General features: G+C 45.8%; 1 protein-coding gene across 1 annotated transcript; it reads left to right on the top strand.

The window, feature by feature from the left end:
- The first annotated feature begins 53,272 nt into the window (after positions 1–53,272).
- On the top strand, positions 53,273–142,383 carry LOC142785102 (unconventional myosin-Id-like). The gene is made up of 22 exons (XM_075883519.1): positions 53,273–53,599; positions 102,905–103,113; positions 108,175–108,268; positions 109,430–109,595; positions 110,250–110,399; positions 111,598–111,717; positions 116,773–116,970; positions 117,694–117,836; positions 119,170–119,395; positions 119,928–119,987; positions 120,684–120,829; positions 121,743–121,797; positions 126,095–126,172; positions 127,922–128,088; positions 128,868–129,075; positions 129,593–129,714; positions 131,441–131,542; positions 132,897–133,041; positions 134,848–134,949; positions 136,853–136,966; positions 137,781–137,935; positions 138,843–142,383. Exons 1-22 carry the CDS (start codon positions 53,511–53,513, stop codon positions 139,015–139,017), a joined length of 3,024 nt encoding a protein of 1,007 aa, XP_075739634.1. The 5' UTR covers positions 53,273–53,510; the 3' UTR covers positions 139,018–142,383.
- Positions 142,384–144,179: the final 1,796 nt, after the last annotated feature.

The following is a 144,179-nucleotide window of genomic DNA, read 5'->3' as shown; positions in this document are numbered from 1 at the left end:
GAGGAGATACTGATATTCGAAGGAACACGTGTCGCTATGTCATCATAAGCTTTAGAACGTCTCTTCATGACGGGTGTTTTATAGGAAAGACAATAGATATGCACAGGCGCAGTGAAACAGCAGCCATATTACACCAGCTGAACGAGAAAAAAAACGGAAACAAAATGTTTACACTAATTTGGTTTCATTGGCCGAGTGCAGATTTAGCGTTTCCTTTTCTTGCTTGCCCCCGTGACAAAATACTTTTGTTTGCGCCAGACTCTGAATTGCAACAGAGTATGTGAGAAACTGTATATGTAGTGCGCAGCAAGGGTAATGATTGCGCTTAGTAATTTAGCGCAGCCTCAGGGAGGCACCCAGCCTCATACAGAGCCCTCGCAGCGAATCAGAGGAGTGTTGCGGCATGGGACACCAGAGAAGAAGGAAGTAATTACACAATGTACTTGTACGATAGTCCGTGGCTGCCAGAACATTTTTGATAGTAAGGCCATGTTGTTTCTTCGGTACTTGTTTTGACAGTGTGTGGCGAGCAAAGAATAAGCAAAAAAACACATGCCAGTGCGTTACGCAGACTGAACTAAAATCGAGCCCATGGCGGATAATAATGCGTGGTGCTAGGAGCATTATTGCTCTTTTGTGGAAGCTGCCGGGAGAGACGAGTCTGAGGTTTTCTGTAATGACGTGCTTATATTGATGCAGGGAAGTAAAGTAAGTAAAGAACGAGTGAAAAAAACGAAAAAATACAGATACTGCTTGTATGGTAGGATGAAGAAGTCACTGTTGTATCGTGGAAAATCTTCATGACTGGAAAATTGTAATTGTTGAATGGTGAGCAACAGGTACACAAAGCCGGCTGGAGTTCAATTTTTACTTTGACCTACCATATTAATTTGTATGATGTAATAAGAAAGCTGGTCAAAGAAAGTAGTTGCTCCATACAATATATCTGGACGCACAAAAAATAACTGGCCGGCCTGAACTTCCCGACATTAGATGCGAATTGAAGTCGAGAAAGCGCCTTCTATAGCACTCGACCATCCCGCTGCAGTTTAATACGCTTTGCAATGCTTTCGTAATCGATGTACACCCGTCTGCTTTGATTCTTAGCATTCATTCCGCTATTACAACATCAATCTCATTGTACTTGGATTGGCCCTTTACTTTACTAGTGTATGTTAATCGCGGAAACACACCGTCCTTTCTTGTCGTCTTGCCGTGCTTTTACTTTGCGCCTTGTGTCTTGCTTTCGCTTCTCTGCCTTCTGTTAGTTCACCTCAGAGCCGTCAACTCAAATTACGGGGACACTGAAGTCGGTGTGCGTGTGGTACTATCACGCACTTTTTTGATGATTGATATGTAGGGTTTAACGTCCCAAAACCACCATACGATTATGAGAAACGCTGTAGTGGAGGGCTCTGGAAATTTCGACCACCTGGAATCCTTCAACGTGCCCCCAAATCTGAGCACGCGGGCCTACGCTGTTTTCACCCCCATCGCAAATGCAGCCGCCGCAGCCGGGATTCGAACCCGCGACATGCGGGTCAGCAGCCGAGTACCTTAGCCACTAGACCATCGCAGCGGGGCTATCACGCACTCTTTGGTAACGTTACTGTATTCTAGCAACATATAGAACTGATCCTTAATTATTGTACTCTAAAGGTACGCCTATCTGCCCCACCGCGGTGGTCTAGTGGCTCAGGTACTCGGCTGCTGACCCGCAGGTCGCGGTATCGAATTTTGGCTGCGGCAGCTGCATTTCCGATGGAGGCGGAAATGCTGTAGGCCCGTGTGCTCAGCTTTGGGTGCACGTTAAAGAACTCCAGGTGGTCGAAATTTCCGGAGCCCTCCACTACGGCGTCTCTCATAGTCATATGGTGGTTTTGGGACGTTAAACCCCACATATCAATCATCAGGTACGCCTATCTTTTGTAAACCCGAAAAATGAAATGTACCTACAGCCAAACGTGAAGCGCTATCATGAGAACGTCGGTGAGCCAAGAACAATAAAAACAAGACATGCGCTCGATGGGCAATTATCACCATATTTTTCCTGCATCACGTGGTGGGGGGAAAGACGCTGCGAGCGCCAACGAGTGCAAACGCGCTTCACGTCGGCCCCTGCCTTCATGAACAACTTCGCAGTGAAAATCACAACGTGCATTTCTCACAGTGATATCAGAAGATTCGCCTCGTCATCCAGATTCTCAGAATACCAAAGACAAGGTGGGCCAATTGTTTTTCGTCTTTTTACGGCCTTTTCTCGGTGCACACCACACGAGACGCTGTTAAGCCTCGCGAAACAGGCCGGTTTCCTCAGGGAGCCGGGAGAGACGCGCTTGGACGCCGAAGCGAGCGGACGCGCGTCGCATGCGCTCCGCCGAACGTGTGCTCTCGTTGACCGGATTACTTGGATATCGTCGCCGGCACTGTGTCGGATCATCAAGTTTTAACTGTCCTGGGAACCGCACACCCTTCCCGACGCTGTAGAGCATCTCCATTTTGCTCTATCGCCTTCAGAAGAACCCATGTGAGCGCTGGGCCGCTGGGCCTAAGCGTCGACCCAGCTCGCCTGTGCGAGTACGGGTGACTAGGCCTAACGGCGGGACCCCTTCCACAACAATATGGACGCTAGCACTACGCCAACTGCTGACGTGACTACTACCGGATGCGTTCAACCTGCATTCAGCGCCAACGACACCCATGTTAACACGGAATCTCTCGACCTCGACGAGCTCACCTCGGCATGCGAAGATGAAGTTGCCGTGCACCATCCTACATCGTCTGCATCGCTGGGACCGGCGAGCGACACTGACGCCAACTGGAAACTGGCGATTTCCCGTCGCCAGCGTCAACGCCAGAAAAAATTCGACAAAGCTCGAGCGGAATTGATGCAGCCGGCCGGTCCTGCAAGCACTCCGCCCAGCCACGTCAACGCCGGGGCAGCTGCGGGTGCGAGCGCTCCTGCTGCGCAGGCAGACGCGGCCGGCGTCGCACCGGCGCGAACACCACCACCCGCAACGAAGCCGCGCCAGCTACGACGGAAGCTGCCGCCGCTTCCACGCACGCACATAAAGATCATCATGCGCCCGAAAAAGGGCCTGGCCATTCGGAACTTCACTACGCATCAAATATCCCGAGCCGTAGCACTGGCGGGCAATTCACGACAACATTGTACTGGTGATCATTTCATTATACGTACTCGCCCCGGGTCGAACATCATCATTGCCAGCACGCCACATGTTGAGACGGCTGAAATTCTTCGTCGGATCACCACCCTCACGCTTGAGAGGAAGACCTACGAATTCAATACCTATGTGGCGGCCCCTGAGGGCACCTTGCGGGGAGTTATTCATGGGATAGACCCTGGCACAACTCCGGAAGAACTCACCGCCAACCTCCGCGTGCGCTCGCCGGGAGTGACAGTGCACAGTGCACGAATGCTTGGTGCTACCAAATCTGTCGTGATCACTTTTGAAGGCCCCCTTCTGCCCCGATATGTACTGTATTACGGTGGGGAGGTGGCCTGCCATCCGTACAAGCCGACGCGACAAGCCTGCCAAGTCTGCTTACAACCGGGGCACCGCTCAGACGTATGCCCCACGCCAAACACTCCCGTGTGTCGGCAGTGTGGTATCCTCAACCCCGTTGACGGTCACCCCTGTGCTCCCAAATGTCACTTGTGTGGAGATGCCCACTTAACGGGCGCGAAAGAGTGCTCTCAGAGACTGAAGGCCCCACGCCCACGGCCACCTCCTCAACCAGCAGCACCAGCCAGGGGTCGCAACCCCCATCGTAACCCACCCACTCCCAAACGTAGGTGGTTCAGCAAGGAAAACGAGACCTCATGCAGCCACTCCCGCTCACGCTCGAGGTCACAGTCCTTCCCGCCCCTCCCTTCTGTGGAACCTGGCCAACAGCAGCAACCACAGCAGCGACAACATCCGAAGAACCAGATGACCAAGGGGCAGCAGCAGCAGCAGCACCCCACCTGTCAACAGTCCCAGCACGCCTCCAGCAAGCATAATGAGAAGCCCAATCCCACTCCATCAGCCGGTGCCGACAATAAGGTGAGCTGGTCAGCAAATGTAGATCCTCCCATCGCTCCACTCAATACCCTGTCCACCGCATACGAACACCTCCTCGCGGAAAACATAAAACTCAAACAGGAGCTGGCGGCCGTCAGAACACGTCAAGCAAAGTACAGTTCTCAACTTCATGCCCTAATGGCACGTCTTGGATCGCCACCCGACTCCCCCGAAAAAAACCCCCCAACCTCCCCCAAGAGACAGAAGACCCCTAAAACGGCGCTATCAATTCCTGCTGCGTCGGGCACCACAGTCACACGCGAAGAGTTACGCGAAATGCTCTCAACGCTCGCGCAGCAGCTATCGCAACAATTCAGTGCCGTATTCACGCAGTTCGGAGAACGCCTCGACTCTCTCGAGACACGCTTCGAGGCGCAAATTGCTGAAACAGGCGAAAACATACGCAGGAAGAGGGCCACTCGTAGCTCGCACACCACGACAGATCAAGGTTACCATAGACTAGGATTGGAATCGCATGCATCCTAAATCCTCGCTACCCCCGCACTGACACCCAGCGCCCTCACCCTCACTCCTACATCGGCGTCGCAAGCCGAGATTCCGATACCCACGCCTTTCCACTCAACGAATTAACCATGGGCAGCACAGCCCCACTCATTGGCGAACATTTAGAAGTCTGGCAATGGAACTGCCGCGGCTTCCGCAGAAAGCGGAGCCTCCTCCAACAGTACATTAACACACACCTTGCTCGGCCAGATGTCATAGCGAACCAGATGTCATAGGCCAGATGTCATAGCGCTTCAGGAGCCCGGAACGCCACCCATATTTTCAGGTTATGAGTCCTATAACAGTCAAACAAAGGGCAAAGCGGTCATCCTGATTGACAAAGCGCTAACCGCAGTTGGCTTAGACAATATCCCAGACACCAACATAGAACATGTGATTGTGGAGCTAGTTCTCAGGCAAAAAAAGAAAGGAGAAAAGCGAAGTATCATCATTGTCAACGTATATAGCGCCCCAAAGCAAAAAAACACTGATTTATATGCCCTCGTCCAAGGTGCCTGCCGATTGGCCCAGGGAAAAGAACTCTTACTGCTCGGCGACTTCAACGCTCTCGACGAACGCTGGGGTTACAACCGTTCGGATGTAAAAGGCAAACAGCTTGCGGCTGCCACTGAAAAATTTCAGCTTGAACTGCTTACGGATCCAGCGTTCCCTACCCGGATCGGCAACAGTGTGTGCAGGGACACTTGCCCCGATCTCACCTTCGCCCGTGGCCGTGCAAACTATAACTGGGACAACCTGCAGGAATCCTTGGGCAGCGACCACTTCATTCTCCACACAAAAGTTACAGAGAGCGCAGCGCGTCGGTCTATTGGAGAAGCACGCATCACAAACTGGGACGCCTTTCGTCGTGAGAGCGAATATTCACTCGACAGCCTCACAAGCCTCACCGACTGGTGCACCCAACTTAAAGAAATTCGAGAGCGTTGGACCACCACCATTAACAAAACACCTGCACTGCCGGAAGTGGACGGCCATCTGCTACATCTGTAGGAAGCCCGAAGGAGCCTCATCCGCAGATGGAGGACGCAAAAACATAACCGACGCCTCAAGCTAAGGATCGCCACACTCACCACTCAGGCCGAGCAGTAGGCTACAGAACTGGCGCGACTCAATTGGGCCCAGTTTAGCGACTCTCTTCGAGGCTCATTGGGCACGGCCCGCACGTGGCACATTTTGCGCGCTTTGATGGACCCCACTCGCACAAAAAATGAGACGAATAAGTCAGTCATGCGCCTCATACACGCCTTTGAGGGTACTGACGATGAGCTGCTGGATCAAGTCCGGCGAAAATGCTTTGGCGATTTCTACCCACCCGCATCTCAAGCTGCGTATCGTGGACGTGCCAATGACACTCTCGACCGACCAATAACGGTGGACGAAGTTTACGCAGCCATTCGCAGCAGCAATCGCAACACAGCTGCTGGGGCAGACGGAATCACGTACTCCCTTATCAGGAACCTCAACGACAGCGCCGTACAAGAAATCACGGCGTTTTTCAATGATCATTGGCAACGTGGCACGCTTCCTCCTGAATGGAAGCACGCGGAGGTCATAATGATACCGCAGCCGGGCAAAAAACTTCAGATCGAAAACCTCCGACCAATATCCTTCACTTCCTGCCTTGGTAAACTCTTCGAGCGCGTCATCACTAATCGCGTGCAAGATTACCTCGAAGACAATGACCTTTTCCCGCACTCAATGTACGGGTTCCGGGCACATCTTTCAACGCAAGATGTACTGCTACAATTAAAAGAAGTCATTGATAACGCCCCCCAGCAAGGAGAAAACATTATCTTGACTTTAGACATTAAGGGCGCATTTGATAACGTTAGCCACCAGGCCATACTTGAGGGCCTCGAGGCCCTTCATTGTGGGCAGCGCGTCTACAGTTATGTTCACGCCTTCTTGTCGGACCGCACTGCCACAGTCGGTCTCGGCTCCATCCGATCAGATGTTATCAAGGTTCCGAACAAGGGCACCCCGCAGGGCTCAGTGATTTCCCCGCTACTCTTTAATGTAGCTATGGTTGGCCTGACACATGAACTCCACCGCATCGATGGCATCCATCACGCAATGTATGCGGACGATATCACCGTCTGGGCCACGCGGGAGTCCCTTGGAGAAAAAGAATATAACCTGCAGCAGGCAGCCACATGCGTCGAACAATACGCGTAGGCACGAGGCCTGGCCTGTGCAACAGAAAAATCTGAGCTTCTACGAATTTATCGACGCAAGCTCCCACCATCGACGCAGAACAACCAAGGCTCCCGCCTCCAGGTTGTCCTTGCTGGCAAACAAATCCCAGAGAAATCCACCATTCGAATATTAGGCATGTGGGTACAGTGGAACCGCCATGTGAATCACACACTTTCCCTTCTCCGCACCACTACACTGCAAGTGGCCCGAATGATATCTCGGGTAGCCACTCGTCGCCACGGCATGCGCGAGGAGGACACCCTGAAACTCATACGTAGCCTCGTGGTCAGTAGGGTGACATACAGTTTGCCCTACCAACGCCTCACTAAGAGCGAACAGGGCCAAGTAGACGCAATGCTCCGCAAGGCCTACAAAGCGGCACTCAAGCTACCACCGGGTACTCCTTCTAGCAAGCTCCTCGCATTGGGCCTACACAACACCTTTGAAGAACTTTGTGAAGCGCAACTCGCCACACAACTGCAACGGCTCAAGCAAACACCTACAGGCCGTGACCTGCTCCTACGCCTCGGCTACATCAGCCAGTTTCACGACGCAGCTCGTCGCAAGCCCATTCCGGACCAACTTTGTGCCACTTATAAGGTCGCTCCCATCCCCCGCAATATGGATCCCCGACTACATCAGGGCCGGAGGGAAGCCAGAGTGGAAGCCCTCGAGCGAACTTATGCACACAAAACACTACGTACTATGTTGACGCAGCCAACTACGACCATGCACACAATAAGGCTGTAGCCACAGTCGTGGACCACACACTCACAGAACGTACCAGCGCTTCCGTGCGGGGCCGCAACATCACCGATGCTGAAGAAACTGCCATCGCGCTCGCTCTCGCCCTCGGCTACAGACAACGAAGGTCGCTGACAGTTCTCACGGACTCTCAAGCAGCTTGCCGCAACTACCTACAGGGGCGCATCAGCCAACCCGCTGTCAGCGTCATCATGAGCGTTACAGACACTGGCGAGCATTCCATTACACATCCACTCAGAATTTGGCATCGGATTATATGGACTCCGGGCCACATGGGACTGGAGGGGAATCAGGCAGCGGATAGGGTAGCTCGAGGGTATGCGAGCCGAGCACCTTCCAACTCCGCCCCTGAGGAACTCGTTCCGGTCCCTTGCGACTATTCGGCCATCCTAAACCATTACAGAGGACTTAGGAAAGCCTATTTGCTACCACACCGAACACTAAATAAAGAGGAATCGGTCAGCTGGAGGCAAATTCAAACCGGCACGTTTCCAAATTTGCACATCCTGAGTAAAATGCACCCTTCGGCATACTCTCCTCTCTGCCCATGGTGTTCAGCTAAAGCCACTCTGTACCACGTCACGTGGGAGTGTCAGGCCATTACAGCCTTACAACCAGTACAAAATCCAACAGCGGAGCGATGGGAGGAGCTGCTGGCCAGCGAGAACCTGGAAGATCAATTGAGTCTGATCAACCGGGCCCGCAGAGCGGCTGCTGCAAGCGGAGCCCTGGACTAAGGGCCCCCCCCACAGCAAGCCAAGCATGTCCGACTACTCGGAGCTTCTCCGCAGAAAATTTCATGTAATTAAATAAATAAATATGTTTCCACCACCATGTTCCAGGGAGCCGGCGCTGTAAATCCAATGGAATCCACCGCGTCGGCAGGCGACGCGCAAGACAATGCTGCTGCTTCGAGGACGATGGACGTACAACACGATGATGATGAATCGCCAGACACTACAGAGAGTGAAGAAGGCTGGCACACCGTCTACTACGGGCGTCGTCGAAAGCCCGGACATGAATCGGTCAGGGACGCTGATGGCGTCCATGGTGCTAACAACAAGGTAGAACCCGGCTTTCGTAACACGCAAGCCAAAACGCAGGAAAGACGGATGAGCCGCATCGGAAAAGCGAGCAGAATGCCCAAGCTGCCAGCGGGAGACTACAAAATTGTCATCCGACCGAGAGGAGGCCTACGCGTAGCCGCACTCGGCCCAACCGATATAACCAGAGGCATAGATGAAGCCGCGGCTACACCACCAGAAGTCCGGTACTTCGACGTGATATGCCCCAACAAGACACAGAACATCATGATAGTGAGCACACCAGACCCCGACCGAGCTGACCAGTACAGAAATATCAAGAAAATACTTATACGAGGCAAAGAATATGAAGTGGCAGCGTACCAAACAGTGCCAGAAGATACAGCCAAGGGTATCATTAAAGGAATCCCACTGGACGAAACGCCCGGTAGCATTAGGGTGGCCTTTGTCAGTGAAAAAAACCCCAACATCATCACAGTGAAACGACTAAGGAATACTACAACGGTCATTGTGCTCTTCAGTGGAAACAAGGTACCCTCCGGTGTGCGCTATGATGGAGTAATAATACCATGCACGCTATACCGCAAGCAAATTGACTACTGCAAGCAGTGCAACAGACTGGGACATAGAAGTGACGTGTGCCCCAACCCCCAAGATAACCTTTGTGCTGGTTGCGGCATTCACAACCCCAAAGAAGACCACAGATGCGACCCTAGTTGTCAAATCTGTAGAAAAGACCACGTTACAGCCGATAAAAGCTGCACGGCCAGGTTCAAGAAACCTTACATTGTAAAACAGAGACAATGGGCCAGACTACGAGAACATCCAAAGCAAAGCTCATCTCCACCAAGAGGACGTCCACGAGAGCGCTCTACATCGAGACCCGGAAAACGACAGCAAACAAGATCCCGCTCCGGTTCAAGAAACCGTAGCCCTGCAAGCTCCCAGCCCAGTTCTAGGTAGGGATCGGCGTCTAAGGGACCAACAAACAAGGTGAGCTGGGCAGATAGAGTACGCGGCTTGCGACCAGAGGGACCTCTGGAGGTTAAAAATAATAACGGTAGCAATAACAACAACAGTCAAGAGTTAGAGCAGCGTAAAGATGAAAACAGACAAATTAAAGATATGATAGAACAGATGCAAGCTCAAATAGAAGTCCTCACTATGGAACGCAAATGCGGCAAAATCAAATGCTCTAATATAACTAATACTGTAATACAGGAGGAAACACCCATAGCCGACAATCGCATGGAGATAACTACTTCTCCGTTAAAACGAAAGGCCAAAACGCAGAAAACTACAGATCCCCCAAGCACTAAACAAGAAAGCACCTCGCAACAAACAAGGTTGAATAACACCGAGAAAAAAGTAGACCAGCTATTAACCACGTTCCAATCTATCCTAGAAACCACCACTAAGACGTCTGTTGATCTGACGGCACTAGCAGCCAGGGTAGAAATTCTGGAACGAGAACGCAACCCAAAAACAACCGCAGACCTTCAGGGTGTAGTCGCGAACGTTCACCAACAACCGCAGGCACCATATCCCCTGCAGGCAACTCCCACAAAACCACCAACCCCTCTCATCCACCCACCTATTTTCACGCCTCTCACACAAATAACGAAGAGCGATGGTGAGGCGTGGTAAATGACAACTCCGCATATGGCAATGGAACTGTAGAGGATTCAGGGCTAAAATATCTCATCCAGCAGTACATCCGACAAGGTAACAAGCCAGATGTTATTTTACTTCAAGAAACGCATGGCCTCGCCACACTACCAGGATACCAGTCAGTAAGTCCCGAGCATGAAGAAGGAAATAAAGCTCTCACTACACTAGTAAGGAGAGAGATTACGGTCAGAACCCATAATATAGAATTTGGATACAACCATATAATGACAGAACTTCTATCTAGGAAAACAAAAGGGAGCAGCACATTTATTCTTAACGTATATAGCAGTCCGTCAAATCACAGACAGCAGTTTGACTCTCTATTTAGGCAGGCCGCGATATTAGCTGGCAATGCCCCGCTCATCATAGCAGGGGACTTCAACGCCACACACGAGGCATGGGGGTATGGTTACACCACCCCCAAAGGGAAACGGTTACGGCAGAGCATACAAGATGAACAGCTTACTCTGATAACAGACCCGCATGCACACACACGCATATGTACAAGCACCCAGCGAGACACAACACCGGATCTTACTATAACCAAGAATGCCCCGGGGGCTACATGGCACAACACATTCGATGATTTAGGAAGTGACCATCGCATACTCGAAACACACGTACAATTCACCGATAGCGACAGGATTATGACCATATGTAACACGAGACGTCTAGTTGACTGGGATAAATTTCGGGATATCAGAAAAACGATTACCGAACATCCTGACGATATCCAGCAATGGTGCGAGAGCATAATAGACACCGTCAGGAAAGCCACACATGAAGTAGAAACAGATATCCCAGTTTAGCGCATCGATAACAGATTAATCCACCTGTGGCGAACTAAAGAAGCGTTACAAAACAAATGGCGGAGGCAAAGACACAACTGAACAATCCGGAAAAAGATAGCACAGCTCAATAAAAACATTGAAAGTCACTGCAAGCAGCTGTGTGAGCAACAATGGGCGGAGATATGTAAGGACATGGGCACCCGAATTGGAACATCACAAACGTGGAAATTGCTAAGGTTTCTTTTAGATCCCACCAACACCAAAACTGAACAGAGACACACTATCCGTCTTCTCACACGCGAATACGAAGGAAACGAGGAACAGCTAATGACAGATCTACAAAACATCTACATGCCAAATTGCCGCCACTACAACATAAAAACTATACAGGCGAAGCCAACCACAACATTGACAAAAACTTTGAGGTAGCAGAGATTAGAGCGGTGCTCCACAAATCAAATGTAAAATCAGCACCGGGATCCGATGGAGTAGTCACCGACCGAGCATTACGTAACCTGGACAGTGAATCTATAGAATTTTAACTGGATATATAAACAAATGTTGGACAGAAGGGGAAATACCTGACGCGTGGAAAGAGCCTAGAACAATCCTTATACTAAAACCTGGAAAGCCAATCAACAAAGTAAATCTCCGACCCATCTCATAACCGTCATGCGTAGCAAAAGTAATGGAACATGCATTTTTAAATAGAGCCAACAACTATCTTGAGGATGGTGAGTACTACCCACACACGATGATAGGCTTCCGTCGTCACCTAGCCACCCAAGACGCCATGCTACAGATTAAACACCAAATCGTAGACTACCCCACAAGATCCACACGAGCCATACTCGGTCTGGATCTCAAGAAAGCATTTGACAATGCAGCTCATGAAACAATTCTCAGCCGCATATCGAGCTTAAACATGGGTGAGCGAGCCTATAATTACGTCAGAAACGTCTTGACCAACAGGAAAGCAAGGCTCAGCTTAGGAGGCCTTACATCTGATCTCCAAGAATTGGGCTGCAGAGGCACTCCACAGGGCTCCGTAATATCGCCAATGCTCTTTAATCTAATCATGATTGGACTACCGAAAGAGTTAAATAAAATCCCGGCATTATATCACTCTATCTACGCGGATGACATCACAATATGGGTCAGTGATGGCAGCGGCGGCTACATAGAACAGAGACTTCAAGAAGCAATAGGAACAGTTGAGCGATACTTGGAAGGCACCGGACTCACATGCTCCCCGGAGAAATCAGAACTTCTTCTCTACAGGCCAGCGATCAGAGGCAGACAACGAAAGTCAGAGGAAAGCAAGCGGCAATATCAGGAAATTAGGATTCATACACAGGAGGGCACAGCTATACCGACAGTTCCAAAAATACGGGTACTTGGGCTAATGGTGCCAACGGCGAGACTACACGCAGACTAAACACCAAAGTCACGAATGCGATGACACTGATTCGCAGGGTCACGAATAAACACCGAGGTATCAAAGAAGCCCACGTAATTCGTCTAATTCAGGCCTTCGTCATAAGTCACATAACGTATGTAGCAGCATACCACAACTGGCAAAAAGCTGAAACTAACAAAATAAATGCACTCATCCAGAAGGTCTACAAACAAGCGATAGGAATACCTTAGTATGCTAGCACAGACATTTTCTTCAGCTAAGACTACACAATACGCTTGAAGAGATTATAGAAGCTCAGCGGATATCCCAGCTTCAGAGGCTCAGTAAAACTAAAACGGGAAGAAATATAATGAGTAGATTAGGGATCATGTACCATGCGCAACATGGTGTCAAAAATGACATCCCTAATACAATCAGAGCTAAGATCATTTCTAACCCGATACCGAAAAACATGAACCCCATTATCAACACGGACCGCAGAAAACACCGACCAAAAGCACTGCTCAAAGCACACAGCCCGAACAGTAAATCTCTTTTTGTAGATGCTAGCCCATACCCTGAACGAAAAGCTCACACTGCTGTCGTGATTGACACGTCCGGCATTTGTATTAATGCGTGCTCAGTCATAACAAACAATATAGAGGAGGCTGAGGAGGTAGCCATAGCCATGGCTATCACCTCCAACAAACACTCATTCATACTGAGCGATTCGCAAGTAGCAATCAGAAGTTTTACGCAAGGACGGATTTCACAGCAAGCCCTCAGAATCCTCGTTAATAACCAAGAACTACACAAAGTAGATGAACTGAAATGCCTCGTATGGTTCCCGGCGCACACAAAGACTGATACACCCAATCCTAACGAGCTGGCTCATGAGTTGTCGCGAGAATTAAACCGCCGTGCAACCCGACCACACCGCTCGATGATCATCCCTGGCACCGCCGACGTACCACACAAAGACTGATTTACAAGCTACACAGAGTACATGCAACACTACAAAGAAGCAAGGCGCGTCTTTCTTGCCCCTCATCCGAGTCTAAACAGGCAAGAAGCATCGGAATACCGACCGCTACAGACGAACTGCTACCCGAACCCTGTGCACCTCCACAGGAGCTACCCAAACTTATACCCAGACAATAAATGTAAGCTATGTGTAACAGAAAAGGCGTCTTACAAACATATATTATGGGAATGCCCCAGCTTATCAACAAGTTCTCCTGAGGTCCTCCGGGAGCAGTGGCGTCTTGTGCTGCTCAGCTCGGAGGTTCAAGACCAAAAATGGGCTATCCAGCAGGCCAGAGAGGATGTACAGAGACAAGGTCTCCCGGTACCTCCTTGTGCGGTCTAGCCTGGACCACAAACATGCCTAATACGAAAATAAAGTTTATTCATCACATATCAGTTTTTCATCGATTTATTCACACATGAAATCATTACAAACTTTTCTTACCTAGCGCTATAGCCTTCAGCGATACTGCTGGTGCCTGCATGCCCTTCTTCAGTGCTCCCATGGTGAAGCGAGTGATGTGACTCCAAGCTGACAAAGTGGATGATGTGACTAGCATTGAAAAACGTGAATGTAACCTAGGGGTTATTCATGGTACATACACCATATTTAAAAGGGCTATATACGTTATTTATGTAGACTGGCGACTTTTTTGTGAAAGTTTTAAAAAAGTGGCGGCTTTTGGCTTTACTTCATCGTTTGGCAAATTTTCCTTGAAAATCAGGGGCAACCCTAGGCTCCATAGTGGCTGGAGTCCTTATTCCATGGTCCCATTGGTGAAATTTGCTAGCCTATCCCTCTGAACGAGGGCCCTTTGGGCCTGAAGGTCCAGGCAACCGAGCAGGTTCGCCTCCCACTCCTCTGGTTAGGGTTTGGAGGAAGAGCTTAGTTGAGCTGATTGCTCCTTCACTGTTTGCAGTGAAGGAGCAATCCAAATATTGCAGGATTGCCGGGCACAATAAAGTGTTAGTGAGAAACCTCATCAAGATGCGTTCATTGGCCTTCCACAGCTCCTTTGCAGGAGGTGGGTATTGATGATGCTTATATCCCTGTAATAGGTCGTAATATCTTTGACCGTGAGCAGATATTCGCCTTCTGGTTGCGGGTACTCAAAATCAAAGCATGCAGGACGCCCGGAGAACGAGTGCTCGGGCCGCCGTGTTCGCGGCTTTATTCCCCATTAATCCCTGGTGACCTGGAGTCCAGACACGGCAACGAGGGTAGGTTCGATCCCTCGGTTGCTATAGTTCTGCAATATTCTTTCCGCTAGAGGTGTGATCCAACCAGCTTCATAATTTTGACATGCCCCACGCTAATTTTATGATACGTTGAGATTAGGCATCAGAGGCTGTTAGGGCAATAGATACTTCTTCCGCTTGTGTTGTGCCAGGAGCTTTGAAAGTAAGTTCGTTTACTAGCTCTTCCTCACGAATTACCGCATGCCGGTCAGGGCCAGCCACATCTACGTAGAAGACTGCGTGTTATTGCCATAGTGGCGTTGCAAGGCATCTTCCATTGCCTGGCAACGACCACTACGGTCTTCCCTATCCATCTTTGTGGGGAGGGGTGAAACTCTGAAGGCGGGCCTCTACATTTCGGGGACGCGCACCCGCTCCTGAGTGTGAATGTCTTGTTTCAAGTGGAGCTGGTCAAGCAGATGCCGTCCCGACTTTGCCTTTGTTATCCATGTGCATTGGTTCGTGAGGTGTGCTTCCTTGAGCTCCTGAAAGGTGTTCACTACTACGAGTGCGAGAAGTCTCAAGTTAGAAGTTGCGACAGGGATGTCAAGGGCCCTCTTAATTACTTTGCAGACGATTGTCTCGACAATCTCTGCATCATGCTTCAGAAAGTAGATATATGAGACCAGGTATAAAATCCGGCTGTTTATAAAGACATGAGCTGGCCGCACAGCATCCTCGCTTCGTAATCCCCATTTCTTGTTGGAGACGCGTCGGGCCATTTTACCTACTTGCTCCCCAACCTTGCGAAGCTTTTGTAGTATTGTGTCGACTCTGCTTTGATTGCGGATGAAGAGACCGAGAATTCGAATCCCCTTAGCCTTAGTAGTGGCATCCCTAGACTGACGTAATGTACGCATTACGTTCGGTTGTACATTTGTATAGTACGTGCCTAATAGTACACTGAGCTGAAACTTCACACCACAGACATTCCAGCATTTTCGTATTGGATCTGCTTTTTAGGGTCGAAGCTCCTTAGGGTGTCTGGGTCATTTCCTCCTCTGTAATGGTAATATTATTAGTAATCTTAAACACGGAAAGTATACTTAAGTAAACACGGAAGTGTGTACTTAAGGTATACACTTTTTTCCCTTATTGATTAACGAGCGTCTCGTACTGGCAGACTCGGTGACGTTAGGTTATATACGAGGGACTATTGGTCAGCTGCCTGCTCGAAATAAGTTCTCGTGCTACGTGATGCCAAACAGGCTCAAAACGAGTGCGCCACATTCGCCACCATGGCAATAGGTGGCGCTGATTCCCACGTTTAAATTCACATATAAACCCAATTAAGTGGTTGGGAGGACAGCCGCCGTGGTAGCTCAGTGGTATAGCATCGAACGCGTTATTCGAAGGTCGCAGGTTCGGTTCCTGCTCACGGCAAGTTATCTCTTCACCCACTTTTCTTTCTTCACATTTCCATCACAATTGGGTCTAATAACTTCCCCTATGCATTCCTTAGCATTATTGTCTGTTACATCTCATTAATGTTGTGTCAAAACACGGAAAAATTGGCCCTTCAGTATACACTTCTTTCCCATATATATATATATATATATATATATATATATATATATATATATATATATATATATATATATATATATATATATATATATATATATATATATATATATATATATATATATATTCCGGGGGGACGAGTTAAGTAAGCTTGCCCCCCATTCGCGAAAGTGTTGGTACGCCACTGTGTGTATGCGTTCATTTTTTCCCCTTTTTCAAGCATCGAGTCGATGAGTCGATGCTGTCAAAGGGTTTGCTTGTGGGAGTACCACGAGTGATAGGAGACAGAGAAGTTCATTCGGAATACAAGGTAATTTTATTTCTAGAACAACGAGCCCCCGGTTTATCATCGATATTTTGCAGTGGGTTGCGACATTTTAGTGAGGAACAACGAACCAACCAACCATGGAGGAATTTTGCTTTCAACTATATCCTGTTTAGAAAAATACACCATAGCAAGCAGATTCACTCATAGTTCAGTTTTTCTTTGCAGTGTCGTGACAATCATAGCAGCGACACCTAGTCGTGTACCAACGACTCAGCCCACTCACCTTCCTCAGAAGCGCGGGGTTTGTATTTGTGTCACCCTCACAGGTGGCAGCACAAGCTTGTAGCGCCAGCTGTAGGTCATTCAGGCGCCAAACGTGGTGAAATTTTAAGCTTTTCACAAACCAAGTGGCATAAAGGGAAGCGTGAAATGCGTCGTAAACACGACTAGGGAATTTGCGTTAGCTTCGGGATAATATTACACAAGAGGAGGAAGCAAAAGTACATTAAATATAGCGAGAGCTTGACTGGAGTCCGCTCACAGAAAACATTTACGGGTTGTTGGAGCGATTCGCAGGCTCGAGAACAATTGTTTTCGTTTACACGCCGATGTCTCCGCCTGATGATTTGTTGCGTCTGTATCCCTCCGACATGAGGCTTCGGTTGCGTTTTATTTCAGTCACTGGTTCCTCTAGGACGTGAATCATTATGTGAGTCCTTGACTCGCTATATTTGTCACAAGCAATCAGTGGCATAGTAAGGGGGGGGGGGGGTGAGAGGTTCAATTCCCCCCGCCCCCCGAAATTTGTTGTCCAACACCCCTTCCCCCCACACTACCACCACCACTTACCCAACTTATTCTTTTTTCATCGCGTTGCGCTGACATGATTTAGAAACTAAGCGCTGCTACTATCACATTAGACAGTTACAGTTTAGCGTTAGCGTCATAGCGTAGGTTAAGGGAATGACATTACCGTGCAGCAAACGTTCGTTGTGGGTAGCGTCTTATAGTTTAGCGGGATGGCGTTTACGTGGTTTACGTGCCCCAGCTGGGATGGTGGCGCCACCTATTAGATAGTTAACAAGTTAAAGAACAGTAAATATGAAAAGAAAACAAGAATGTTTGCCTATGCCACCCCGCAAAGCATTGTTAGAAGTTAATTTTTGTAATAATAAAAGAAAATAAATATGAACCACGCACCGAACGCGAGAAGATTCATGTTGCCGATTTGTTTACGTCGATCTTGTAGTTAGGCCTAGACGCGTTCGAAATGGGAAGCTATCTCAGAAATTACGCCAACTTATCCGTAATACTCGGTCGGCGAAGCTTACTGAAGGCAAGCGAAGCCCTTTGAACAGTCGTTTGCTCTGAACAAGGTGAATCTTCCAACAACTACGCCAAAATCACTTCGAAGCGAGCGTCCGAGAGTGCCGCCATGTTTACGTACACTTCGTACACCTACGCTAGAGTGTACCTACGCTGCCACGATAACGTGAAATCTGAAGTACCGCGCGTACGGGAAGCGGTACGGTTGACGTACGTGTCTGCGCATGCGCACTTCGATTCCGGTATCACGGTACACCCGGTATCCCGGTAAGCCCGGTTTACTATAACTCTCTATTATCATTCCTGGGCGCTTTTACAAAGAATAATGTCTGCATACGAAAAAACGTGTCGCGGTGTTTCTCAAGGCTTTGGCACCGTCAAATTTTTGGCTGGTATTTTGGCCGCGAGTGTTTTAAGTTGGCTCAGCGACGGCCGGGATTAATGCTTCAGCGGTGGTCATACTTGTACCCGCCGGAACAGATCTCGCCGGAATTGATCACTACGATACTTTCAAATAGGTAGAGGTTCATTTTAAAGGAAAAAGCCAGACACAATTCCAAGGTCTCATAGGCCACGTTAAAGCATATAACAGCGTGACTCTTCGCACGTATGCTAAAATATACTCAGGTCACAGAGTAACATTTCTATTGAACTTTTGTGGGTTCTGCTAATATCTAAACACGCACACACACGCGTGCGACAGAATTATTTATTTGGTTCATACACCTAACCGTCGCGTCTATGCGAGTGTACATTATATTTATACATATGTTTAATATGCCCTAACAGTTAAAGGCACTACGTAGTGTTGTCTAGCGTCGAAGGTGCAACACAGGCAAACGTGCAGGCCAATTGCAGTCTTAGAAAGGCCTATACTAAAATACTCATCATGTAACTTCGGCTGATAAATAAAGTTGGCCCCAAACCTAAAGCAGCGTAATGAGAAATTCAGTGTGGGCTGCTGTAGTGAGCACAAGCTTTATTGTTCAGCTGTGTGGCAATCAGAGCAAGAATAAGGAACATAAAGCTGAAAAAGTATACGACAAATTCTATATATATATATATATATATCATCATCATCATCAGCCTGGCTACGTCCACTGCAGGACAAAGGCCTCTCCCATGTTCCGCCAGTTAACCCGGTCCTGTGCTTGCTGCTGCCAATTTATACCCGCAAAATTCTTAATTTCATCTGCCCACCTAACCTTCTGTCTCCCCCTAACCCGCTTTCCTTCTCTGGGAATCCAGTTAATTACTCTTAATTACCAGCGGTTATCCTGTCTACGCGCTGCATGCCCGGCCCATGTCCATTTCCTCTTCTTTATTTCAACTATGATATCCTTAACCCCCGTTTGTCCCCTAATCCACTCCGCTCTCTTCTTGTCTCTCAAGGTTACACCTACCATTTTTCTTTCCATTGCTCGCTGCGTCGTCCTCAATTTAAGCTGAACCCTCTTTGTGAGTCTCCAGGTTTCTGCTCCGTAGTTAAGTACCGGCAAGATACAGCTGTTATATACCTTCCTCTTGAGGGATAGTGGCAATCTACCTGTCATAACTTGAGAGTGCTTGCCGAATGTGCTCCACCCCATTCTTATTCTTCTAGTTACTTCAATCTCGTGGTTCGGCTCTGCGGTTATTACCTGCCCTAAGTAGACATAGTCTTTTACAACTTCAAGTGCACTATTACCTATCTCGAAGCGCTGCTCCTTGCAGAGGTTGTTGTACATGACTTTCGTTTTCTGCAGATTAATTTTAAGACCCACCTTTCTGCTCTCCTTGTCTAACTCCGTAATCATGAGTTGCAATTCGTCCCCCGAGTTACTCAGCAATGCAATGTCATCGGCGAAGCGCAGGTTACTAAGGTATTCTCCATTAACTCTTATCCCTAACTGTTCCCATTCTAGGCTTCTGAAAACTTCTTGTAAGCACGCGGTAAATAGCATTGGGGAGATTGTGTCCCCCTGCCTTACACCCTTCTTGATTGGTATTCTGTTGCTTTCTTTATGAAGCACTATGGTAGCAGTTGATCCCCTGTAGATTTCTTCCAGAATGTTTATATATACTTCATCTACACCCTGATTCCGCAGTGTCTGCATGACGGCTGATATTTCTACTGAATCAAACGCCTTCTCGTAATCTATGAAGGCTATGTATAGTGGTTGGTTACACTCTGAGCATTTCTCTATTACCTGATTGATAGTATGAATGTGGTCAATTGTTGAGTAGCTTGTTCGAAATCCTGCTTGTTCCTTTGGTTGATTGAATTCTAATGTTTTCTTTACTCTGTTAGCAATTACCTTTGTAAATAGCTTGTACACTACAGAGAGCAAGCTGATCGGCCTGTAATTCTTCAAGTCCTTGTCATCTCCTTTCTTATGTGTTAAGATGATGTTAGCGTTCTTCCAAGACTCTGGTACCATTCCCGTCAGGAGACACCTCGTAAACAGGGTGGCTAGTTTTTCTAACACAATCTGTCCTCCACCTTTCAGCAGATCTGATGTTACTTGATCCTCACCAGCAGCTTTGCCTCTTTGCATGCTCTCCAAAGCTTTTCTGACTTCTTCTATCATTACTGGTGGGGTGTCGTCTGGGTTACTGCTAGTTCTTATAGTATTAAGGTCATGGTTGTCTCGGCTACTGTACAGATCTCTGTAAAACTCCTCCGCTATTTCAACTATCCTATCCATAATGGTAGTTATTTTGCCTTCTTTGTCCCTTAGTGCATACATCCTACTTTTGCCTATCCCAAGTTTCCTCTTCACTGCTTTGAAGCTTCCTCCGTTTTTCAGAGCGTGTTCAATTCTCTCCATGTTATACCTTCTTACATCGCATACTTTATGTCTATTAATCAACTTCGAAAGCTCTGCCAGTTCTATTTCGTCTGTTGTACTTGACACTTTCATGGTTTGACGCTTCTTAATTAGGTTCTTCGTTTCCTGGGAAAGCTTGCCAGTGTCCTGTCTAACTACCCTACCTCCAACTTCCACTGCACACTCCGTAATGATACTCGTCAGATTATCATTCATTGTATCTACGCTAAGGTTGGTTTCCTCACTGAGAGCCGAGTACCTGTTCTGCAGCGACACTCTGAATTCCTGTACTTTCCCTCTCAGTGCTAGCTCATTGATTGGCTTCTTGCGTATCAGTTTCTGTGGTTCCTTCTTCGAGTCTAGGTGAATTCGAGACCGTACCATTCTATGGTCACTGCATCGTACCTTGCCAACCACTTCCACATCCTGCACGATTCCTGGGTGTGCGGTCATTATAAAGTCTATTTCGTTCTTATTTTCGCCATTAGGGCTCCTCCATGTCCACTTGCGGTTTTCTCGTTTTCGGTAGAAGGTATTCAAAATCCGCAAATTATTCCCTACCTTTGCATTCCCTTCTTCCCTACCTTTGCATTAAAGTCGCCCATCACTACAGTATACTGTGTTTTTACCTTACTCATTGCCGATTCCACGTCTTCATAGAAGCTTTCAACTGAAGCGTCATCATGGCTGGATGTAGGCGCGTAAGCCTGTACTACCTTCATCTTGTATCTTTTATTCAGTTTAATTACAATACCTACCACGCTTTCATTAATGCTATAATATTCCTCTATGTTGCCAGGTATGTTTCTGTGAATTAGAAACCCCACTCCCAGTTCTCTTCTGTCTGCCAAGCCCCGATAGCAAAGGACGTGCCCATTCTGTAGCACCGTATAGGCCTCATCTGTCCTCCTAACCTCACTGAGCCCTATTATATCCCATTTAACACCCTCTAGCTCTTCAAATAGTACAGCTAGACTTCCCTCACTATATAAGGTTCTAGCGTTAAACGTTGCCAAGTTCAGGTTCCAATGGCGGCCTGTAGTCCAGAGATTCTTAGCACCCTCTGCTGCGTTGCAGATCTGACCGCCGCCGTAGTCAGTTGCTTCGCAGCTGCTGAGGACTGAGGGCCGTGAATTATTTGGCGTATTCATGTGGGAGGTAGTGGCCAGATACTGCACCAGGGTGGCCAATCCTTCTCTGGTGAGGGAGTGCGTTCCCGGCGGTGGTTACCGGTGAGGCCGCACCTCAGGCCTCTTACATATATATATATATATATATATATATATATATATATATATATTGATTCGATTCATCTGTTCGCTATTTTACATTGACATGACTAGAAGGGCCCACCGAGTAATCTCTGCAACTAGCGACATGACGCACGATAAGAAATGCAGATAATGGATGAACATGGTTGGGCGTGTCATCATGCAAAATTACCAACAATATACCTAGTAACCATAATTGTTTACAAGAAATGAAAGAAACTATGTGCAAGCAATGTCTCACGCAGAAAACATAAACATCGCATAGCGGAATACTGTTGATTACCTTTTTCAATTGAAGATTATTCTGCGCATTACATCTCATTTATGTCACCTGAAATTAACGAGCGTTACCACATGCACATTTGGGTTGTTGCCTTGCCGTTCACACCTTTCGTATCAGCGAACCACGTCTTCAAGAGAAATGTGCCACCGAAAAGCAAAGAATAGGCAACATGAAAGAACGAAATCACTCTGCCATGCAGTCAAAGTGATTTTCAGCAATATGTCTCATCCAGTTGAACTTGCTTCCTTAGAGCTGAAAGAAAAGTAGGGCATACTGAATTTACCAAAACAGTGTTTTTTTTACTACCCGCCAGGGTGGACAAGTGGTTATGGTGATCTTTTGCTGAGCCGCAGGTAGCGGGATCGAATCTCTGTCGTGTTTTCGATGCAAGCAAAAAATGATTGAGGCCCGTGCACTTTGATTTAGGTGCATGTTAAAAAAAAACAAAGTGTTCCAATTTCCGGAGCAGCCCACTGTGGTGTCTCTCGTAAGCATATCATGGTTTTGGGATGTTAAAGCCCACCAATCGGTCATTAACAACTATACTTACCACTGTTCAGAAAATCTCAATTCGAGAACAACTTCAGTTAAACTTATTTCTCGATTTTTAGCAGACCCCCATGCTTGATACTACTCACATATTCACCAGAAGCCGTCTACATTCCCGGTAAAGAACAAAGAGAATGTCTTCCGGGCGGACTTCTATTTCACGGTGGAGGTTTAGAGAGCGATGCCAAACAATCTTTCATTTGTTGTTTTAGCTCTCAGGTACAACTTTATGCGTCTCAGTGAAGAAAAACAGCGTTCCAATTCAACTGTGCAAGCTCACTGGCAGAGTTGCCAGAATCTTTAGAGGACGGTGCCCGTTTGGGAAGGACGCCTCTGGGCAATCAGCAACCACTTGCATCGCAGACATGCACAGCGTTTCTCGCTTCTCTCGCTTCCACTTCGCAGCCCATACTGCTAACTTCTCTAGCAATGCCGAAGTTGAGATAATGTTCGAGTGCACGTCAGCAAACTTCTCGGCTGTGGGAAGAGTGGTAGATTCAGGAATATTCTGTAAGAGTAGGGAAGAAAGCGTCTTCAAGGTGTGCTGATGCTCTTTAAAGCACTCATTGAACTGGTCCAGAAAAGGCCAGAAGTATACTGAAAGCGTAAAGTGCTCTTTAAAGCTATCCACTGGCATGTTACTTGGATTGAGCTTCCTACCTCTGACAAGCGGCATCCTCGCTTTCGCCAGTTATCAAGCGTGCACTGGGAGCAGCGTCACCCTTCAGGGAATAATCATCAATTGTTGTACCTTACGGCGTTTCGGCGCGACCATCGAGTCTCATAGAAGGGCGCTGATTGACCCAGGACACGAACAACCCATCAATACGTGTAGGCAGCGTATTTCAATGGGGTGACTTCGCATTGCTAGCAAGCAACGCGCTCAGCAAAGTTTGGGAAGTCACCCTGAATGCGAGAAACGAGTACTTTAGCGACAAGACGTGTCGGCTGGTAAACTTCCACCTTAAACACTAGCGCTCGTTTCTCACTAGGCGGAAATATTCGCAGGTGTACATTTCCTCCGCTTCCCTTGATGTGCCGGTAAGGTCACGATCGCCTAGTAGCTTATTCTGAGCGCGATACGTCTCGTGTTTGTAATTTCCCTCATACGGAAGGCTGGTAGTTTCTGTTGTGTTGTGATGTAATACCACAAACGTGAATGAACGCGAAGGAGAATTCCAGCGGTTCGCACCAGAATGCCCGAGACAGACAACGGACTCGTGTTGTAAACTCGTGTTGCATGCGCTGGCAGTACTCGTTGGAGTTCACGCGTTCTGAGAAATGTATTATGGTGCGCTATGCTCTGAACAACTCTGAAGTTCATTCCTTCATCACTGGTGAACCGATCACATAATATTTTGTGTGTTTCAAAGCTGCTCATGTTCGTGCCGGTGTAAGTGCTGGAAACACGAATACACGTACTATGCTGCGTGGTGAAATATTCTCTACAGTTCTGAATCTGTTGACGTAAAGGGAAACGTCTGCTGCACGCTTGCAAACAACGGAAGACACCTTGCCGCAACGCTATCGTTTCAGGAAGCCGAGTGACGAAAGCTACGAGAAAAAAAAATCTAGAACATTCCACGTTTTTTTGCGCATATTTGAGTTTTTTAGAGCATATTTTGAGTTTTTAGAGCATATTTGAGTTTTTTAGAGCGAACAACCTAGTTTTATGTGAGTATACGTTATAGTCCGGTCACAGGTGCACTTTCTATTGAGACCAAGTGAATATTTCTCATCAATGATTGCCCTGACTTCACAGATTGCACAATAAAACCTCTACTATCGGAGTATTTCATAGCTGTCAAAAGTCGCAGAGCAACTAAAGTTCTGCCCGAAAAATAACGTGTGCAGAATCGTGTTGCTGACGTGCAGCATATCTTACAAAAAAAAGATTACTTATTGTGTATCGCAAGCATGCTTGCACGCGCAGTAAAGTAAGAAATGTTGACTAAAAGCTACCACTGTGTCAGGACTGCTTGACATATAGAGCTTAACATCAAAATCATTCTCATAACGACGCAGTAACTGACATCGGCAGTAAGAAATTCGCTCAGCGAATTAAGCAAATCCAGAATGCAATCAAGAACGTACAAAACATGCTGCGTATACCACTAATTCCGCGTTGTAAGTGGAACTATCCTTCACTTGTGAAACGCACTTCGCCCGGGTGAGGACTATGCCATCCACGCTTAACAGAGATTAACGATTAAAGATGTCTTCTCCGATGGGGTGGGTCATCGCAGTAATGCGTTTTCAAAGACTAGTTCAATCAATGGTGCTACGAGAGGCCGTTGCTCCAAACGGTCACTGTACCTGTCGCTTACTGTATTTTACAGTACTTCTTACAGTACTGCCCCGCCACCGTGGTCTAGCGGCTATGGCACTCCGCTGCTGACCTACAGGTCGTGGGATCGAATGCCGGCTGCGGAGGTTGCATTTTCGGTGGAGGCGAAAATGCTGCAGGCCCGCGTGCTTAGGTTTGGGTACACGTTAAAGAACCCCAGGTGGTCGAAATTTCCGGAGCCTTCCACTACGGTGTCTCTCATAATTATATGGAGGTGTTGTAACGTTAAACCACACATACCAATCAATCATTCTTACAGTACTGTTACTTACTCTCTTCATAACCATACGCATGGGAGAGAGCGAATATAATGCTTGGTATACATGTACATCAACTGTTTAAGCTTCCACCAATAGTGACGTCACAAAGGAAAGGTGATGTATGTGCCCCCTCCCCCGGCGGATCAGTGAGAACCCCCCTCGCCCAAAAAAAATTTCTGGCTACGCCCCTGCAAGTAATCGTTATCTTAGATTTAAAAAAAACGCCTGCCTTTCTTTTTTTTTGGTATAGTTAGTTTTACAACAGTGCCAAATTTTATAAGAACACATGTGACTTTTTTTTTTTTCAAAATACCTAAGTCCACAACAGGAAACTGAGACAGAGGTACTTTTCGCTCCTTACAATATGGTCGGTATGCTAAAATAAGCAAAATATCTCAAGTAAATATTACTGCTAAACTCTATATAGTCTGCAATTGTCGGTACTCAGGAGTCCAATTTCGATTTGGCTTATATAAATCGACAGGCTAAGATTATGTATGCATTCTTCCAATATTCTCGTACGCTCACAAGAGTGTACTAGAAGTGTTGAGTGACGTGACCACACCTCGCCGCCTGATCTCTTCCGTGTTGTCCGCAGCGGCGGCGCTGCAGTCGAATAGTACTGAAAGAGCCACGCACCGCGTGCAGGAACTGCTATGCGCTTCGGCTCCTCCGTCACGCTTTCTTGGTGCAGATTTCTTCGTACCTGCCCATCATTCATATCTAACACATGATGCTATATCCCTTAAAGTATGACACGCCAATCTACTGATTTTGAGCTCCGTAAAATACCTTGTTGAAGATTGAAAATAATTCAGAAATGGCGTGTCTTATAGTGATTCCTTCTGTTTTAACTCTTTCTTCGTTGGTTAGGCGTCTACAATATTCAGAATAATTGAGCAGATTTATTGGAAGTTAGCTGTGCTCAGAAATCTGTTTGATTAAAAAACAAATACCGTGTCAAATGCACGCAGAACCTCGAAGACATATGTGAAGAGGGTAGAGGAAGGGTGTCACGCACTTCGGGTGAGGCCCCGCCGATCCAACATCGACGTGCGGCAGACTCGCAAACTTCCACTTTACGCTTCAGCCTGCGACGCCTGAAAGGCCTCGAAGTGGCACATCTCAAATTTATTAGCAGGTTGGTCGACCCGTGCGGGGTTGCACGTGTGGTGATGTGTGGGCCTGACCGACGCACTCATAGAGCAGACACGGAGATTCGATAACACACAAACAAGCATTTTAATGAAAACAAGGGCAAAGGCAGCAGTTAAAAAATTAGCAGAGGAAGAAAACTGTTTCGTGATGGAAAAGAACATCTACATAACAAACTATGCTATAAAAGAACACTACAAGAGGTACAGACAAAAGACACATTCACGGAATATTAATAAGATAACAACAAGATGAAACTACTGGAGAGACAAGGAAAATTTACGAAAAAAAAGAATAAAAAGCTCAGGCTCGCGCTTCTGAGCTTCGACGTGTGACGCAGCGCACACAACTACAAATGTTAATGAAAAGGCTGGTTAAAATAAATTAGCAGTTTTAAAAAATGTCGCAATAAAAAGTTCCGTACGGACCAGGCCAGCTCTTGGTACACGTAGGGGAGTTGACGGGTGCCGCTGAAGATCTCGCCGGTTTGGTAGACGACGAGGGTGCACGGAATTGCAGCCATCTCAATACGTTGCGCGGGTCACTCAATGCTCGCCGCCTACGCGAGACTCGCGACACCGACGACCGCACTTCTTGCTGGCTGTACGTCAACCGCATATTCCGATGCAGTCCAAACTTTTTCAGGGGCGTACGCGTGCTCCCGTCCCATCTGGGGGTAATTTCCGTTTTTTAGACAACCCATGCCTCTTTCGGTACAGGTGCAGGGCAGACGAGCCGGCGCCACGCTGGGTCGTTAGTCGCCGGATGTCGTCCTCCCAACACAAAAGCGCCCTTCCTTGGAAGATGGGGCCCGCGGGTGATCCGAAAATTGGAGTCGTTTGTGACGAAGGGAATCTGAATCCCCTACACCACGAAATGTTTTCGTAATTTAACTTTTCAGGGTATACTAAAATATTAACACGCATTCACAGCGACCACCAATTGCCAAAGTTCTGCTGCCGCCCCCCACCCCTCAAAAACAAAAATTCTGGGTAGCCTTGCGCCAAACGCTCACAGTTGGCGAAGCTTAATATAGCGTATCTCTGCACAAATGCACGCTATAAATTTCACCTTTTTGACAGTATGACGTCTTAAAACTAGTTCAAGTATAACATAGACTAGAAATGCACCACCTAAATATAGTAGCTGTGCTAAGGGGCATTGCATGGATAATGCAAATGGGGTGGTGACGTGTGATTTAAATGCGTGTACTTGTGGACACACACTCATATATATATATATATATATATATATATATATATATATATATATATATATATATATATATATACGGGAAAAAAGTGTATACCTAAAGGCTAATTTTTTCGTGTTTTGACACAATAATAATGAGATCTAACAGACAATAATGCCAAGGAATGTATAGGGAAGTTATTAGAACAAATGTAAAATAGATAAGAAGAAAGAAAAGTGCGTGAAAAAATAACCAGCTTTGAGAAGGAATTGAACCTACGACCTTCCTTTAACGCGTTCAATGCTCTAACCACTGAGCTATCACAGCGGCCTTCACCCCATCCACTTTTTCGGGTTTATATGTCAATTTAAACGTGGGAGTGTCAGTCAGCGCCATCTTTAGCCAAGCGGTGAGTGTGGAACACACTTTTATGAGCCTGTGTGGCGTCACGTAGCACGTGAACTTATTAAGAGTGGACAGCTGACCAATACTCCCTCGTATACAACCTAATGACACCAAGTCTGCCAGTACAAGACCCTCGTTAATGAATTAGGAGAGAAGTGTATACCTAACGGCTCGTTTTTCCGTGCTTTTACACAATATTAATGAGATCTAACAGACGATAATGCCAAGGAAAGTATAAGGGAAATTATTAGACCAAATTGTAATGTAAATATGTAAAAAGTGGGTGAAAAGATAACTTGCCGTGGGTAGGTTCCGTACCTGCGACCTTCGAATGACGCGTTCAATGCTCTACCACTGAGCTACCACGACAGCTATCCCCCCAGCCACTTTATAGGGTTTATATGTTAATTAAACGTGGGAGTGTCAGTCAGCGCCAACAGTAGCCATGGCGGCGAGTGTGGCACACTCCTTTTGAGTCTGTTTGGCGTCACGTAGCACGTGAACTTATTACGAGCGGGCAGCTGACCAATAGTCCCAATATCCCAGCTGACCAATAGGTTGTATACGAGGGACTATTGGTCAGCTGCCCGCTCGAAATAAGTTCACGTGCTACGTGACGCCACACAGGCTCATAAAAGGGTGTTCCACACTCGCCGCTTGGCTACAGATGGCGCTGACTGACATTCCCACCTTTAAATTCACGTATAAACCCAAAAAAGTGGATGGGGGGAAGGCCGCTGTGATAGCTCTGTGGTTAGATCATCGAACGCGTTATTCGAAGGTCGTCGGTTCGATTCCTGCTCACGGCTAGTTATTTTTTCACCCACTTTTCTTTCTTCTTATTCACATTTGATATTAAATTAGATAAACCAACGCGTATATATATATATATATATATATATATATATATATATATATATATATATATATATGTATGTATGTATGTATGTATGTATGTATGTATGTATGTATATATATATATATATATATATATATATATATATATATATATATATATCACAGGTTCTATGGGAGGGGGACAGAGCTTTAAAACCCTAAATCCTCCTACGTTTGGCAACGCCCATGCAGGTGATGCTAACCAGCTCTGTACAAGCTGTTAGCGCAATGTATTTGAAGACGCATATCAAGGGAACGTGCTAAACATATCCGGTATCGATACCCGAATGGTAGTTTCAAAGACCACTTGGCACACCTAGAAAACATAAAAACAAATATCGTTAAACTTGTTGAGTCGTATCAGCGTGATACGAACCAGGACACAGCTAAGAAAAGACGTACGTTGATGACGTCACAAAAGTATCAGCAGAAAGTATTAGCAGGGTGAACTAACAAAGTACTACAAATTGCACATCAGGTTGTGCATTAAACTATGCACCTTAGTGTTAATAAAGTGAGCTTTGATGCAGTGCTAGTGTTTGTTATTTTCATTGCCTCTGTCCTCGTTGGTTTTGTGATGAAGCCACCCAAAACGTTTCATCACATTCGATTCCATTTCTTCTGCAACAAATACCGTGTAGGACATGCTTCGAAAACAGGACTGGTGTGCGCAGTGCACCATCATATCATCATCGATCTTTTTCATACAGATAAGTCTACTGAGGATCTCTTTTCTTACGTTTACCTGAATTTTTACCTGTTTGTTAAGCGTAGGAATGACAGCAATCTCTATAGTCAGTGGTCATTTAAACAGGTTGTCTTCTGTCTGATCTTTAACCAACCTAATATGTCGAAGAATACACTTGAAGCGTTTTATTTTCTGATCCCTACACATTTGTGTTTCATTCGTTTGTTGTGAAATTTTATAACTATGCAGTTCCAGCATTCGGGACGCTGAAGGCAGTGGTCATGAAGCCGTCTAATGGAATTTACCGCCACTGCTCGTGCCTCTCGAGCACAACGTGGTTTTACGAATTCTGTCGTGGTTGGAAATTGCGACTAGCCACTGCACTTCCGTGAAGGTAATTTAATTGTTCCCTTTCATATTGCTCTCTTACTGTACATCCACCATGTTCACCGAATCGGTGGCTGCTATCGGCGCTTACTACAAGTAGCCTGCATAAGGATTAAATTCTGGCTGTCCATCGTAGGCACGAATAGGCCATACATTGATTTTTCTCGATCGCATCATTTCATAGTAGACCATTACCCGATGAGGTTGCGTTATCAGCCGGACGTAAACAGCTCTAATGTGTATACGGGAACCATCGTAGCCTTTCTACAAGCCACTGGTGCTGGATACGCGTCTTTAGATTTGTTCTAGCCTGGTTGTATTATATTCTCACCTCCCTAACTTAGCATAGTCATTCATTACTCATTTGCTTTCCCGACCCCCTTCCCCAAAGTGAAGTTACATAACAAAGCCCCACCGTTGCAGTCTCGCGGCTAAGGCACTCGGCTGCTGACCCGCAAGTCGCTGGATCAAATCCCGGCTGCAGCGGCTGCACTTGCGATGGGGGTAAAAACGGCGTGGGCCCGCGTGCTCAGATTTGGGGGCACGTTGAAGGATTCCAGGTGGTCGAAATTTCCAGAGCCCTCCACTACAGCGTTTCTCATGATCATATGGTGGTTCTGGGACGTCGCCCACCCCCCTTCATATCAATCAAGTTACAGAATGAAGCAAGGAAATGTACAGCTCAGGCCTCTCTGCCTTTCTGTAAATAAATTCTCCCTCTCTCGCTTGTCCCGGAAGCTAGTTCAGATGACAGGTGGGCCGGTCGCACGCATCGATAACCCCGATTCCGAAGGGCCGCTTGCCGGGCGGTTGCGGAGGCAAACAAATGTACCTTCGTGTGTGCACGGGGACCACACTAACTTGGATCCACAGAGAGCATCTTCGTCCGCTCGAGTGAGCCTTAGTGCGAGGAAGACGTCGAGCGTAAGAGGGGCCCTTAAGCTTTGGGAAAAGGCTGCTGTCTATCGATGCTGTAATGTTGTATCCCTGTCCCACATAACACACGTGTCACGCCGTATTGTTATTTGGAAGAAACAGCGGTAACGTAAAATCAACTTACTTCCATTATTTTAAGTAAAGCATTGTGAGCTTGATATACTAAAAAAAAAATATGCTAGGAGTCATCTGAACACACTAAATACGCTATAAGCGCACTTTTTTTGCCCTCAATATCGGCACTAATTGGTTCGATAGAAGCTGTTGTATATACGCAGCATGGCACTGTTTCAAGGTGACGCCAATGAGCACCTCCGCTGTGGAACAAAAAAAAAGTACATTGAGAGAAAATGGGAAGGCGTTCGTGTTGTCAGGTGCTAGACACATAGCTTGCAAGTAGGCGCCTTCTTCTTCTAGCCGCTACCACCACCACCACCAGCGTGAAAGTTTTCACGGTACCCAGAAATGGAGTTGCTCTAGTCGCAAAATATCAATAAAGTTAAAAGCAAGACTTAGACCTATACAACGTAACACTATCCACCCATCCATCCACTCATCTATCTATTTATCTATCTATCTATCTATCTATCTATCTATCTATCTATCTATCTATCTATCTATCTAGGTAATAACATTGTCATGTCGATTCTTTAATTCGTATGGTGCACAAACTTGCAATGACAAGCACCGTCCTGCAATTATTTTCCTTCTCCCCGCCTCCTTCCCCAAGACCGAAGCAACTCGTCTTTTCTTTTTCTGCCAGTAACTATAATCATTCGCCCAGCTCTGCAAATATATTATATTATAATCAGTTTTTCACGTAAATGGAAAACTTCAGTGAAATATGTGTTTCTACTCAAATTTTTCTTGGTAAATAACATGCCTTTTTTCAAAATCATTTTTGAAAGAATCCGAACTAACCTTTGGCTAGGGATTCAGATGCATTTTTGGCATTGTTTTAATCTGTAATATATTTTATGTAAATAAAAATTCAATTAATTTCACTCATCATGAGTGCAGCGTTACCCCCCCCCCTCGGTATAGAAAGAAAAGTATAGGGCAGCTCTTCACTATAATGCCGCGAAGACGGGTAGCAGCGGAGCTGTTAGAGTTTCCCTCCTCTTTACATTCACCTCCTTATTTATTTATTTCTATATCTGCCTATTTTTTATTTATTTCTACTTCTTCCCGTCTTTCGTTTTCCGTCTTCCAGTTCTGCATTTCTCGCTCCCCCACTTTATTTCTTTTCCTCGCTCTTCATATCTTTCTATATTTCGTGCTCTCGCTTATTGCTCCATACTTTTTTCTGCCTTTCGTTTTCTGTATTTCTGCCTTTATTTCTATAGTATTGTATACTCTATCCTCTTATCATTTTTTCTCCACCCTCACCCTCACGTGCATCCTCCTCTCTGCGCTTCTCGCCCGCTTTTTTTTTTCTTTTTTTGTGCTTGGCAAGTCACTCGCCTTCGGATAATGTGTACGTGAGTCCCAATCTCGCCTTGCGAAGACATTTTTTCGCCTATAATTTCTGTCTCCATCTATCTATAATTCTATTCCTTTCTCTCTCTTCGTACTCGTGGTCTCGCACATCGCAGTCATGCATCGCGGGCAAGAGAAATCGGCGCTTTTAGATGTAAGCATGTTACTGTAACATTGTGCTTCTTGTTTTTGTTTCGCACAACGTGCAGGTTCGATATGAGAGGCCCGATGAGCCACTTCAGGACACTTCCCGAAGGACGAGTCCGCTTGACGCGAACGTTTAATGGCAACAGCTTCAGACCACTTAAGCCAAAATATAATGAGTCCCACCTTTCGCATACAGTCACCAAGAAATACAGAAGCTGCACGCTATAGTCCCCAAACAAATGGTTCCAAGCGCGCAATTTCTATACACAGAGTGCATCACAGAACGTTAAAGGAGCGGCATCTCCCCCACGTCGTTGCGCAGGAGCCTGGGCACGAAGCACGGGGATAATGTCGTCGCCCCCGTTGGCGTCGGCGTCGAACAGCCACACGAACCGCAGGAGAAGCAGCCTTCCTAGGCAGCCGGTGGACGCTGCATAAGCTGACGCCGCCTTTCACGCACTGGCCTCGAGGTGGAGTCCTGGCCGGACAGCCTCGCCTGCGTTTGAACCCGAAGATCGACAGCTGAGACCTGTCCACGGGCACGGGAACGGCAGCGCAGCCAGGTAGTCCTGGAGCCCCTCTGGTCACCAGACGATGGACTTAGCAGCCTTGGCTCGGGTCTGAAACCCTGCAGACCACCCTGATGCGTGGCTCGTCTTCCTCTGCCAGTTGTTTGTTTGTTTGTTTGTTTGTTTGTTTGTTTGTTTGTTTGTTTGTTTGTTTGTTTGTTTGTTTGTTTGTTTGTTTGTTTCCCTGGACTGATGGCTCATACCCACTCAGGGGGATTGGCCACCGCTGCGACTCTTCTTTTTTTTTCCTGCCTCGCGCGTGCTTTGAACCATGTGGCGTCTGCGTTGAATTGGCGCTTCAGTCATTTCTTGTTATTTACTAACAGTCGGGCCAGCTTCTTCTTCCTTGCCGACTTTGAACTTTGGTTCATGGCGCGCACTTCAAATTCCGCTCGCTCAATCCGTTTCAAGTTCCGCGCACTCCAAACACTTTCAATTTCGCGCACTTCATCACAGTTACACTACACTTCTGGCTGGCTCACACAGCCACCCTGCAGGAAAACTGGTCGAGAGTCGGATAGCTTATATATATATATATATATATATATATATATATATATATATATATATATATATATATATATATATATATATATATATATATATATATATATATATATATATATATATAAGAATAATGTCTCGTTTTGTGCAAAAAATACTTTTGTTTATGAAATTGCTCTGGGGGAAGGAAAGGACGAAAAAAGCTCTTGTCTGTTCATGATTATCTTTTTGGTGGCACCGCACAAACCACGGCGAGCTACAACAGCTTCGCTGGTAATATCCCTGCGTCGTGTCGGCCCTGACGCTGAACGCGACTGTCGCGCGCTATCGGCATATCGCAGCGAAGCAACGCCATGTCCTCCACGCCCGAGCGTCAAATGCGGGCTTGCTCTCAGCGGCGTTTCGCAATCGATCACGCCAAGAAAGCAGCCCCCGAAACAGCCGCGAAGACTGATTTCGCTGCACTGCCGTGACAGTGTCAAAAGTGCATGTATACATAATGGAACGGCTTGTCAGCACGCTGGCGCTGAAGTGTCGGCTCACATTTTCCCGAAATATTGAAGACCTTTAAGGCGCGAGTATGACGAATGCTCGGGCGTTTGCAGCATAAGACTGGAAAGTTGGGCGACCTGGAATGCTTGCATGACTGACGCAGCGCTACGGATGAAGGAAGGAAGGAAGCAACAAAAAGGGAGCAGGCAGGGAGGTTAACCAGAAAGACATCCGGTTGGCTACCCTACACTGGGGGATTAGGGAAGGGGACAAGAAAGACGAGAAAGAGAGAAGAGAGGGAAAAGAAAAAGAAAGGGTGGACGAGAGACTGCTACGGATGAAGGTGAATAGAACACAGAACGCGCAAAACGGGTGCTGTCTCGCAATTGAAAAATTTATTTCGAAAGATAAAACCGCAGAAAAAAACGCCACGCATAGCAGACATGTGCAAAAGTGAAACATGCGCACGAGTTCATTCCAAATGAATTGCTTTACTGTCCGACTTATGCGCGTCTCTGCTATGCCCGGCGCTGTTTTCTGCGGTTTGGTTTTTTCGAAATGAATCTTTCAGTTGCGAGACAGCCCTCGTTTTGTGTACACAGTGTTCCATTCGCCTTAGTCCGTAGCGCTGCGTCAACCATGCATTCCCGTCATCTCGCATTTCAAGCAGCTTCCAATCGTACAGAGGTCACAACATGGGAACTCAGATGGGCGCACCCTCGAGCGACTTGTTCTTCAAGCCATCAATGCTCATTACATATCTAAACATGCATAAGTGAAACCTTGCTAAACAAAGTTATCAACACCAATGTGCAATATATATGCATTGACCATCCGGAAAGCCCACTCGGCACACTGCCATATGTTAAAGTTTGGTATACAACTTCAGAAGTGAAGCGCACAGCCAACAACTCCACCATTTTACAAATATTCCGCGCAGTATGAGCCTGCAATGTGAACCTTGTGATATTAAATAGCGTACATGCATATTCACGGAACGTGACCATATAATTCAAGACTATACACATATACAACACAGCTCTGCAAACATCTATATCGTGTGCAATGTTTTATGTCCAACAAAGTATTCTGAAACCCTATATTCCCCGCTAAGGTATAGCTTAGCGCCTAGAGCTGTTCCACTGCTAAGCTTTGGAATTCAGGCTCGGCTCTTGGCCGCGGCGACCGCGTTTCAATAAACTAGCGGTAAAATGCAAACAAACCCTTTATGCACGCGTTAAGCAACCCTAGCAGGATCAAATTCACTATCTCCCACTATGACGTACCTCATAATCAAATCACAGTTATTCAACTTCATGGCGCAGGATTTATTTCCATTTCACGTCTTCTTCGGTGTCGCTTTAAGCGGTGGTACGTACACTGTGCGAGACGGCGCTCAAGGGATGCGTTCCGGTTCGTGCGGTCCGCATCTGGTCCATCCGGCGCGTTCGCACCGGCGAAACCTCGCGATGGCCAACGCCCATCTGCTGTGGGCACGCAGGGCGTATTACACGCAGCTCACTGGTCCATGCCGCTATGTCTGACCACGTTAAGGGCCCCAAAAAAAGGTGACCGGTTTTTCGGCTCTTTTCCGTACGCGTACAATGAGCCGTCATACAACGGTGCAGACGGCGAGCATTGAAGTAGGCGAGGACAATATGGTGAAAGATCCGGAACAGTGTCGACTCACGCGGATGCGACGGTTTGCGACCTGAGGGCGTTTTCAGCCGCGTCTTTGCACTACCCGTGAAGAGGCGAAGTCAAGAAGTGCTTTGCACGCAAAGACCACCTCAGAAGCGATGTGATACAGGTGCAGCAAAGACACGATGGATGGTCAGCGTGGCTGCGAATGCGATTTTTTTAGGTGCACGTAGGACGAACTCCATAATAATGCCTTGAAATATATCAAGTAGCGCTTATTGTACTGCTTGGGGAGGTGAGGCACAAAGATTTTAGGTTAAGTTTCCGAAGAAATTAACATATTGTGGCTTTCATGTTGGCCTTCTTATTATCGAAGCAATTTACGTAGTAAACATAAGTTCCTAATTTCTTTTCCCGTCCGCGTCGGTACAGTTTACCTCATAAACGAAGATCACGCGTATGCCGTCAATATTAGCCCGAAGATTAAAGTGTCAGACAAGATACTAATGACTTTTTCGTATATATGGAAAAAGTCTTCTTCAATTTCTCCGGACACTTTTCTAAATTTCAGGTTATGGATGTTGTAGGTAGCCGGCGGATCTAGCGTCGCATAATTTGCAGGCACATGCCCCGCCCGGTTTCCTCTTTCCTAATTGTAGCTAATGCCCTTTGTTTGTTTTTAGTTAAGCAGGAGCAGGCTTTTGAAATAAAAATCGTGCACAGCGTGACGTAAGCCTGCATAAGACGGCGGCCTTTGTGCTATTCCACGTGCAGTATTGTGCCGGTATTCTATCTCGCTGCACTACTCCCTGTCATTGGATTAAGTCAGATCATTATCTCCGCAGCTGGCCTCGGGTCAGGTGTCAGGAGCAAACCACTAAGAATGGTTACGATGCCACGAATACGCTGTGTTGTTGTCTTCTTCTTCTTAGTTGTCGTCGTCGTCGTCGTCGTTGTTGTTGTTGTTGTTGTCGTCGTCGTCGTCGTCGTCGTCGTCGTCGTCGTCGTCGTCGTCGTCGTCGTCGTCGTTGTTGTTGTGGTTGTTGTTGTTGTTGTTGTTGTTGTTGTTGTTGTTGTTGTTGTTGTTGTTGTTGTTGTTGTTGTTGTTGTTGTTGTCGTCGTCGTCGTCGTCGTCGTCGTCGTCGTCGTCGTTGTTGTTGTGGTTGTTGTTGTTGTTGTTGTTGTTGTTGTTGTTGTTGTTGTTGTTGTTGTTGTTGTTGTTGTTGTTGTTGTTGTTGTTGTTGTTGTTGTTGTTGTTGTTGTTGTTGTTGTTGTTGTTGTTGTTGTTGTTGTTGTTGTTGTTGTTGTTGTTGTTGTTGTTGTTCAAAAACGGCACAGTGTGTTATGAAAGAGACGACATTCTGCAAGGCACTGCTGGGCTTATTTGTCAAATGTACCCTTTCTAACGATAACAGTATCTGGTTCTGCGTGTAAAAACCACGGTAATACTATATAGGATGCACGCCGCAGTGGGGAGCGCCAGAAATGTTCACCACTTGGTTCTCTTTAACGTGCACTGACTTCACACAGTATAGATGAACCTGTATACGAAATGAGACCACTGCGGCCGCAATTAAACACGTGACCTTCAGTTTGATAGCCGAGCAGCGCTCCAACACCTCGGCGGGCAGTGCACCCATTCTTATCTCGTCTGACTGCGGTCTCCACCGGCCTTCCTCTCATCACAAAGAACGATAGAACTGTATACTATCGGTATTATTGCATTATTAGCACAACGACGTTCACACCATCCACCAGCTCCCCCCATGCTTGGTGGTTACGCTGTTCTCTTGAATTAATATTGGCACCAGCACATTCCTACACCAACCTCGAGCGTTCGCGGCTTGGTCGTCACATGAGAGGGCTGACAAGGGCGCACTTCTTATTTTTGCGTACTCGCGACCGAAAGTCTCGCTGTAGCGAGAGTGGACCTCCCGCGTGGTCTCTGCGGTGCGGCCAAGAGCGCAGCGCCTTCGGCCCACGCACAGCTCGAGCCACCGTGAACGCTGCACTGAGGAGAGGCTTTATACTTGGCTCGCGCGCGCGTCAGTGCTAATGGAATTGCGCCCACGTACTCTGGAAAGATGCCGGCAGTGCAGCTATTTGTGAACTTCACGTTAATCGGCTTTTCGATGTTGTCTACCCTGAGAGGGTGTAAACACACCTCAAGAATCGAGAAAACATTCGGCTTTCGTTTGGCCAGAGCAGGAACGCGTGCGTTATTCGGCGTGATTGGCCTCGAAAGGGTTTTCAGAGTGCAAAACTCGCGCATACTGACAAGGCACGCCGATCTCAGGACTTTATCGGTATTTATAAATTCGTGAACGGCAAATATATATGCATTAAACAGCCTGCAAGCACTCGTACATACCGCCTGAACTTTTATGAGGACACGGAGTGAGTAATGTTGATAATAGCGAGAAAAATAAAGGCACTGTTACATGGCATTCATTGAATTTCCAAGGAAATTCGCTAGGAGGAACTCTGGCGCACGGATCTCAAACAAGTGGTTCATGGCCTGTGCCACTTCGTCCAATATATTTTTTTTCATTTCGTTTATGTACATGTTCATTAGCTACACAGACACGACTGGTAAGCATTTTGTTTTTCGAAAAGCAATTCATGTGTTCACCGAGTGTCGAAACATAACTATGAAACAAAACAAATTCGGCAGGTCCAACGTACCTTGGGAATCGACGTTTTGCGAAGCATACGGGGGGAAGGTGACCATGTTGTAATTTTTTTATGAAGCGACACGTCATGAAATAACGCTAAATATATGCACAAGTGTTCAACGCATCGACATATGCTTGCAGATGTTTATATAACCTATTGTTCGCACTTGCGCAATGATGCCAACAAGAACATGAGTGTTAGCGGTAACCAAAAGCGGTAAGCTGATATGAAGCGCTGGTGGTTGCGAGAATGGTATATCTCTGGACACTGCTACACAAATCAACTTCAGTGCATTGCACCTAACTGCAATTGACGGTAACACGACATAGCAGCTGTATCATAGGAGTAATTATCTAATTTTCATAATATTGGATCACCAGCACTGTAACCACAATTGGCATTTCACGAACATTTGTGTCACTTAAGAAGTAGTTCCAAGACCTATGATAGAATGCTTCATTGCCCCGCAAAATGCTGGGGCTCAATTCCTGCTGGGACCCTGATCTACGCATTCGTAGGGTCAGCACTGCCGATGTCAGCTTTTTCTTAACATTCACGCGTTAAAATTACCCATGTGTGTTCTTGCCATTTTTGGGTATAGATAATAAGGGCCAATCACTTGTGACACACACACGCCCGCGGGTATGTGCCACTGTCTGGCGCGAAGTGCTTGACGACGCGCGCAATGGGATTGTAACATTATTCATGTCTTGACCAGAGCGTCATATTTGTCAAATCATCTTACCTTCACATACTAGTTTCGGTTCAATCCGAGTAAACGGCCCAGATGTAAACGGCTAGACCGACCGACCGACCGACCGACAGACCGACCGACGGACCGACCGACGGACCGACGGACCGACGGACCGACAGACCGACAGACAGACCGACCGACAGACAGACCGACCGACAGACAGACGGACCGACGGACCGACAGACCGACAGACAGACCGACCGACAGACAGACCGACCGACAGACAGACAGACAGACCGACCGACCGACAGACAGACCGACCGACCGACAGACAGACAGACAGACAGACAGACAGACAGACAGACAGACAGACAGACAGACAGACAGACAGACAGACAGACAGACAGACAGACAGACAGACAGACAGACAGATAGATAGATAGATAGATAGATAGATAGATAGATAGATAGATAGATAGATAGATAGATAGATAGATAGATAGATAGATAGATAGATAGATAGATAGATAGATAGATAGATAGATAGATAGATAGATAGATAGATAGATAGATAGATAGATAGATAGATAGATAGATAGATAGATAGATAGATAGATAGATAGATAGATAGATAGATAGATAGATAGATAGATAGATAGATAGATAGATAGATAGATAGATAGATAGATAGATAGATAGATAGATAGACATCTTTACGTACGTTCATGCATGCTTTGTATGTGTCTGTACACATGCAAAAGTGAAAATTTTCGGGAGGATGGGAGGCTTAATCCTCCCCTATCATGACTACGAATTGTTTCGCACATATCATACAGCAAGCACCGCGAACGGCTGGAAATATCCGGTGTTCCCGTTGTCAACATTGTCTGGCGTCGGCTCCTTACATCAGAGCCGGACTTCGGTTTGGAACAATCACTGCATGCCTTTTCACCACCAGGCGCACCATCTGTATCACAAAGAATGTCCGTCCCAGTGTTTCTGGCAAAGCTATACCGCAAACGGGTTTCGCTTTGTGTTATTTCTACTGCTATATAACAATCAGGTTTTGCTGAGTGAAGCTGCTGATCCTTTGACGTAATAACCTTCAGTCGACCACCGCCTCCCGACTGAATTTATCTTAGCCGCCAACTCATAATGTGACGCATCTGCAGTCGTCGAAGCACGCTACATCTATAGATTGTGTATCGGCGTGAAACAACGCATGTTGCTTGCAATGCTTTTCCGCTTTGTCGGTGCTTTATCTGCCCAGTCATCTCAATTGCGGTATTGCTATATTGCGATACATTACAATGGCACTTTGTTTTTTGTCTTTTTTCCTTCTCTTTTGACCACAATGCATACATGAGCTGTTGAGAATAACGTTAGTCAGAGTGTGCAGAACAGGGAATGGTGAAGCTGTGAAGCCATCCTGCAATGAACTAAAGCTGGTATAATTGACAGAAGTGGAAGTCGACAGGCCGGAAGTGTTTTATCTTGTATATGAGTTCACACGGATAGACGTGCTTCACAATAGAATTACCGATTGAATGGAACATGCACGGATGAAGTCATGGCTCATTCAGGAATTCATCAAGGGGCGGCGCCTGCGGGGGGAGGGGGAGCAGCTGTTCGCCAACATTGCCGCCTGCCCCCTCCCCCCTTATCCTCCGCCCCCGAGAGCAAGCACATCCAAAACCAAACCCAGCGCATAAGTTTTCAGCCTCCCTCCTCCCCCCTTTCCTAGTTTAAAAAAAAAGAACCTGGCGCAAGCACTGAGTCCATGCCTCAGGTACGCAACCTCGAAAGAATCGGTGATTACATGTACCCTCCTAAGGTACATGTAACAGCTAGAGGCGCACAAGGGCGCACCAACAGCATTTCGCATTCAATGAATCAGAATATCACCTTCGCTGGTTCGTCTTCCATTGCTAGCGTTTGTCAAGCTCATAAAACGTGGATAAATGGAGTGCACTGCTCACAAACAACACACGTACGCATAGAAAGTGTAGTGGTCAGTGGGAATATCTTTTTGCCATCATTCCCACATAATACACGCATCGCCGCTACCCATACTGAAAGAAAGCGCATCGACAGCTAAGTGTTCACTGTAAGTCTACTATAAAGCAAGCTTCGTATGGGAGGAGTCATATACACACAATAAGCAGACAATCTATACACTGCATGTATCAGGAGAGCCGTACAGCCCAGTCATTGTAACGTAAGAGCATGGCTATTACAATCTAGTTCGTTACTTTCGATGAGCGTTGTGACGGTAGACATAAAAGTCGGCTTCGACAAATCGGAGGTCTGCCATGTGCGAAAATTTTGGGTACAAAAATGCCTGCGCTCCGCAAAAGGAAGTTTTCGAGGGTGTCCATGCACGAAAGGACCCTTTATACTGCAACAGTATCAGTCATACGGAGCTTCTCCAAGTAGCTCTTCTGCTTTCGGAACAAGTCGGCAGAACATTATAAGTGCCGCAACAATATAAGAACCAAATTTTCGTAGTTATACTAACATTTTTTAACTGTGATTTTGTTTTAGATATGTATTTTGCCTTTCGTGCTACCTTTCGAGTTTTGAACCTTGATCGAAGCAAATATTTTTTTGCTGCAACGGATATCACGGCGGCTGTCACGTTTTCAGTTTCGTTACAAAAACTGACTGTCTATGAATTTAAGAGTGATCAATCGAAGTTGATGCCCAGTTCACTATAACCATTAATTCACTATAATAGTGTTCGTAAAAGCGAGTTGACAGACTGCACTATACGACATCTACACTCTACGTCCATGCAGTTCAATCTACAGATGACGTCGATCTGTTTAGCGTACGAGAAACGAAACCGCAGGCTCGCACGCGCGCATGCAGGCAGAAGCAATCTTTTAACGCTTGTACACGATGTACATTTCGACATCCACACCTTCACTTTCAAGTGAAGCGGGTCCGCAATCGCCCACCGACAGCTACAGCGTGCCTTTTCCTGCACATTGAAAAAGAAGTCAAGAGAAAAAAAACATCTCAAGTGAACAATACTGTATACACTCGCTCTCCTCGTGTCTCGGGAACTTCCTAGTTTCCTTTCTTCGTCTTCTTCTTCTTCACTTCGAACGACTCGCGTCCGTCGCGTGATCATTTTCTTGCTCTTGGCGCGCAGTTCCTAATCGTACGTAACACTGTCCTAGCGTGACCGACGCGCTCCCGCGAGAGAAGAAAGTGCCATCAGCCGAGTTTATTTACTTCTTTTTCTCTCTCTCTGCTTCTTCTTTCCGGGACAAAAAGTAGGCCGCGCCACCGTGGCTTACCATAATGCCACCGCGGCCCTCGAGGTCCTGCCGGAACTACACGTGTTAAGCGGCTGCGTCAACTCGGTGCATTGCTCACGGGGCCTTTCGAATGGCCACTGAAAGTGCGCGTGACCGCGTTAAAAGCCTCGCGTACATAAATAGCGACGCGGTTTACCACGGTCTAGGAGCGCGCGCTGATTCCGGGCACCTCGGGTAACGATCGACGGTTGCACGGTACTTTCACCTCATACGTGACACGGATTCGTTTTCACGCCGCATCGCCCGACTTTCTGCTTCTCTTTCTCGAACTGTTGGTTAGGCAATCGGGTTAGGGTAAGTGGTATCTCGTCTCTGCACATCCGTCTTCTCTCTTCACACTCTCGATAGAGAGTTTTATTGCAGTGTAAAAAAGTGGAAGGTAATGCCATAGGCGTGCACAGATTTTTTCTCCCGGCCTTTCCTCTCTGTTTCTCTCTCTCTCTCTCTTTAGTAAGAAAGGGGGTGTGGTGGAAGGCAATGCTTTAGTGAAGCAGCGACCGTCTACTCCCAAACCCTTATTGGAAGGGTCTGATGGAAAACAATATTCTCAGTGGATGCAAAAATAAACAGTGGCAAGTGTCTTCTGTAGAGCAAAATGAAGTTCATTCACTCATCATCATCATGCGGCTCAATATTGCCAAACTTTGGTCTGAGGCGTTTTGGTGGCAAAAGTGGGAAGTGCAAACCACTCAATGCAACATAAGTGGTGCTCGGCTGCCATTATTCTCGAAACTCTGCACTTTGGACAATCGCTGAACGTGTTCGATGGAATAAAGATACTAGGTTGGCCGGGCGGCCTGCATGCTCAGAGGATGAGGCCGCCCCCTGCACCTTTTACCCCTGTGCGCACGCCAGTGGCTTTAGCAGGCGATGCAACACTAATGTGGACGCACATCACAGACAGAGCACGGAGTCAAAACTCCTTTTGGAAAAATACACGTCGCTGAACAAGCTCGGTTTGTTGTCTATATCTGTTGGATCATCATTTAATTTTGAGATCGAATAGGGACGTGGGAAGAGCAAGTGCCCTCCTCGCACCACGCTTCTGACGCCCATGCTAGTGTTCAGTCGGTCTGTCGGTCAATCCAATTGCCACCTGTTATTAACTGACCCTCCGCCTCAATATTTAAGTTTGACTTGTTTGCGCAGATTGTTCCTTTGATTCGAGCGAATCAAATGAATGGGCTCATAATCGAAGAGTGGTGTGTTCTGTGCACGGAAAAGATGAGATGACCGGGCATGAGAATTACAGCAAAGCACCCTGTGTCGTAAAGTTCCTAAATATATCTACGACTTCCTCGCTGGTAGACTATCATGAAAGAGCCCGTGCTGTTAATTCCGTAACTGCGGTTGACCTTGTAAGCTATTGTTAAGCGTAACCGAAGTTAACACTTCAACAGTATATTAAGGTGAACTAGTTTGTAGCTCACATTTATTTAGCGAACTGGGAGCGCGAGAACACACAAGAGGCAGAGAAAGAACCACGAAGTACGAGCGCTTGTACTGGGCGGCTCTTCGTATGTCTTCTGTGTGTTCCCGCGCTCCCAGTTCGCTGAACGAATATGATGTGAACACTGTCCCAGTGACAAAAGAGCCAGGCTTATTGCTTCTTACAACCTTTGAAATTCTACCCCTGACGTATCTATACAGCATTATAATCATACCACCACAATTGTATCTGTTGGACACGCAGTGACGCTCCACGCGCAGTCTCAATGAAATTAGAGCGTAAGCAGCAATTAGCCTGTTTGGCGACGTAAACAGAATGCATGCTCCACGCTGGGCCGTCGCTCATGCGGTAACTCGTGGAGTTCACGAGGCATGACTGCCACCTTGGGCGCAAGTTTCAAGCTCTGCTTTGCACGAGGGGAAGCGCCGTATATATCCCCACGCACTGTTTATGATTTGTGGATGTGTTCACCAACGTATTTTAAGGAGAAAGAAAGAAAGAAAGAAAGAAAGAAAGAAAGAAAGAAAGAAAGAAAGAAAGAAAGAAAGAAAGAAAGAAAGAAAGAAAGAAAGAAAGAAAGAAAGAATCAGGCATATTGCGTAACTGACCTTCTCCCATCTTCTGAAACCGACTTGCTTCGGTGCGCCTCTATGTGCGCGCGCCAGGGCGAGAAAAGTGAGTTAGCGCCACCAGCACCACCTGCGGCCATCCCCGCTAATGCGAGCGGCCGTACGTTGCCCGAAACACCGAAACGCAAGCGTAACCAGCTTGGCCTCGTGAGGACACTCCGACTTTGCCTGGCCGGGCTCACAACTATTGGAGTGAACTTGGAAGTCTTCTAGCTCACTTTATTGACAACCTCAACGGTTGTTCGAAACACTACAGCTCAATGTAAAAAGCAATGCGTGTGCTTTGATTAACATTGAAAGCACAGGGTAGCCAGCCAGTCTGAAAACTGGCTAACCTCCCTGTCCTTCCTCCTTCAATACTCCTCCTTCTGTTATGAGATCGCAACTCGGGTCACGCGCAGTTGTCCGCCGCCGCCGCCGCCGGTGTCCGCAACCACATCGCGCGAGGCTAGAGAAGAAACCTAGCACCAATGACACAGAGGGGCTTGAACCCGGGTCCGCTGGGTGCCAGCCCAGTATTCTACCACTGAGCTACGTCGGTGTCCGTGACTTGTTGGCAAACTTGCCTTAGGCAGGCTTGATGTCGGGAAAGCAGTCGCATTAATACGACTTATAAAGCGTTTCAAAACAGCGAAAGAACAACCAGTCGACGCACAGTGCGAACAGCGTTACGAGTGGGCCGTCCAATGCTCCAACCCATTAAAAAAGCTTGTTCTTGTTCCCCTATTAACTGTGGCGCATACCCACTTCAGCCATAATTCCCCATCGTCGTCAGCCACTGCATGAAGGATTGGCACGAAATCTCTTGCGAGTGTTTAGCGGATACCACGCTTCTCAGAAGAATGGTGAAAAATAGCATAGCGAATCCCAGCCTACTACCCAAATGTTTATTATTAATGCCCTAGTGGGTATCAAGCAAGTGTGCTTGCAGTAGTTACCCAATGAGTGTTTTGAAAAGGCTCTTAAAGGCCACTTTTCTATAGCTTTCCCTGGGACGGTGCTGCGCCTTCCACGCAGGCCTGGCGTGTTTTTTTTTTGTTTTTTTTGCTCCGGCTTTCTTGTGAACAAATCATTCATCCGCGTTCGGAAAAGGTAAACTCAAAAGTTAAAGTGTGAACAATAAAAACCCTCGCGTGCGTACAGACAAAGGGCACCCGAGGCTGCGAAAGTAGAACACCCAGTTCGAACGACCCAATTGTTCATTAGCGTCACTGTGCTTTCGCCGGTGTGCAGCACGAGTGACATGCGTGAGGTGCCAGGGTCCCAGTTTACGTTTTCTTTTTCATTTTACACTGCAGGACTCTTCGGCTCTTCCTTCGCCGAGTATACAACAAATTTGGCTACCGCATTCTTGATCTAGACACAATATAAAAACACGTGCACCATTCGAAAGGCGGAAGTTGAGAGGAAGACGGAAGTTTGAAGAGATGAAATAAATTCGTGAAGACGGGGTGTTACCGGAGCCGATTGTCCGACAAGCGGACTTGGCTCCTTCAAGGCTGCAACTGCGCAGTTGCAGCCTCGTTCACCAGTTGAAACGTCAGCTCCAGTGACAACGCCCCTTGCTCACGAATTTCGTAACTTTGCACCATGGGTCGGTCTCTTATTGTCCCCCTACAACAATTGTCCTCTCATTTGCTCTCATATCTTTTTTTTTTGAAAACTCTGAGCTCCGTCATTTGCCTGAATGAACAATGCAATATACCGCGACATTGATAACACGCACGTCGTTTGTGACCTGAGAGTACCATGCGCACAGCAGTGAAGCAAGGAAAGGCACGCAAAATGAATGGTGAATAGGACGAAGGCTTCATACGCCTCAGGAGTCAAGAGATTTTGCGAGATTTGCGATACTTAGCGATACTTTGCGAGACTATAGACCCTGTAAGTGGCGGCATCGAAGCTAATGATGAAAACTAATGAAAAAAAGGCTGTAACCTAATAGTTTAGCTTTAGAGTCACAAAACCACGATGTGAATATGAGGGGCGCCATAGTGGAGGACTCCAGAAACTTCGATCGCCAGAGATTCTTCAACTCGCACACGGACCTCAAACAGTTTTGTATCCATCGCAAGTTGCAGTTTCCCCGGCCGAGATTCGATCCCGTAACGTCCGAGTCAGCAGTCGAGTGTCCTAACCACCGCCATGGCGGGTTAGCCAAGGGGTTGTGGAGGATACATTAGGCTGAGGAGAAATAGAAGGCTGCCTTCACCTTTCAGTCGACTTATAATTAGACTAAGGATCGTACAAGAATGTGTGCCTATTATTGGGCGTCAAGATTAGGCTCCGAAGGGTTCCAGCACTTGTACAGTGGACACATTCAAAAAACCAATTGTGCAACAGGTGACAGCCTGGACCGTATAATACGTGCAAGAGTATACAGACGGCTCGAGGCAAGTCTCATGTGCAACGGAGCGAGTGTTTAGCTGGCACCACTTCACCTCGGCACCACCAGTCTCCAGGTGGAAGTCATTCAAGGGTTGCGGAATAACCCCGGTCAACTCCCACTATGGGTGAAGACAAATACATCGCGTTCTTGAGGCATGCACGAGTACAGTTTTCTATCGAACGACTTTGCACTCCACAAAAACATCATTGTGTTGGTAGGAATTTGCTGTGTCGCGAGGGTAGCGCGGTGGCGAAGAGCGGCGAGCCGTCGAGCGGACTTCCCTGAAGCCTTTGCCCGAAGGCGAAGCAGGGAGGCAATCCGTTTTGAAAACAGCAACAAGAAGGAGCGTTTACTGTAGCAGGTTGTCGTTTGTACAGAGCCAGCCAGTACGACAACGTCGGCTGGGGCAAATCCTCCAAACATGGGGCCGGCACGGCCTTAAATAACGTTTGGGTATTTTCTGCGAGACCAGTTCCCTGGAACGGCCCAGTGGCTCGGCTGAGGAGACTCAGCCATACCCGGAACTGCAAGGGGGTTCGGCGGAGGAAGCGACGTTATCCCCGGAACTGCATGGTTCTCCTGCACGGAAGGCGGCGCTGGGAGGGGGGAGACAGTTCGTCGGAACAGCGCTCGATCTCGTGAGACGTGCTCCCGAACGAGGAAAATGTCTGTGGCATAACAGTGTGCAGTTCTATGTCGACCATGCCCCACGTACACCTTAATTCTAGCACTGTCCCATGGCACGTCCAGTGCAAGTTCACAGCACTCGCTTCATCCTAACATTCGTAGGTGGGAGTACTAGGTTGCCAATCAGGGCGAAGCAACCTCCTCGTGGAGGTTTACGTACCCACATTTGCCCAGGTTGTGCACATGCGCACCACCATGGAGACCTCTCAAACCATCATCGCAAAGCCTATACCCAAACATGCGTTTTGAAAATGAGTATTGCTTCTCGCTCTAGAGTTCATGAGAGTCAAAACCGCACCAGCCATCTTGTACAACGGTAGATGCCAGGCATGTGGCGTATAATACGCCGTGGACGGGGTAGTCGGTCCAATGTCGATCACTTGATTCCAGGTTCACAACACACATGTAGGCCAACCCAACTAAATGCAGGAGTGACGTCGTGCTGGTTCGTTGTCCGTACAAGAATCGCAACGACGCATTCGTCGCCATCTGTTGTTGGAGCTCTTGTCAGGTCGGTATTGCAAAATGATTTGTCGTGACAATGGCCTGTCGTCAGGGCAGCCGGCGAGTGATTGTCTCTACGCTCTGTCGAGGTCAGTCACAAAGAAGGTGTGTTCAAGCGTCTCGCGATGCAAAAAATTTTAGGTGGCGCTATAAACACAGGACGAAGAGTATGGCCAAACACACGAACAACACCATGGACAACCACGGCATCGGCCATGACGAAAATAATACGTACGCTACCTTCTAACTAAGAACTGCATATGCTTGGACGCTGACACGAAGGCAGCGTATTCGATCCGGGCTGCGACGGTCACATTTCCACCACCATCATCATCATCATCATCATCATCATCATCATTATTATCATAATCAGCCTGACTACGTCCGCTGCAGCACAAATGCCTCTCCCATGTTCCGCCAGTTAACCCGGTCCTGTGCTTACTGCTGTCAATTTATACCCGCAAACTTCTTAATCTCATCTGCCCGTGCACCTAACCCTCTGTTTCCCCCTAACTCGCTTGCCTTCTCTGGGAATCTAGTTAGTTACCCTTAATGACCAGCGGTTATCCTGTTTACGCGCTACATTCCCGGCCCATGTCCATTTCTTATTCTTGATTTTAACTACAATATCCTTAATCCCCGTTTGTTCCCTAATCCACTCTGCTCTCTTCTTGTCTCTTAAGGTTACACCTACCATATTTCTTTCCATTGCTCACTGCGTCGTCCTCAATTTAAGCTGAATTCTTTTTGTAAGTCTCCAGGTTTCTGCTCCGTAACTAAGTACCGGCAAGATACAGCTGTTATATACCTTCCTTTTGAGGGATAGTGGCAATCTAGCTGTCATAATTTGAGAGTGCTTGCCAAATGTGCTCCACCCCATTCTTATTCTTCTAGTTACTTCAATCTCGTGGTTCGGCTCCGCGGTTATCACCTGCCCTAAGTAGACATATATTCTTTTAAAATTTGAAGTGCACTATTACCTATCTCGAAGCGCTGCTCTCTTCCGAGGTTGTTGTACATTACTTTCGTTTTCTGCAGATTAATTTTAAGGACCACCTTTCTGTTTTGCTTGTCTAACTCCGTAATCATGAGTTGCAATTCGTCCCCTGAGTTACTCAGCAATGCAATGTCATCGGCGAAGCGCAGGTTACTAAGGTACTCTCCGTTAACTCTTATTTCTAACTGTTCCCATCCTAGGCTTTTGAAAACCTCCTGTAAGCACGCGGTAAACAGCATTGGGGAGACTGTGTCCCCCTGCCTTACACCCTTCTTTATTGGTATTCTGTTGCTTTCTTTATGAAGCACTATCGCAGCAGTTGATCCCCTGTAGATTTCTTCCAGGATATTTATATATACTTCATCGACGCTCTGATTACGCATTGTCTGCATGACGGCTGATATTTCTACTGAATCAAACGCCTTCTCGTAATCTATGAAGGCTATGTATAGTGGTTAGTTATATTCTGAGCATTTCTCTATTACCTGATTGATAGTATGGTCAGATTTCCGATGAAGGCGAAATGCGAGAGACCAGTCCACTTGAATTTAGGTGTACCGAAGATGGCCGATATTTGAAACTTCCATTGCCTTCCACAACGGTGATCCACATCGCGTGGTTCTGGCGCGTAAGAAACCCCATATTATAATGGACCCTTCATACAGCCTATTTAGAGAACCCATTTTTCGCCATATGGATACCCCCACAATTTACGGGAGGCATTATGAACTGTTTGACGGTGCACTGAGACTGACTTCCAGTCTATAAGTTCGGTACCAGTAAATTTTCATGGCTGGTGGTTAGACCCTTCCAACCCAATTGCTGATAACAGATTTGTAAAGTAATGTCTTTGCAGTTCTTTTTTCATTGATTAACTGTGCTGTGCCAAGAAAATTGAATTTCTTTTCTAGTTACATTTGACATGGAAACGACGTCCGAGGAAGAATAGTGGATATAATACCTATATGGCAGCATGCGTATATGCGCGATACACTTTTCTTATTCGCTACCCTCAAGACCATAGGTTCACCAGGAGGGAGAGGTTTGGTAGTGAAAACATGTTACTAAAGCAAGCGGGAGAGAGGAAGCACACAGTCGTAGGGACCGTTAGGTTGTGTGAAGCCTGAATCAACAATGGGCTCTGCTCACCGTCTTAACAACTGCACCGAACTTGAGCCGCAAAGCTTAGGCATATTCAAGGTAGAATTGAAGAAGTACTTGAGAAACTGCGCCGAGAAGGTAGTTTGGTTGCAGTTGCGTCTTGCACGTAATCTTAGCAGAACACTCTACAATGATCGCGAACCTTCTAGAACAATGAGGCGTAGTTTGCGCTGAGCATTCCTGGCAGACTTTGTGGGCGAAAACCGAAAGAAACAAAAGTAACGTAGCGGTAGTCGGTAGCTGTACGACGAAACATTTGTTTTCGGAAGCCGACGTTGGGAATGGCCCAAGTAAGTATAGATACCAATTTGCTGGAGTGGTCGGCCAGGTAGTTCGATTGGCTGCAGCAGTCCTGCAGGCCTTGTCGGTGGCGTCTTGCGTCGCTGACAGTCCTGGCACTTCCTCAAGTAATGAGTGACGTCGGCGGTAAGGCGTGGCCATGAAGAAACAAAAATGAAAATACGGGTGGCATTGTAGGTATACGCATCGTAGTTCTTCGGGGTCCAAGCTGTTCAAGGCGGCGACTTGGTCGTACGTCTCGATCCAGCTTTCCGGGTCCTCGATTGACAATCCACGGAAAGTTGACGGCCCCTTGGTCTGCCGAAGAACGATTGTGGCAGGCTGCACGGGGTGTAGTGGTCATCGTTGCTGCTGTCGATGTCGGGATCCGGGGCTGCCTGGTTGTTGCAGGAAGGGGCCCGTACTCTGGCTGCAGTACCCTCTGCCTGCGGCTTAGTCACTGTTCGGGATTGGCGTCGGTGTCTCCTTTGCCCCTTGAGCTAGGTTCACGGCTTGACGGGGGTGCCCGGAACATGAAAGAAGCAGCACCTCCATCAGATGTCACGGGGTCGCGACGTGGATGAATGGAGCAGACTCGATGTTCAAATAAAACTGTTCATTCGGCCAAGCTTGTGGCCGGTGAATAGGAAGTCAGATTACAGCAACACATTGGTACTGATAGCGGTGAACAGAGCGTCGGCCGTCGATCAACTGACAAGCGGCGAAGTATGTCGGTAATAATACATGTGCCGTCGAATATTCTAGCCTTATCACTGGTTGTTGCGTGAGCTCTGGAATAATATCGAGTGTTCGCGTCTGGCACGCAATCTTAGCTGAACGATCTACAATGATCGCGAACCTTCTCGAACAATGAGGCGCAGTTTGCACTGATCATTCCTGGCAGACTTTGTGGGCGAAAATCGAAAGAACGAAAAGTGAAAATAAAAAACACATTCTCTAGAAGCTCTTCATTCGACACTTGCGATTTTTTACCTTTATAGCAGCGTTCATGCATCGATGAAACACTCGTAAGCATCGTCAACAGCAATTCGCTCAAAAAGTAATAACAATAACAAGAGGTATACGCAGTCTTGAGAAAATGAGAACATTAAAAAAAACGTCATTTTTACTGAGGTTGTATGTATGGCGCTGAATTCGTTATTTCAGTTGGTAATTGACTGTGTGACTCAGAAAGTGTCCCCTTAATTCTGAAACGTTGAACAGATTACGGGAACCCACGAATGTTGTGGGATCTTGTTGCGAAAGTTATCGCAGCCGACTGAACATGTTTTGCACTCCAACGCCTCATTATTGTAAGCCTGTCAACGAAACGCTGTGGTTTAAACTGGAAAGCGCTAGGAAACCCAGACATAAAAAAAATGGCATGCCAATTATCATTGTACAGTGTAAAACAGGGGCACAGCCCAAAATTTTTCAGGAATGCAAAGGTGAGAAGAGGTGGGGTCAGGCATTCTTATGTATATGATGACCGTGCGGGTGTTTGTATGTGTACTTGCCTACATACGCATCCAAAACTGAAAGATTTCTCTGCGGAGGGAACGGATAATAAAATCGAGCCTCTCCCTCCTGGCTGCCTGAATAGTTTTAAAGTTTCCAAATCCGTTGCAGCACACGCTTGCCGGCGATACATCTTCTCAGTTTATTTCGCTGACATGACACAGATACCAGTGACACCGATACAGCAGCACTTTATTGTAATAGAAAAATCAGCAAAAAAAAAAAAAAGAAAGTGTTCCTACTTCGCGTCTCAGGCACAATCGAGGTCTGTCGCGGCAGCAACAAAGTTCTAAACGAGGAAGACATCGTCTCTGACAGCAACATGCAGTGCTGCACACGCATCCCCAGTTCGTTCCAATTTCGCCGACTAAGTGCTGTCGACAATCGTTGAAGTGGTCGAGACAGGGTCGTGTAATAAAAAACAACAAAACGCGCGAAGCATATCCGTCACGCGATGACACACTGAAACGTCAGCGAGTAGTTGTGCGGCGCCAGTTGCTGACTCCGTCGGTCGTTTCGAGGGGCTGCCGAGAGGAATAAAACGGGCGCAACTAAACAAGTAAAAGAAAATGCCGACTGGATACACGTCAGAAGCCGCGGATGGGCTACGAACCGCGTTGAGCCGTCGGGGCAGCAAGTGCTCCGGCCGCCGCATCGCGGTCTTTCAGTGAAAGTCGTAAAGGCCGCTTTGTTGATTAAATGAACTGTGCGGTTCCGATCTGCACTTATTAGACGGAGAAGTTGCGAGAACCCCTCGTGGGCGGGGCACTGCCGCTCTACAAAGTAGCGACTATCACAGCTCGTTTTGCGACCGTTCAGTCGAGAGGCAGCGAAAGGAGATGGGAAAGAGGGCTGAGAACCACCACGGCCGCTCGAAGCACGGTGAAGGCGAGCGAAGAGAGTGCCTGCCCCTTCTAAGAAGCGAGCGAAAAAAAAGCACAAGGACGATCTAGGGGGAACAGAAAGAACGAAAGAAAACGCGAAGACGCCAAGCGATGCCCCCCCCCCCCCCCCCCCCCCAGCCAGCCCGTACGCGCTTTCACGTTCGGTTTCATTCTTCCCCGTTCGTTTGCCGTGTTCGTCGACGGGTGGTGCTGGCTGATCTAGGGGCTTTAGGCTGCTATCGTTCGCGGCGCCGCCTGACGTCGCTTGTCCTGCCTGGCCCGCTCTACGGCGCTGGCTGAGCGGATTCACTAGGTTGAGTTGTGCGCAGCGTAATCCGTAGCCTGTCGTGCGAGGTCTTGCGGTCTCTCTGGGGCGGCGACGTTGAATTCAAAAACAGCGCGTGTGTGTGTGAGTGTTGTTGGCGGCGGCCAACGTGAAATGCGCGATGGCCGGTTTCGACGACGTCGGGATCGGGGATTCTGTGCTACTCGAGAACATCACCACGGATGCGTTTTTGGATAACCTCAAAGTAAGGTGAGTAGCTGAAGAGCAACGATTAAAGTCGCGCGCATTCCCGTCGCCGGACGGACGAGGCGGCTGCACGCACCGTTTTCAAATCGGCCGGTAGCTTGCTGCCGGTACGCGAACGGGGAACTTCGGAGTGTGTTTACTAGTGCCAAAGCCGTAGTGTGCCGCATTGGTTGTATAAAGCCGGGAGTTATGTGTGTAATAGGTTTTGCACCTTTCAGATGAAACTTTGGAGCTGACGTCTAACGTTTGCGCTGACAAGTATTTGTTTCCGCCGTGTTCTCAAGCTCCTGTCAACTTTTTGCCTTGGCTGTTTCGTTGTCGTCGATCGCGCTGTTTGTAACGATCCGACGCGGGCCGGTACCACAGTGAGTGAGTCACTTGCGTGGGTGGAAAAACTCTCGCTTTGTCATCAATATGCGGTGAGCTCGTCGGTAGATGAGCCGCTTTGTGTAATAACCCTGCCCGTTGCCCTCTGACTCATACTGGCCGTGTTCGAATAAGCAGCGGAAAGTTTACTATGTGCTGGCGCGCGCTATATTTACGCGGTGACGACTTGCCTCCCTGCCGGCAGCTGTCTGCGGTCGCTCTTCTGTTTAATTTTTTCGCACCGCTTACTCGACCCGTAAAAGCGTTCGGGGAGATGTTGCTTGAGTTGGGGAGCTTAAAGAAGCATACCCGTAAATGGGATTCCAGTTATCCCGATCCCCCTCCCAAGTGCGCCCTCACGTCAGTGGAAAGTTGAATGCACCGTTCGCCTTGACTCAAAAATAGCGCGCCGCTGAACGACAGTTGTAGTGGCTGAGCTTCCGTTGCACTCTTGTTACTCGTATTTTGTTCTCCGTGTGTATGTCACTATTCTGCGTTCCGGTCATGTTCACGATGTTCAGAAGCTGCGCGGACTTGTCACGGGAAATAAACTCATTAACATGCGCACTGCGTTCCTGTCGGCGTCATCAGTTTCGGCACATTTGTGCGCAGTTTTTCAGCCTGATCTCGCATCAGGACTTTCACGGGACGTCCGATGTTCTTTGGCGGTAACTTTAATAACGTATCGCGCTGTGCGTCGCGGCGCACTGCTCCTTTTTTCTAGGAAGCTCTGCAATAACAACGGAATGAGCGTGCCCATCTGCTGTCGTAGCTTTCTGCCCTCCATAAAACTGGCAGCCGAGTTAAATATGTTTGCAGCTGTTTCTATTATTTGTTTTTTCACAACGGCATTTGTGTGTCGCTCGGGTTTTTTTTTTTTTTTTTACCTGACAATCGTTATGCACCAGGGCCGACCGCTGCTGACTTAGTTTCCCGTCGTTGCCGAGTTGCTCAATAATATCGTGGCGCTTTAATCACTCGCTGTATATTAGACTGGGAGGAGCTGTGCTGCACCCAGTCAAATGATATGTGTGATCGCTCACGGTGAGATAAAAAGCGCGAATAAAGTCGCAATACTGAAATCGTACCTATCGATCCTCTGTCTACCACTAACAGGTGATCGTTGAATTTAACTGACGGCGTTTAACGTTGCAAAAGAGCGCTCCGAAATAAAATTGACATCGTAGGTTCCTCTAAGGTAATATTAATCCAAACGCACTAACGCTTTCGTGCTTTTCATTCCCGTTGAAATACGACTGCCGTGGTGTGGAAATCGAACCCGCGACTTAGCTACATAAAACTGTCTGCCACTACGCCAATACAGGTTTTCTCTATAGTTACTGATAGCGGAGCCAGTTTTTCGGGCTAATCTTTCCGCTCATCTGCCCGTGGCACTCACTTTCTTCGTTGACACTTTTCGTGCTTTCTTGGTGATTTGGGCGGACGTTAAGGTCAGCGATCTGTTTGTTTTTCATCGGCCCACTCTTAACGCTTCGATTCGCTCAATTAATAGTCCGTTGGGGTGTGAAACCGGCTTCTTATAAACGTGGATTCGTGTTATTTGTTTTAAGTAAACGCCCTGTTTACAGTAGAATGTTATCGTTGCTCTGGCGATATGCTGCCGTGAGCAGTTTCGACTGTGACGTCACTGCTCCGTTAGGTAGGTGTGTAAGCCATGGTGTAAGCTGCATAGGCGCAGCCAGCTGTGGGACGAAAGTTTTAATACATACAAGCTGGGCGATTCCACGTAAGATCGAACAGAGCATGGCCTGACCGGTCTACCTCTTGTATTTCTTTCAAAATTGTATATATTGTTATGAATACCGATGTGCACTACCCAGAGAATCGAAAAATAACTGAAGGTGAGCACAAATACGCATATATTTAGCTAAACAAATTAGAAATACATGGCTTCAATATATTGTGTGTATTTCATCGCCAAAGTGGGAAAAAAAAAAAACAGATGGAGTAAGTGCGGCACCCCACCTCTTCGTCATCATTGATTTACTGTGCTTCGAAAAAAAAAATTCCGACAAAAACGATTGCGACTGTCTTCTTTCCACTCATCAGGTAACAAGATATAAAATTTTGAAACGAATTTAAGAGGTCGACCGGCCATGCTTTGTTCAATCTTACGTGGAATCGCCCAGCTAATTAGGCTAGTTTGCGCTAACATTTTGAAATATAATTTCGCGTATTGTAAAAAAAAAACGGCTGTTAAAAATTCAACAGTGTAGATATTTTCGTACAGGTCAAATATTTCAACATTTCTTAAGTGTTACAACTGTATCGGAAGATATTTCGAATGAATTAACTTTTTGAAAGTCGTATATAGTTTAACAGCCTTTGTCAATTAATTTACAATGGCTGATTGAAAGAAAGATTATGTCTTACTACATATTTATAACGAAAATACAATGCCAATTCTACCCGCGGAGCACATGTCGACTTTTGTTTATTTAATACTTCACCCAACGTAGCTGAAACAGCCTGTAAAAGTGCCAGCAATGATATTCTGGCGCAGAAAAACATGGCCACAATTATAATCAGGAGCCATCATCGACCAATACAGCGACCCTCGCCGCCTAGCTTAAAGAGCTAGTGACACAGAATTTCGTGGGCGTGATTGCCTGCGGGAGCGATTCCAGTGAATATGCATATATCATCTGCAAAATATCAACAGCAAATATAGCTTGTAAGGTGCTTTAAATTAAATACGAAGTTTACACCCTCAAAGGGGACTCTTGGAGATCCCGTACGTCCCTCACGTGACCACGCTGCAGCAAGTTGTGACGACGTCATAGCCGCCATTTATCTGTCGTGGCGTTCGCTCCGTAGAAATACTTCTCGGCAGCTGCTCGCGAGTCCGTGGTCGCGGTGCACGAGTTGAAAGTTTTGTGTTCGATGACGATGCTGTCCTGTTTCAAAAAAGCTTCTTGAGGCGAACTGCACGAAAGTGCGTCACAGCTCTGTGTTCTGACATGGTCGATCTCTGCACCCGCTAGGCGGTGACAGTTGCACCCAGTGGCTCGTCGTTTTTGCAATAGAGACTGACACTGGTCAGTAATAACGAGTTTGTAACTAATTATCGGTCGCGTGCTGCGGAGAATGCTGTGTCGTGTTATGGACTAACAGGCCCCAGGAACAAATTGCAGAAAAAGTAAACTCGAGGCAAAAGTTTTTGTGTCAGTGCCCCTTTAATGTCGGAATCAACTCGGTACTGTCCGCTTGTGCGTCTGCCGTGCATGTTTAAGCCTCAGAGCCGCAGCTTTCTTGCGATCGTTTGAGTTATTGTACACTGTCGCCATGGCAAAATAGCTCTGCGCATCGCATCATCATCAGGCTGACTACGCCCAACGCAAGGCAGGGGGCTTTCTCGTGTAAAAGGGATAGTTGGTCTTGTCGATTGGAGTTCATATTGGAACGCAAGTCATGTGTTTCGGTGTACTTCGTCTTTTGCGCCCCGCCGCAGTGGTCTAGTGGCTAAGGTACTCGGCTGCTGACCCGCAGGTCGCGGGCTCAAATCCCGGCTGCGGCGGCTGCATTTCCGATGGAGGCGGAAATGTTGTAGGCCCGTGTGCTCAGATTTGGGTGCAAGTTAAAGAACCCCAGGTGGTCGAAATTTCCGGAGCCCTCCACTACGGCGTCTCTCACAATCATATGGTGGTTTTGGGACGTTAAACCCCACATATCAATCAACTTCGCCTTTTGTGCTGTTCCAATACGAAGGCTCTCTCACGTTTCAGTTAACCCTCTCATGATGTGTCAGCATACGAGTATAGCGAACAGATCCGTGCGTGCGAGTTTACCGATCGACATGTCGGCACTGTTATGCGTTGGTCGCAAATGAACGCTGCGAAAGATAACGTTTTATCAGTGACCGATATGGGCGCGCGTCAAGTAGTTCAATTCCGAAGCCTGCTGGCTATCGCCACCGCAGGAAAGCTTAGAAGTTAATATTGGCTATCCACACAGACTTGGTCACACGCTGTTGTGGCCTTGTCCTAATTTACTACGAACTCCCGGCTAACGGGGACGCATCGGAAAGAATGTCCACGTACCGAGTTTACTTATTTCAGCGTACCGTTGGTCGCCAGGCTTTTACAGGGGTGGGCCAAAGAAAAACAAATTATCAGTACACTTCACGTAATAAATGCGTAAAACAAACTTTCTCTTTAGTGCAGTACGGAAATTCAAACGGTACATGAGTGTGATCAATACGTAACTTTTACAAATTTCAACTGCAGTTCAAGCAGTAGTATACCAAGTATTAGATGACGCCATGACTTCTCGAAATGGCGGCTTACCAAACCTATATGAACGGCCTGAAACGACGTGTGGCCCCGCTTCCTGCATCTTCTCGAGAAAAAAAAAAGTTCTGTGAACTGCGTCACTATCCCCTCAGTCATTCCTGCGCCGTTCTCGCACGTAGCCCAGCGAAGATTATTAAAGTATACCTTGCTAATTAGTTAATATATCCCGCGGCAAAACTTCCTGAATACCGAGTGAGTTCACGTCGCAAGCGGACCACGGAGTCTAATCAATGGTTTACGTCTTAAGATTTCGTCACATCTTTTATTTCAAACCTCCCGTCACCCTGCCGCCCCCTTTACTCACCGTGTATATAAATGCGTCCACTTAACGACATTAAAAACGTTTTGTGTTGTCTTTCTTTTGTCGTTGTATTTCTGTTTCGTCATTGTAACACCACTCGAAATATCCGGTCATGAACGCCCACAAACCTGCTCCGTTCATTGCTTTATGATGAGAAAGAGGGAGAGAGCTTCCTGACAAGTTGCTTTAAATGTTTCGTTGGGCGGTCCCTTGACTGAAAAGACCATAGCCGAATGGAGTGGCACAAAAACACTACGCCACTGATTGCGTCATGCTGTTACGTTATACCATAGGACATCATCATGGTGTCGCAGATCTTCGAAATTCCCGACGTCATCAAGAAATGACATCAGTGGACATCGCCGCTTTATCAGAGGTGGGTCTTGATTCTGGAGGCTGGGCAATACCAAATGTTAGGGTTTCAGGGGTGAAGCTTAAGACCGAGTCTCGTTGTCTTCCGCATCCACCACGTTCCACGATACCGAAACTGAATACCTGTGCAACGAGAAACGAAAGCATCTGTAAAGCACGACTTTATGTGTACATCAGTCAAGTATGTGGTGGAAGACGTCCGTCCATCCCTCCCTCGATCCATTCGTCTGTGCGTACCTTTGCTATTCGGCGACTTAAACGTAGGCATTATGAACCGTAGGACCAAGCTTCGTCCACTCGTCGTCATTAACTTCGCGGAGATGCGTGGATTTTTTACTCGTTCGAAAACCACGATGTGATACGAGGGACGCCGTAGTCGAAGGCTGCGTAATTTTTTTTTTCTTTGTTCCGGTGTTGTGGGGAGCCTAAATCTAACCACATAGGCCTCAAGCATGTAGAAATGCCCGTAGAAATGCGGTTGTCATTCGATCCCGCGACCTGCGGGTCAACAGACGCACACCCCAGCCACTAGACCGCCGTGGCGGGTGACGCAATTATCTGAGGACGTCACGGTAAATTAATGCGTTTCATGCGCGTGTAGCTTATTATGTCCTGCAAGAACTGTAGGCTTCGATTACGTAAATAACGCATTATGAAATCAGTGGCAGGCGGTCTTAGAGAGTGTGTAACATGCTGCTGAAGCTTTGTCCACTGCGGATACGCTGAACGGTGCAGTCAAACAGGAAAAAAGTATACGCTCTGTTGCGATGGAGCTCTAGATAGGGAAGCTTGATTTAGAATATCTCAAATGCTCTCGAGGTTAAAATGGCCACGGCTTCAGACAACAAGACGCCGTGAAGAACTAAAGTAATGATTAATTGCAAATTAAGGCCGGCTTGCGCCTGCGTGAGAACTAGAACCAGTGTAAGAACTGATAACGCGCTGTTAGTGTTGCCGTCCACATCATTTAGGCAAAAGAAGCGAGAGAGAGAGAGACATCGACTGAATCAATAGCAGCTTAACTGTGACGATCGTCGAAAAAACAATTAAGCATTCCCAAACCATACGCAATTACGCAACATCTACGAGATACCCCCGCCACTCTGCGACGCATTCACTCGAGTTCCCACTCGTGAGAAGATGGGGGCGCCATTTTTTTTTTCGTTCTGTTTTTTCTTGATAGAGGCGTCCGAAGACACGCGATGTTGCATCACGGCGACGGGTTTCCCGACTTTATCACCGGAAAGCCGGGGATCATGGAGGCGCGCTATAGGGCGTCGTCGTTTCATATATATTTCTGCATGCATTTGACAGGACAGGACAAACAACTTTATTTGGTCCTGAGAGGCAAGGCAGCGGGCCAACTATGTAGGTCCCCACCCAGCCGTTGGCTAGTCCCATGTCGGAACAGAGAGGCCATGCCTCTCCGCTCGTTCACGGGCCCTCTGGACAGCCTGAAGCTCGACGTCTTGTCTGGGGTCTGTGATTGCCGTCGTCCAGTCTTCTTCTGTTTTAAAATCCTGTAACGCAGGGCACTGCCAGAGCATGTGACTCAAAGAGCAAAATTCACCACAATCTGGGCAAAGTGGATCAATATCCGGATGAAGCATGCTCAGAAAGCCCCTAGAGGGGTAAGACCCCGTCTGGAGCATGCGGAGCGTGCTTGCTTGTGATCTGTTGCATGCATTTGAGAAGCATTTTTTATTTCGGACGCAACCTACTAAAAACGTGATTGGGAGGGTGTTGCTGTGAAACCATGCGCACATATATGGGCAAAGGTGTAGCTTAAGTGGTATCAACGGTTCTTAGTGGGCATATTAAGGTTTTTTTTTTTTTTTTTTTTGGTAGCGCGAGGCGAAGTAGGAAGACAGGAAGGGATAGAGTAACAGGACAGAGCGCTACTAGCAACATGTTTATTTTCGAACACCAAGCCACTTTTAAGGCATAATCGTCAGGCAGACAGGTTAGCACGTAGATTCAGTGAGATAACTGCGCGGCAATGTCATCTAGATAAAACCAAAACGAACGAAGCCATCACAGATAAAACCATGTATCACCGCGTACGAAGGGACCCCAGCTCCTTAGGTGACAATCCAATCGAAGGCATGCACTGATACACACATCGCCAAGAGCGTGTTTGTATCAGCGCTATGCCCTGTCACTCTATCCCTTCCTGTTTCTGTATTTCGCCTCGTGCTACAAAAAATCATTTCATATCCATCACCAACAAGCCCACATTGCAATTCTTTTGGTGGGCAGTTTGTATAAAGTAGCACGGATAATTTAGGCTAGTTGGTATTGGGCCATGTTTAGACTGGATGAGGCAAGCACACTGACACGGACGCTCGAAGGACACACGATGGCGCCCGTAATGTTGGCTTTTTTTTTTTCCTTCTTGTGTCCGTGTTACGCGCGCCTTATTCAGTCTAGACGTCAGTTTGTGCGGAACTTCCAAAGCTTGTGTCACCTTGCTTCGAAGATAACTGACAACCTCCCTTACCTATTCGCCTGAGACAAGTCGAAAGCGAAAGCTATCTTTTTGTTTTCTTTTCTATCGATGTATTGATCTTCTCCCGCCCCCCCCCCCTCCCCTCCAAAAGCTTTGCGCACCTAACGCAGTTTTGCACTGCCTCCGGCATCGGAGACATTGGAAGTTTTCTGCAGCCCACAGTCATGCGTTGCCTCCGTGATCGGTCCACCGCTGACCAAGCGACGCTGTCATGTGACGTCGCGTTATGTGATGTCGTAGGGACGTCATGAAACGTAGCACATTTTGGTTATCTCTCTGACTTCGTGATGACGTCATCATGCAATGATGATCTTTCGCAGCACTCGTGTTGACGCCACCGACGGTTTATTTTCGCATACTATGAAGCATCCAAGGCTTTCGCCCTGAAATGCGCGGGGCCATGAGACGGATCGCGGTGTCGGACGGCGAATCAACTCTCTCCCCATGGCCGTCGCCCTTCTTCGCGTTAGTCGTGGTGTTTACGCGTGGACGCCGGTGCGGCTTCGGGTGTGTCTTACCTGCTTCGTTGCGGCTCTGCGCGCGAGGAATGCTCGGCACGCGGTATGTGATGACGGGGCTTCCGTCTAAAGAACCGGACTCTGCGGCAGGCGGCGCCGATTGCGGCACCCTATCGGTCGCCGCCGCGGCGCGTGGGAGGTCGTGTTTTGGCTGAACGAGGGGCGCGCGTCTCAGGCGACCCCGCTTCCGGCCGGTGCCGGATGTGTGTGTGTGTCTGCAGCTGTGCTGCACGGTCACCCCTCTCTCTCTCTCTCTCCTACCTTTAACTCCCCTCCCCCCTCCTTTTGTTATCGTAAGTTGTCCGGATTGAGAACCTCAATGTAACATACAGGCACGGATGAATGGTTAAAATATTCTCGTCAATGCTCCAATCATGTGAACTACCATCCCCATTCTCCCCTGCGGTTCGTTTAATTAATTAACGTGTGTGAGAGTGCACTAATTCACCACCGCTGGCAAAGATAGTACCGCCCCCACCTCGCGAATGTTTTGAATTTTGTATGTGCATATACGCTTACATATACATAAAAAGGGAGTCGGACCCCACCGTCCCTTCCCCGCTTTTTCGCAAAAAAATAATCTGTGGCTGCGCCCCCGTTAATCACATCCAGCACCGAAACGGAAAGAAACGGATTTATAGAAAGTAGATAGTGGCGGGAGAAGACAAAACCGCGCATGCGTGCACAGCCAACAAGCATCGCACAGCGTCATGAACAAGGCACTAAGTTATGCAAAAAATGCATTTCTGTTGCGTACAACACAATAGATGTATCACTGATACAATCGGGCTCTTCCTGCTTTACGTTATGTTTTTTGCGCCTCAGTCTCCTGCACCAAGTATGCACCAACTAGCCCAAAAACAAGTCCTTTTGGACTGGCGGGAGAAATTTGGACGATGGCCTAACTTGTTACATAATTGGTGTGTGTGCGTGTAATTGCATGCGTGCGTGCGTAAGGGGGTAGTGTCTCTTCATGGTTGTTCATCACTGTACGTACCACAGTTGTCGCCCAGCAGCAGAAATAGCGCAAGCTAGGTGATCAACAAAGCTATAGCATGTGCAACCCGTCCCATTTACGTGCTCTCTTTAGTTCATGGATTTTGTTAGCGCTTCTAAAGATGCACGAGCTCAACCTTGCCCGTTCATTCATTTTTTCCCTCTCCTTGTTGATCACTAAATATATTCTGTTTGATTACGTCGTCGCGGGAAACTGCGAAAAAATAGCGGATCGATAAAACGGAACTCATTGGCGCTGCCCCTCTCCGCCTATCTCTTTTTTTTTTTTTTTGCACTGTTATTTTTTCATGCTGATTCCCGCCGAGAACAATCGTCGCCGGCAGCGCGAAACTGCACAAAGGCACAACAAGAAAGAAAGACACTATATAGACAAGCGCTTGTGTAGTGTCTTCATTTCTCGTTATCCCTTTGCGTAGTATTGCGCCTCCTACAAAGACGGGCCTTTACCAAGTAACGCAATATACTTGTTTTTTATCATGCCGCCTAGAAGCCACAGCAACAATAGTTCAAGTTCAGGCACAGTAAGCTTGCGTAGCGGGTCGTCTGAACCACAGCAGTTAACGGATGGGAAGAGTTGCTTATGCTCGATTGTACATTTGAATGCACGTTAAAGAACCCCAGGTGGTCTAAATTTCCAGAGCCCGCCACTACGGCGTCTCTCATAATCAAATAGTGGTTTTGGGACGTTAAACCCCACAAATCAATCATTATTCTCGATTGTGCGTTGAGCACAGTTCGGTGCATGCCGTAACGCCGCTGCAGAGGAGGAGTCGTGAGCGTTGTGCATGATTGTCGAAACCGACACCTGGCGGTCATACTATCGCCCTCTCTGAGAGCGTTTTAAAGGTAACTCAGAGGGGCTGCGAAAAGCGCCGCGATTTCTGCACTTGTTATAGCTTTCAACGAAATCGAGCTCTAATATACGGCGTATAACTGCAGTCTTTGCATAAACGGCTTGCTCTCTTCTCTGGCAAAAATTGTAAATTACGTGAATTTCTATTGTGGTGCTATGAGTGTTCTCACTGTACGGGCATCCATTGGTAAAGCCCCCGTGGGCGAAGCTAAAAAAGAAGGGCATTTGGGGGGGGGGGGGGGGTATTTTTTATTTTTTAGACAAAACTAATTGCATTCGAATACAACTGACAACTATACGTCGCAAAAGGCATAGGCGCTATTAAATTTTTTGTAATTTAAGTGTAACAAATGACGTGAACTGAAATGAATCAAAGGGGACGAAAAAGGGGGCGAAGCTAGACACTCAAGTACGCATCCAAGTTATGCGTAGCGTTAATGTGGTATCATGAATAAGAACAAATACACTTGATTTCAATACAGGATGGTGTTAATACGAGGTTGTGAAGTTCTCTGTATTTAAAAAAAACACAGCATATCCACGATATGAATAATGACAGGTGAGGCGAAGTGCACGGACAAATGGACGGACGGTTGGACTGATGGACGCTTCGCCCCACTCATCATTAATCACTCCGTGGATAGGCTGTGACGCCGTTTTCATTGACATGCAGTGCAACCCAACTGGCTGCTACGACTACGACGACACTGGACGTACGACCCATGGCATGAGGGGTTTCGCCCCTAAAAAATGTTGGTCTTGTTTCGCGAGCTCAGGGAATTTCGGCGTCGTATTTTTCTCGGATACCTTTTTTCTTGCTATGCTTATTGGGGTCATGAAATTAATATAAGCGAACGTTTGCGAAAGCTGTTATTTAATTACACAAATTCGAAGCACATTTCGTTCTTCCTCCTTTATTTATTGTATTTTACTTTTAAATAATAATTTTTTGCGCAAATTTGTCGATCCTATACACGCGACGAAACCAAATAGTCCTCGAACTGGGCTCGTGCACATAAAATATTTATCGAAAACACATTGACTGACTTTATTGACGACAGAAAACAACATCCGATGAGATCAATTCCGAATGTTCTACCGATGTAATTGTAATGAAATTAAATGTTCATCTTGCGTGGTCGTATCACGCAAGCTTTCAGCGAAAGTGAGAGCAAAAGTGCGAGGAGGCTACCCATTTACAAGTTGGTGAAATAGTATTCTGAAAGTTACTAGCAAACACCTCTGACTGGGCTTGACGTGTATACTGGGAGAACATAAAATAACATGAAATATATCTCACTGCCGTTCATTTATTCAAGGCATTTCATAACAACGGTACTTCGTGAATGAAATAAAAATAAAAGGAGTACGGACTTGACATTTGCTTGTGTAACCTGAAGCCGCCTTCTACGTTTACGGTAAGCAGCAAGACAAGTAAGACTGCTGGCCCTAAGGTCGCAGGATTGAATCCCGGCCGCATTTCCGGTGAAGGCGAAAATGCTTGAGGCTCGTGTACTTAGATTAGGTCCCCAGGTAGTTGAAATTTCGGGTACCCTCCTCAACGGCGTCTTTAGTAAACATGCAATGGTTTCGGGACCACAAAATCTCAACGATTATTAAATATTGAAACAATTAGGCATAGCTAATTAGGCTTTCATTGCATATACGGTGCAGATGGGAAAAGATCCGCTGTCATTCCAGAATATCCGTCTGTCCCCCTCCCCCGCCCCCGCCCTCCGAGAAAAAAAAAAGAAAAACAAACGCTGTCGCATGTGGAACTTGCGTTACTTCGAGAAATAAAAAAATAAACATATAAATATCTTCGCCCTACATTGTTCCGGCTGACTGCCTGTCGTAAACGCCCGCCAAATGTTGGCGCATGCCAGTTTCCGGCAGACCTGTATTTATAAGTGGGCCTGTGCCACGGTGGCCCGTGCACATCCGGTTTCGATATCGCCTCGTTCGCTTATTCGAGTTTCGTTCCCGTTCAAGCGCTCCGCCAGTAGTACGCATATCCCGCGTTGCTGAGGCATTCCTGTTACGTGTGCGTCTTGCAATCACCTGTCGATATATACACTCCAATGCCAGACACACGCGCGGTCTCAACAAGCTCCCTTGTTTTTATATTTATAGTATGAGTAAAACAAACTCCTCAATTGGTTAGAGCTCGTACGAAGTCTATACTGGGTGTCCCACGTAACTTTAGCCAGAGTTTAAAAATATATGCCGATACACGTAATTACGACGCGACCAAATGCATGTTTCTCACCGTTGCCTGGAGTTAGTCGGACTATTTTTTGTGTTCTCAAGTATTGTTTAATTAGATCTGTTCAATGAACTAACTTTTGAAGGAATGAAGATGGATAAAAAATTTCAATGATAAAGTTGTAGATTGGTTTGCAAAACGTGCAAATAGATAGTGTTCCGGCATATTTTTAAGCGCCGGCTAAAGTTACGTGGGACACCCTGTATACTGTGAGCACGGTAATCTGCAGTACTTGTGCCACGTGTAGACTTATGCTCACGGTTTGAACCGTGAAAATTAAAGGATAAGTGATGCGCACACTGTCGCTTCCAGTGATAGAGTTCGTGTCGTAACGGTGGGATTCGACGGCCAGGAACACTCGCATCTGAGCCAACATTGCTCTTATCGACTACACTCGTGGCAACATGACGTTGTTATCACGATCAATCGCTTATTGCAGTCGTTACACTTGGAAAACAACTACAACACAACGATGTCGTGTTCCAATCTTTTTTTTTTTAGTTTGCAGCTGAAGCCCCTCGCTACACAATTGTTTCGTAATATACGCAGTTATTCGAATAGAAATTTTGAAGATTCTTCTTGAACTCAGAACGTTTGGGTTGGGGGGAGAAAGAATTAAGGTTATGCGTGGTGGTCTAACGTATGACATAGCCTTCTTTGAAACTTCGCGCACATCTGTATTTCAACGACCACATCTCTCTCTCTGGTCCCGTTGCAGTGGCTTTGCTGTCGAAGGGCGCGGCCCATCTGGGTCGATCAGCCTTTCCGATATCCGTGCATAGCGCGCGGTCAAAGACAAGTAAGTGGCTGGCGGGCGCAAGCGGAGAAGCGGCGCTCCGTTGCTCAAGCCGTCTAGTACACTGTACGCACGGCCCATTGAAGTCAGCTGGCACACTTCACTTTCGCTCGCCTGCGGCAACAGTTCTTATTCTCCTTTTTCTCTCCGCTAATACTTGCGCGGCGAGCCAGCAAGACTTGTCCGGCTGTCGTTATCCAGGCCACGGCTTCGCCCTCTATTGCGGGCTCAACCCTTCGACATATACCCCTCTCTCCCTTCCTTCCTGCTCTCATTCCTTTCGTAGCCTCATTAAAAGCAAATCGCTCTTCCTTTCTTTCACCACCCTCCCACAATCCAGGCGTCTCTCTCTGCCCTACCCCTCCCGGCGGCGTGATTAGTCGCGTGTCTTGTTCTTCGTCTTGCCGACGCAGTTACACGCAAGCGCGCCCGTACTCGGTTGTCCTCGCGTGGTGTTCCGTGGCCGAGTGCGATGCGCCGCTGTCACGCTCTGACGCCTGCGCCGTTATTCCTCTGTCGTGTCTCGCTTTGCTTCTCTTCAGATACGAATACACGGGGAGATAGGGGGACCCACGAGAATGGGCGGCCGTTCCGTACATGAGAGTTCGTCAGTCTTGTTGTCTGTGTAAGAAAACGAAGGGGGGGGGGGGGTAATAAAGTGCAACCGCGGAATGTACTTGTCGGTTCCGGGGCTATGACCCGCCGCTATGGTCTGGTGGTTATGGTGGGTCTCCCGCGGTGGTCGCGTTTAGATGAATTCGAAATGGTCGATGCCCGTGTATTGTGCGATGCCAGTGCACGTTAAAGAACACCAGGTGGTCGAAAAAATCCGTAGCCTTCCACTACGGCGTCTCTAATAATCATATCGTGGTGTTGATTCATTGATTTCTGGGGTTTAACGTCTCAAAACCACGATATGATTACGAAAGACGCCGTAGTCGAGGGCTCCGGAAATTTCGACCACCTGGGGTTCTTTAACGTGCACCCAAATCTGAGCACACGGGCCTACAACATTTCCGCCTGCATCGGAAATGCAGCCGCCGCAGCCGGGATTCGATCCCGCCACCTGCGGGTCAGCAGCCGAGTACCTTAGCCACTAGACCACCGCGGCGGGGCGATATCGCGGTGTTGAGATGTCATTATTATTATTATTATTATTATTATTATTATTATTATTATTATTATTATTATTATTATTATTATTAAGTTGTTATGGTGATGGACTCCCGAGCCCTCCACCACGGCGTCCCTCGTAATCATATTGTGCTTTTTGAACGTATAAGCCCAACAATTATTGTTATTCCTCTCGTAACGTGTAACCATTGTCGAACTATCTATACAATGAAATTACTCATAAAACGAATTTTATATGTCGTGGTTGTGAATTCTGTACCGCTCACATATACGAAAAGTGAATAACGGCAAAGCGATGGCAGACCGCCACAATGAACAATTTCCTACAACGAAGTCCCCTGCACTTTAAAGAAAGAAAAAAGTGTATGTGTAACTCCTTTCGGTTGGTCCTGGCTGACCACGTATATGACTTTTTTTAAAAAGACACGTCGGCTCTGTTTTGGGGGTCCATTATACTCTCTTTTGAGAGCCCATGAGAGAGTTAACGTGCCTCTTTGAGAAGAGTACTATATATACGTGGCAAGCCAGGAATAACCTGTAAGGAGTCACACATACACTTTTATTGAGTGTACAAAGAATCTGCGTGTGCACAGAAGGAATAGAGGCGCTCCCCGTACGTCTTTACAAATAATGTACTATGCATGCAGACGTAGTGTATAAAACTGCATCGGATGGCCGGAAAAATGGGCGTCACGTGCAGCCTCCCTCGCTTTGATCAATGCAGGTGTTTAGATGTGTGATCGGTTATTTGGTACCCTTGCCCGCTTCCGTGTAGTACTTATAGCCGTGCTTTCTTACGGGATGCAGAAAATATAGCGCCGCTTTTCAACTGTCGAAAGATTGGGTGAGCCCAAGGGACTTTTGTTTCTCACGAACGGCTTACGTACATGTCAATTCGGCTTACAGCGCTCATCCCGACTGAAAATAGCGTGCGCATTCATTCTCTTTGGGAGCTATGAAGTGACTGACATGAAGTGAATGCCATGCATTGAATGCCGTGAAAGTGAATGCCGTGATGCTAATGCCGTGAAGCAAATGTCGTGCAGTGAATGCTAATGATTCCACACTGGCGTGAGCAATATGCGAAGCTGCTCCGTCATTCCACTCTGTGAAAGTTAACGACCAGCCAAGCTGTTTTGGCACATGAAAGAGGGGGCTTGGAACTAGTAGCCTGTCGCACCATCATGAGTGCCGTCAAGGATTCTGTCCTAGAGGGTGGGGATGGAAGGAGGAGGTTTTTGGATGCGCTATATAGGCTTCAGTTTGTTGTAATGCCGATTACATTCGTACGTGGGCGCGATATGAACCCGAAAGCTACTAGAATTTTTTGGGTGTTACGGGTATCTACTTGCGCTCCCTTCACAAGTATAGACCGCGCGCCTTCTTTTTTCGATTGTCACTATCGCTATTTCCTGTTTTGTTTCGAATACGACCCTCTCGCAGCCACTGTCGTTTAGTCGACTGTATACCAGCAACAGCGCGGTCGCCCGCTTCAAGGTCATCAACCGGGACTAGCTGCGAGCTCGTAGACACATGGCCCGATATCCCTCGCTTGTGTGGAAACTAAATTAGCGAGCTGTCAGCATTGAGGCTGACGAAGGACGCTCGCAAATCCCGAATTTCGAGATATATATATATATATATATATATATATATATATATATATATATATATATATATATATATATATATATATATATATATATATATATGTGTGTGTGTGTGTGTGTGTGTGTGTGTGTGTGTGTGTGTGTGTGTGTAGTGGCACGTTATTTTTCTGTGAAGAAGAATCGCGAAAGAAAGGGAGAGGTCGAGTTACTTATTCGTTTCTTGTAATATTCACTCCGACGGGGTTTCTCTTTAAATTGTTTGTTTAATATAAACGGACGCAGCATGTGCTGCTTCGTTTAGTGGTGGCTTCATTGAAGCACAAACAGCTGGAAAGGTGTATCCACTACCACGTCCAAAACTAAGCAACGAGAAATCCACTGCTCTCCGCGTGTTATACAAACGTACGCTTATGTACTCGGAATCATTATGCACCGTATGAACCCCACGAAATGCCACTTTTGGAGAGCACCGGTGCTCTGCAACACGCTTTGCTGGAATGCCCAGGCCGCGAAAAAAAAAATAATTATCGGGACGAATCTTCCGGACCCCGACACGCTACCGTAGGAAAGTTTGAGACAATGTTGGCGGAACAACAACAAGAACAATAACAGTACTACTACTACTACTACTAATAATAATAATAATAATAATAATAATAATTGTTGGAGTCTTAAGTACCAAAACCAGCATAGTAGTTCAGGGATGCCGCAGCGGATGGCTCAGAAAATTTTGACCACTTAGTGTTCTTCAACGTGCACTTCACTAAATTGAAGTACATGGGCCTCACGCATTTTCGCCTCCATTGAAAATGCGACCGCCGCGGCAGAGATTCGACCCCGCGACCTTGTCAAGTCAGCACCACAACCATAAATCATTGTGTCGACGACACAGACGTGTCGTCGACACTGTATACCGCGCTTGTCGCCATCCCTACACACCGTAGTCGTTTTTCAATGTTTTAAACTAGATACGCACATGAACGACAAACACTGATTTCTTCTACTGAATCGCAGTAGGTAATTAACTGATGAGACCGTGTTGGGCCCTTGGCCAGACACCAACAGTGCGATGGTGGTCATAAGAGTGGTTATAACCTTTTTGGAAGTAACTGGACCATATGCGCTGCTATAAAATTTGTCTCAGCTAGAAAAAAATACCACATACTCACCTCTCTCTCTCACCATCGTCATCCATTATTCTTTCCCCTTTCCCCTCCCCCATTGTAGAGTAGCAGGCTAGAGCAAGATATGGCTCAGGCCGACCTCTCCGCCTTTCTGTAGTTGAACCTATCTCTCTCTCTAGATCGCACACCAACAAAATATCTGGCCTGGACCTTGCTGCAACGCGTCCAGGTGCATATATTGACACTGCTCTGGAGAAGCGTCTCGCACTTGGACGGTATACTGCGTGATACAGGCGGGCCGGTTCTCCAAGCTATCGATTTGTCTCGGGCGGTACCATGTGTGCCACTACGGACAGGCCCCGTTGCCGGCACCAGCGATATATATGGTGACTCTTGAAAGCATGTTCATTCGATTTATGTGGTCACTGCTCCTTCACAATGGACGGTTATCTTCGTCGTGAGAAATATTTGTTCTCACCGTTGGTTCCCCGTTCGGTATTTTATGCCCTTCCCAAGACGCCTAATGTAACCTTGAATTAGTAGATATATTATTTCGCTACGTTTCTCGCCAACTAAGACACGCCAGATGCTGTCCAAGTCGCCCGACATTGCCCGCACGAGGTCAGAGGTCATAGACATGTCCTTATCTTATCGACACGACACTTGCAAGCAACGCCCGCTCGGTGTATGTAGAGTATATTGCAGACATCCTGTCGCAAATCTTTATCGGGGAATGGGCAAAATAACAGGAACATATGGACAACTCTATGTGCGCTTGAAATGGCGATGTCTCTGTATACACATCACCCCTAACGTATTTGCGTCCATTTCGTGCCGACCGGCTGTGCCCCCGCGATCTCCGATGACAGCGCATCTCTGGCCGACTGGGCTCGCCCTATACGCCATGTTCTTGAAGACGATCTCCGACGACAGCGCAGCTCTGGCCGACTGCGCTCCTCCTACGCCATCCCCTGACGGCGACAAGAGCTGTTGCCGAGTGGTGCCCCGTCCTCGGACTCCTGCGACCGTGTCCATCTTTCCTATCTCATCTTTTACTTCCGTCGTTTTCTGTCGTTCGCTGTCCCTGCCTCTCACTCTCTCCTTCCTCTCTCTATATCTATACATTTAATACTATCCTTTTAATCCCTCCTTACCCCATCACTTGTAAAGTACTGTTCAGGTGTCGCACTCTGAGGCAGACAGTTACGGGGCTCACTGTTCTCTTCTTTTCTCTTTAAGAATCACATAAGAAGAAAAGAAACCAAGGTCAAACGTTAACGCTTTTTAATATGCTTCATACAAGGCACTGCAAGATCAGCGAACGCAAATGCTTGCTGTTTAAGGCGAAGATTTGCGTGATCACACATTTATGACGCACAAATGACAGTCAAGTGGCTTCGCTTGCAGTGCATCCGACAGAGCGTATACGTAACTATGCTCTATCAGAGTTCTTCAATGCTGTATCGAAACTTTAAGTAGTTATGCAATCATTGTGTTCAGAAGGCGGGCCAGTTAGTATAGCTTCATTGGAAAAAAAAAAACTTGGAAATGCGAACAAATAAGACACTCAATTCTGGTTCTTGTGGTATTTTCGGAGGCCTTCATGGCAGTGTTCTCATTATTATATCGTGCTTTTGAGACGGAAAGCCTCACATATGTTTTTTTTATTTTTTAATATATATATATATATATATATATATATATATATATATATATATAATTATATTTTATATATATATATATAATTATTCTAGGAATGAATTGGAAGTTTTAGTCTGGGCTTGTTTGTGTTTCGCTCTTTCCGTGTCTCGTTTGTGTGGGCTTACAAGTTTTTTTAGATTGAGTGGAATAAATGTCACTATCTATCTATTGAGTAAATTGTTAACTCTAATTTGATTCTGTTTTCCACAATGTTGCCACGGCGGCAGTCGTTAAGCTGCTGACCCGAAAGACGGTAATTCTATCTGGGCCATTGCAGTCGCATTTTCATGGAGGCGCAATGAACGCTCGTGTTTAGAACCCGAGTAGGTTGAAATTTCCGGAGTCCTCCGCTACGGTGTCCCCTAATCAAATCGTGGTTTTGGCGCGCAAAGACTCACAAAATCCCCTATGTATTCTTTTAAGATGACACTTAAAGAAAGAAAAAAGAAAGCTTGATTGATTGATTGATTGATTGATTGATTGATTGATTGATTGATTGATTGATTCGAATGCGAAAGCCATCTTTGCTTTCTCACAGATGCACTGATCCTGCTCCGCCTCCGTTTGAAAGCTTTGTGCCTCTAATGTGGTTTTGGTTTCGCCTCAAAGATCGGAAGCACCTCACCAGGTTTCACTTTGCCTCCGTCATTGGAACACTGTAGAGCAAGCTACGATGTCGTTTAATGACGTCATGATGACGTTGCAAATTGTGTGGTATTTGTGACGTCAACGCGACATCATTATGACGACGTCATCACGTGAACATTCTCTATAACGTCACTTGTTCCTGACGCCGCGGGACGCCGAAGGTGAGCGTGCAATTACATGTTTTTCATGGCGAGTGGTCAACATTCCGCGAATTCCTTATTTTTCTGCGCTATCGGCGAACATTCACGCGCTGAATCATGCGAGAAAATGTGTCCACTCATCCGACCTTCCGTTCTATGCCTCACTGCAGAGGTCACGGTTGCCTGCACTCGCAGCACATGAGGGAGCTCCGTCAGCGCTCGCCGCTTCTGATCAGCGACATTCGCGAAGGTCGGCGAAGAACACTCCGGATAACGCGGACGGCGACGCCTGACGAACGCGTGCGTATGCAAATGCGCGCAAAGTGCGTGGCGGTTCGCCTCCGTTGTCTGCTGCGAACGGCGCAGGTAATGGCGCGAGTCGCCCGTGAGGGCGGACGCATACTCGTGTAACAACACCCCGCGCTGTGCTCACCGTATACGCGTATAAACCATGGGTAAGAGAGAGCGAGAGTAAGAGAGAGAGTAGGAAAGAGAGCTAGTGCATATGTACTAGCTCTTAGTACATAGGTATAATGTATGGGCGCATTGGTGGCATTGGAGGTGCGCGTATAGCGGCGACGACTAGTATGTCAAGGTTAATGTGTCGCCGGCTGCTTGCCCTCTCTTCGCGCGAAGGTTGCATCACGTGACTTTCAAAAAGCCGAGGTGAAAGAGAAGCCTTGCAACGCATCAAGCGCCTCGTTGCATTGTTCGGAGGGCAATTTCGATCGTATTCGCTGACGCGACGACCCTGGCGACCAGATGAAGGCGCTTTCGAAAACGTTTTCGCTCCGTTGAGCCCCGTAGCGAAGGTTGCGTGCGTTAAACCGCTCTACGCCCGACCTCTTCGATCGTTCCTTGTCATCTTCAGTTGCGAGATTAGCCAGGAGGAGCCACGGTCGGTCTCCTCCTCGGGTCGATCTGCTGCGACACTCTCAAGGTGTCTGCAGCGGGTAATCAGGCCTGTAACCAGGATATTTTTTAAGGGGGGGGGGGGGGAGGGCATTGTTGAAGGCATGGAAAAATTTTCAATTTTTATTATTGCCACGTTCCATTTCCCAAGTTTTGTTATCGTCCCAAAACACACACTTCTCAGCGCAAACCACGCCTGCAGTTTTCGAGAAGCTTCCGGACTGTAGTAGATCATTTAGATAAGATCACGCCTACTCTGCGAACTGTACAGATTATTCTGGAACCTACGCCACCGCCAGCGATAACGTTAGAACATTCGACGGCAAGAGTATAAATGCCGACGCGCTTCGCCGCTTGTCAGTAGTTGATCGACGGCCGACGCTCCGTTCGCCGCTATCAGTCCAAGACTGCTACTGTAATCGTATTTTCCGTTTACCGGGCACAGGTTCGCCCAAATAAACAGTTAAATCCCAACATAAAGTCTTCTGTCTTCGGCCACGTCACGACCCCGTGACATTATTCTCGGCAAAACAATCCGCTTCATATGAATTTCGGGGGGAGGGGAGTCTACGCTATAGGCGTGTGTAGAGTTTCCCGTCAGGGGAGGCAAAGGTTCGTCTCAGTGCCCCCCGCCCCTATTATATCAATGTGTCGGACTGACAGCGCCCTTCCCCTCCATTGACTTTGCGCCCACCCCCATCTTATGGCTAGAATGCGCCCTCCCCTCTTCCCCCCCCCCTCCTTGGCTACGGGCCTGCGAGGGGGGATTAAATCAGCGCAGAAGATGGTGCCAATGTTCTTTTTCGTAACAATAGCCACTTTCCGGTGAATGTCCTCGTGTTTCCTTCATTACAGTGCACATAACCACTGCGTGGCTGTAGAGATAACGGTGTGACAAAAGTTGCAACTTCGCAGGCCCGGATCGGAATCACCTGTCTCAAAGTGCAAAATTTAGTTATCGGATATGTTTCTGAAACCCGCTGAACATGCATCTACGGTGAACATGCATCTATGTCGCTTGTGATGACGATGATGTCTGTTGGAAAGAGACAGAGAATTAAGCGAAACTTGAGTTTACATAAGCTTGAGAGTTGGTCTAGTTGGGTATACCGTATGATGAAGTAGAGTACTTCAAACGAACAATTTTGTAGCTACTGTGGTGTCCTCCTTGTCCTCTTTGTCCCCGTCGAAAGTGAGCTACTTCACCATATGGTATGATGACTTTATACCCCTTCTGGGGCAAGAGAGGGGGCACAGGAAGACTACAGCACCACCTGAGGCTTCAGGCGATGGCCACACCACTCTGGACGTCTACGTCCAGCCGCACTAACGCAGTCTGCTGTGGTGCGGTGTTGTTCAGGCGTCCCTCTCCCGAAAATCGGGAATTTGAGTTCGAATGTGCGTAGGCAGATGTGTTTTTTACGACGAAAGTTGTTATGAAATCAGAACACGGGTCACGCCTGGCGCCGTAGTTGTCCGCCGCCGCTGCCGGTGTCCGTTACCAGTGATTGAAAGAAAAAAAGGTAAAATTAATAAAATAATGACACAATAGGATCCGAACCCGGGTTCGCTGCGTGCGAGCCCAGAACTCTACCACTGAGACACGCCTGTACTTGGAACTCGTTTCTAAATTGGCCTTAGGCAGCCTAGATGTCGGGAAGAGAATCGCAGTAAAATGAGTTATGAAGCGTTATAGAACATGAAAGGAACAGCCTGGCGTCACACAGTGCGAATTGCGCAACGGGTGGGTCGTCCGATGTTCCAACCCATTAGAAAACTTGTTCTTGATCACCTATTAACTGTGGCGCACCCACTTCAAGCATTTATGGCGTAATTAGTTCCCAGCCGTGTGCTTGTAGCAATTAGCGAAAGAGTTTAGTAAAGGCTCTTAAAGGCCGCTCTTCTAGCTTTCGCTGTGACTGTAGTGCTGCGCGGTTCGCGCAGGCCTGGCGTTTTTTTTTTCTTGTTTTTTTAGGGGTGAAAGGGGGGGGGGGCACCTTGATCTGAAGTAGAGGCGCAGATGTTGTGCAGTGTCACCTTGGGCTCTGCTGTGTGTCATGGCAAATATAATGAGCGAGAAAAGAGACAGCACCCGTTCTCTGGGCCAGCTGTTCTTATTCTGCCTCTTTTTTTTTTTTTTCTCCTTCTCGCTAGCAACCCGCGCGCCAAAGCTTCGATACCGCTTTTCGTCATACACACGAAAAAGTGCTACCGTTCTGCTGAGAATTTGTTTATGGAGCACGTAAAGGAGCACTGATTATCCCAGTCTTGGTGTAGACCGTGCAATGGTATTGTCCCTGCGCAGTGTAAAACCTGAGAAACCTCAATATAGCCCTGCCGCGGTGGTCTATAGTGGCTAAGGCACTCGGCTGCTGACCCGCAGGTCGCGGGATCGAATCCCGGCTGCGGCCGCTGCATTTTCGATGGTGGCGAAAATGTAGGCCCGTGTGCTCAGATTTGGGTGCACGTTGAAAAAACCTATGGGTGGTGGAAATTTCCGGAGCCCTTCACTACGGCGTCTCTTATAATCATATGGTGGTTTTGGGACGGTAAACATTATTAATTATTATTAAGCCTCAATATATACTGATACGTGTTTGGAGTTCTCGAGACCTGGAACGTGTGGTATTATCTGGCAAAGATGGATACGTCACATTCGATCCGAGAGTGAGTGCGGTGTTATAAGACATCAACCTAATTGGAAGTAAGCATTGTTCGTGATTGCGCGTGTGCGGTACAAGCGCACAGATATTTGACTGAGTCGATTGGCGACGACGACGCAACAACGCCTGGAGATAGCAGGGAGGAGTTTCACGCCGACCAGATAGGCTGCCTCCATCGCGTCGTATTTTGGGCGACGCTTGGCGCCGTGTTTGTCGTGAGCACGCTCCGCAGGAGCGCTCGCGTGTAGCCATCCTGACCTTTTCGTTATCGCTACGGGGCCACCGAAAGCGTGCTGGTGTCTGACAACGCGTGTAACTGCCGATAAGGACAACTGATGAGGAAGTGATGGATTGCGCGCGCTTTCAAAGCGCAATGAAAGACAGCCCTTTCGATGCTTTCTATTTAGAACTCTCATACGCTTTAGGACTCGCTATAGCGTGACCGTGGTTTCGGGAATTCATTGAAACCCAGAGGTCACACTCGACAAGAGGAACAACTGAATCGTATTTTATATACCGATAGTGCACATTGTTTACTGCCACGAAACAATGTCATTTGTTGGTGCGAAAGTGTGTAAAGATATCGGTACCTTAATTAAATGTGTGCCAAATATGGCGCAATCGCTCAGGAAACTTCTATCGGGGAGTTGTTAATCACAGTGGATATATGAATACCGAGATAATAACTACATATGTCACATTTATTTTGTTCTTTCACATGAGCGTGCTTGAAAATGTTATTTGTGATTTAGTTTTCTAGATAGACGCTGTACTCGCAAAGTAAACCACAATTTGGAATGTGTGACTACAGCCACATAGACTGCGATCCGCTCCTTTCGGTGGAATCTTTTGTAAATCATTTTCACTTGAAATAAAGCCTTCTTTTTCGCATCGCCAACAGCTCTGTTGAAACGTGAACTCATGATTCGACACTGGATTTCGGACAAGTGTCTATTCTTTTCTTTGTGATCCTATTAGGTCACTTTGGTGCATGGACATGAAGTAATGAGAACCTTCATAGTATCTTTAGGTTCCTATGTTGACATTTGTGCCTACATGCCTGTGTTCGAAGTCGGTGCCTATTTAAAGCCTATTTAGCTTCAGGTATCACTTTTGGAGTGCAGTTTGAAACCGCTATTCATGTTACCGGGCAACCCTGACTGCTTGGAAACATTGAGACGTGTGGTCCTCGAGTACAACATGGCTTCGTTTTTAATTACTTTTTTTTCTCGATCACGCTGGTTTTTGTCACCAAACGGCGATCCGTTGTAAAGGAGAAGACCGCCATCATCATCATCAATATCATAATCATCATTATCTCAGGGTTCAGCCTGGTGTTTAAGTTCAGCCAACGCCTGGAAAACATCTGCTAGCTAGCAGCAGGGATGTGGGACGCGCCGAACAGCATATGTGAAGCCGCGGAAATCAGTCCGGCGAAAGAAGAGTGAAGAGAAAAACAAGGAAATAAGTGTGCAATGTGCATATGGCTTGTGTTTTGTTTGTAATTTACTTTTTAAGGTGTTCACCACCAGCGAAGAAATTTGTCTTGCTCACTTGGGTATTGATACACATGTCGTCTGTTTATGGTCACGTCACGTTTTAACTCCATCAGTCTAATGTGTTTCGGAGCCCGCATTTCCGCTTCGAAAAAAAAAAAACACCGTTCCCGCTTTCGTTTCAGCGGATTCTGCAACAGGTTGGCAATTTAGCCGTGTTTCGTCCATGGTTCTCAACTGGATTTTGTTTTTTTCCATCGCATCAAGCGCAAAAGCTTCACCAACAGCCCCGCCGTGGTGGTCTAGTGGCTAAGGTATTCGGCTGCTGACCCGCAGGTTGCGGGATCGAATCCCGGCTGCGGCGGCTGCATTTCTTATGGAGGCGGAAATGTTGTAGGCTTGTGTGCTCACATTTGGGTGCACGTTAAAAAAGCCTATGGGTGGTGGAAATTTCCGGAGCCCTCCACTACGGCGTCTCTCATAATCATATGGTGGTTTCGGGACGTTAAACCCCACATATCAATCAAAGCTTCACTAACACTATTAAATGTCGTTGTTGAATATGGCACTTATCTAGTAATAAAGAACGCACTTGTCCTCCGTAATCAAAACACACGCACACAGAGAGAGACGCGGGCGGCCGTAAGGATACTTTACGCGTCCGGTGATTTTCACATCCGGTCGGTATTTATGGGAGACTTCGAATTCAGCATTACGCCCGCCCATGAGCCTTCGCGAAAAAAAAAAAGACGTGTGCACCGTGGCTTCCGCGTGCCGGTACACGTGGTGCGAGTGCGTGGCACCGTCTCGTTGACCCCGTAATCTGAACGGGCCTCACTGAGATAACTTATGCATTTGGAGCGGGGACGTCGGTCATGGAATCGATACAGGCGACGCGCGTTGATTTATTTTACCTCGCGCATGTGTGTAATAGCCTGCAGCGGTCTATACCGACGCCCGACTGCGAAGCAGCGCACGAGTTGTTAAAATGCGAGCGCGCTGTTAGTGCATGGCGCGTTGATTATCCGACAGTTAAAACACGATCGAGTTCCTGCGCCTGTAATAATCCATTAGGGGCTGGCTGTCATACCAAAATGGGTTCAACGACTTTCCCGTCACGCCAGGGCAGTCGTAAACATGTTGACAACGACAACGTGCGTTCGATCCCCGATATATATACATGCGCGCACACGCCGCTTCACGTTACTGCATGCCTGATTTCGAATGAAAAAAAAAAGAAAAAGACTGACGAAGCTTGTACTAAATCATGCAAGAATTGAAGCATAAAAACTGTACAATATTGAAAAAAAAAACGAATCTGGTTGTTGCGAGGCCTTATTCAGATGATTCTGATAGGTTGCTTCTATATAAATCGCTGCTATAGCCTTTGGCTATAGGTGGCTCTAGATTGTTTGTACGTTGATTTTCTGCACGGACAGGTTACGGTTAAACCACAGACAGTCACAGACATAACACAGCACGTCTTTGTTTGTATAGGCCTTTCATCGCTCCGAGGTCTTCTCACAGCTGCCGTTGCCTTTCCTGCTTTATATATAGTATATTATATCGTTGTACGTTCTCGGGGTTTCGGTGCGCTGCCATCGCTTCGCAGCCATTTTTTTAGACTTCTTTAATTCCTTTAGTGCGGCCTCCTTCATTTTTAGTGAACTAGTGATGATTGGATTGGATAAACTTTTATTTGGTCCTCCAAAACACAGATCACTGTGTTGCGGGCAGCTCCCACGTGGGGACTGAGATGCCAAGCTCCTCAGCCGCCTCGCGGGCTTGGTGGACAGCCCAGAGCTGATCTGCCAAGGATGAGCTGCGGATTGCCGCCTCCCATCTGGCAGAGGTGATGTGCGATAAATGAGCGAATTTGGTGCACTGCCAGAGCATGTGTTCTAATGAAGCTATTTTCCCACAATGTAGACAAAGATTACTTGGGTATAGGTCAGGGTACATGATGTGTAACATTTTCAAAGTAGGGTACATCCGCGTTTGCAAAAGCCTTAATGTAAGTGCTTGGGGCCGGGTTAGATTTTTGTGAGGTGGAGGGAAAATCCTTCTAGACAGGTAGAAATGTTTAGTGAGCTCGTTATATGTTGTAAGAATTTCCCGGTTATCCCCTTCACCGGTAGAACGCATCCCCGGGGAGACGCGGTTGGAAAGTTCTCGCGCCGCCTCGTGTGCTGCTTCGTTGAGATTGGGAGGGGAATCGTTGATTTCTCCAAGGTGAGCTGGGAACCAACTCAGAAGATGATGTGTTATGTTCTTGCCTTGCAGTATTTTCAGCGTTTGTTCACAGACCGTCCCCTTGGCGAACGCCCGTAGTGCTGCCATGGAATCACTGTAGACCACTTCAATGTTATCCATCTTGAGTGCTAAGGCGATGGCCACTTGTTCCGCAATGATTGGGTCTTTCGTCCTGACCGTCGCTGAGTTGACGACATGGCCAGCCCCATCGACTACCACTGCCACAAATGCTTTCCCATAGGCGTAGGAAGCCGCGTCAACAAATACAACCCCTCGTTCCTCGTTTGAGACTTGACGAAGTATAGTCCTGGCCCTCGCTACTCTTCTTCCGACGTTGTGTTCTGGATGCATGTTTCTCGGTATAGGAGATACCGTGATAGTCTCCCTGATGTTGTCAGGGATATCATTGTAATTGCGTCTGATTGCTATTGGGTTTTGGCCCAGCTCCTGCAGGATCATTCTCCCCGACCTTGTAGTAGATAACCTTGCAAACTGTGCTCTCTCTTGGGCTTCTGCTATTTCTTCGAGCGTGTTGTGTATGCCAAGCTCAAGCAGACGCTCGGTGCCGGTATGTATAGGTAGGCCCAGGACCTTCTTGATAACTTTCCTGAGGAGCACATTCAGTGTCTCGGACTCTGCTCTTGACCAGTTGTGCATTGCTGCCTCGTATGTGAAGTGACTTAGAACAAACGCATGCATCAACCTGATGAGGTTGTCTTCCTTGATCCCATTTCTTTTGTTGGCCACTCTGCGTATGAGGTGCACCGCACTGTCTGTTTTCCGAGTTAACTTGGCTATAGATTTGCTGTTGGCGCCGGTAGACTCTATCAGCATTCCCAGGACTTTGATGGAGTCGACCCTCTGGATGGCATCCCCTTGATTTGTACGGAGATGGATGTCTATCTGGTTTAACGGCTTCCATCCCCTGGGCTTTGGTCCCCGGCGTGCAGTCCGATAAAGCAAAAGTTCTGACTTACTCGAGGAGCACTTAAGCCCGGAAGGGCGAAGGTAGTCTTCTACGGTGTCAATCGCCTCTTGCAGAGCGCTCTCAATCTGCCCCTCGCTTCCACCTGTGCACCAGATGGTAATGTCATCTGCGTAGATGCTGTGCTTCAATCCTTCAATGCTCGATAATTTCTTTGACAGTCCAATCATGGCAATGTTGAACAGCATTGGTGAAATCACTGCCCCTTGTGGCGTGCCCCTTGCTTCTAGTTCGATTTCTGCGGTCTCGATATCTGCAATCTTCATCACGGCTTTCCGATCTGTAAGAAAGGACCATACGTAGTCATAGAAGGCTTTCCCTAGACCAAGCTTGGAAATTGCTTCGAGTATGAATGAGTGGTGGATGTTGTCAAACGCTTTTTCTAGATCTGGGCACAGAATGGCTCTCACGTCTCTGGTTTCATTGTCAATGACCTGGTGTTTGATAAGCTTCAATGCATCTTGTGTGGATAGCCCTGCCCTGAATCCAACCATGATGTCAAGGATATTGGCCTCATGTTGTCCAAGTTAGGGGGCTTTCCTGGCTTAGGAATAAGGATCGTGCTGGCCAGCTTCCACTGCTCTGGCACCCTGCCTTCTTTCCATGGTGAATTGATCATATCCCTCAGGGTTTCAATTGAATCGTCATCAAGGTTACGCAGGGCCTTGTTTGATATACCGTCCGGGCCAGGGGCCGACCTGCCGTTGAGATCATGCAAGGCTCTTCTGATCTCCTCGATGTTAAAGTCGCCCTCAAGACCTGGATTTGGCGTGCCCTGGTACTGTCTACTTGGTGGTGCCAATCCTCTTTTGATTGGGAGGTACTTATGCACGAGCTGCTGGACAACCCGCTGTTCTGTAGTGCGCCCTATCTCTTTATGCAAAATTCGAGCGATAACATGCTTTTGATTTGTTTTGGTGGTGTTTTCGTTGAGTAGATGCTTTAACATATTCCATGTCTTGCCATTGCGCATCTGACCATCGACGGAGTTGCAGATTTCGTCCCATTGCTGCCTCGATAGTGCGCGACAATGTTCCTCGACTGATTTGTTTACCTCAGCTATCTTCTTCCTCAGTCTTCGGTTCAGGCGCTGACCCTTCCAACGGTTCAGTAGTGCTTGCTTTGCCTCAAGAAGATGAGCAAGCCGGCTATCCATTCTTTCAACCGGAAGATCTGTGGTAATGGTGGAGGAGACGGATTTGATGTCATCTTTAATCTGTTTGACCCACTGCTCCAAGCCTTGTCTGTGGCCATCTTGTTCCCTTTCCATCCTTATCTTCCTGAACTTATCCCAGTCTGTGAAGTGGAATTCTCTCTGCTTTTTACGCTCCACGGAGAAGGTAGTGGCAAGAATGCAGTGGTCACTCCCTAGGTCTACAGCAAGGTTCATCCACTGGGCCTTCTTGATGTTCCTTACAAATGTAAGGTCCGGGGTGGAATCCCTGCAGCAAGATGTACCAAGCCTTGTTGGTAGGCTGGGGTCTGTGATTAGGGTGAGATCAAGTTCACTGGCACTTTGCCAAAGTCGATTTCCTTTCCCAGTGTTGTACTTGTAACCCCATGTATAATGAGGGGCGTTGAAATCACCTGCTATGACGAGTGGACATTCCCCGGCGATATTAACAGCTTTCTTTAGAACCGTCTTGAACCCTTGCTTTTGTTCCTTTGGACTGCTGTACATATTAAGAATGAAAATGCTCTGACGGTTGCTGGTACCCGGTACGATCTCTACCAAGACGTGTTCCAATCGGCCTGCTTCTATCTTGAGGTCATGGGTTACGTGCGTCAGTTTGTTGCATACGAAGGTGCAGACTCCCCTCCCTTCAGTATCCCCTATTACAGGCCGGAATCCAGGCAACGTTGCTTGCGGTGAAAGGGTCTCTTGTAATAATATAATATGAGGCTTTTCTCGGCTGCTCCTGATATACTGCTGCAGGGTTGCCTTCTTTTTAAGGTAACCTCTACCTTAAAAAGCCATTTAACCATTGCCAGATACGAAATGCTTCACGTAGCGCTGCCATCATGGTTATTACATGGGTGGCCAGAGCCTGATGCTGCACCTGTCGACAGGTTTGGTACCACTAGTATTGGTGGCCGAAGGGGTGAGCTTGGTGCATGAGGAGCCCTTGCTGTGTTGTGCAGATATGCTTCGACCTTTGTAATGCGCAAAGTCATATGCTCTTCCAGTGCCGCCACGCTTGATTGTAGCCTACCCATCTGCTCGCTAAGATTGGCTACTACTTTGCTGAGCGTGTCAAACACCTCTTTCATATCTGACATGGTCGTTTGGTTGGCTTCCACGTGTTCTGCCGTGACTGCCCTCTTTTTCGCGGTTCTCGAGTCCCCCACATTTTCAGCCACAGGGACATCAACTGGCTGAGGCATTGGCTGTGAAGATTGCGCGCTGGTTAGCTTAGTGAGAAGAATTTTTATTTCCTTTAACTCAGCTGATAGCCTCTCATTTGATTTTGTAAGTCTCGCGTTTTCTTGCTCTAGATGTGCAATTCTATCATGCTCTGGCAGCTTACCTGTCATCACCTCTGCCCCGCCGTTGCGCACTCGCTCAGCCCAGCTGCCTTTCGAAGTAACTGCAGGCGTCCTCCCCGGGTGTGAAGCCGTGATCTCGAACTGAACGCCAGGTAGCTGGCCATTCGAGTGCCGCCCAGGCTGATCCCGACCCTGATGGTGACCTTGAGAACTCGAGCGCCCCCGTGATTGGGAGCGGGCCTTGGGTCTAGAACCTCTTCTGGAACGCGACCTCCCCCTGGAGTGGGGCCGCCTTTCCTGTTCTTGTGTAGTCTGGATGCTCTGGGTCCCGTAGGCTGGAATAAGCTGCTTGTCATTGATGTCTGGACTCGATGTGGTTGATGCGTCCCAGGGGCTTCTGCGGCTGCTCGCGATCTTTCCCAACGTCTGCGTCTGACGACGTATGGCACTAAGAACCTGTTCTTGCACTCCTTGTCTGCCGTGGGATGGTGACCGTCGCACAGCCTGCATCTTGGATTGCACAGGTGCAGGCTATCTGGGTTCTTGATTTCGCAGCCTCTGTAGATTGTTTCAGCTGGGTTCGGACAGACGTCAGCCCGATGTCCCAGCTTTCCGCAGACGTAACAAATATCGATGTTCTTGCGGTAAAGGGAGCACTGCAAAAGTGAAGGTCCATATCTCACGAATCTGGGCACCTTGTGTCCTTCGAACGCTATGATGATTGTCCCGGTGTTCTTGATTCTCTTGGCCTGCAGCGCGAGCGGGTTGTTCGCGTTCACAATCTTTCGGGTCAAAATGTCCTGAGTATCGCTTACGGGAATCCCGCGAATCACTCCTTTACAAGTGTCGTGGGGTGCCGCGGCGTACGCGCTAACCTCGAAAACTTTGCCTCCAATGTCAATTTGCTTGACCTTGAGGTATTTTGAAGCTCTGTCTTGGTCCGGAGTGCTTGCCACCATAATGTTCTGCTGCAAGTTGGAACAGATGATGTCCAGCATGGCCTCCTCCTCTTTGACGCCGGCCGCCAGTACTATCGCGTCTTCCACGGCTCCAGTGCCAATTCTCGAGATATTTACACCTCCACGTTGTCGTAAGCACAATTTTGCTGACGTCCTTGGGTAGTGGCGGCATGCGTCTAGCTTGCACGATTGTATGCTTGGTGTCATACCTACTACGACTGGCTCGAGCGTCTCCCGCAACGCCGGCCTCGGTCGAAGCCTTGGCAGCAGGAACGCTAACCGCGGCTTGCTTATTCCTTGAGCGTCTCGTTTCGGCTTTCTTCCAACCCATTTCTTCCGTGCAATCCTCTGGAGAGATGTCCTCTCCATCTACTTGGTATTCCATTCTCAGTTGCAGATACTGGAACGCGCAGAGCGTTGAGTCGCGTTGGCGCCGGGCCGGCGCATCGGCGACAATCGCCTCCTTGGTTAGGCCTAAATCCCCCGGTGGCGTTGCTGTGTAAAAATGTCCCAAAAAACGGTTTAAAAGTCCACTCACCGGCACAAAGGTGGTATCTGCTGATTTCTTAAGAACTTAGGCACACGATGAGAGTAAAAACTCGGCGACAAATTCGTGAATACCACAGGAAAACATTCTTGAAAGCAGGAGCCGATCTTCGCGCGTCCGCACTGGTCGGCACCTAGAGCGTCCTCAACTAGTGATGAGTCTCCCCCAATTTCTGTGGCGTCCGCCGCGGTGGAGAAGGCGTGGAGGTGCTCGGCTGCGCTGGTTCGGATGGTCGCGGGTTCGACCCTAGCCGCGCGGTCACACTTCGATGGAAGCGAAATGCTAGAGACCTCGAGTGCTGCGCGATGTGTCAGCGCACGTTAAGGAAGACCAGAGCAGGATGGGTCAAGGAACAAAGGGGGGGGGGGGGGGGGGTAATGATGTTGCCACATTCCTTCCTCGAATTTCGTTATCGCCCCGTTACACTGCAAACGATTCTCAGCGCACACCGCGCCTGCAGTGTTCGAGAACCTTCGGGGCTGTAGCAGATGACTTTGTTAAGATTAGGCGCACAACGCGAACATTACAGATTATTCTGGAACCTGCGTGACCGCTATAGCGTTATAGCGCTGGAATATTGTACGGTGCGTGTATGAATGCCTACGCGCTTCAGCGTCTGCCAGTTCATCGACGGCCGATGCCCTCCTCGCCGCTATCAGTGCCAGTGTGAATCGCTGTAATGTGGTCATCCGTTTACCGGCCACAAGTTTGGTCAAATAAGCAGTTTCATTTTAGAAAAGCCCGGTACATGTCCCCCTTCGTCAGCATCACGACCCCGTGACAATATCATAGTTGAAATCAAGAACAAGAAATTTTCATGGGCCGGGCATGTAGCGCGTTGGCAGGATAACCGCTGGTCATTGAAGATAACTTAGTAGATTTGCATAGAAGGCAAACGCATGAGGTGAAGACGGAAAGTTAAGTTAAGGCCAATGAGATTAAAACGTTTGCGGGTATACATGGCAGCAGAGAGCGCAAAACCGGGTATATTGGCGGATCATGGGAGATGTCCTCGCCCTGCAGTGGGCGCAGTCAGGGTGATGATGATATGGTCGAAATTTCCGGAGCCCTCCACTACGGCGTCTCTCATAGTCATATGGTGGTTTTAAGACGTTGAACCCCAGATGCTAAAAAATATTATTCATTGCTGTGGCGCATACATGTTTGAGATAGTTTGTGGTGATCACAGTTCTCACGCTCTGGATATATATATATATATATATATATATATATATATATATATATATATATATATATATATATATATATATATATATATATATATATATATTCTGACGAAGGCCGGTCCCACGGCCGAAACGTAAAGAAACCTTTCCATTTTTCGACGTGTGTCTTCTTTTTATTCATATATATATATATATATATATATATATATACGCGGAATTTTTCCAAGGGAAGCTTCAATAAGGCATGCAGGTGCGTGTTAGTATACAAACCTACAATGGAGGTGAAAGCCTTGAGTTTCTCATCAAAGGCGAAAATTGACCGTCGGCGTCCAGCGGCGTCAGGGCCGGACGAGTGATCCAAAAGAACGTCATCACGTGACGACTTACATATGACGTCACGGCAAATGGTGACGTCATCACATGTACCTTGGTCGAAGGTGGGCCGATCACTGCGGTAGTGCTAAACCATGTTGAGGTCCTTCCGATAATTCGGGAAACGCCGCGCCGCGGTGGTCTAGTGGCTAAAGTGCTCGGCTGCTGACCCGCAGGTTGCGGGATCGAATCCCGGCTGTGGTGACTGCATTTTCGATGGAGGTGAAAATGTTGTAGGCCCGTGTGCTCATATTTGGGTGCACGTTAAAGAACCCCAGGTGGTCGAAGTTGGAGTGAAGAGCCCTCCACTACGGCGTCTCTCATAATCATATATATGGTGGTTTTCGGGCGCTAAACACCACATATTAATCAATCGATCAATAATTCGGGAATGGCTAAACAACGTTATGAAACCTTTCGGAAGGTACCATCAAACTACGGTGACTGTCGGACCTGTGAGCCTTCCAACTACATTTTAATTTATAGTTAATTTAGCCTTTAGACTAACAAGTCAAAGCCGCTCGGTCTCTTAGTGGACACCATCAAAAAAGAGTATGTTTCCGAAATATTTGGTCGTCACAAGCTGGTTTCACTATGTCAAGGCATCGCGGGAGCTTCCACTCCATTCAATTTTAACCACCTCGGTGTTAACTACACCCCCCCCCCCCCCCCCCACCACCACCACGTTTGACAAACCGTGCACACGCCATAGTTAAAGGCCATTGTTTTCAGTTTCCCAGCGCCATTTCGGAGTTTGTTGGAGCAGTTATTAACAAAAATTGGTTTCAAGCAGCGTGTAGCAGCTTTTTTTTTTAGCGGTTTGTGAAGCAACTGGAGCCGCACTTCCATCACTGCCGAGAGTTAGCTAAGATTAGGCTGTGATGATATTGTGGGACAGAATGCGTTAGCTTTTGTAAAACGTATAAACTTAATGCAAATAATGCTGCAGTCTATATTGAAATGTCCAACTTTTCTTTTTTTGATGTTGAGCAAACGCTGCTTAATAATGCAGTGATTCGCATATATGGAATGTAATAAAAAAAACTTTATTTCAGTCCTGCAGGACGCGCTTAGCACGTATGGGCGTCTCCCACGTAGAAACCGACGGGGAGTACCTTGTGGTCGCTTCGTGGGTCTGCTGGACGCCCCACTGCTGGTCGGCGAGAAGTGAGCTCCTGAGGGACCTCTCCCATTATAAATGAATTAAATGTTAAAAACCTCACATCGTTTTCCCAAAGCGAACCCTGATGAGATGCGAAGCAGCAGCGTTGCGGGTTGAACTGCGCTAACGCTGGTACTGTGTTGAGCGCTGGAAGAATCGTTTGGAGATTCGCTGGCGTAGGTCTTGTAGCTGACACGTATAAACATGTTTTAACGCGTACGTCAGGCGTGCGTCAGGTTTACTGCTCGTGAACCGACGAGTGCTGCGGGCGCTGCGGCGAGCGGGCGTCAGGCGAGGGAGAGAGTGACGTCAGCGCGAACTGCGAAGGGAGCGTGACGTCAACGCGCAGCTGTGGCATGACCTACAAGACACCGCTCTAACACCTGCGGCGAGGGGAGCGTGTTGCGGCTCGTTAGTACACACGCACGTACATACGGCGTTACGCACGTGAGGCAAAGTGCTGCTTCGCATCTAAAACGGAGCGAAGTTGTTTGCGGCGCTGTCCGCATCGCGAGTAGGGGAATTATTCTCGAAAAGTGCGGGTTGGTGTACAGCAAACGATGGCTTCGGGAAAACGGATGTCGTGGCAGCCTTCTATGCGACACAAGCTTGTCAGACGAGTCGTCTTTGTAAGAATGAACGGAGAAGGTATAGTCTTTTTTTTTTTTCAATGTCGGACAAGTAATAGTGCTAATGGCATGTCGAACAACTTGCGCTACAGAAGGCAATCTTGGTGCAAAATGTTAAAAGAAATGGTAAAGGCGATATCGTAAAATTAAACAACAGATATAAAAGAGTGCCGTGCTTGGTCTGTTTCTCACATTAATTGCTTAATTAAATGAAACTTTTGTCATTCATTCTACAGATTTGTGTTGATCTAAAGTGACTTACCTCTCATTCCCCACCACTACCACCACCTGCAGTTAACTTCGGCTGTTTGTCGCCCGCTACGTGGAAACGGAAAGCCGTATATGTTTGTAAACTCTTGAAGGGGACATTTCAATTAGCACCGTTCATATTGCCGACCCTCTAACAGCAAGTGGATAAGAAAACCGCTCATGCATTCGTCACTCTATAGTCTGTCCAAAGGAGCGAGAACTGTCAATCACCGGTAGTAAGCTTAAGCAAATCTATAGACCACTTTGCTTTTGCGAGAGAGTGAAATCCAAACATGCCGTGCACGCAAGCGTTCCCTTTAACAGTGCAACCGTCTCTTACATTGCTGTCACCCCTCTCCTCTAAGCACGATGCCGCAGGTCTGCGTTTGAGCCCTCTGGAACGATGGCTGCATTTTCGTTGCGACAGGAAATCAAGAACGACCGTTTATACTCACATTTAGGTGCCCGTTCTAAGACCCCGAGAGGGTCAAATACATTGTTTCCCGACCACATATACCCCGCCGCGGTGGTCTAGTGGCTAAGGTACTCGGCTGCTGACCCGCAGGTCGCGGGTTCGAATCCCGGCTGCGGCGGCTGCATTTCCAATGGAGGCGGAAATGTGGTAGGCCCGTGTGCTCAGATTTGGCATGCACGTTAAAGAACCCCAGGTGGTAGAAATTTCCGGAGCCCTCCACTAAGTCGTCTCTCATAATCATATAGTGGTTTTGGGACGTTAAACTCCACACATCAATCAATCAACCAGACCACATATATATACTGTGTACTTCGTAATCTCGCCTCGTAATTTATTAGAAAAAAATTGCAAGACATTCTTACTACAGCGCCGTTGTCGGGCTTGTCGGGCATTGATGGTTGCTGATGTGACCCTGTTGGCACGCGCAAACGAATCGGCCTGAACTGCGGGGTGGTCGCCGCACTAGTGTTTCGTTCAAGAAGGAGATACGCAAACTATAGCACTACATTAACCCTTGCCAAGATGTGTTGGCAAGTCACGTATGCTTCTCGGAATGCGCTCCGCGTGTTATCGGTGGCGCGCGTGCTTTCGCAGCGGCGGTGATCTTATAGACACTATTGCGGCCACTCTGCACCGCCAGCAGAGCTGCCGGCGATCAGCGTTTAATTGCGACGTATGGCGTACAACGCAGTGTATAGCCGAGAATCGGGATGGGAAAAAAATTGCACGGTGGTTAGAATTGCGTAATTGGGAATGTCTAAGCGTTCGTTGTGTAATGGATGTGTCTAGGCATAGCCAGCAATGTTTTGCTGGCACGTATTCTTTTTAGGAGCGAAGCTCCTTAAGGCGTGGGCTGTGCGTCCCCTGTATGTAGCCACCTCTCGTTCAGTTCTAAGTATTACGCTAGCCACCGCCCGATCTAAAGGGTACAGCCATATCTATCCGTCCATCCGTCCGTCCATCCCTCCGTCCATCCCTCCATCCGTCCATCCCTCCATCCATCCATCCATCCATCCGTCCGTCCGTCCATCCGTCCGTCTGTCCATCCATCCGTCCGTCCGTCCGTCCGTCCAAAAGATGCAAGATGTTATAAACTAGACAGCGGTACGTGTAGTTGATTATGAAAGATGCGAGGTGTTATAAAATAGGAATGATGCCACATATGGCGCGTGTCATCGTTCGATATAGTGCGGCGACGTACGCTAGGGGGAGCGTTGCAATAAAATCGAGTGGGCAAAATGTACGGAGGATTCATGGTTTACCAGGTTTACCTCCGGAGCTTCGCCCACTCATCATTAACTTCGTGGATATGGCGGCATTTTTTTTTTTCTATACGGTACGCCAACTCTGCGGCTTCTACCTACGAGTCCTTGGAAGAGTGTGTTACGATTGCTCTCTAGCGCTTACACACACAGTGCGCGGAGACCTTCACGTTATAGTTACGGAATGAAAATGTATGATCGTCACGATAATAGGTTCCATAATTATCTGTCGTTGAACGGCGAATTATAAGAAGACAGCGCTGTTCATTAGCGAGAATGAGCGACGTGGGACCGATATATTAAAATTGTATTACGTTTTCTTTTGTTACCTTTTAATCATTTGTACAAAGCTAGATAATCGCACCGAGTCCATGGGTGCCAAAGGAATGGGAGCACAGTCGCGGCCAACACAGAGTTGTAGTTATACTGTGACGATAATTAAGAAACCAGCCGGTACCCGCCGTGGCAGCCGCTTAGCGGCAGAGGCGAATTGCGCTACTAAGCTCAAGGAGACAGGTTCGCATCTCAATCATGGTCGCCGTATATGCATATGGGCGCAAAATACAAGAACCTCAGTGTAATTGAATTTAGGTGCGCGACAAAGAATAGCAGGCGATTAATTAATTAATTAATTAATAATTAACTTGCATGTTCCGCAGGCTTAAAAAGTCCAAGCAGGAGGGGGATATAAAAGCATAAGTATACTATATACTATACTCTTTCGCAGAATAAAATAACGTCGCTAACAAATGTGCAGTCGCCTCACGCGTAATACGCAATTGGCGACAGACCAAGCCTTCTCAGTCTTTCCAAAGTAAGTGCTTTTTTCAATTTCAATTGAATTTCGGTAGAACGGTCTGCTCTTCCCTAACTTCTATTTGTTCCAGTCGGAAATGGTTGCAGTAGGAAATAGTCTGTCAAGTTCGCCAATCAATAAATAATCAATACAACCAGAGTGTCACAATGGTGTGCCTCATAATGATGTAAGGTGTCTTCGACCTGTAAAATGCCATAACTGAATGTCGATTTCACGGAGCGTTTTGCGCCAAGCCGGACTTTTGAAAGCCACACTGTCTCTTATGCATTTGCCTAAAACGTCCGGAAGGCCAAAGCTATCGTTTTTTTTTTTCAATAGGTTGTATTGATCCATAGAGTTTCATGCAACAATACCTAGAGGGGAATATGGTGCTAGTGTTTACGCGGGCTCCTTCAGCGGCACTTGTACCCCCACAGGAATTATGGGAAGTACAGGCTTCGGATCTGCTTCGGATGGATTACGTTCATGAGATTTGTGACGCTTGTTTGCCAAGTGTAAAACTAAGTGATATGAAGGTACATCTTAATTGAAACTTGCTTCATTCTATTGTATGTAAATTTTGTTGCAAAACGTTTTTTGTGAGCATGAGGTAGAAGTGAAACCTGGACTGGATTGCCCTGCCATTGCGTTCCGGATTAGGCGCCAAGATATACTGGAATATTTTTTTACGATATCTAGAAACGAACATTCTTGTTTTGCCCTCGAAAGTACGCATTATCTATTTATGGAAATCAAATTGCAGTATTAAGTGAGAAACACTCAACGTTTCGTGTGCTGCGATGTTAGGTTCGTCTGTCCAAGTGGTCCGCCTAAAACGCACCTTTCGTTTTGTTTCGGAGTCGAGTCAGAGGCGTGTGACGGTGCGTCTACTTAGCTTCGCCGTCGTTTTGCAGTCGACTCGAGTGAGTTTAGGTAAGACGCGCTTATGAAAAAATCCCAAGCATTTCCCCGAGGGTGAACATGGTTAAGTGCGAATGCACGGGGTGATGCTATGAGGGGTATTTATTAATTCGCACTATTATATTTATTAATCACACTATGGTGCCTTTATGGTGTAATGGTTCCTGGGAATCGCAATTTGATCACACGGGGGAGTTTACGTTAACTCACTGGCGAATGCCAACGGATTTTAACTTTACTCCCCCTCACAACCCACTCTCGACGGGAGACTGAGAGAGAAAGCGGGCGCGCGAGAGAGAGGGGTGCGCGCGCAGCTGCAGCGAGCGAGGAGAGCGGAGGAGCGAGCGAAGGGGGAGGGGGTATAAGGCGCGTTACTGACACCGATATCAGCGTCGCGTCCGTGGCTTATTCGGTAGAGCATCGCGCTGCGGCCTGCCAAGTCCTTTTTTTTTTTTTAAGATAGAGAGAAGACTGCGGACGCCGCCGACGGCGGTGGATGGTTTGGGGTCGCTTATAAAGTGTATTCACACTTAAAAAAAAACGTGAAATCGATTTAATGTTCTGCACTGGCATGAGACGCTACGTCTATGCGCTGCGGTGAGTGGACGGTGCTTCGCTCAAATTGTCAAATGCATCTTGTAAAGCTCCAAAGCCGCAGTTAATCTCAGACCGCGTGGTCTTCAGCCTCTTTACGCGGTTTTGCAGGGCCTCCTTGGTCGGAGGCTTTCTTCGCTATACGTGATTTCGCAGGGCCTCCGTGATTGTCACCACCTTTTCCCAGCGACGATCGACGTCACGTGATTGCGTCATTGCGTGACCTCACGGGGTGCGACTTCATGATATTTCGGTCACGTCATCACTCGTGCTTACGCCGACAACTTCTTGTATAATTTCCTAAATTTAACCATAGACGGTACTCTGGCGCTGCCATCGTGCAGCGACCATGGGAATGATGGATATAGTACACCGATTCACCTATAGTCTTCGTACTTGCGGGCGGTGAATCGCACATGTGGCTTCGTTTATTACTGTGTTCCGTTTTTTTTTTTTTTTTTTTGAAGGAAAGAACGAATCTTTTTCAACTTCGTGACCATATTTGAAACGGTAAGCCTAAACGATAAAGGTAGTGGAGCGCAACTGCTGAACATTTGCCGATTGTTTAGTGACAAAGCAGCTTTAAGCCCATAATTCCCATGCTTGATGAAGCGTCATGCTTCGAAGCTCCCATAGACACTAGCACCAGAGTTCCCGCTAGTGTTTATTTAGAAAACTCCTTGGCCAACGTTGACGGTCACTTATGATGAGGCAACGCATAACAGGCAAATGGGCCTGCGTGCACATTGTATAGGAACGGAGGCGGCTACCGTATACAATGGCGTGTCGTAAGTCTGTAGTGTTACGTACGCAAACCGCGTCTCGACCGTTCACCACGTTACGGCTGTAACTATCGACGGACCGTAATCACCACGTAATCGTCGGTGCGCGACTATACTAAACAAAGCGCGCGCTGTGCATAAGACGGAAGAGGTTTTTTTTTTTTTTTCTGACGCTTTTGTTTTTCTTCGAATAGCGCGAAGCAGTCCGGCCGCATGCGGAAGGACTGCAGAAATTGGCCGCTCCGCCTGCACGATCTCGAAACCGTTTCGCTAATCGGCCTGTCCCGGCTTTTTTCTGGGGCGCGCCTCTCGAGAAGGCTTTGATAACGCAGCGAGCTGGGATGATATAGATGCAACCGCGCACGCGTGACTGCCTCGAAGAAGGGGAAAGGAGGAGGCCTGCGTACTCATTTTGTGCCAGCTATATACTTTGGTGAGGCCGCAACATCATCATCTCGTAAAGGACCGGAAGTTGCTGGCGGAAGTATTGCCGCAGCTCGCAGTCGGCTTTGAAAGGTCGTTCATTTGCAGTGTTCTGTATTATTAAGCCGAGCTGCAATGAATAATCTCAGTTATTCGGACTTTTCACTACGTTGCGCTACGCCGCGATCACTGTGGCCGTTCGATTTTACGTGTGTACCTGTGTGGGTTTCTCGGGAGAAACTTCCTGTCGTCGTGGCAGCTTCCGGTACCTCTCCTTTGACGTATCTGATGGATTTCGTAACACGAGCTGTGTCATTGCGGTGATAGGTGGTGCACGCTTCCTCTATCGAGGCTTCCTTCCTCCGGACGCAAACGCCGCCTCATGCGCCGTGCCAGGTTGCGTGTATACGTATACAGGGTGTTTCGAAAAAATTTGCCAAAGTTCTATAAGAAGAAAAGTCAGGCAAATGAGATATTTCTTAGCTGTTTTCACAAGTGCCCTTTTCTGTTGAGGCTTGCATCTTGAGATGGTTGAAGATTTCATTTGTGACTGTCGCTAATAAAGTTAAATCAGCTTTTTAATTAGCAGAGTTGCGCGGTTGTCAAATGGGAGAATTGTAATTCTTCATGCGAGAAACCCATCGCAGCTTTCATATATAGAAAGATGACCTGTATTCGTTATTGTGGCGTAATTAAATTAATTTGACCTTCCTAATTACTCTTCCTAATGATATTTTAAACCATGTTAAAATGCCTGCCGCTGCAGAAAAAGCAATTGTGAAGGCAGCGAGCAAATACCGCATTTTCTCGAATTTTCAAGCATAATGAACACATTTCTCGAAACACCCTGTGTAGCCGGCGTTAGAGCAGCCGTGATGCACTCTGCACGCAAGTGGGAACGAATTTTTTTATTTCACATGCACCGTGCGCACATGTGATCGCCCAGTAACGTGGGTTTGATTTCAGGTCGTGGCGAAGGTGGAGATAATCATCCGCGTGTGTAATCGATTAAGTGTTGGGTTCCTGTTAAACTAACTCCAGATCTGCAGAATCAATCCGGAGCAGCTAAAGACATCCGCTGTATAAAAATTGGCCCCGTATCTGCATGTGAATCTGCAAATGTCACCGAAAGACGATAGTCTTGCGTCTGGAGAGATTGAACAAAACGTTCATTTTATGTTCTGCGCAAGAAAATTGGTGAGCGTGCAGCCAAGGCGAAATAGCGCACCATGTCACGTCACACGTGAGACATGAGCGCTATCTGGCAGTTATCTTGAAAAGCGAAACGCGTGGCTCTGAGATGAGCGTACGCGCGCGTCTCAGAGGTGATAAGGTGTAGAATGCAAGGTGACAGGTAGGTGCCGCCACCGTGTTGTCTTAGCAAAGCGTTGGAAACACTTCCCTTTTCGTACAAGTGTTGCATGGTCAGCGCAGCGATAAACGCTATGGTCCTTAGAATAGCTTATGTGTGCATTTTCTAGTAAAAGGCGCACATACAGAATATATACATGTTGTTATGATGCCTCAGATATGCGGCATAATATTTTTTTTGACAGTCGCACAAGTATGAACGCTGAAGGTTGAGTAACATTGGTGGGCGCTGCGGATGGGGTCGGCCGTTTGGGTTATCCTCTGTTGCCGTTTAAAGTGCCTGGTACCGTTAAGGGTGGACAAATAGACAAATGGACAGGCAGACAGACACACCAAAATTTTTGCGTGAAAGTGCAGCCGCCGGAAATGCAGCCGCCGCTGCCGAGATTCGATCCCGCTACCTGCGGCTCAGCAGCCGAGTACCTTAGCCACTAGACCACCGTGGTGGGGCGCAGCATGTGTTGTGTATAGAAGCATATTCGTCCTCTAAATAAATGAGTTGTTACTACAGCATGGCGTATCCTGCGTTCTTCTCTCTTTGTCGTACAGTGCTAAATGTTTTTTTTTTTTTGCGTGCACCAAACTGTTACCTGCAGCCCATGACTCTACATGGGGTCTCTCAATGATTAGCTTAGCGGATGGTATGCAGTGTGCAGCAACGAGTGCCATGAGGTAACAGCTTTCCACTTCGCACGTGACCTCCTTATACAGCATGACGTCACGATATAGAAACTCTCGAAACGAAAGGTAAACTCTTTTGCAAAAATAAAAGAGGATTTGTAGCATATTATGCCTTTTTTAATAACATGTATCAATATTTCACACCTGCTGTAGTCTCTGCTCGACACTGTAGTATCAATAAATAAACAAATAAATAAATCAAAACTACTTCAATACTTTTCTTAAAAAGAATGAAATGACCCTGACATTACGCAGCGCACTTTACCAATGTTTTCGGAGTCAATGCATTACGTTCATTCACATAACGCCAGATATAGTAATTGATAAGCATAGACTGTTAGTGGAACTACATGCAAGTACACTTACCCTAATGCATTGCAGGGATAAACGCCAAGCTTTATGGGTCGTTATACGCTGTTAAAACTCTTTTCTCCATCCGCGCGGTTAACGTTACGCTTGTGACCCGTCAACTGTTCCACTTCATAACTTTGGTGGAATGCTGTTTACTTTTCTGGCCACAACGAAGCGAGCCGCTGATGGCACTCACGTACGTTGGCGCCACTGTCGCTATTTTGCTTATGAATGGCCGCGTTCTGTAAGCCTTACTCGCTGCCGCACAGCCATCGGTCATTTCTTGGTTGTGTCATACAAGCACGCATGATGCCATGTTGAAGAGTTGTAGAGTTAATGCCCCTTGAAGCGCCAAGTTCCTTGCGTTCATATATATATATATATATATATATATATATATATATATATATATATGTGTGTGTGTGTGTGTGTGTGTGTGTGTGTGTGTGTGTGTGTGTGTGTGTGTGTGTGTGTGTGTGTGTGAGCTAATCTAAGAGACAATAATGATAAGGAATGTGTAAGGGAAGTTATTAGAACCAATGTAATGTAAATAGACAGAAAGAAAAGTGGGTGAAAAATAACTTGCTGTGAGCAGTGGTAGAGCATCGAACGCGTAATTCGAAGGTCGTAGGTTCGATTCCTGCTCACAGCAAGTTATTTTTCCACCCAATTTTCTTTCTTCCTATTTACATTACATTGGTTCTAATAACTTCCCTTACACATTCCTTGGCGTTATTCTCTGTTAGGTCTGATTAATATTGTGTCAAAAACACGGAAAAACGAGGCCTTTGGTATACACTTCTTTCCCATATATATATATATATATATATATATATATATATATATATATATATATATATATATATATATATATATATATATATATATATATATATATATATATATATATATATAGGCAAATTGAACCAAACGCGTACTACTCGCACTAGTCTGTAGGTACTCAGACATTTTTTTATTTCTCCCCATACTAATTAATTAATCATTTTAATTACCTGTTTTTAATTATGGGCTGGAAACCCGAAATATGAACACTGAGATATGCTACCTAAAGTAGCATGTCTCACTGTTCATATCTCAGTAGCATAACTCAGTGTTCTACCTAAAGGCAGCATATTCAGTAACTCTAAGTGCACGGAGTCTATACGGCAGATTATTGGTGGTTCTGGCCTATGCATATCTGAGCGGGGTCTTGCGTTTATTTTCTCAGCCTTATTTCCCGCATTCAGTTAGCAAAGGTAGTACTGTATGCTTTTGGGAGCGAATACTTATGCGTGTCACTCGTGCCAGTCCTTGCACGTTATTTATAGCACGCGCTATACTACTCGCGTTGTAAACGACAGCTGGCGTGGCACGAACTGTCTGTATATAAAGTGATAGAACTCTATCTATGCAGCCGACTTGGAAGGGTGTCTCGGGCGTGTGCGCTAAATGGCGTCAGCGTGAAGGCGCGCCGCAGACGCTTTAATTTCCCGTCTTCATTTGCGTAGGCTCACGCATGCGTACACGGGAGGATATATGGGCGCGGCAAAGCAATCAGCGTCCGTCATAGCCAACAATGAGCGTGCGATAGCTGCGCTTTAGTGACGCGGATTCGTTGAAAAAAAGATAGGAGCTGCAAGTGCGTGTGCGGCGATGAGCGTGGCACACCTGTACCGGTATGATGTCAAGGTTCACGACGCTTTATGTGGGAACAACCTCTGCGTATACAGAGTCGTGATTAAGGGGCACAATGCGTCTTATATGTTTGGAGGTGAGTTGTACGCTGTGTAAAATAATGAGCGTCATGCGATTATGTACATTCACGTGTGTAATTGTTTTTCATGCCTGAACTCATCATCAAAACTTCGTGATCAACGGATTGAATAGTATTACACATCTTGTGTCCTACTGAATATTTTATGACATACCCTTCTTTCTTTCCTCTTTTTTTGCTATGTAACAAGAAGTAGCCCATGTTCCCCTAAAGGTCCCCCCAACTTCTAGTCTCTATCACTTAAGATAAAATAATGAATAACGAGGATTGGGAGCTTTCCATATATTATAATCTCTCGTTCTCCACATTCCATAACTCAACCTTGATTCTAACTCCTATTTGTCTTAGAATAGGGCGTATGTTGCTATAGACGCAGCTGCCTATCAAATAATCCTATACTTGAAACATGCTAATTTTTGCATCACCCAATCTTCTGTCTTCTACCACGCGTCTATTACCAGCCTGTAAAAGACTAACGGTGTTATCCATCCTACTTGTTTCGTGGCCGGGAATATATCGGCTGTCGCCTCTTGTTCTTCGCTATATACGGCTGTTCACGCGTCCCTTTAAGTTACGCGTAATATACGCATTTCGTCTCTTCATTCCTTACGAAGTCTATAACTACTCGCTCTCTTTTTTTTTCCTTCGTTATGCCCTCCAAGTTTATTACCAGTAGAGCTCGTTGATTGTACACTTGTCTTTTCAATAATACCTTCAAGCTGGCTGCCACTCGATCATGCCTTGGTAACACCAGCCGTATGTGATGATGAAAAACTTTCTTTTTATTCGCTAAAAGGTATCTGGGCAAGTGGGTGTGGTCTTCAGTCCAGGGCTCCACCGGCCTTTGCGGCTCGATGGACTTGGTCGAGCGAAGTCAGCTGGCTTTCCCGATCTTTGCTAGCAAGCCCGGTCTCCCAAAGCCTCGGTCGATGTGTGGTCCCCAAAAGGGGAGAATCGGCGTTCTGGGACCGCGATTCGCATTTCCACGTACTGTGGGCGAGAGTTGGCCGTTCGCCATACCACGGAGCGCTGCGCTTGTATATTGGGGGATTTATGTGACACGTGGTTTTTTTGTGAGTGAAAGTACGTGTTGGTCTGTACTCGATGCCAATCTCGCGCCTGTTTTCTGGTAAGATCCGGATGGGGATTATCTTTGGTTTTCGAGGATGTCGCGTGGAACGTTGCTGAACGTTCTTCAATGTTCCGACTGGTTCTTGTTAGCGGGTTGAGAGGTTGAATTACAATTTGTGGCGCAAATGGTCCGACAGGGACCAAGAAAGACAGACTCAGAAAATTGCGCACTCTTGCAACTCAGTTGCAAGTGTGGGCTTGTGTGAGCCTGTGTTTTTTCGTCCTTGTCTGAGTATTTGAGCCGTCGGTACGACTGACGTACCTGTACGAACTAGCCGGACAGCAAATTCAGCTGTGCCCTGCGAGGTATTAACTTCGAATAGACCCCCCCCCCCCAGTAATTTGATAGGGAGCTCATTCTTTTACTCAGTCCTACCTGTATCGGTATTTCTCAAGGTAGGGTTGCGGCGTTAAATTTCACGAGGTGTTCTAAGGCGGAAGCGTTATTTATCAAACGCGAACTATGTGTACCGTCGGCGGATACGATTGTTGTAAAAATCATCATTCCGTGATGACGTCACAGATTGCCAAAGTTTGTGACGTGACTGGTGTCATAGTGACATCACAGTGACGTCACTTTGACATCATGTTGCATGATGACGTTATAACAAGGCACCATGGCTTCGTCAAAGGTAGTCCGATCACGGAGGCAATGCAAAACCAGGTAAAGTGCCTTTGATCTTGGAGGCAGTGCAGGGCCCCGTTAATTTTGTGCAGAAACCATTCGAAGAGTGGCGCAGGATCAATGCATCGACATCAACTGAGAGGAAAAAGACGTAGATTTCGTCTTCGAGTCACTTTAATGAATACATTGAATGCATAAGGTACCCTGTGAGTTTTTTTTTTTTATTATTCCTGTTCCCAAATTAAAGTCGGCGGACATATAAGGCATGCCGTTCTGAGAAGCACATCGCTGCTTCAATTTCATTTTCCCTTCGGACTCGGCCAATACGAGAGAGAGGTGGCGCTGAAGCTTGTCTCCACACCCTCCACTCCTTGGTGGAGGACACTGCGCACGTCTCTGTTTAGCATTACGGCCAGCGTTTGCTGCAGCAACCGTTTTGACAACAGTGTGGGCAACGGCAACTTCATGCAATAAAATCAGCTGTCTTGGCTGCGTACACTGTCCTTTTTTTTTATGAAAGGGAACTCGCGAGCGCGTGGCCTAGCTGCGCGCTGCCTACAGCGGCATCAAAAACCGGCAGCTAAGGAAAGCGCGCCTGCCTCCGGCGGCATCGTCCGTTGCAAGACCGGAGCGCGAGCGGCATCTCTAGTCCAACCAGTCCAACACGCATGGCTCGTTATTTTGTTTACTAATAGATGATCAACTCCAAAAGCGGACACTCGCGGCGGGCGATTCAGGCGCCCTAACGCTCTTTCCTTAGCTGTTGGTGTATATATAGTACTGCAGGCAGCCGCCACAGGGCGTGTTCCTTTTCATAAAAAAATGATCCAGCGTAGCTTTTCTTTACCGCTAGTGCGAAATTGTTTACAGTTGCGCAAAAGTGTGCAGAAGTGAATCGTTCTGGCTTGCAACTGAACGTTTGGAAAATCGTGCCGCTACACCACTGCTCCATCGTCCGTACGCGGCTATCATCTCATCTCGCGCTTTGTGTCGTTTGACTTTAGCAGCTACGCAATTTTCGCTTGCCGAATGGTGTTGACACACATTCACAAACCGTGCCGGCCCGGGCAGTAACGGCATGCCATCCAGCCGGCACTTACGCAGGACATGCGGCGATTTCGCACTCGCATACCGCGTGTGGTTCGTGGGTGTCGCGACCTTGAGTGCGAAACAATGTGCCATTTTTCGAACCAAATGGCCGCTGCCGGGAGGATTCCATGCTGTTTTGGGGTGGTCAGGCACACATGGAAATGCAGCCGAACCTACTAAAAACGATACCGGTTTTAACAATATATCGTTTATAACAGCCGAAAGCTGCAGCACTCTCAACTTTTTTCTTTCCATATGGTGATAATCCGCTTAGAGCAATTAATACGCGCTTGCCGCGTGATATCAGTTATAGCAATGAATTCTGGCTGTTGCGTATCCGTGCCGAAAGTTCATGGAATGCGAAATTTTTACAAAGAAATGAGAAATTCAAAGTGGTGAACCCCCGCGCACAACCTTTACGTATCCCAGTGCCTTGAGGACTTGCGGTATGTTTCACGGCGTATCGTTGTGGCACTGCGGCAAAGCTAACTTTTGAAATCTGCTAGGACGCGGGAGTTGCGGTAGCTTCTGTTAAAACGTGCAATTTGAATAAAAACTTGAGGTTTCCGAGTGTTTCAGTGTGCGAAACATCACACGTTGTCATATATTGGCTCTATGTAGGTTGTGGCGACTCCCTGAAAGCATCTGAATGGCACCCACATGTCCAAAAAATCGGCAGCTTAACTTTTTGTCATCATTGTGACTGATGTCGGCATCCCATCTGATAGGGTAGTTTTTTCAGAACAGCCTGCCATCCCCCTATTTAGAATTTGGTCGTATAAATTGTATATGGCAATCAGCCTTCATAACAATGAAATTATGGTGGCACTCGAGTATTAAATAATTGTTATATATATTAGTTCAACTCGTGGGCGTAACCGGGTGAGGGGGGGGGGGGTCGGGGAGTTCAACCCCTCTCGGGAATTTTTTCACTTTCGCTTGTGTATATGTATCCGCACACATTCAAAAGAATGCATTAACACACATAAGGTATAGTTGAACCCCCCCCCCCCCCCATCCCAGAAAAAAAAAAATTCTGGCTTTGCTACTGCATGGTTCAACTATCTATGCCAGTACGACATGTCAGCCAATAAACGAAACAAACTGCATGAAGAAGTTCGCAGGCGTGCTCTCTTGGTGGCAAAATGACCGACAGGTGCCCGCGTCGTGATACCTGTAATCTTTCAACCACGTCAGTATTTTACTGTTTGGCTAACTTGTCTTTTGACATATACCCAATCATAAATCCTCTAATAAAGTTGTATAAAAGTAGCACGCAATATACGACGATATTGTGAATGTCTTGTATCTGGGCTTGAAGTTTTCCCATCTCTTCAGCTTGAAGAAAGGGATCTATGACTACATGATTCCTATCTGCATCACTGTGTGCTTCTGATTCTTCAAGCACTGTGCCTTTGCACCATTATATACTGATAAGCTCTAGCATACATGCTTCTTGTGCAGGTACAATGCGGGTCGTGTGTACACGTACATCGGCGAGGTGTGCGTCTCGGTCAACCCCTACCGGACGCTCAACATCTATGGCCCCGACCAGGTGGCCGACTACAAGGGACGCGAGATCTTCGAGCGACCCCCACACGTGTTCGCGATCGCTGACGCCGCCTACAAGGAGATGAAGCGCAAGTCTCGCGACACTTGCATCGTCATCTCTGGTACGTACACAGGGGCATAGGCGGAAGTATTGTTGCAAGGGAAGCACCACCTTGATCTGAAGAGGGCACGCAGGCAGGCAGATGCGGTTGAGTGTCATTTTGTGCTCCGTGACATGGGAAAAAAAAAGAAAAAACTGAAGGGAGGGGGACACGAGCTTTGTGTGCCGCCCCCTTGCTTTATGAACACTCCTACCAGCTGTGAACGCTTGCAGTGTACTGCTCTACTGGAAATCGAAGAAAGCCCATACACTATTGAAAGGTAAAGATATAAGAACCCCTAGCTTTTTTATGGCTTTTAATGGGACCAAGAGAAAAAAAAAATAAAGATAATCACAGCATATCAACGGAGTAAACGATGAGTGGAGTGAAGCATCAATCCGTCCGCCTGTCTGTCTGTCCGTCCACTCCTATCACGCACGCATCGGGTGGACAGACGAATGGATGGATGTTTCGCTCCACTTATCATCACTCACTCCTTGGATATGCTGTGAATTTTTTATTGAACAGGACCATGTATCCTCATTAATTGTCAACTGTATGAAAACCGCTAACACCCTCTAGCAATTATTTTCAAGGGCATATACACACAATGCCATCTAGTGAGTAATTCATTCACTAGTGGTGGCGACTTAAATATCACATACAAACGGAGGAGGGAACGACCTACACCCTAAGGAGCTTCGCTCAAAAAATGTGGCAGCTGGGAAACGTATAATGTGGGCAAACGGTTAAAAACAGGAGGAGGAGTAACAACTTTACCACGGAAAGAAAAACTTGACTTGGAATCAACATTACAGACAAACTCTTATGTCAAAGTAGAAAAACTTCCGCAACTAAAATGACACTGACGAGACTATAATTAACAAAAAATACATAACATTTTAAGGACCATCCTAGAGGCAGTGGTAGCGCATTTCAACTTGCAGCATGTACCTTTTTTTGTGTGTGAAGGTGCACGCGATTCATTACCATTGAACTTGATCTTGGATATGGGTTAACTGACTGCGCCCAGCACACAGGAAACGTGGCCTCTCTGTTACACATATTGACCGTAACTATGTACACATGACAACGAAGTGACGGCGCCGCACTCTGTTATCTGCTAACATTACTACACAGTGAGCCACAATCATGCGCATGAAGGAAGTGGCTGAAAGGGAGATTACATTTCATCATGCCCGCTCAAGGTCATGACACACTCTGACGTAACTTCCCCTGTGTGGTCAATCTCTGTGTAGCTTTCAGCGTGCATGCAACGAACTGCTCCTCTCGTTCTTGACGTATTCAAGGAAATTTAGTGGCTACCTTTGTGAAACAATCATCTCCAATACTAAAGTCATTGGATGACTACTTGGGAAAGTGCTTCACGACAACTTCAAAATTTGATTTAGAATGCCTGAAATTGTGTGATTGTGATTTCTGAGGAAATGAGTACACAATGTTGATTGATTGACTGGTATGTTGGGTTGAACGTCTCAAAATCACCATATGATTATGAGAGACACCGTTGAGGAGGGCTTCCAAAATTTCGACCACTTGGGGTTTTTTAACGTGCACCCAAATCTAAGCTTACAGGCCTACAGCATTTTCGCCTTAATCAAAAATGTAGCCGTCGCAGCCAGGATTCGATCCAGCGACCTGTGGGTCAGCAGCTGAGTACCTTAGCCACTAGACCACCATGGCGGGACAAGTACACAATATTGTGACGTACAACTTTGTAATGTAAACAATTGCCCTTGTGGAATCATTAAAAAAATTGAATCAGCGAGCCTTTTACTGCATTAGTTGACAGTCTTTTGTCTGCTGCAGCAAGGTAAGTCTGTCTCGACTTAAAGCTTGTGTGTGTAAGCGATATGTACCAACTACTATCGTAAGGTTTTTATTAAACTGTACTGTAAAAAAAAGCCCCTTTTTTATGTGCACACATCATGAACATAAAAAAATGTTTGAAAGTGAGCATACTACAGAAATCTTTTATTTGATAATTTATGTGTGTCACTTTTTAGATATAAACACACTCATGCACGTGAGATGCATAAGCGTGCTCATGGGGGCGGCCACCGCCTCCCACCCAGTCACCTGGTGCAAAATCCACTTTTACTTATTTGAGGAAGGGGGAGGCGCTGCCACGAACCTTTACCCCCCCCTCGACGGATGGGAAACCGAGGCATGCCTGGGTGTGATTGTGCATGCGTGTGTGTGTATGTGTGTGTGTATGTGTGTGTGCACATGGGTGTGCATACATGTACACTGCCGGCCTCTAAACCAGTCAAAGGTGCCTTAAACCACAAATATCAATCAATTCACCCAAAGGTCAAAATTTAGTTGTGGTGCTGCAGTTGGGCATGAGTCTTCAACAAATGCCTAACCATGAAAATTTTTTAAAGCTAAGCTGTAATACTGGAGTTATATACACTTTTTGGGATCCAAATGGCACCCTCGTTCAGTGCTTCACTGCTTCCTTCCATTCATTGGCTCATCTATCCTTTTGGCCAACTGCTCGTCCTCACCGTGCAAGGCAGAAGAGCAATGAGCATGTGTGCCTGTGAGCAAACAGGTTCGTTTTGTGAACGCCATGACTAGACGTGGATAATAATGTCATGACCAGCGCCAACAATGCAGAAGAGCCCACGGAGACAACAAAGATTGTTAGTCGTAGTTTGTAGCGTGCCTGCGGGTCATAGCACTGCCGCATTTGGGATTGTTGATCATGACAGCATCCTGACCTCGATGCGTGCGCTTACTCGATCGAAATGTTAAAAAATGAACGAAGCTGGTTTGAGGCCCTTTAACGCTCTGTATATTATAAAAAATATATGTGTGCAAAGAAGGCAAGTTCTTTTAAGCACTGTGCATTCTTAATTAGCTGAGGACACTTCTTAAAGGAGCTCTGCTACACTTCTTGAGCATGGTCAGAAAACATTGCTGATCGGTAGTAGAGGCTCCAACCTAGACGCAAGCCAAACATTATAGTGCAGCATGCGGCCTGGAATTCACAATAAGTGATTAAAGCCGGCTAAAAACTGCTTTCCCATTTCTTGACACAAAACAGAAGATGCTCAAAAATCACTCGTAGAAAGCTCATCCATCAGCCATTAGCTAACTTGAACATGGCACGCTCGGTAGTTACAGAGATCACCACGGAAGGCCGCGACTTGTGTGCATGCAATCACTCTGGAAAAGCCGCACATTAGAAGAAAAAAAAAGTGCTCAAGGTTACGAAACGCGGATGATGTATTTTCTTTTCCCCTGCCATCTCTCTCTGGTTAGCTTCCAGCGCTTTTGTCGGGACGAGAAAAGAGAGAATTCAATTGCAGCATGCCACAAATCTTTGTAACTTCACTTGCACTGGACGGAATCTTAAAATTTTCGCGGCATTGAATTCGTAAGGCAATAAGCTTTTCCAGTGAATTCATTACATGGTTACTTGAAAAAGTGTTTTTTTTTTTTTAGGGCTCCTTCAATGTCTAAATTTTGAAAGGGGTACTGACGTCTTTTTTCAAAGCCGAGTTTACTCTGCCATAAAAGTCTCCTGTATACAGAGACAGCTCTGGGCAAATTTGACACTCAGCAAATGCTGATCAGATATCGTATTTTGATATTGAAATCAAATTTTTATGGCACACCTACCGACAGCAACACTAACTTGATATTGGGCTACAGTACTAATCCTGGCGACTTCACGCAGCAGTTTGGCAAGTTGTGAGGACTTCAAGTGCCAAAACAAAAAAAATGGCAGCTTGCAAATTGCCTATTCGATCATGACGCTCGTGCCGTGCGGTTACTGTCATCTAGGGTACTTGTGAAGAGAGCTAGCAGAGTCTGAAATAGTGTACGTGCATTCGAATACATACAAGGTATAGGCTTATCACAAAGCAAAGGAATCGTTTGTTTTCAAATTTGTTGTCGTGGAGCCAATATTTTGCCCTGTGAAGTCTTGCGCCAGTGAAACTGGGGACGATAGGTGCAAGTTCCACTGAATCTTGTCCGATACGGCACTGAGATAAGCGTGGATCGACTTGGTGCACCATAGCTGAGGCAGAGACTGGACGCCAATAAAGCGGAGTTTACTCTGTTCACTGCACTTCAATCCGGACGCTTACATGCACAACATGCAGCTGCTGACTGACTTCGGATTGTCGATGAAGAACCTGCACCTTAAAAGTGATGCCATCCCAACGTCTTGCCCCCCGGCCGCGACAGTTGCCAGATGTGTGGCGTGCAGCAGATGAAGCAGACCATCGAAGAAGCGACGCACGGACAAGAATACGTCATGAAAACTTGCGCATGCACACATTACCGCCTGGTGGTGCTGCTCATATCACGTTGTGATGTCAGGGTACAGTATGAACCGAAACTAGCTATTAAAAGCATGCTATAATTAGGTAATTTTTCAGGGCACACTCACACTTACTGGTACATTTCCTACGTGCTCGGAAACTTGAGGCCTATTATCTGACGAAAAAAAAAAAACAGGTGAAATATTTCGTGTCAGTACCCTTTGAAGATCCCCTTTTCATGCAATTACTGCAGCTTTTTTTTTTAGTGCATACATCATTTTTTCCTTATTTTCTGCCGTGTGCTTCCCTCTTTTTATCATTCTCTCGAAATTTTTCACATACTTCTCATTTGTTTGTTTGCTGTACTAGCTCAATCTTTTTCCGTGCTTCCTTTTGACACTTAATTCTGCTCACATGAATGTTCCTACTTTACAGTGTCACATAATATGGAATAAGTCATTTCCAAGGCATGCTTACATTCAAGAGCGATAGGTGTGTTTAGATGTTCTAACCTATCTCTCCCATGTTTGTATACACAGTGCTAACATATGTCATCTGACGAACTCATGAACTTCTCATTCGTAGCCGTTACTGTGCCATATTACAATGCCCATTGGGACGTTAAGAAAGTTATATTAGTTTATGATTGTTAATCGTGAGTGTACATGAAGCTATCATCACTGATCACTATATCAAAGTGAGCCCCCTCTCCACAACCCCTTTGCAATGAAAAATCTTGCATCCACACCTGGTCTAAAGGTACGTTCTCGTGCTTTTCTAGGTGAGAGTGGCTCTGGGAAGACGGAAGCCTCCAAGATTATTATGAGGTATATAGCAGCTATCACAAATGTCACAGGCCAGCAGGAAATCGAAAGGTGGGTGCATGTTTCGATTACGTATCAGGCTTCGCAATGTAAACATACTTTAAAACTTTTTTCGGTGTCTAATGAACAAGAAGAGAAACTGAATGGCCCACTTTATGTTAATTATTGTCACGTGAAGTCAACAGGGATTACGTATGATGCTCTTAATGAATGGGTTGTCCTGACAACATTTCGCACTATGCATTATTTAGGTATCTATGCAGATGCGTAGAATATGTAACTTCGGAGCTCTGCATTCAGTACCATGCATGCACTTGCTTATGACATCTTAGTAAATGCTTCCTTTAGTTTGTGTTTGTTTGTTTGTGCTATTTACTTATATATTTACTAGAAGCACGTTTATAAGATGTGCATTGAAGTGTGTCATTGCTTCCAATTAGGCTCAAATACATATCTCTTTTGTAAGAATGTAAAAAAGTGCTACTTATTGACAATGGATTTAACAGAGGGCCGTATCGAGGAGTTTTTCGTAGGAGTGTTAATGTGTAGAATGGTAAACCTTGGTGAATGGTGGTCGATGAGAATGTGTGTAAATAATTTAGCATCACCTGAAAAGTTAAAGCATGGAAGAAATTTTCGGGGGAACTCTTTTCACTCCCCCTAGTTATGGCTCTGACTTAGCATGCACCTTTCCATGGCTTTTTGAACACCATTCTGTAGCAAATGTATGCCTGCTAAATGTGAGATAGTCTATCCTACCTTCAGTTGCTAACATGTTGATATAGTATTTTGTAATCAATAAATGTCAAAGGGGGCGGCAGGGGGGCAGTCGCAATTAATATTAAGGTTATGCCAAGGGCTTGGAAGTGATAATTAGTGCATAAGGTGAATACAGCATGAATCATGTGAATTGATGATTATTGAAGATGGATGAAAAGGGAATTATAGCAAAAATATGTAATGTTATGCATGTTAGCAAACTGCGAAGTAATAGTAAACCAATTGTCAAAGACATTTAAAATGGGTCAAATGTGAATCAAGGTTGCAATGGCATGTGTGTGAATTACAGTAAATTCAAGGTGTATCGGACGAGAAATAACAATGAGTAAAAAGTTTCAATGAAAATTAATAAAGGGTAACTTGACGATTGAGAGCTTAGGCAAGCACCTATGCTTAGCGCTAGCTAAAGAGCCTGCAAACATTTTTCAACAGGGTCAAGAACATCTTGTTACAGTCCAATTGCATCCTTGAGGCATTTGGTAATGCCAAAACCAATCGCAATGACAACTCGAGTCGCTTCGGAAAGTACATGGACATCAACTTTGACTTCAAGGGAGACCCTCTGGGAGGACACATCAACAACTACCTCTTGGAAAAGGTATGCTGTTCTTTTTTCCAGTACTCTCAGTTGTCACATACACGCTTTTAAAATGACTCAGGCACTATGTGCACTGTTAGACGCATGGAAACCTAAGGTGGTGCTGAATCCTGTGCATTAGCCAGGAAGAGAAGCAGGTACAGACGGAATCACTCTTGTCTAGAGTGCCCTGCCGGCTGTTTCGGCTGCTTTTTTCTGCAGATATATGATAAGACTGATGTTAAAATGATGCCTACTGCATGCTAGGTTCTTGTGCTATGATTCAAGCATGAACGGAAGCTTGTAGCTAACGTGAAGTAGCAGCCGCAGACAACAACAGTGTCCACAGCCACACGCTCCGCTGCTCTAGACAAGTGTGATTCCGTCTGTACATGATGCTTCACATGTCTCAACTGGCAATTACCTTCATATCATTGATGCTTTGTTTTCCAGCTGCACAAAATTACAGATTAACGTCAATGGATACTATTTTTTTTTTTTGCTATTGATTATACGACTTCCCCCTGAACTAAATGGAGGGGTTTTTGAATATTTTCTTATCTTAAAACTGACGAAATGACAGGTAGGCACATCTTAAGTTACTTTTAGAATTTGTGGTAAGTGCTAGTAGAATTGACATTTTTTTTCTTTTTCTCCCTTTTGATGTTTGGTTAGTCCCGAGTGATTTACCAGCAACCTGGTGAACGAAACTTCCATGCCTTCTATGAGCTACTGTACGGCGCACCCGATTCACAGTTGTCTTCCTACGGCCTCAAGCACGAGCCACAGCTGTACTTTTACACTCGACAGGGAGGCTCACCCAAGGTACGTGTGTACAGGTTGGTTTATGAACACTGTGAGTTGGAGTTTTCCTCTTGCTAAGGCGGTGCTAACACACATAGTCTAGCTGTAAAAAGAGGCCAAGTTGAATCATGGCTGACATCTCTTCAGCTTTTTTTTTATTAAATGCATGCTCAAGGTTGGTCGTGGCTGACCTAGTAAGAAAATGACATGCATGCATGTCATTTTCTTTATCCTTCTAGTGGCCGATGTTGATGACACAAGGCTACCTATGTAGTACTCTCGGGCCCACACAAGGTGCTTATAGTATTGGCTTTCATGCCATAGTTACTAAAGAGAATCTGGCACCAGCATTTACATAAGCTTATGGTTATACAGTACTTCCAACAATATGCAAATGATAGACTAGAGCTTTTCTCTTAACTTCATTTTTGTTCTCTCTTTGAACAACCTTAGGAAAACACATCACCCTACTACTAATAGCGTTGCTATCAAGTTTGTCTTGTATGGAAATGACTATAGGAAGGATTCTGGCACTTAAGTCTTCTGAGGTCTCAACGGTATGAGTCATTAGAGAAAGCTGTATTTCAAAAAGGAAACAAGGGGAGAAAACAATAAAAGCTGACGTGAAATAGCTGAGCGTTCCTTCAGTCATTGACATATATGCCATTTCAATGCAGTTTTTCATCTAGCACCATAACATGTGCCTTTTTCTAAATTGCATAGCAATGAGATACGTTGAATACTTGTTTACTTTCTAACTTTTTATCTTAAAACAATGCTGTAACTTGTTTTAATATTATTTAATATAAAATTGCATTATGTTATTGAAATCTACTAACTGACCTATGTTATAATTTTTATCATCCTGCTGTTTTTAGTACAGTGGAATTTAAGTACAAACAAATGTAGAATGCTCCAAAGTGTCTGAAACTGATTTTCATTTGTCGCTGCTCAAGAAGCTGAGAAAATTAAACACATATTGCCCGATTGCGTATCATAATTTATGACAGATTGCCAAAATGTGAGAACGATCTGCTGACATTTTGTGACTAGCACATTGGCACATATTTTTTGACCTGTGTATTCTTATTGCTTGAAAGAGTGTACTTATCACACAAAAATTTAACATTTGTTGGCACCATACTACTTTTATCTTGCAGCACAATACCATTTTTACATTCATTCTGAACAATGCTGCTCTTGCTCCACATAATTATAGGTGGAGACCATCAATGACCGGGCTGACTTCAAGCAAGTTTGTTCGGCACTGAAGTTACTTGGATTTGCGCAAGCTGAATGTGATTCACTGTGGAAGGTTGTGGCAGCCATCGTGCACTTGGTAAGCTTGAATTAAACTTAAAGCCTGGTATCTCGAGGAGAGCGGCCTGGGCTTGTTCGCACATAACGTACGTGGACTAAGCGCTCACTTAGACGGGGATAGAGTGCTTCCTTCATCTTTCTATATTACTGCACTTGTCCGTTCAACTTGGAAATTGTTGCCATGTGGCTCTTTGGCACTCCTATTGTGCAACTTGCCCTTGTTGCCCAGTGTGTAAAAATATATATATTGTGGGCATTTAGTATACCAATCCTCTTCATCTGTACATTATCATCATTATCATGTGTTGCTCATGCATCCTCATCGTTGTCACGTATCATCATCATCTTGGTCCGTTCATCTCAGCTGTCGGCTGCCGGTTCTTCGGGCCTAATAAAGGTCTTTCAAACCAAGACTTCATACGTGGTGGAGCGTGCTGTTGGATCCCCCGTCATCCTCTCGACCACTCTACCCCCTGGAGCTACGTTCAGGTCGCCGCTTGGGCCAGGTGTCCGGAAATATGTCGCACCAAGAAGAGGTCGGTGCTGCAGCCGTTCCCACTCCGCCACCACGTGCCGCGCCTTTTCACGTCATTAACAGCCTCCAGCGTGAGCCCCATCCCTTCGCTGGTATGCGCGGGGAAGATGTGGAGGAATGGCTGGACGATTTCGAACGTGAAGGTACACGCGAAACTAGGCGCTTGAAGATATATTTACACAGCGCCAACGTGCAAGCCAAGATGATGCAGCTGGTTTTTCACCTTTCTATCTCGTGTTTGGCCGTGATCCAACTTTATTATTTGACACCATCTTTCCGACAGCCGTCGACTCGACGACCGAATACGCCCGCGATGCCATCACCAGAGCTCAAAAAGCACGACAAGTTGCCCATCAGCACCTTTTAGCATCGCAAGATCAGCAGTGGCAGTGTTACAAGTTCCATTATCGCCAAGTTTCCTTTAATCCGGGTTCTCTTGTGCTATTGTAGACTCTGACCAGGTGCGTTGGACTTTCTGAAAAACTGCTTTCCCCCTACTCGGGACCCTACCACGTATTGCACCAGGTGACAGATGTGACCTACGAGATAGCCCCGCTCGTGTCTTCCTCCTCCTCCCCTTCACTGTCTACAGACATTGTTCATGTATCTCGCCTTAAGCATTATCACTTGCCAACATCATAGAAAGCATCGAGACGGTGCTTCAGCACCCGGGGGTTATGTTATGAGACAATGTCCCACAAAAGCGGTTAGATAGGCGCGGAGAAAGACGACGTGATTTTGGTACAGCACTCGTTCTCCATATTGACTTGCGCGTTGGTGCTGTGTAAATATATCTTCAAGCGCCTAGTTTCGCGTGTACCTTCACGTGACAATATATATATATATTGGTGAAGCTCGCACTACGCCACGCAAGCATAAAACAGAGAAATTAGATGATTCTGGTTCTTTCCAGGTCATTTCTAGTCCTTAGCTATGTGATGCAGCCTGTTTCTTTGCTGATTTTCAGTGCAGGGAGGTTTGAGTTAAATCACACACATTCACAGGCATGACACGGTTGTCCAAACTCTAGAAACAGAAGCTTGAACTGAAACCAAGTGTTCGCACCTTTCATTGATCGACGGGCTGGTTGTCATCGGCGTAGGCCCTCCATCACTTCAGGGCAAACGTGTGGCCAGGGAGTGGTCCCCACTTCAAATAAAAAAGTGCCCCACCCCCTCCCATGAAAACAATGTCTGCCTATGTCCCTGCTTCAGGGTCTTCTCAGAGCCACCATAGCTTTTCCTGCTCCCTAGTATCCTCTCATATGCACTCGGAGTCTTCCACTCGCTGCCGTCCTTGTTCTTGTTCACCTATTGCTCGTGGTGCATACCCACTGTGTGGGATTGGCCAAGAATATAGTGGTTTTATAAAATAATGTGTGGTTTTAGACTAATGGAGATTTTATAATAGAAAGGTTATCAATGACCTAGGACATTGTGGTGCTTGATCTAATGCATATACTTATTTAAATAAAGAAAGAAATTTATTCTCAAAATAGAGCAATACTCAAATTTTTATGTGCATATAATCTTGTAGACATGTTAGAATAATAATATAAATTAATTAATCAACCTATTTGTTTCATTAATGTAGTCTCGGACGGCCACGCATATTGTCGCACTAGCGAACCCAGAAATGGTTGATTGGTCGCCAATTTGTTGGGCTCAACTTTGCCTTCCTCATTTTTAGTGAAATAGAGGTGAGTGGTAGGATGTATCTAATGTTTGCTAAACAGCTGTGCCGTTAAGAGAGAAGATCACTGTGCCCTTTCAGACCAACTAAGCCACGCTCGTCAGTTTTTGCATTTTTGTATATCCATTCGGACGACATTCCCAAGAAGCATGCTGTACTTAAAGGAACCCTGACACTAAATTTGGAAGCTTGAGATGCTTGTGTTTGAGAGTCTTCCATGCAGAGGGTACTTCTGACAAATTATTGATGACAAGTGTAGCCTAGAAGATATTTTAATTTGGTTTTAAAGTAAAGGTGCGTGCTCATCCAATTATTCAGGTGCAATCGACATTTTCTGTGGTTTGACCTGGCAAGGGGTCCCCTCGGAGCGTTGCAAAGGTAAAGCAGGTATTGTTGGCATCGAAGTATGCTTGAATATCCCAACTGGCACTTGGCGAGGACTATTGTTTGTCACCCCTCTCACTAGCTTGTAGGGTTGGTCTCAAGGTGGTTTTGGCAGCTTAAGCCAAGAATGCTTTTCTTTTTTTTTTAAGGGAGAAATGTTTAAAGCATCCACATTATTTGATTCTTCACTTTCGTGGGTCCCCCTATTTGAAACAGCGCATTCAGAATCACCGAAGATTGAGTGCACATATATATATCCTCAGACACTGCCCCGTTGTGGGGCACTAGTTTCTTATGGTACTTAGGTGGCGTTTTTAAGTGATGCAAAATCATTTGGAATTAATAATCATAGCATAAATGATACAATGGGTTAGAGCATTTACTATTCAATTTTGGCATTACCATTCGCAAAGCTGCAACAAATCGCTGTAAAAAGGTCGCAAGCATAACTTTCACTGTCAGGGGTCCTTTAAAACCAAACGTGTTGGTCCTGGATTCAACGCGCAGACCAGAACGAATTTTCCTCCAACTAGGAAGCCTCCTTTCTGAGAAACCTGCATTGGGTTACCAACTCCTTAAAGGGTACTTGCAACGCTTTTACACGTAGTCATCAAACAGCTTCATTAAAGGAGCCTATTGCCTCATGAATCGACTGCTGCAGATATTTCAGAATCAGTCAAGTATAAGCAAAGTTATGGAGATTTACTGCAAGCTGTAATTGCATTTTCTTTTCTACTGTTCGGACAAGCCCACTGAAAGCATAGCAGGGAAGGATGGCATGGGCGAAAGAAGTTACATCACGTGAGCGTCATGACCTTCAGCAAATTTTTATTGGCGAAGCTCCTCTTAGTTTAACCTTGTCCTGCATCAGGCATAACCAGCAGCGTCAGTCAGACAGCCAGAAAAACAGATAGACAGACAGACAGACAGACAGACAGATGGACAGATGAACTCGCGGATAGATGGACGGACGGAAGCATGGGTGGAAGCATGGACAGATGGATGGACTGATTCATGAACGGACGAATGCACGGACAGACAGACGGATGGACACTTCGCCCCACTCATCATCATTCACTCTGTCGATATGCTGCGATTTTTTCTTCCTTTTTTTTTCCGATATACTGTTAACCTTTAGTGCGGCCCCGCCACGGTGGTCTAGTGGCTAAGGTACTCGGCTGCTGACCCGCAGGGTGCGGGTTCGAATCCCGGCTGCGGCGGCTGCATTTCCGATGGAGGCGGAAATGTTGTAGGCCCGTGTGCTCAGATTTGGGTGCACGTTAAAGAACCCCAGGTGGTCTAAATTTCCGGAGCCCTCCACTACGGCGTCTCTCATAATGATATAGTGGTTTTGGGACATAAACCCCACATATCAATCAAACCTTCAGTGCGAACGTGCATGTGTGGGCATTTGGCAGCATTCCGCATTGACCATGGTAACCATGCAGCTCATAATGGTCAAATTTGCCAATGGCTGTGAATTCGGGTATATGGCATCATTTTTAGGAAGAGCAAGCCATTCATAGCTAACTGAGAAATATTCGTAAACTCTAGGCGAGATGCTGCACTATATTGTGTGGCTTGCATGTTCTCTGGAGCCGATTGGCAGCATTTTCCAACCATGCTGAAAAAGTGTTGCAGAGCTCTATAAGTATGAATTACTAACTTACAGAGACAACGAGGGAGCCACCGCAGTCAAACTTTATTTTACAGACCAGTCATGCTATTAACGGTTGTGGGGAGGGTCAGCTCGACAGACTAGCATGTTTTGATCTATCACAACGTGAGTTTCGCCGAGCATGTCATCTTTGCGAGCGGCACTGGCTAACACATACTGCCAGGTTCACTGTTGACCCAAAAACATGAATACTCAATAAAGTGGATGGGAAAGTGACTGCCCCTGTGGCTCAATTAGTAGAGCATTGGACATGTTATCCGAAGGTTGTAGGTTCAGTCGCTACCCACAGCAAGCTGATTTTTCATCCTTTTTAATTCCTTTCCATTTATGTGATAGTTACTATACTACAGCAGAAACATCTGTGCACGCTAAAAAAATGGTCAAAACTTCCAGAGCCCTCCACTACTCTCATCATGTACTAATTTTGGGACATAAAACCCCACATATTATTATTACAACAGAAACATATACAAGTAATGCGCTAGCTTATACTTTTTTCCAGCTTCATTATCTGTTGGTTTCATTAGGTTGTGTCTAACAAAAGAGAAGAGCCTTGGATCATAATTTATACCTTTTTCAGCTTCATTATCTCTTGGTTTCATTAGGTTTTGTCTAACAAAAAAGAAGAGCCTTTGATCAATCTCCCCCTCTTTCATTGACCGATTATGTGCTCTAGTGTCTCTGTTGGCAGGATGGCAGTTTGGCCTGGAATAAGAAGTGTGGCCAGGTCGTCATGCGTAACCTGTAACGAAAACGAGTTTGCACTGAAATGCCTTGTTTTCCAGGGGGAAGTGTCTTTTGTGGTTGAGGAGGACCAAGCCAAGATCAAAGGCAGCCTCAAGCAACTCAGCCAGCTCCTCTCTGTGTCCGAGAAGGATTTGAGCCAGGCTTTGTGCCACAGGGTCATCGCAGCTGGTGGAGAGGTCATGCAGAAGGGGCACACGCTCACAGAGGCCATCTACGGGCGAGATGCCTTTGCCAAGGTGAGCCTTTATCTACTGGTCTTCTTGCTGGCAACTTCTTAGCCCTTTGTGCGCAAATGGAAGGGCAGCTTACTCAAACTAAATGTGGCAGATTCAATTTCTGCCTTTTTTTGTGTTTGTCAATGTAAAGATGTATTACTGCAATTCAAAGTTTCTCTAAATTAATTTGGGTTACATACCAGTTTAGCTACCAGTAATGAAGTAATTAAACGTAACACTACTGGTGCTTTTGTAAAACTGGAATGCTTGTCTAGGAATGTAAGGTGATTGCATTATTTTTCTGATGAAGCCTGCTTGATGTTTTTTGTTGACCAACAGTAACTTCCCCACTTAAAATATCTCTGTGATTTCGTGTAATGCTCATACAACTCGAGTTAATTATTTGCAATTTTAAACACAACTCAAGCTATTTTTTCATTTAGTATCCATCTAAACTCTTCTAATATCTTATTGAGCCGTAAGTCAATGTTATTGCAATGCTTATTGGTCCATAGCACAGTGATATCATTAGTATCATGGCATGAAAGACCTTTTGACAAACTTTGGCTAGTGTTTCATAAGAGTTTTTGTTTGGAAAGTAACTTCTCTTGCTTTTGAAGTGCCTTAAATGTACATAATATACTGCAGGATCTTTCTAGTATAGCTGCTCAACTTGACCTCTTCTGTTTAATTATTGGTGTGACGTTTTATTGATCTATCGATTGACTGATTGGTCGGAAACAGGCCATCTACGAGCGCATGTTCTCCTGGATTGTGGGTCGAGTGAACAAAGCCATCGAGGTACATACAGACAGCGTGCTGGGTCGCAAGAATACCGTCATTGGTGTCCTCGACATCTATGGATTTGAGATCTTCGACAACAACAGGTGCGACTCAATGGGCTTCCATTTTAGTATTTGTAATTTGTCTCATAAGCACACGCTCTACTTTCTTGCCTAATAGATGTTATGTATGAGGAAGTTTATGCGGTTGTGACAAATTCTGTAAGTGCTAAATGACTCCTAGCTTTGATACCGTGATATTTATTTTCATACATATATTCATGATTGTAAACTTGTAAAGCTTCTGTAGAATATTTAGATACAGCCTGCTTATGAACGACAAAATTTCTTCTCCACATTCTGTAACGACTGAACCTTGTTGCAATGACATCACGTTTCATACAAATCATACCTTCATTTTCTAATTTTTTTTACCATTTATTGGTTACTGGCTGAAATTGGCACTAAAGATTTTGGTGCACTTGAACGCCGTTACAAATTAAACCATGCTCAACACAAAATGCCTTTGTCACGTGCATATGTTTTTCACATGTCGATACCCGCGTAAACCATTTTACTCATATATTTTTTTTTGTTTCCTGTCACTACAACTGAGATTAAGTACACTGATATCATGTCTGATAAAAAAATATTTCAATTTATTATAAACATCATTTTGTTGTCTGCTAATACCAGTGCAAAATTTTTCAAAATTTTTTGTTTTACGCAACGCTTAGATAGGTTCAGCCTGATTCAGGTGAACACAGGAGATGCACAGAACATTGACGAGCGCCGACTTTCAACTGAGTTTATTTTGCACTTCTCTAAAATCTGCCTGTATTAACCTATACACAGAAGAGCAAGATAAAAGACGATGAAAATGGAACCCAAGAGCCATAAGCAAAAGAAAAAAGGAAAAGAAAATACATATCATATGCCTACACCAGAAAAAATGTCAAAGATAATACACACCTTCATTTCACGCATGTCCCAAGGTAGGCATGTGTATTTTCTTTTTTCTTTTGCTTATGGCTCCTATCTTGCTCTTCGGTGTATAGGTAAATACAGGCAGGTTTTGGCGCATAACAAGGCTTGCTGAAGTGCAAAATAAACTCGGTTGAAATTCAGCACTCGTCTCTGTTCCGTGTGTCTCCTGTCTTCGTCTAAATTATGATAAACCTATCTGAGTAGGTGCCAACTCTTCTAAGTCGAAGTGCTATTGTGCCAACTCACCTACGTCAAAGTGATATTGAAATAGATTTATGCAACAATTTGGTATATTTGGTCATGCACTATATATCATTGTTTGCAATTCAAAGGCACAGCTGTATGTGCACTACTGGCTTGGCTGACATATTGTCTTGACACTTCACCCTGAAAGGTGGTCCCAGCCTGTCTTGACGTTTCATACGGCTTTGTTTACTTCTTGCATGTGCAGTTTCGAACAGTTCTGCATCAACTACTGCAACGAGAAGCTGCAGCAGCTGTTCATCGAGCTGGTCCTGAAGCAGGAGCAGGAAGAGTACCTTCGGGAGGGCATTCAGTGGCAGGACGTACCCTACTTCAACAACAAGATCATCTGCGACCTCGTTGAGGAGCCACACCGCGGAATCATAGCCCTAGCCGACGAGGCCTGCCTTAATGTCGGCAAGGTTACTGATGAGGTGAGTGGTTTGAGCACGAAATTCTTCGCATTCGCCGTTCAGGCAGATTATACAGCTCAGACCGACAGAACAAGACAGTAATTGAAGAAACGAACACTTCAGAGAAATTTTGCAAAAAATAATTGATCCAAGTTGACATGCAAACAACCTCTGCTCGACGTCTCAATGTCATCTCTTGTGTATTTTGGCACCATTGTACGGCTATATTCCGCTGCTGTGGCAAAATCGTACCTAATACATGTAGCAAGCAGCTAGTTGTTATGGATGCTTTAAAGTGTGCTTTTGTCTTGAAGGTTTGCAAGATCTGCCTCAATGATAAAAGGACAATTAAATTAGATTCAGGAAAATTGTCATGATACATCATAATTTAGTAGACAAAAATATTGTTGTAATAACATCAGTACTACTGCAATGTTTACCATGACTTCTTTGCTTTTTGCAACGCTGACGCTTCATAATTTTTCATCTTATGTACCCTAAATTTGTGAATATATTTTGATACCATTGTGATTCGTTACCATTTCATTTTCAGATGCTGCTAGAGTCACTGGACAAGAAGCTTGCCAACCATAAGCACTACACAAGCAGAAGAGTGAGTTGAACCTTTTGCAGGCATGTTTTTTGACCTGCATGACTACATCGCAAATGGGAAGTAGTCATGAAATAAAAATAGCATTGCTTTAGTGCTATGTGATTAACAGTCTTGCACTGTTCTTAGCAACAAACAAAGGGGAAAGCGATAAAGTTTGCTAAGCTTTCTAAAGGAAAATACAATACGAGGTAGCTTGGTTTAGCTGAGGCAAAAAATGTGTGTCTTGAAAGCGTAAAGGCAGGGAGTAGATTGGCCTTTATTGAGGAGGAAAAGCCAGTCCCTCAAGAGCCATTGCGGGAATCTGACAGGCTACAGATAGTCGATAGATTCAACAGCCAGAAGTCACACGTGCTAGAGAAAGTTACTGAGCTTTAACAATTAAAGCTCAGCATCTTGAAAAAAAAAAAGGATAGCTCCAGAAGCGTGCTTAACACTCCTCACTGGAAAATCAGCATTACTTAATTTCCAGAAAGATCAGTTCCTCTGTGTTAACGTATAATGCAACTTTTATGTTTTTCCCGCGTTGGTGCTTGTTTCCAACGTTATTGATTGCTATGTCTCTTGAAGAGAAGTGAAGGCACAGTGTTGCTTGGAAATATGCTTCGCAGTACCCTGCGCTGAATCTTTGTTTGAGTGCACACCAGAGTGTTACATTTTTCCCGAGAGAGAACCTCCATTTTCTTTCTGCGTACCCAGCTGTCACCAACGGACAAATCGCTGGAGCACCAGAAGCACTTCCGCATCCTCCACTATGCGGGCGAGGTAACATACTCCATCACAGGCTTCCTCGACAAGAACAAGGACACCCTGTTCCAGGACTTCAAGCGTCTACTGTACAACAGGTGGGTGGAGAGAATTTTGAGGAATCAGTCGTGCATGGTTGTGGCAGGGCTTCCTTTTGCAGGCGGGCAGGCTGTCATGCTGTTTCCGTCTAGTGACAACATTTCGAACTCAATAGAGAGATTACTCTCTAGAAACTATGAGACATGCGTATCATTAATACGTACAGTTCCTGCCTATTAGTGATGAAGTTAACTGAAGCCTGTTACTTGAAAATAAAACTCCTATTATTTCACTTAATAAAACATACCAATGATGGATATCGAAGTTTAGAATTTTAGATTAAGGAGTGATGTAAGATCATTTTTTTTTATTTGAACCACGTGCAATGCAATCTTCGGATGGAGATTTTAAGATCATCCACTGAAGGGTGGTTACATTGAAGGTATGTGCTGGACATGAACATTTTTAGTTGTGTGCAAGATCCTTTAGGTCATAATGTTGCTTAAAAAAAACATGCTGTGACATCAAATAGTTTTCATGAGCTCTTTGTAAGGCATGCATTTTTATTTAGAAACGTTAATACTTGTCCAGTCCAAATATTCAAGCACTTCAAATAACTGAACGAACAATACAGTATTCAAAATCACTTTGATTCAAATTTTAAAAATTGGAAATTTCTAAGTACATTGCGAAATAAACGGATAAGAATATATTTGTGCGCATTTAATACCCTTGTAAAGTTGCTTTCACTGCATTAAGAAGATGTTGTTACGTGAACACACCTATCCAGGAAAAATCCGCACTGCCACAAAGCAGGACTGTGCAAGACTCTGTCTTCTCTTTCTGTTTTTTTCACTTCGCAGTCGTGAAACCATATCAACATGCTCAGACCCATACCCTTTTAAATGCCACTTAGATCAGTCCAAGAGGCAGACTTTCTCATCCCCCCCCCCCCCCTTTTTTTTTTCCCAGCTCGGACCCTCTCATCAAGTCCATGTGGCCCGAAGGTGCAAAGAATGTGAATCAGGTGAGATAGCGTCAGGTTAGTTCAGTTACAATCATAGTGCACTCTAATTAGCACCTGCAATGTTATTATTATCACTCGACGTTGTAAACCAAAGCTGTGTAGTGATTTTAACAGGTTATTTAATCACTTGGAGAAAGCTACTTTCGAACACAGTATAGTCTGTCATTGTTTTTTCACGATAAGTCAGTGCAGTAAGCTTTCGAAAATTGAAGCATGGGAACCTGAATGTCTTACTGAAAACAGAAGCTTTCTTTAGTTCGCAGTGTGACATTTGGGCACCACATGGGCGTTCTGACACAAGGAAATGACTAAACCTTATAAACGGGGCCTCATTTTATTTTCATTGAGTAATATTAGGTTCACTGCATCAAATGCCACAGATCTTGTAGAAGCGGCACATGCAACATGTTTAGCAAATGCTGTGCAAAGCATGTCTGCATGTTGACATAATAGTAGGTATCTGCATGTAACAATAAAAGTGTGAATAAGTAACAAAAAAATAACAATAAGATGCTTATGTGAGATTAAGAGAACACAAACAGTATTCCCCATCTAGGTCACTCAATTCGCACCTCACAAACCACTGTGAAAATTCACACAATCTTCTCAATGGGAACCCTGATAGGATGCAAAGCAGCAGTGTTGCCGACACTTGCATTCGGCTTCCCTGGCTCGCACCTCGTCAGCGTTGCAGGCGCGACGTCGCCATTCGCGAACGCGATAGGCTTCGCAGACTCTCGCAACGTGGATGACAGCGGGTTAGGCCTAATCGCTTCGGTGGATGTTTCAGCGGGTGAAGGAGCATCGTCTTTCGGCGTCTCCTCCATCGCAGATAAACGAGCCGAAAGAGGGTTACCACTGGATGTGTGTTCGAGCGTTGTGAGCAGTGGAGATTGTAAAGCGAGAGAGAAGTGACACGTACGGACATGTTTCAATGCGTACGTTATGCGCGCGTCAGGTTTATTACGCATGAAATGACAAGTCAGAGGTGTAGTGAGCAGTGGCAGGGGCAGGTGTTGCGGGCAAACGGGTGAGGCAGTAGCTGTGGGTGCTGCGGCCAGCGTGTGGCAGGCAAAGGAGAGAGTGATGTCAGCGCTCACTGCGAGGGGAGTGTGACGTCAACTCGCAGCTGTGGCGTGACCTACTTGGCACCACTCTAACACCTGCGGCGAATGGAACGTGTTCGTACAGACGCACGGAGAGACAGCATTATACAGGCTCATCAAAGTGCTGCTTCGCATCTAAAGGTGTGGCTGTACTGTTCCTTATGTGTCATGCTAGGTAATATTCTCCTCCTCTACTAAATTAACAAGGAAATCATTGGAGTGCTTTGCGTCTATCACATTCAAGGTAGCTGTATAAGTAAGATCTCCAATCTCTAGCAATTGAAGAAGCAGCGTATATTCTGCATTCATGTGGCTTATAATACTGTCTGTAGAACTGTGCATTTCCATTTCGCTGTATGTACATTGAAACTTCAATTATACGTCCCCCAGTTTGGCGAAGATCGGAATTCTACGACGAATCAGTTTATTCTCGACAAAATCCCCATAGAAATAATGCATTAAAACCTTAATTTTATGATGCATTTTGACGCCGACCTCGCATCTTACGATAACTTTCAGAGTCCGCTTGAAATATAAAAAAAAACCTTCACTCGAATCAAACGTCATCCAAATAATCACGAGTGCAAAATATGAAACCGTGTTGCCCTAGTTGACAATTAAAAAAGTAAAGATACATGATGTCTTAGAATGAAAAATTAATCTTGAAAGCTCATACGCTTCTACATATGCCTCAATCACGTGCGTACGTATCCGGGGTCGTTACCTAATCAAGCTCTCTCAACACAGAGTAGCTTCAGCTGGCCGGAACGCTGATATTCTCTCATTTTCGGCCCGTGGGAACTTTTCCTGGTCAACAAACAGCTGAGCTCCCGCCTTTGTCGCATTCACAATCGCAAGCTTGCGCACACATAAGGGCGCGACATAGCTGTTTTTATCGTGCAAAATTACTTTCACTTGACGTGAACGTTCATAATAAGAACGGGACACCCCTAGTCGCACTTCACAAGCCAATAAATTACAACGCACACTGCTCAGTCACACACGAGGCATTCTACGCAAACTCGTCGTCCATCGCCATAATGTTATAGTGATGACAGTGTTTGGCTTTTCTCACAGGAGGCTGTTGATGACGCGGTTTTCGGTTTCACACGCAGGCAATTTTTTAACTTGGTTTATCGGTACAAATATGCGCATTAGATTCAAATTTTTTTTAAGTTGAGAATAAATATTCGCTCGCACCTCCTTTAGCCAAGTAACTACGACTGGCAGGAATAATTTGATATACCATCCTTGCAAAGGCACAAGGTCATGCTGTGGGCTTATTTACCTTTTTTTTTATGTACCTTTTTTTTTTCTTGGGTAAGGCTGAGTGTCACTGTCTATAATTTCAATCTTTCAATTAATATTAGGCTTGTGGGAATATTTGAATGCTTCGAATATTCGAACGAATAGTTGAGTATTTGAATTTGCTTCGATTCTAATTTAAATTATTGAATATTTTCGAAGTATTCGCAATGAATGAATAGATCTATCTTAATCCGCATGTTTAGCAAAAGTGGTTTTACTGCAATGTAGGGAGTGCTAAACCGTGAAAACATCTAGTTAGAAGAAATTCGCTTTGCCACGAAGCCCCCTTTATATATAAAGGGGCTCTGCAACACTTATTGAACGTGGTCAGAAAATGCTGCAGATTAGTATTCGAGGCTTTCGAGAACACGTGAGGCAAATGTTATGGCGCAGCTCGCGATCTGTAATTTACAATAAATTTTCAAAGCTAAAAATTGCTTTCTTCTCTCAACAAATGACACTACAAGCTCAAAAATCACTTTCACAGCCATTGGCTGATTGAAGCATGACGCGCTCATCATTACTGGGGCCGCCGCGGGAGGCCGCCACTTGTCCACAAGTACGTGCGCGATCACAGTGAAAAGCCACATACTCGCAGAAAAAAAAAAAATGAGGTGCTCAAGGTGACGACGTGCGTGTGACGCATTTTATTTTGTTGTGACATTCCTCTCTGCTTAACTTCCAGCTATTTCGTCGGGATGAGAAGAGAGAATACAATTGCAGCGTGTGACAAATTTTTTGAACTCCGCTCATACTGGACTTATTCTAGAAACTTTGCGGCGGTAAATTTGTGAGGCAACAAGCATATTTACTGGCTCCATGGCTACTTTAAAAAGTGTTGCAGGGCCCCGTTAAAGGAACATGTTACCTTCAAATCAATTCTTCATTTTATTAAGCTTGTTATGACGGCTTATATGCTCTAAGTATGATAAATTTTACAACGTTAAGCATCTTACAGGTTATCACTCGCATCCTACTGAAACTACTACTCAAGGTTGTTTCGAATTCCTTTGATCGAAAAAGAAAACTGGCATTTGCCTAGTGCCCCTATTTCAATTCAAAAGAAATATTGTGCAGGTTAGTTAAGTCATGATAAATGTTTTTTTTTTGTTATATGTCATATATCCATTCAAATTCTATTAGAAATTATTCGATGAAAATCACTATTCGCTTCGAACCTAAAATTCACTATTCGCACAAGCCTGTCAATTATACAACACCCGGATTATACAATGGTTTTGAATGGTGCCCTGAAAGTCGTATAATCAGGCTTACATTGTACTTGTTTCAATTAGTTTTACTGGTTCTTTCCTGCCGTGTTTCTGTTGTTTTCTCTGCTGAGTGGCTTGTCCAAGTTTACTTGTTTTCATCATTTCAGTAGCACTGATATAGTTGGGCAAGTTGGTAAGGAATAAATATTAAGAATAAAAGGGCATAACGAAGGGACGATAAACACTGACAATGAAAAATACACGAAGACAGGCACCAAGAAACATTTCCCAAGAAGCTTCCGCTGAGTCGGCAGACTGTCTGGTTACTTCTCTTCTTGACGTTCATATTTGGCACTGTTGTATTGATTGTGCCACGCCACCAACTGTGTAACCTAGGGCAGGGTTTTTCTGCTGGAGGAGTACACCCATGATAAGCGAGTTCCTGGGGGGAGGGGGGGAGGCGAGGGATGGCTGGGAGGATATTTAGGCACTGTGTCTTGACTATGTTTGCTCTTGGAGGGGAGCTCCTGGTGCAACCTCTAAGAACTGTCAATTGCAATAGTGTGCCAGTGCACAGCGCTTCCAGCTACACCTCCACAATGTGGCCTGCACTATGAGTTGCTAGTTGTACTCAGTATTGGTAATACTGTCCTTCCTGTGTTCCTCTTGTAGGTTACCAAGCGCCCCCTAACAGCAGGCACATTGTTCAAGAATTCCATGGTGGCCCTTGTTCAGAACCTTGCTTCCAAGGTAAGCTTTGCCAAGCATGTGCCTGCAATGCATTGCAAAGCTCTTTTTTTTTTTCAAGTGTCATAAAATGCCCCATTGCTACAATAACAGGAACTGTAGCTGTAAGAGTAGGTAAAAATAAGGTGGAATTAGAATGAGCTTTAGAAGTTTGTTTCCTTTTTTTTTCACAGCTCTAAAAATTGATGTCTCAGTGCATCTAGTAAAGGCTGGGCAAATGACTGCCGTTTTTACGTGAGTGTTATCAGCAGTGAAGACGAGAAATTGCAGTGACCAGTGTTGACCTGCCTAGAAAATGTACACATCATATCTGTGTCAATGCGAGCACATAAGAACTACTACAGAAGCTTTTTCCTTCAGCAGAAACATGTTATGATCTTAATGTATGACATCTTGGAGAGTAATGTGCTTTGGAACAGTATCCGCTTATTTGTGTATCTGGCTCAGTGGGCAATATTGTTTTTAGCAGCCTGGTATTTTAAACTTTTAATCCCACGGGCATCATACTATAATTCTAAATGTATAGTTTACTTAATATGCAGAGTGTTCATATTCTTTATGTTGCGTCGCCTCGCCATGGTTCAATTGCAAGTGTAATGAACGGTTTGTTGGCACAAGCAAATGTGTAAAAGCTTTCGATTCGTGACTAGGTGCACATAGTGATTCAATTGCTTTATAACTAGTACATCTATCTGCATAGAGTTCATAAGCCTTGCTTTGCACGCAACATCTTCCGGAAAAAAATTCCTGCATATCCACAAAGTGAATGATGATGAAGGTGCTTGCTCCGAGGTTAAATCTGGTAAACTGTGAATCCTATGCACATATACTCAATCATCATCATATAAAGATGTGACACGAGAGTTGTTGTGGTGTGATTGTATATACACGTTATATACACAATGTTTATTATTTACATGTCAATGTACTTTTTACAGATACTTACATACTGATGCAGAATATACATTTTGTTCAAGAGCTTATTTACGGATCACATGAGCTCGGAGGAACGTTTTCCTTTTAGTATAATGGCTTTGTGATCCGTAAAGTACAAAGCCAGAGCATCTTGAATTATAGGATGTAGAGGAAAGTTAGAGAAGGGTCCTGATAGCGAGCACGTGCTGCAGCCGCATTGCGAGCCCTCCACGTCGCCACCTTGGCTTCTGCGGTGTTCATAGTGAGTAGCAATGTCGACGCGCACTGAGTGATGTCCGGTGAAAGAGAAAGGAAGCGTGCAGAGAGCGAGCGCTATATATAGGCGCAGCCACCCAGCGGTCTCCTACCAAACTAGAGCACGCTCCGAGAGTGCAGCGAGTGTTGCCTGAGCAGCGGCGCGCCATCTAGTGAGCACTCTTGAAATGAAGAGCACAGCTGCATCTCTAGTGGGAGCAATATGAGCACTAGTGTACACACCAGCACAACAACGAGAGACAACCCCCCCGCAAAAGGAGCAAGCTCCTAAAAAATAGTCTGCCATTGTGCGTTTCATATATTATACAAACACCATCCTCGCCAATCTTATTCAAGAGAACAGATTTTTGGGGTAGTTTATTTTGTCAATGAAGTCTTCCGTAGTGCTTAAAAGACAAGAGACTAAGAAAGAAGTACACATCCTTCCCTCTTCTTTTGCCCTAGTGTTTTAGGCACTATGGCTTTATTGACTCATATTCAAATATGCATAGCACTTGGACATTCAATAGGCTAGCTGACACTCATTCTTAGCTCCTGTTGCTTCCTCTTGCATTTTGACAGGAGCCTTTTTACGTCCGGTGCATCAAACCCAACGAGCACAAGTCACCGATCCTGTTTGATGAGGAGCGAGTACGGCACCAGGTCAACTACTTGGGACTGCTTGAAAACGTCCGTGTGCGACGAGCTGGATTTGCCTACAGGCAGGACTACACTCGCTTCCTGCGGAGGTGTGTTGCGCTTTTGTCTCGTAGAGATACTGCTGCAGCATACCATTTGACACATCAGAAATTTATGAAGGAAGCAGTACATTCATTTACTAGTGACTAGGCTTGTGTGAATTTTAAATTGCTTTGATTAAAATATCAGTTATCAGAATTTTCGAAGTATTTAGAACGAATGAACAGGGGTACTATATTAGTTCGCATGTAAACCCTTGTAAAGACGGTTTCACTGAAGTGTAATTGTGCTATATTGTGAATACAACTTACCAGGGAAAATCGGCATTGTCGCAAAGTTCAACTTCAAGGCTAAATTAACATTTTACCCTCACATGGATTCAACATATGAGTTTAAAAGCTTGTTATACAAGCTTATGTGCTCTAACTTGATCTATTTTGCATTCAGATTTTGTCTCAGTCTATTTTGCATTCAGAATTTGTGAGCAAGACACAAGCATCTTTTATAATGTACGTTTCGTGCAACATTTGTGAAAGATGAGTAGTAAAAGCCAAGAATAAGAGGTTGCATTGCAATAGCGAGTGCATGAGCACGCAACATTCTGAAATTTTTACAAGCTTTCTTGCTGAACTTGTTGGGGCTTTTTTTTAAGGATATTTTCACATTTGGTATTCAAGGATCTATAACGGTTTACCAATGTAATACCATACAGAAGTGTTAGTCTGTTCAGGTAAACATTTTAACCCATGGATAGGGCACTTACAGTGCTTTGGAAGAAAATGCTATCTCAATCGGGGCTGATTCTTGGAATCTCTTGTGTTTTGTGCAGGTACAAAATGATAACTGAATACACGTGGCCCAATTACCGGGGCGGCTCGGATCGGGATGGCTGCGAAGTCATCATCGACAAGATGGGCTTTTCAGGCGACGTCAAGTACGGCCGCACCAAGATCTTCATCCGGTCTCCCCAGACGCTGTCACGTTTGGAGGCCGAGCGCCTCGCCATCATTCCCCGCATTGTTGTGTTCCTCCAGAAGGTCAGAGCGCAATTAATATAATGATTGGAACTTATCACTGTAAAAAAAATTTACATATGTTAACACAAAAAGGTGGGAGACAAATTTGGTGCATAAATTTGTACTGGTTGTAGTGTGAGAGACAAATATAAGAAAAAAAACTTTTCTTGAAACACAATACGCAATGTTTTCTATCTTATGTGTTCCAATGGCGATTCAGCATTGGAATTTATCATTTCTTTAACAGAGGCATAGGTCACAGCTTACTAGTTCAAAATTTAGAGCATACTATTTCATTTATACTGTATGTTGCAAGATTGCATTAAAAAACCAATATTAGTCTTACATGCCATAGTCTTCTTTCGCTGTCACTCTTGCACCATGATGATACTGGATTGTTACTGTCATGACGGGGCACGGAAATATAGCATGGCCATTGCTAATGGTGTGCACACACTATGTGAAAACTGCCAACAGGTGCAAGAAACAAAAGTAACGAGACTGCAAACACTGATTCTATTTCATCTATTTTTTTCAGATGTGGCGTGGTGCTATTGCGCGAATGCGCTACCGCAGGACTCGAGCTGCCATTACAATCCTCGCCCACTATCGCAAGTACGCTGCGCGGAAGTACATCACCGACCTAAAGAAAGCCTTCAGGTAAATGAACTCTCAAATCATGGTTGCGGTGCGCACCTTTGACTATGCTTCATTTTTACAGCGAAAGCTGTATATGGATAGGAGAAACGAAAAACCATCCGGCAGCGGCGTCACGAGCGGTCTTCATTGGCTTTGTTACTAGTTTCGTCATTTGCAGCGTCGTACCCAAGCCCGCGCACTATTGGCTGCAATGTGTTGTGAGTGACATCATTGTCCATCTCGTCGCAACCGTGGCACCGAGCACGCGCGTCGCTTTCTCCCGAAACCTTTCACATGGATATGCTACGGACAACTTTAGAAGAGCACTGACAGTAGAAACGAGAGAGAGCTCGCACTCTCCAGTCCAATCATGCAATCCGGGACCCGCCGCGGTGGTCTAGTGGCTACGGTACTCGGCTGCTGACTCGCAGGTCGCGGGATCGAATTCCAGCTGCGGCGGCTGCATTTCCTGATGGAGGCGGAAATGTTGTAGGCCCTGTGCTCAGATTTGGGTGCACGTTAAAGAGGCCCAGGTGGTCGAAATTTCTGGAGCCCTCCACTACGGCGTCTCTCATATTCATATGGTGATTTTGGGACGTGAAACCCTACATATCAATCAATTGTGCAATCCGGGCACAAAAACGGGTCCAGGAGGCTGAGTGCCAGCAGCAGCTGCATGCCGATGATCCAGCAGCCTTCCAAGCCGTGCTAAATTGCAAATGAGAATGCAAGCGGCAGTGGGGGGGGGGGGATCGGCAAACCACGGTGTCGAGTTTGCGTGCGATGTCAAGCACTTGCGACAACGCAGCATTGCGGTGTCAATGTGATGATTGCGGGAGCACGTTTGCTGAGGCGAACGCCCACTTTTGGTGGAAATTTCTCCAGCGGCACATTGGTTTCAGCTGCGATGTCTATGACCGCCTGTTGTTCAAAAACAACCACTGTGAATAACGCACTGCAAAATGCATTTAACCGCTCATTACAATCCATCATCACCATTGATCATGCGAGGCACAACATGCGGCATGATCAATGCATAAACTCTGCGGTAAACCCAAGCCAAACCATGTGTCTAACCTCATTAAGAAGCATGAGCATGTAATTGACAATTGTAATAGGTTTCAGTGCCATGTTGGGTTGAGCCCATGGCTAAAAACCGGGGGTGTACGTTTCAGATTTTGCTGGTTAACCATTTCTACAGAGTTCTTGGACGCCGATTCTTCTTCAAGCATTAAATGTGCATTTTTATGCATTAAATGTGCAACCAGAAATTATCAATAAGGGTCAGTGGGGGAGAGTTTGAAAGTTCAAATATCTGTGCACATAAAATTTATCATTGTGGTCAAAATTAAAAGTTTTCTTGTGGCTCGAGAACGTCTGCAATTCACTCTTACTTCCCTTTTAAATTCATATCTACATAGTGGTTTTGATCTCTTCAGTTCGTCAAACGGTGCTTTGTATGCTATGTACATTTTTCGCACTGTAAGTAAAGCATAGACAGATTCCATTATCACGAATAATCCACTTTTTCCTCAAACCTTGGTCGAAACACTTGCCTTGTGCGCGAATGGTTAACAAAATAGGAATGCTGTGCTTTTGAAGGGGAATGTTCTTTGTGAGGCAAGTTTGAGTGAGGGAAAGAACACGCTTTTGCGAGATTCTGGTGGTATCTTTTTCTTTTTTTCCTTATGAGTCTTGTCTCGCCGGGGTTTCTCCTTAACCGCTTTCTATGTATATTTTACCTCAGGAACGTTCACCAGACCAAGGACTACGGCAAGAATGTGGCTTGGCCTCCGCCGCCATGCTGTGTTCGGGAAGCCGTCCCTGGACTCAAGTCTATCTTCTCACGGTGGGTGCACCGGCTACCCTGACAATGCTTACGTTTGAAATACACCCATTGGTCAGCACAACTTGCATTATCTAGGCGTGCGCAGTGGAAAACTTGCAGGGCCCTTTGCGCATTCGTCTGAGACGACTCCAAGGCCAAAGCTGTTGCGCTGCCTCCATGACCAGCCCATTTTCGACCAAGCGATTATGTCATTTGATGACTGCATCATGTAATGTTGTAATGATGTCATCGCGTGATTATGTTTTGCATCACTTGTGTTTACACCGTTGCCGATTGATACTTTATCCAGGCACTTCATTGGGTTTGTGCTGTTGTTGACAAATATATTGAAGTAGAAATCATTTCATCATCATCATCAGCCTGACTACGTCCACTGCAGGACAAAGGCCTCTCCCATGTTCCGCCAGTTAACCCGGTCCTGTGCTTGCTGCTGCCAATTTATACCCGCAAACTTCTTAATCTCATCTGCCCACCTAACCTTCTGTCTCCCCCTAACCCGCTTCCCTTCTCTGGGAATCCAGTCAGTTACCCTTAATGACCAGCGGTTATCCTGTCTACGCGCTACATGCCCTGCCCATGTCCATTTCTTCTTCTTGATTTCATTCATTCAGAAATCATTTAGGGAAGATCAATTTTTTGTCTAATTTGTTCAATATAAGACTTGCAAGTCAGTTTGACTTTGCTTCAGCTTTGTAGCAAGAAAAGTGTGATATTATAATGGCTCTTCTCATCTTTTATCTCAACAAGCGGAATCATCTTTACGAACCCTTGGCTCTTAGATACCCTTATGCTTCAAGTTTAGAGGAAATACCTTTCTAAATTATAAAACAACCTGTAGTGGTGGTGTAAAACTTGCGAGCAATACAAGCAAGTGTTCATGCATTCTAAAGAAGCATGCAGCATGTATATAGTAGTAGGTGATGTATATAAAGTATTATAGGTGGTGTGTGTATACAGTAGTAGAAGGTGTGTGATATTTTAAATTGTGAAACATAATAGCAATGTATTCATTCTGACACCTTCATTCATGATGACTTACTAGGCAGTCTTGGTACACAGAAATTTAGAATTGCCACATTGTTGTAATCACGGATTGTGTCGAGGCTTTGCTGTCACATATTTGCTTTGTGCATGCGTAGTATGCTTTGTGATGAGGAGCATGCGAAGCCTGTGTCTAAATCTTGGTAGTGTGACCTTCTGTGCACTAAATACTGTTCTTGTCATCTCTGCTGTGCTGTCCTCTACAGCTGTTGTCTTCCCGGGTGCTCCTATACGTTTATATTATCACAGGAGGGTTGAGCGTTACTGAACTAATATAGTGCAATCTGTCGATGTCTCATGCTCATCCCTGCAGCTGGCGTGGCAGCATGATCCTGCGCAAGGTTCCGCGGGAACAGTGGCCGCAACTGCATCTCAAGGTCACGGCTGCAGACGTTCTGGCCGGCAGACGCCGCGACTGGGGACAGTCACGCAAGTGGCATGGCAACTACCTCTCTCTGGTGAGAGACGAGTTCCTGTGCTTAATTTTTGTGGTGCAGCTGTAATCTCTAATTGTTCCTTTCTCATTGCTAAACCCTGTTTTTACACATGTGGTTACCGTTGGTGGTACGAGAATGAATTCAAGGAAGGATGAAAATGTTAGTGTCATCTTTTTTTATTTTGTCTGTGTTTCTCATCTCATAGTAACCGCGAACACATCACCTTGTGTGTTCATTATGCACTAGGTGTAGGTGGCAATGCTATCTTAATAGGTTGTCTCTGTTTTTATGGTCTCTATGCCATCTGTAGTGGTGTTCTGGCAGACTTGTGTTATTTTGACCACTGTAAATTCTGTCAACCTTCCAAGTTCAATGTGTTGAAAAGATTGGGAAGGCATTTGTTCAGCTCAATCAGGCTAGCTATTACCTTGCAAATTTCGTTTCAACAACTTTGGACTACCTGTGGAGGGGCAATGGCATGCTGGGTGTAACATGCAAATAAAAAGGTCAAGTTCACATTGAGGGATTTACAGTGGTCAAGCAAGTGTCAATGTAGCCAGTGTTTTGACTTGTCTTTGTCAGGGCGTGAAAACAAACTTCATTTGTTAAAACATAGTCAACACCAAAAACCTTTCTTTCAATAACTGTTGGCCATTCAATATTAAATTGTCATTCAGTGGTGTTGACTGGCAAGAAGAATGGACAAGGCAACAGGGACCTTTGTCAGAAAATTACTTATTCAGTAAACTCATGCTCTCTAATAAACACTCCATCATGACAGCTTGGTACCGTAATATATCCAGCCAATTAGGCATGTTTAAATATTCAAGAGCCTTGAATGTTTAAATCAATTTGAATTCACTTCAATACCAAGCAAAAATTTTCAAAATATGAAGCATTTGAAACAAACAAATAGATGAAATTTAGTACATGTGATCTACCTGAAAGGTCATTTCACTGCAGCGTGGCACTGATATGCCATTAAAACCACACATTTAGGGGAAATGCATACTGCCACTAAGCCGCGCTTAAAGTGTACATATTATCTGCACCTTGATTCATTTCTTTAATTCTTTTGAGTTCAGAAGGCTTGTTATAAGGGCTTATATTGGGTCAGTATGGCAAGCTTGGAAACTTAATGTAATTTACCACTCATAATTTACCCTTGTACTGTTCAAATAATACTATTCAAATTTGCTTCAACTTTACGTTGACCAAAAAATGTGACATTCGCACAAGTGTACTTTGAATTCTCAAAACATTCTGCAGTTGGGTCATGATAAGTTGAGTATTCTTCTTTTTCTTTTTGCATATAATATACTGCTCAAACTATTTGATTATAAATCGCCATTTGCTTTTAATTGACTTTCATCCTCAAATTTACTGTTCACCCATTTCTACTAATATATTACATGCCGTCTGCAGAAATGCAGTGCATGAAGGTTTGTGTAATTCAATTCATGTGCGCATTCAAGACTCTCAAGTAAAAAATTATTTAGCACTCCTTCTAGTTATTCTCATAGCAGTGGTGTTACTTTAGGGTAGAATACACCCAATGAATGAATGAATCATTAAATAAATAAATAAATCAACCAACTTAATTGCATATAATAAACGAATATGTGCTCTGGCATGTAGGTAAGCTTGGAAACATACAGGTGCACAAATGAAAAGGCGCAATTACAAAAGAGAGTAGAGTGACAAGTGCAAGCCAAGTTTGCCCGTTCAGTCCATTTTTCTTACCAAGTTGGATCACGTGCTGCATGTTATATTCCAATTTTAGCGCAGAATGGGCAAGATATATTCATGAATCTCTACCTCATGCAGACAGCTGAAAACGATGCGTGCCTGCCATACATCACGTCCGTCACTGGCCTGAAGAGCAAGGACACCTTCCGCAAGGTCGTCTTCTCCAGCTTTGTGAAGAAGGCAAGTGAGCAATCTTGAGCCAATACTGTTTTACGGGGGATCTACTGCAGTCGTTAACATTTGATAACAACCAAATGGATAGATGGGGAGGGCAAGTTTGGTTGCCATCGCTGTTTATTCTAAAGAACTAGATGCATTTAGTCTGAAATATTTTAAAGTGCAGAACAAGTTAAGAAGTGCAGATTCTGCACTAATTGAACCCGCACGACCACTAGCACGGAAGCCAAATACTATAGGAGGTATTCACAGAGGCCGGCCCGCCAGGTGGCAACAGCGAGTGGCTGCTTCCGGCCCGCATTGCTGCGGTCCTTCAGCTGATTCAGCGGTACCAACGAGCGGTATGGGGTATGACAGTCGGTTGTTTGGCAGCTCCTGTATCGTGCTTGGAAATGCGTTTTTTTTTTCTTTAAGCTTCGCTTTTTCAGGCACTATGGTCAACTGCGCTGTGTGTAGATGCAGTTCCCACCCCAAAAAGGGCTTTTCTTGACCTAGGAGTACGCTCGAAAAAACCACGCAGGTGACACTTGCTCATAAACATCAGAGTTGTGCCTCAGTAGCCAGAGAGAAGCTGTTTACCGGTGAGCAATAGCAACCCACTAGTACACGCAAGCGCTAGCAATTCTAAAATGAATGTGCTGTCAGATTACATGTACCTCGAAAGTTAGATGCTATTATAGGAGAGTACTCATTGTGCGACCAAACAATCAAAGCATTTTTTACGCAGCTGTTGATGGCAAAAGCGTCGTAAAAAGTCGTTCATGTAATGAGAATATTTAATGACTACAGTGCCCAATCGCTGTGGCACATAACACCAATAAGTGAAGAAATGCGATGAGACAGAACATTACTACTCCTAAACGTCGGCACATCAGCTCTGCTACATATGCCGTGACGCAGTCATGAAATTGCTCAAGTAAATTACTGCTCGAGTCCACGTCGCCGTTCTAATACACAACACATGACGGTTTGCAAAGAAATAAATAAGCTTGCCCTATCAACAATGACGACTCGATTGTCGGCGAGCGCTTTGAGGTGCGGTTTCTGCAACCAATCCCCGGTAGGATAATTGTAAGCTTACAAAGCCTTGTAAGACTTCAGCTGCTCCCAACTTATGAAACTTGTGACATGGACAAGGTAATCCTTGATGTTTGTGAAATCTACATGTGGCAAAAGATTCGCTTAGCAGTTCATCTCTGCTTCGTTCAAGTCAGGGGGCTAACACTGCCGCACAGGCGCACCTTTTCCTCGTTGCGCGACTTTTCAGGCTCTATCAGCCCATGCGCAGAAGCGCTTATCCGCATGCTCATAGAAGCAAGTCTTCTGAACACCTTACTGTGCCATTTTCTTGAGAAAAATGTCAAAACAACACGCAAAACCAGGCTTTTCTGTTGTAGTCCTATGATGGCATCTGCTCCCAATACCACGCATACGGCAACTGCCGCGCCGACCACTAGCGCTCCTTGCGAATGGCGTCATGTGAATACCTCCAATAAACATTACGTTGTAGACACAGGTGTTTATGCAGTCATTAAAATGCTTTTAAGAATTTTCTGTGCACAAGGTAGCACATTGAGAAGGGGCTTTCATTTCGCCACTGTTGTAATGGCTCTATCAGCTTGGTGCTGTGTGTGCATTTTGTGCAGCAGTGATTTGCATGCTTCACTATTTCATAGCACAGTTTATCACTAGCGTATTATCAGGATTCAGCATTGCGCTCAGGCATTCCAAGGTACTACTTACACAGTGAGGAACCCTCAGTTTTTCTGTCATATTGTGGTTGAACGTGTTGTATTACATGCTGCCTCAGAACTTCGAAAGAAACTGAGCAAGAGCATGAAAAGAAAAAACAGGGTATTCAATGTGTCAGCATAGTAAAAATCCTGCACTTCATGCCTCCATTCAGGTAAACAGGCACAACCAGTCATCTGATCGTGCACTTGTGGTCACCGACAGCTGCATCTTCAAGATGGACAACAAGAAGTTCAAGGCTCTCCGATCACCAGTTCCTATCAGTGATGTGAGGCTACCCTCTTTTCTCCATACTATATATATATATATATATATATATAATGAGATCTAACAGACAATAATGCCAAGGATTGTATAGGGGAAGTTATTAGAACCAACGTAAGGTAAATGAGAAGAAAGAAAAGTGGGTGACAAAAAAACTTACCGTGAGCAGGAATCGAACCTACAACCTCCAAATGACCCGTTCGATGCTCTACCACTGAGCTATCACAACGACTATTCTCCCAGCCACTTTATTGGGTTTATATGTGAATTTAAACGTGGGAATGTCAGTCAGCGCCACCTGTAGCCATGGGGGCGAGTGTGGTACACTCTTTTTATGAGCCTGTATGGCATCACATAGCACGTGAACTTTATTACGAGCTGGCAGCTGACCAATAGTCCCTCGTATACAATCTATTGGCAACAAGTCTGCCAGCGCGAGACCCTCGTTAACGAGGGTCTATATTTTGTACAGCTTTGTTTTGCACTGGCCAGATGCATATCTTAATTACCATTTCATGGGAATCACTTCGAACTTGCTGCACATTTCGTTTTGCGGTCACGTTTACTCGAAACAGTCGAAGAGATCACGCGTCATTGCATGTGAGCGGTGAAACTTCATGCAGAGAGTCTTTCAACACAAAAGGGTTTGTCTCAAAAGACATTAATTCGTCCGTGGGTCAGAGGTATTCTATATTCCATTAAAGCTAGGTAGTTGTCTTAGAGTTGCTATCGATCAAGTTGTTGAATTGTTCGTGCAAAAATGAAAATACTAAACGATTGGACGGAGTTGCGAACGATTTCCGTTCTCTTCCGTACAGCTCACAGGCATCAGCATCACTCCTGGCCCGGACCAGTTGGCCATTTTGCACCTGAGGGGCAACAACGACCTGGTTGTTTGCCTGGTCACGTCGAATGCAGCAGACAGCAATAGAGTTGGAGAACTTGTTGGTGCTGTCGTGCGTCAGTGGCAAAGGTGAGCTAGAGTTATTTCACGCTTAGTGCGAGCAGTTCTTCTGCGAGCATGTATCTAGTTATTACTGCAAATGCCTGGAAATGGCAAGTGTCGCTCATTCCCAACAGAACTCCCAAGTTCTCAAAGTACAACAATACAAAAACAACACTCGAATATATATCCTCGAAGTTTTTTCAAAACTTTCGTACAAGTCATGTGTGAGCTCTACAGAATTTTCTTGACACAGTCTGATAGTATTTGCCATGTACACCACTGAAAATTAGCATATCCAAAAGGACCCATTTTTCGTGTGTTGAATTGATGTATGAATGATGTATTCAAAATTATTTCAGCTGAATACAATAGGCAAGGTGCCCTTGTAAAGCCACAGGAACAGTTGCTTTTTCTTTGAGTCTCGACTTCCGTACTTTTCTATTTTGTGAAGAATTCGGAAACGAATGAAAACTTTTATATTTAAATAAATACTTAAACAGAAGTTTCATGGCTTGCAATTGAAGGCTGTTGTAGAGCCATATTTTTCTGTTTTGGGAGGAATTCTGAAATTAACAAATTAAGACTTGTATATTTAAATAAATACTGAAACTAAAGTTTCACGGTTTGCAGTTACAGGCTGTCGTGGAGATGATTGACACTATTTGATGTAAACTCTTATAAGTCAACATAAAATGAAGAAGCTTTAAAAACTGCTCTTGAGCTGTGTCAGACAATCAATGCTAGGAGAGACACAGACAAAAAAAGTGCAAATACAAGCGGTCATCTTCACTTGTATCCTTTTTTCAGTATCTCTATATTCGCACTGTACTACAATTAGGAAGGTTTATTTGCTATGCCCTAAAAGTCTGCGTTGAAACCCTTCTTTGCGACATATGAGGTTCCTCTAAGGCTGCACTGCATTTGTGTTTCTCAGGTCTCAGAAAAGGGACCTACGTGTCATGGTGGGCACACAGCTGCAATGCATGCTGGGCAACAAGGCCCGCACTGTGTCTGTGGAGAGCACGTCCAGCATCTCGCAGCCAATGTTCAAGAAGGCGCCCAACAATGCACTGGTCCTACTATGGCCCAAGGACAGGGCGTCTGCTTAGTAAGCGAGGCCCACGCAATAGAACTGCTTCCTGGAGACGAGACCTATTGCTTCTTCAGCCACGGACATGCCGGCCAGCCCAGTAGACAAAGTGTTCTGAACAATTTTACAAGCAGAATTCTTGCACGCCTTGACTATCATCACCAGCGTGTTACGGTACTCAAACTCCAGGCTAAACTGCAGAGGAGGCAGTTCAGTGGCCCTTTCTATGGCATTGCAGCATCTGCTGAGTGTTAAACAGTTCGGTTATAATCAGTGTTGCACCAGGCAATTAGAGGGTGAGAATTTCGAAAGCCCATTAAAAACGTGATCGGATAACTGCTTACATAAGTGGTGCTCAACCAAGCCACCAATAATGATCGAGGATGAAAGTTTATGCAAGTTGTCCACTTGGTTCACAAGAGTCATCACAGATTTGCTTATCATTTGTGTAGGTTTATTTGATTTACGAGATAACTCCTAGATTTAAGTAAAAGAACATATAAAAAAAGGTAATATCTGTGACGAGCACTTAATCTTTAAACACCCCAACAGCCTTAGTTAATCAGACTCTATGCTGGTGCTGAGAAGGCTAATACAGAATGACAAGAGAATGTAGAATGTTCTGGCTTTCAAGTATGTACGTTTTCAAATGGAAAGACCAGACTTTTATCGTTGGTTCATATATAAATTGTTGCTCTCTATTACTTTTGTCTTGTCGCAACTCCAATTGTAAGCAATGCTTAGCACACTGAAGACAATCAGTGAGGAAGTTTTTTTTTATACTACTATACAGCCCTTTTAATGCTACTATTGCCTTATTAATTATGCTGTCGTGTAACCTTAGGTTGCTTTTCTTTCACTTTTTTTTCCCCAAGATGAACAAGTGCAGTGCACATTTACCGACCAGCATGTCCTGTAGGTGCTCAATCAAGTTCGGGATGATCTCTTTGTTTTATTATTATTGTTTTTATTATTTTTGAGCTTTTGCTGGTTACGAAACCATCATCGTAATGAAAAGCTATGCCGAGTATTGTTGCCACTTCGCAATTTTCATTGCTGCTTTCTTTTCTTGTTCTTTAATTAGAACAGGCTCACTTAACGCATAGTTGTCAAATGAATGCATTGTGATTGTTCACTACTGCTGGGCATCGTGAACTTCGGCTATGTGAGTACGTGTCTACACCTGTGCACTCCGGCAACAATCTTTGTGATTGCCAGCTAAAGCCACGTTAACAATTTTGTGGTGTAATCGGCGAAAAATGTATCCTCTTTCGGATACTTGGACTAACTGTCCAGAATTTTACAGCTGTCATAGAGATGCAACCCCACATGTTCTAGAGCCCACAGAAAGCAAATTTTATACGGTAGAACAAATGAATTTTTAAGTGCAAGGACAGGCTCAATTAAGCAAGAGCATTCTCTAGCTACAGTTTTGTGGTTCTGTTTACAGGCCTTCATGTCTTCTTTCAAAATGCGCGAACCATCGTTCGTTCAGCAATTCATGCCATTTTTCTCTTAGGAGAAGCACTGAATGGGCTGTACACAGCAGAGTAGCAGGTAATGATTTCTGAATATCTGGGAACAGCCTGTCTATATGTTTGTGCCTTCATTTCTGCCATCTGCATTAGCACAATTCACCTTGCTAGTTTCATGCCGCTATACAGAAGCGAGTCATATAACCCGACTACGGACAGAGCAATGATGCAGCACCCTTTGTTGACAAAACACTGTGTGTTTAAATCCGATCTGTTGCATCTTCAAAAGCTGTCACGAAATGGTAAATGCCAATCTCCAGTGAAATTTGTAGCTTGATTCAAGTTTCTGGACTCTTAGAGTACCATGACAAGCGTGCGCTTGCTTCATACCTGAACCATGCTTATTTTGGACAATCAATGCTGAAAATAGGCCATGTTCTTGTTCAATGCAAAAATTTAAATACGGTGACATTGAGGGGCATAGACCTGTCATGAAGAAGCGCACAGTGTATTTCACGATTACGCACTTTGAGCCACCGTACCCCTGTGTTTGACTGTTTCATGCCCTTACTTTTGGTGCGACATGAATATCTCGTCATTCCGAAGATACTGTTGTCAGTGCACAACGCTTGTACATACTATCATTGTTTAGCATGCTACATGGTGCATTTTGTTTCTTTGTTGTTTGCTTATTTGTCTTTATACAAGACAGTACCAGTGAGTGCCTTTATAAAGCACACTGGTGCGATGTGCCTTAGTCAACAATGCGAGCTTGTGGCTTTTTACTGTAAGCTTGCCAGCAGCGTAACTAAAGTGGGCGGTTACACAGACGTGAAGAGCAATATTTATCACTCTTTGATGACAAATACTATGTTCTATAATGTTTTTGTTGTGGTTTGCACTGTGTGTCATATCTGCTGTTAAACAAAATATTTTGACGCATAGCTGTACAAAAGGTTTTGACCGCAGTGAAGACATCGACAAGTGATGGTTGTAGGTGTAGTTTGAAAAATGTTGAGGAACACTTCAAGCATTGTTTGTTGTTGAATGAATATGCATGGAAAGAAGCTTGTTTGTAGGCACAGAACAAACTGAGCTAAACATGAAACGAATGAAAGCTTTGGTAGTCAGTCCCCCTCTTTTTTTTAATGAGATGACAAATGTAAATACGGTTGCTTTGTAGTGACGTTTAAACTTTCCCAGTCAGTATAAGTTTATGTGCGACAATATACAAACAAAAAAAATCGTTAACAAGTTAAATGTTCATTAAAACTTGAACATTATCGTAGTATCCATACCTTCCAAAGAAATATTTTTATTATAAAATTTGGTATTAGTTATAAGCACATTATAGAATTTTGGTATTTTACTTTATTGTGTATCTCATTGGATAGGTCCATGTTCATTATAAGTCAAGCTACTACAAGTGCTGTATAACACTTTCTAACCCTGATTGTCTGTTGAGTAGAGCAGTCTGTTCCTGTATGTCTGAGCGGCAATTTTTGCCGTCTTTGCACATAATTAAAAGCACTGTAAATCTTAGTTGTGTGTACTTGCTTGAAAGAGTTGGATTATTGTGTTTTATGAAGGTATTTTCAAATGTCCAGTGTAATGCTTTCAACATGGATTCTATGCCGTGCACATTCGGTGGTATGTATGTGTGATACTGATGCAAGGACAAGTTGAGAATGGCTGCAAGAAAGCTGCAGTACGCTGATGCATGGTTGATGTGTGAAGAGTCTGTTTGCTACGAATGCACCTTCCCTTTTCTAATAGTGTTTTTTTCTAGCTCTGTGGTGCCCTCGCGCTGCTCGCTAATGTTTTGCGAGAATTTGTTGGTTTTTTGCATTGTTTATTAGCTGCCAATATTTATCGATCATGTTGTAAATAAAAAAGAACTTGCACGATCACCAGGTGGATTGAACTGCCGATATATTTGCATTGACAGAGGACATTTCATTTCCTCGTGGCTCAGGTTCATGTTATTTGGAAAAATAAAAGAGGAAGTATGGCCAGCAAAGGTAATGCAACGGGAAAAGGCGGACAGCCACGATTTGTGTTTTGACAACCAGCACAAGACTGAAGATGTAGATAAGGAACACAAGGACAACCACTGAGCTGTACATGTATGTATTGCAGTGAAACCAGTGCATGAAGTTAACGGCACACCTTAATGAACGAAAGAAATTTTCGAGGGCTTGCTTCTGTGTTTGACACAATCTTTATGAAAACCAGCAGATCGTAAACCCAACTTGAACTAAGGTATAGGGAACGTCAAGTGTGTTGTAATATTACAGATGTGAAGAAAGCGAAGTGGATTAAAAGACAACTTGATTGATTGATTGATATGTGGGGTTTAACGTCCCAAAACCACCTTATGGTTACGAGAGACGCCGTAGTGGAGGGCTCCGGAAATTTCGACCACCTGGGGTTCTTTAAAGTGCACCCAAATCTGAGCACACGGGCCTACAACATTTTCGCCTCCATCGGAAATACAGCCGCCGCAGCCAGGATTTGATCCTGCAACCTGCGGGTCAGCAGTCGAGTACCTTAGCCACTAGACCACCGCGGCGGGCATTAAAAGACAACTTGACGCTGGCATTGCAGGGCCAGCAGCGAGTTGTTCCTTCATCCAAAAAAAGTTGTCTTTTCGTTGCTCTTTAGTTTATTCACATATATATTATTACAACACACTTGAAACAGAACAACTGACATTTCCTATACTTTTTGTGGCTTCATTGTATCTATAAAATATCATCATCAAAGGCCAGAAGAAGAGACAAAAGAAGAATCCTGCCTGGAGTCCACGCGCGCTACTTCAATTATTCTAATAAACCGTATTCATTCGAAGCAGTCTCTGGTCTCGATCGGCTGCCACGAACCAGGATACTACCTCCTTGCCGGCAAGAAAGGTCAACCTGCCACGAAGCAGCAGAGAAAAAAAGGTGGAGGAGCAGACATTTGTTAAGAAGATGGGAAGCCAACACGGTCCCGAAGGCGCCACTGCTCCGAACTCCGCCGCCAAAGTCACCAGCCGTTTGGTAGCGTGTGTTACTCAGCTCGCGACTGCTTCTGCGCAGAGCTAATAGACGAGCGGACGAGATGACGAGGAGTTAAGGCAAGGTTTATGTACAGCATAGAAATAGAGGTGTTACATATTCGGCACTGGGGCCGACAGTTTAGGGACTTGAAGAGCCGAGATGTCTTTTCTCACGCATACGTCGGCTTCTCTCTGACGCATAGATCAACTGCTGGCGACGCACCGCTTGGCTTTTTTTTTATATTCACCAGGAGGACCTTTTGCATCACCAACGTCTAACCAGAAGCGCCGCTGGCCGTGATGTCAGAATCTTCCAATGGGGACCTGCCACTGGGCTGCATCATGATCATCAAATCCGGAGCCGCTGTGCTTAGTTGCACCCAAGGACGAGTGATGTTGCCACGCATTACGTAAGACTCGCCAGTCTGGAAGGCACCGATTGCTTCATCGGGCTCGTGGGCTGAGGGAGGCGTTGCATAAGACAGACCGGCGCCGCCGCGTGATGATGTCATTAAGTTGATCGTGTCAAGCGGGCTCTATCGCTGGCCTAGACACAGATTGCCTTTGCAAAGGCATTGACGTTCGGTGTGGACTCCCAGGCGAAACAAGATCGACCTGGATCGAGCGACGAGACCACGGTGGACGGTACGAGCATCGGAACGAACG

Source organism: Rhipicephalus microplus, unplaced genomic scaffold (assembly GCF_043290135.1).
Source record: "Rhipicephalus microplus isolate Deutch F79 unplaced genomic scaffold, USDA_Rmic scaffold_18, whole genome shotgun sequence".
NCBI lineage: Eukaryota > Metazoa > Arthropoda > Arachnida > Ixodida > Ixodidae > Rhipicephalus > Rhipicephalus microplus.
Note: the sequence above shows the minus strand (reverse complement) of the source record. Positions and strands in the feature narration are given on the sequence as shown.

Excerpts from the sequence above, each read along its gene's own strand:
- LOC142785102 (XM_075883519.1), top strand. The coding sequence starts at position 53,511 with ATGGCCGGTTTCGACGACGTCGGGATCGGGGATTCTGTGCTACTCGAG. Across the intron at positions 110,400-111,597 it reads GACAGGGAGGCTCACCCAAG|GTGGAGACCATCAATGACCG; the intron begins GTACGTGTGTAC and ends ACATAATTATAG. Across the intron at positions 121,798-126,094 it reads GTGCAAAGAATGTGAATCAG|GTTACCAAGCGCCCCCTAAC; the intron begins GTGAGATAGCGT and ends TTCCTCTTGTAG.